This window comes from Gorilla gorilla, chromosome 19 (assembly GCF_029281585.2).
Source record: "Gorilla gorilla gorilla isolate KB3781 chromosome 19, NHGRI_mGorGor1-v2.1_pri, whole genome shotgun sequence".
Lineage (NCBI taxonomy): Eukaryota > Metazoa > Chordata > Mammalia > Primates > Hominidae > Gorilla > Gorilla gorilla.
Window position 1 is genome coordinate 4954067 of NC_073243.2, and position 144179 is coordinate 5098245.

Below are 144179 nucleotides of genomic sequence, written 5' to 3' on the forward strand. Positions count from 1 at the left end.
ATTGCTATCTGTATAAACATGGAAATATCAACACCGCCATCTCTATGAACATGGAAATAACTACACCGCCATTTGTATGAACACGGAAATATCTACACCGCCATCTGTATGAACATAGAAATATCTACACCGCCATTTGTATGAACATGGAAATATCTACACCGCCATGTGTATGAACATGGAAATATCTAAACAGCCATCTTTATGAACATGGAAATATCTTCACCGCCATCTGTATGAACACGGATATATCTACACCGTCATCTGGATGAACGTGGAAATATCTACACCGCCATCTGCATGAACAAGGAAATATCTACACAGCTATCTGCATATACATGGAAATATCCACACAGATTTCTCTTTAAATATGGAAATAAGTACAGCGCTATCTCTATAAACTTCGAAATATCTACACCGCCATCTGTATGAACATGGAAATATCTACACCGCCATCTGTACGATCATAGACATATCTACACCGCCATCTGTATTAAGATGGAAATATCTACACCGCTATCGGTATAAACATGGAAATCTCTGCCTAACTATCTGTATAAACATGGAAATATCCGCACCGCTATCTGTATAAACATGGAAATATCTACACCGCTATCTGCATAAACATGGAAATATCCACACCGCTATCTGTGTAAACATGGAAATGTCTACACCGCTATCTGTGTAAACATGGAAATATCTACACCGCCATCTGTGTAAACATGAAAATATCTACACCGCCATCTCTAAAAACATGGAAATATCTACACCGCCATCTGTATGAACATGTAAATATCTACACCGCCATCCCAATGAACATGGAAATATCTACACCGCTATCTGTATGAACATGGAAATATCTACACCGCTATCTGTATGAACATGGAAATATCTACACCGCTATCTGTAAAACATGGAAATATCTACACCGCTATCTGTATGAACATGGAAATATCTATACCGCTATCTCTATGAACATGGAAATATCTACACCGCTATCTGTATGAACATGCAAATATCTACATAGCTATCTGTATATCAATGGAAATATCTACACCGCTATCTCTATAAACATGGAAATATCTACATTGCTATCTGTATAAACATGGAAATATCAACACCGCCATCTCTATGAACATGGAAATATCTACACCACCATTTGTATGAACACGGAAATACCTACACCGCCATCTGTATGAACATAGAAATATCTACACCGCCATTAGTATGAACATGGAAATATCTACACTGCCATCTGTATGAACATGGAAATATCTTCACCGCCATCTGTATGAACATGGATATATCTACACCGGCATCTGGATGAACATGGAAATATCTACACCGCTAACTGTATGAACATGGAAATATCTACACCGCAATCTGTGTGAACATGGAAATATCTACACCGCTATCTGTATGAACCTGGAAATATCTACACCGCTATGTGTATGAACATGCAAATATCTACACAACTATCTGTATATCAATGGAAATATCCCCACTGATATCTCTATCAACATGGAAATAACTACACAGCTATCTGTAAAAACATGGGAATATCTACACCGCCACCTGTATGAACATGGAAATATCTACACTGCCATCTGTACGAACATGGAAATATCTACACCGCCATCTGTATGAACGTGTGAATGTCTACACCGCCATCTCTATGAACATGGAAATATCTACACCGCCATCTGTATGAATATGGAAATATCTTCACCGCCATCTCTATGAACATGGAAATATATACACCGCCATCGGTATGAACATGGAAATATCTAAACCGCCCTCTATATAAACATGGAAATATCTACACCACCATCTCTATAAACATGTAAATATCTACACCAGCATCTGTATGGACATGGAAATATCTACACCGCTAACTGTATGAACATGGAAATATCTACACCACTATCTGTATGAACATGGAAATATCTACACCGTTATCTGTATGAACATGGAAATATCTACACCGCAATCTGTATGAACATGGAAATATCTACACCTCTATCTGTATGAACATGGAAATATCTACACCGCTATCTGTATGAACATGCAAATATCTACACAGCTATATGTATATCAATGAAAATATCTACATTGCTATCTCTATAAACATTGAAATAACTGCACTGCTATCTGTATAAACATGGAAATATCTACACCGCCACCTGTACGAACATGGAAATATCTACACTGCCATCCGTACGAACATGGAAATATCTACACCGCCATCTGAATGAACATATAAATATCTACACAGCTATCTGTATATCAATGGAAATATCTACACTGCCATCTGTATGAACATGGAAATATCTACACCGCTAACTGTATGAACATGGAAATATCTAAACTGCTATCTGTATGAACATGGAAATATCTACACCGCTATCTGTAAAACATGGAAATATCTACACCGCTATCTGTATGAACATGGAAATATCTACACCGCTATCTGTATGAACATGGAAATATCTACACCGCTATCTGTATGAACATGCAAATACCTACACAGCTATCTGTATATCAATGGAAATATCTACAGCGCTATCTCTATAAACATGGAAATATCTACATTGCTATCTGTATAAACATGGAAATATCAACACCGCCATCTCTATGAACATGGAAATAACTACACCGCCATTTGTATGAACACGGAAATATCTACACCGCCATCTGTATGAACATAGAAATATCTACACCGCCATTTGTATGAACATGGAAATATCTACACCGCCATTTGTATGAACATGGAAATATCTTCACCGCCATCTGTATGAACATGGATATATCTACATCGGCATCTGGATGAACATGGAAATATCTACACCGCTATCTACATGAACATGGAAATATCTACACCGCTAACTGTATGAACATGGAAATATCTACACCGCTATCTGTGTGAACATGGAAATATCTACACCGCTATCTGTATGAACATGGAAATATCTACACCGCCATCTGTATGAACATGGAAATATCTACACCGTTATCTGTATGAACATGGAAATATCTACACCGCTATGTGTATGAACATGGAAATATCTACACCGCTATCAGTATTAACATGGAAATATCTACACCGCTATCTGCAGGAACATGCAAATATCTACACAGCTATCTGTATATCAATGGAAATATCTACACTGCTATCTCTATAAACATGGAAATAACTACACTGCTATCTGTATAAACATGGAAATATCTACACCGCCATCTCTATGAACATGGAAATATCTACACCGCCAATTGTATGAACATGAAAATATCTACACCGCCATCTCTATGAACATGGAAATATCTACACCGCCATGTGTATGAACATGGAAATATCTACACAGCCATCTTTATGAACATGGAAATATCTTCACCGCCATCTGTATGAACACGGATATATCTACACCGTCATCTGGATTAACGTGGAAATATTTACACCGCCATCTGCATGAACAAGGAAATATCTACACAGCTATCTGCATATACATGGAAATATCCACACAGATTTCTCTTTAAATATGGAAATAAGTACAGCGCTATCTGTATAAACTTCGAAATATCTACACCGCCATCTGTATGAACATGGAAATATCTACACCGCCATCTGTACGATCATAGACATATCTACACCGCCATCTGTATTAAGATGGAAATATCTACACCGCTATCTGTATAAACATGGAAATCTCTGCCTAACTATCTGTATAAACATGGAAATATCCGCACCGCTATCTGTATAAACATGGAAATATCTACACCGCTATCTGCATAAACATGGAAATATCCACACCGCTATCTGTGTAAACATGGAAATGTCTACACCGCTATCTGTGTAAACATGGAAATATCTACACCGCCATCTGTGTAAACATGAAAATATCTACACCGCCATCTGTGTAAACATGAAAATATCTACACCGCCATCTCTAAAAACATGGAAATATCTACACCGCCATCTGTATGAACATGGAAATATCTACACCACCATCTCTATAAACGTGGAAATATCTACACCGCTATCTGTATGAACTTGGAAATATCTACACTGCTATCAGTATAAAATTGAAATTATCTACACAACTATCTCTATAAACATGGAAATATCTACACTGCTATCTGTATAAACATGGAAATATCTACACCGCTCTCTGTATAAACATGGAAATACCTTCACCGCTATCTGTATAAACATGGAAATATCTACAACGCTGTCTCTATAAACTAGGAAATAACTACACCACTATCTCTATAAACATGGAAATATCTAGACCGCCATCTCTATAAACATGGAAATATCTACACCGCTATCTGTATGAACATGGAAATATCTACACCGCTATCTGTAAAACATAGAAATATCTACACCGCTATCTGTATGAACATGGAAATATCCACACCGCTATCTGTATGAACATGGAAATATCTACACCGTTATCTGTATGAACATGGAAATATCTACACCGCTATCTGTAAAACATAGAAATATCTACACCGCCATTTGTATGAACATGGAAATATCTACACCGCCATCTGTATGAACATGGAAATATCTTCACCACCATCTGTATGAACATGGATATATCTACACCGGCATCTGGATGAACATGGAAATATCTACACCGCTATCTGCATGAACATGGAAATGTCTACACCGCTAACTGTATGAACATGGAAATATCTACATCGCTATCTGTGTGAACATGGAAATATCTACACCGCTATCTGTATGAACATGGAAATATCTACACCGTTATCTGTATGAACATGGAAATATCTACACCGCTAGGTGTATGAACATGGAAATATCTACACCTCTATCTTTATGAACATGGAAATAACTACACCGCTATCTGTATGAACATGCAAATTTCTACACAGCTATCTGTATATCAATGGAAATATCTACACTGCTATCTCTATAAACATGGAAATAACTACACAGCTATCAGTAAAAACATGGGAATATCTACACCGCCACCTGTATGAACTTGGAAATATCTACACTTCCATCCGTACCAACATGGAAATATCTACACCGCGATCTGTATGAACATGTAAATATCTACACCACCATCTGTATGAACATGGAAATATGTACACCGCCATCTGTATGAACATGGAAATATCTACACCGCTAACCGTGTGAACATGGAAATAACTACACCGCTATCAGTATTAACATGGAAATATCTACACCGCTATCTGTATGAACATGCAAATATCTACAGAGCTATCTGTATATCAATGGAAATATCTACACTGCTATCTCTATAAACATGGAAATAACTACACTGCTATCTGTATAAACATGGAAATAACTACACCGCCATCTCTATGAACATGGAAATATCTACACCGCTATTTGTATGAACATGGAAATATCTACATCGCCATCTCTATGAACACGGAAATATCTACACCGCCATGTGTATGAACATGGAAATATCTACACCGCCATCTGTATGAACATGGAAATATCTTCACCGCCATCTGTATGAACACGGATATATCTACACCGGCATCTGGATGAACGTGGAAATATCTACACCGCTATCTGCATGAACATGGAAATATCTACACAGCTATCTGAATATACATGGAAATATCTAAACAGATTTCTCTGTAAATATGGAAATACCTGCAGCGCTATCTGTATAAACTTCGAAATATCTACACCGCCATCTGTATGAACATGGAAATATCTACACCGCCATCTGTACGAACATGGACATATCTACACCGCCATCCGTATTAAGATGGAAATATCTACACCGCTATCTGTATAAACATGGAAATATCTGCCCAACTATCTGTATAAACATGGAAATATCCGCACCGCTATCTGTATAAACATGAAAATATCTACACCGCTATCTGCATAAACATGGAAATATCCACACCGCTATCTGTGTAAACATGGAAATGTCTGCACCGCTATCTGTGTAAACATGGAAATATCTCCACCGCCATCTGTGTAAACGTGAAAATGTCTACACCGCCGTCACTAAAAACATGGAAATATCTACACCGAAATCTGTATGAACATGGAAATACCTAAACCGCTGTCTGCATAAACATGGAAATATCTACACAGCTGTCTCTATAAACTTGGAAATAACTACACCACTATCTCTATAAACATGGAAATATCTATACCGCCATCTCTATAAACATGTAAATATCTACACCGCTATCTGTATGAACATGGAAATATCTACACCGCTATCTGTAAAACATGGAAATATCTACACCGCTATCTGTATGAACATGGAAATATCTACACCGCTATCTGTATGAACATGGAAATATCTACACCGCTATCGGTATGAACATGCAAATATCTACTCAGCTATCTGCATATCAATGGAAATATTTACACCGCTATCTCTATAAACATGGAAATATCTGCATTGCTGTCTGTATAAACATGGAAATATCTACACTGCCACCTGTATGAACTTGGAAATATCTACTCTGCCATCCGTACAAACATGTAAATATCTACACCGCCATCTGTATGAACATGTAAATATCTACACCGCCATTTGTATGAACACGGAAATATCTACACCGCCATCTGTATGAACATAGAAATATCTACACCGCCATTTGTATGAACATGGAAATATCTACACCGCCATCTGTATGAACATGGAAATATCTTCAACGCCATCTGTATGAACATGGATATATCTACACCGGCATCTGGATGAACATGGAAATATCTACACCGCTATCTGCATGAACATGGAAATGTCTACACCGCTAACTGAACATGGAAATATCTACATCGCTATCTGTGTGAACATGGAAATATCTACACCGCTATCTGTATGAACATGGAAATATCTACACCGTTATCTGTATGAACATGGAAATATCTACACCGCTAGGTGTATGAACATGGAAATATCTACACCGCTATCTTTATGAACATGGAAATAACTACACCGCTATCTGTATGAACATGCAAATTTCTACACAGCTATCTGTATATCAATGGAAATATCTACAATGCTATCTCTATAAACATGGAAATAACTACACAGCTATCTGTAAAATCATGGGAATATCTTCACCGCCACCTGTATGAACATGGAAATATCTACACTTCCATCTGTACCAACATGGAAATATCTACAACGCTATCTGTATGAACATGGAAATATCTACACCACCATCTGTATGAACATGGAAATATCTACACCGCCATCTGTATGAACATGGAAATATCTACACCGCTAACCGTGTGAACATGGAAATATCTACACCGCTATCAGTATTAACATGGAAATATCTACACCGCTATCTGTATGAACATGCAAATATCTACAGAGCTATCTGTATATCAATGGAAATATCTACACTGCTATCTCTATAAACATGGAAATAACTACACTGCTATCTGTATAAACATGGAAATACCTACACCGCCATCTCTATGAACATGGAAATATCTACACCGCCATTTGTATGAACATGGAAATATCTACATCGCCATCTCTATGAACATGGAAATATCTACACCGCCATGTGTATGAACATGGAAATATCTACACCGCCATCTGTATGAACATGGAAATATCTTCACCGCCATCTGTATGAACACAGATATATCTACACCGGCATCTGGATGAACGTGGAAATATCTACACCGCTATCTGCATGAACATGGAAATATCTACACAGCTATCAGAATATACATGGAAATATCTACACAGATTACTCTGTAAATATGGAAATAACTGCAGCGCTATCTGTATAAACTTCGAAATATCTACACCGCCATCTGTATGAACATGGAAATATCTACACCGCCATCTGTACGAACATGGACATATCTACACCGCCATCCGTATTAAGATGGAAATATCTACACCGCTATCTGTATAAACATGGAAATATCTGCCCAACTATCTGTATAAACATGGAAATATCCGCACCGCTATCTGTATAAACATGGAAATATCTACACCGCTATCTGCATAAACATGGAAATATCCACACCGCTATCTGTGTAAACATGGAAATGTCTGCACCGCTATCTGAGTAGACATGGAAATATCTCCACCGCCATCTGTGTAAACGTGAAAATATCTACACCGCCATCACTAAAAACATGGAAATATCTACACCGAAATCTGTATGAACATGGAAATACCTAAACCGCTCTCTTCATAAACATGGAAATATCTACACCGCCGTCTCTATAAACTTGGAAATAACTACACCACTAGCTCTATAAACATGGAAATATCTAGACCGCCATCACTATAAACATGTAAATATCTACACCGCTATCTGTATGAACATGGAAATATCTACACCGCTATCGGTAAAACATGGAAATATCTACACCGCTATCTGTATGAACATGGAAATATCTACACCGCTATCTGTATGAACATGGAAATATCTACACCGCTATCTGTATGAACATGCAAATATCTACTCAGCTATCTGCATATCAATGGAAATATTTACACCGCTATCTCTATGAACATGGAACTATCTACATTGCTATCTGTATAAACATGGAAATATCTACACCGCCATCTGTATGAACATAGAAATATCTACACCGCCATTTGTATGAACATGGAAATATCTACACTGCCATCTGTATGAACATGGAAATATCTTCACCGCCATCTGTATGAACATGGATATATCTACACCGGCATCTGGATGAACATGGAAATATCTACACCGCTAACTGTATGAACATGGAAATATCTACACCGCAATCTGTGTGAACATGGAAATATCTACAACGCTATCTGTATGAACATGGAAATATCTACAACGTTATCTGTATGAACATGGAAATATCTACACCGCTATGTGTATGAACATGGAAATATCTACACCGCTATCTGTATGAACCTGGAAATATCTACACCGCTATGTGTATGAACATGCAAATATCTACACAACTATCTGTATATCAATGGAAATATCCCCACTGATATCTCTATCAACATGGAAATAACTACACAGCTATCTGTAAAAACATGGGAATATCTACACCGCCACCTGTATGAACATGGAAATATCTACACTGCCATCTGTACGAACATGGAAATATCTACACCGCCATCTGTATGAACGTGTGAATGTCTACACCGCCATCTCTATGAACATGGAAATATCTACACCGCCATCTGTATGAACATGGAAATATCTTCACCGCCATTTCTATGAACATGGAAATATATACACCGCCATCGGTATGAACATGGAAATATCTAAACCGCCCTCTATATAAACATGGAAATATCTACACCACCATCTCTATAAACATGTAAATATCTACACCAGCATCTGTATGGACATGGAAATATCTACACCGCTAACTGTATGAACATGGAAATATCTACACCGCTATCTGTATGAACATGGAAATATCTACACCGTTATCTGTATGAACATGGAAATATCTACACCGCAATCTGTATGAACATGGAAATATCTACACCTCTATCTGTATGAACATGGAAATATCTACACCGCTATCTGTATGAACATGCAAATATCTACACAGCTATATGTATATCAATGGAAATATCTACATTGCTATCTCTATAAACATTGAAATAACTGCACTGCTATCTGTATAAACATGGAAATATCTACACCGCCACCTGTACGAACATGGAAATATCCACACTGCCATCCGTACGAACATGGAAATATCTACACCGCCATCTGTATGAACATGTAAATATCTACACAGCTATCTGTATATCAATGGAAATATCTACACTGCTATCTCTATAAACATGGAAATAACTACACTGCTATCTGTATGAACATGGAAATATCTACAACGCCACCTGTATGAACATGGAAATATCTACACTGCCATCCGTACGAACATGGAAATATCTACACCGCCATCTGTATGAACATGGAAATATCTACACCGCCATCTGTATGAACATGGAAATATCTACACCGCCATCTGTATGAACATGGAAATATCTACACCATTAACAGTATGAACATGGAAATATCTACACCGCTATCTGTATGAACATGCAAATATCTACACAGCTATCTGTATATCAATGTAAATATCTACACTGCTATCTCTATTAACATGGAAATAACTACACTGCTATCTGTATAAACATGGAAATATCTACATGGCCATCTCTATGAACATGGAAATATCTACACCGCAATTTGTATGAACATGGAAATATCTACATCGCCATCTCTATGAACATGGAATTATCTACACCGCCATCTGTACGAACATGGAAATATCTACACCGCCATCTGTATTAAGATGGAAATATCTACACCGCTATCTGTATAAACATGGAAATATCTGCCCAACTATCTGTATAAACATGGAAATATCCTCACTGCTATCTGTATAAACATGGAAATATCTCCACCGCCATGTGGGTAAACATGAAAATATCTACACCGCCATCTCTAAAAACATGGAAATATCTACACCGCCATCTGTATGAACATGGAAATATCTACACCGCCATCTCTATAAACGTGGAAATATCTACAACGCTATCTGTATGAACTTGGAATTATCTACACTGCTATCTGTATAAAATTGAAATTATCTACACCACTATCTCTATAAACATGGAAATATCTTCACCGCTATCTGTATAAACATGGAAATATCTACAACGCCGTCTCTATAAACTTGGAAATAACTACACCACTATCTCTATAAACATGGAAATTTCTAGACCACCATCTCTATAAACATGGAAATATCTACACCACCATCTGTATAAACATGGAAATATCTATACCGCTATCTGCATAAACATGGAAATATCTACACCGTCATCTCTTTGAACATGGAAATATCTACACCGCCATCTGTACGAACATGGAAATATCTACAATGTCATCTGTATGACCACGTAAATATCTACACCGCCATCTGTATGAACATGGAAATATCGTCACCGCTAACTGTATGAACATGGAAATATCTACACCGCTATCTGTATGAACATGGAAAAATCTACACCGTTATCTGTATGAACATGGAAATATCTACACCGCAATCTGTATGAACATGGAAATATCTACACCTCTATCTGTATGAACATGGAAATATCTACACCGCTATCTGTATGAACATGCTAATATCTACACAGCTATATGTATATCAATGGAAATATCTACACTGCTATCTCTATAAACATGGAAATAACTACACCGCCACCTGTATGAACATGGAAATATCTACACTGTCATCCGTACGAACATGGAAATATCTACACCGCCATCTGTATGAACATGTAAATATCTACACTGCCATCTGTATGAACATGGAAATATCTACACCGCTAACTGTATGAACATGGAAATATCTACACCGCTATCTGTATGAACATGGAAATATCTACACCGCTATCTGTAAAACATGGAAATATCTACACCGCTATCTGTATGAACATGGAAATATCTACACCGCTATCTGTATGAACATGGAAATATCTACACCGCTATCTGTATGAACATGCAAATACCTACACAGCTATCTGTATATCAATGGAAATATCTACAGCGCTATCTCTATAAACATGGAAATATCTACATTGCTATCTGTATAAACATGGAAATATCAACACCGCCATCTCTATGAACATGGAAATAACTACACCGCCATTTGTATGAACACGGAAATATCTACACCGCCATCTGTATGAACATAGAAATATCTACACCGCCATTTGTATGAACATGGAAATATCTACACCGCCATCAGTATGAACATGGAAGTATCTTCACCGCCATCTGTATGAACATGGATATATCTACACCGGCATCTGGATGAACATGGAAATATCTACACCGCTATCTACATGAACATGGAAATATCTACACCGCTAACTGTATGAACATGGAAATATCTACACCGCTATCTGTGTGAACATGGAAATATCTACACCGCTATCTGTATGAACATGGAAATATCTACACCGTTATCTGTATGAACATGGAAATATCTACACCGCTATGTGTATGAACATGGAAATATCTACACCGCTATCAGTATTAACATGGAAATATCTACACCGCTATCTGCAGGAACATGCAAATATCTACACAGCTATCTGTATATCAATGGAAATATCTACACTGCTATCTCTATAAACATGGAAATAACTACACTGCTATCTGTATAAACATGGAAATATCTACACCGCAATCTCTATGAACATGGAAATATCTACACCGCCAATTGTATGAACATGGAAATATCTACACCGCCATCTCTATGAACATGGAAATATCTACGCCGCCATGTGTATGAACATGGAAATATCTACACAGCCATCTTTATGAACATGGAAATATCTTCACCGCCATCTGTATGAACACGGATATATCTACACCGTCATCTGGATGAACGTGGAAATATCTACACCGCCATCTTCATGAACAAGGAAATATCTGCACAGCTATCTGCATATACATGGAAATATCCAAACAGATTTCTCTTTAAATATGGAAATAAGTACAGCGCTATCTGTATAAACTTCGAAATATCTACACCGCCATCTGTATGAACATGGAAATATCTACACCGCCATCTGTACGATCATAGACATATCTACACTGCCATCTGTATTAAGATGGAAATATCTACACCGCTATCTGTATAAACATGGAAATCTCTGCCTAACTATCTGTATAAACATGGAAATATCCGCTCCGCTATCTGTATGAACTTGGAAATATCTACACTGCTATCAGTATAAAATTGAAATTATCTACACAACTATCTCTATAAACATGGAAATATCTACACTGCTATCTGTATAAACATGGAAATATCTACACCGCTATCTGTATAAACATGGAAATACCTTCACCGCTATCTGTATAAACATGGAAATATCTACAACGCTGTCTCTATAAACTAGGAAATAACTACACCACTATCTCTATAAACATGGAAATATCTAGACCGCCATCTCTATAAACATGGAAATATCTACACCGCTATCTGTATGAACATGGAAATATCTACACCGCTATCTGTAAAACATGGAAATATCTACACCGCTATCTGTATGAACATGGAAATATCTACACCGCAATCTGTATGAACATGGAAATATCTACACCTCTATCTGTATGAACATGGAAATATCTACACCGCTATCTGTATGAACATGCAAATATCTACACAGCTATATGTATATCAATGGAAATATCTACATTGCTATCTCTATAAACATTGAAATAACTGCACTGCTATCTGTATAAACATGGAAATATCTACACCGCCACCTGTACGAACATGGAAATATCTACACTGCCATCCGTACGAACATGGAAATATCTACACCGCCATCTGTATGAACATGTAAATATCTACACAGCTATCTGTATATCAATGGAAATACCTACACTGCTATCTCTATAAACATGGAAATAACTACACTGCTATCTGTATGAACATGGAAATATCTACACCGCCACCTGTATGAACATGGAAATATCTACACTGCCATCCGTACGAACATGGAAATATCTACACCGCCATCTGTATGAACATGTAAATATCTACACCGCCATCTGTATGAACATGGAAATATCTACACCGCTAACTGTATGAACATGGAAATATCTACACCGCTATCTGTATGAACATGGAAATATCTACACCGCTATCTGTAAAACATGGAAATATCTACACCGCTATCTGTATGAACATGGAAATATCTACACCGCTATCTGTATGAACATGGAAATATCTACACCGTTATCTGTATGAACATGCAAATATCTACACAGCTATCTGCATATCAATGGAAATATCTGCACCGCTATCTCTATAAACATGGAAATATCTACATTGCTATCTGTATAAACATGGAAATAGCTACACCGCCATCTCTATGAACATGGAAATATCTACACCGCCATCTGTATGAACATAGAAATATCCACACTGCCATTTGTATGAACATGGAAATATCTACACCGCCATCTGTATGAACATGGAAATATCTACACCATTAACAGTATGAACATGGAAATATCTACACCGCTATCTGTATGAACATGCAAATATCTACACAGCTATCTGTATATCAATGTAAATATCTACACTGTTATCTCTATTAACATGGAAATAACTACACTGCTATCTGTATAAACATGGAAATATCTACATCGCCATCTCTATGAACATGGAAATATCTACACCGCCATTTGTATGAACATGGAAATATCTACATCGCCATCTCTATGAACATGGAAATATCTACACCGCCATCTGTACGAACATGGACATATCTACACCGCCATCTGTATTAAGATGGAAATATCTACACCGCTATCTGTATAAACATGGAAATATCTGCCCAACTATCTGTATAAACATGGAAATATCCTCACTGCTGTCTGTATAAACATGGAAATATCTCCACCGCCATCTGGGTAAACATGAAAATATCTACACCGCCATCTCTAAAAACATGGAAATATCTACACCGCCATCTGTATGAACATGGAAATATCTACACCGCCATCTCTATAAACGTGGAAATATCTACAACGCTATCTGTATGAACTTGGAATTATCTACACTGCTATCTGTATAAAATTGAAATTATCTACACCACTATCTCTATAAACATGGAAATATCTTCACCGCTATCTGTATAAACATGGAAATATCTACAACGCCGTCTCTATAAACTTGGAAATAACTACACCACTATCTCTATAAACATGGAAATTTCTAGACCACCATCTCTATAAACATGGAAATATCTACACCACCATCTGTATAAACATGGAAATATCTATACCGCTATCTGCATAAACATGGAAATATCTACACCGTCATCTCTTTGAACATGGAAATATCTACACCGCCATCTGTACGAACATGGAAATATCTACAATGCCATCTGTATGAACACGTAAATATCTACACCGCCATCTGTATGAACATGGAAATATCGTCACCGCTAACTGTATGAACATGGAAATATCTACACCGCTATCTGTATGAACATGGAAAAATCTACACCGTTATCTGTATGAACATGGAAATATCTACACCGCAATCTGTATGAACATGGAAATATCTACACCTCTATCTGTATGAACATGGAAATATCTACACCGCTATCTGTATGAACATGCTAATATCTACACAGCTATATGTATATCAATGGAAATATCTACACTGCTATCTCTATAAACATGGAAATAACTACACCGCCACCTGTATGAACATGGAAATATCTACACTGTCATCCGTACGAACATGGAAATATCTACACCGCCATCTGTATGAACATGTAAATATCTACACTGCCATCTGTATGAACATGGAAATATCTACACCGCTAACTGTATGAACATGGAAATATCTAAACTGCTATCTGTATGAACATGGAAATATCTACACTGCTATCTGTAAAACATGGAAATATCTACACCGCTATCTGTATGAACATTGAAATATCTACACCGCTATCTGTATGAACATGGAAATATCTACACCGCTATCTGTATGAACATGCAAATACCTACACAGCTATCTGTATATCAATGGAAATATCTACAGCGCTATCTCTATAAACATGGAAATATCTACATTGCTATCTGTATAAACATGGAAATATCAACACCGCCATCTCTATGAACATGGAAATAACTACACCGCCATTTGTATGAACACGGAAATATCTACACCGCCATCTGTATGAACATAGAAATATCTACACCGCCATTTGTATGAACATGGAAATATCTACACCGCCATCTGTATGAACATGGAAATGTCTTCACCGCCATCTGTATGAACATGGATATATCTACACCGGCATCTGGATGAACATGGAAATATCTACACCGCTATCTACATGAACATGGAAATATCTACACCGCTAACTATATGAACATGGAAATATCTACACCGCTATCTGTGTGAACATGGAAATATCTACACCGCTATCTGTATGAACATGGAAATATCTACACCGTTATCTGTATGAACATGGAAATATCTACACCGCTATGTGTATGAACATGGAAATATCTACACCGCTATCGGTATTAACATGGAAATATATACACCGCTATCTGCAGGAACATGCAAATATCTACACAGCTATCTGTATATCAATGGAAATATCTACACTGCTATCTCTATAAACATGGAAATAACTACACTGCTATCTGTATAAACATGGAAATATCTACACCGCCATCTCTATGAACATGGAAATATCTACACCGCCAATTGTATGAACATGGAAATATCTACACCGCCATCTCTATGAACATGGAAATATCTACACCGCCATGTGTATGAACATGGAAATATCTACACAGCCATCTTTATGAACATGGAAATATCTTCACCGCCATCTGTATGAACACGGATATATCTACTCCGTCATCTGGATGAACGTGGAAATATCTACACCGCCATCTGCATGAACAAGGAAATATCTACACAGCTATCTGCATATACATGGAAATATCCACACAGATTTCTCTTTAAATATGGAAATAAGTACAGCGCTATCTGTATAAACTTCGAAATATCTACACCGCCATCTGTATGAACATGGAAATATCTACACCGCCATCTGTACGATCATAGACATATCTACACCGCCATCTGTATTAAGATGGAAATATCTACACCGCTATCTGTATAAACATGGAAATCTCTGCCTAACTATCTGTATAAACATGGAAATATCCGCACCGCTATCTGTATAAACATGGAAATATCTACACCGCTATCTGCATAAACATGGAAATATCCACACCGCTATCTGTGTAAACATGGAAATGTCTACACCGCCATCTGTGTAAACATGGAAATATCTACACCGCCATCTGTGTAAACATGAAAATATCTACACCGCCATCTCTAAAAACATGGAAATATCTACACCGCCATCTGTATGAACATGTAAATATCTACACCGCCATCCCTATGAACATGGAAATATCTACACCGCTATCTGTATGAACATGGAAATATCTACACCGCTATCTGTATGAACATGGAAATATCTACACCGCTATCTGTAAAACATGGAAATATCTACACCGCTATCTGTATGAACATGGAAATATCTATACCGCTATCTGTATGAACATGGAAATATCTACACCGCTATCTGTATGAACATGCAAATATCTACACAGCTATCTGTATATCAATGGAAATATCTACACCGCTATCTCTATAAACATGGAAATATCTACATTGCTATCTGTATAAACATGGAAATATCTACACCGCCATCTCTATGAACATGGAAATATCTACACCGCCATTTGTATGAACACGGAAATACCTACACCGCCATCTGTATGAACATAGAAATATCTACACCGCCATTTGTATGAACATGGAAATATCTACACTGCCATCTGTATGAACATGGAAATATCTTCACCGCCATCTGTATGAACATGGATATATCTACACCGGCATCTGGATGAACATGGAAATATCTACACCGCTAACTGTATGAACATGGAAATATCTACACCGTAATCTGTGTGAACATGGAAATATCTACAACGATATCTGTATGAACATGGAAATATCTACAACGTTATCTGTATTAACATGGAAATATCTACACCGCTATGTGTATGAACATGGAAATATCTACACCGCTATCTGTATGAACCTGGAAATATCTACACCGCTATGTGTATGAACATGCAAATATCTACACAACTATCTGTATATCAATGGAAATATCCCCACTGATATCTCTATCAACATGGAAATAACTACACAGCTATCTGTAAAAACATGGGAATATCTACACCGCCACCTGTATGAACATGGAAATATCTACACTGCCATCTGTACGAACATGGAAATATCTACACCGCCATCTGTATGAACGTGTGAATGTCTACACCGCCATTTCTATGAACATGGAAATATCTACACCGCCATCTGTATGAACATGGAAATATCTTCACCGCCATCTCTATGAACATGGAAATATATACACCGCCATCGGTATGAACATGGAAATATCTAAACCGCCCTCTATATAAACATGGAAATATCTACACCACCATCTCTATAAACATGTAAATATCTACACCAGCATCTGTATGGACATGGAAATATCTACACCGCTAACTGTATGAACATGGAAATATCTAAACTGCTATCTGTATGAACATGGAAATATCTACACCGCTATCTGTAAAACATGGAAATATCTACACCGCTATCTGTATGAACATGGAAATATCTACACCGCCTTCTGTGTAAACATGAAAATATCTACACCGCCATCTCTATAAACATGGAAATATCTACACCGCCGTCTGTATGAACATGGAAATATCTACACCGCCATCTCTATAAAGGTGGAAATATCTACACCTCTATCTGTATGAACTTGGAAATATCTACACAGCTATCTGTATAAAATTGAAATTATCTACACCACTATCTCTATAAACATGGAAATATCTACACTGCTGTCTGTATATACATGGAAATATCTACACCGCTATCTGTATGAACATGGAAATATCTACACCGCTATCTGTAAAACATGGAAATATCTACACCGCCATCTGTATGAACATGGAAATATCTACACCGCCATCTCTATAAACGTGGTAATATCTACACCGCTATCTGTATGAACTTGGAAATATCTACACTGCTATCTGTATAAAATTGAAATTATCTACACCACTATCTCTATAAACATGGAAATATCTACACCGCTATCTGTATAAACATGGAAATATCTACACCGCTATCTGTATAAACATGGAAATATCTTCACCGCTATCTGTATAAACATGGAAATATCTACTATGCTGTGTCTATAAACTTGGAATTAACTACAACAGTATCTCTATAAACATGGAAATATCTAGAGCGCCATCTCTATAAAGATGGAAATATCTACACCACCATCTGTATAAACATGGAAATATCTATACCGCTGTCTGCATAAACATGAAAATATCTACACCGCCATCTCTATGAACATGGAAATATCTACACCGCCATCTCTACGAACATGGAAATATCTACACCGCTATCTGTATGAACATGTAAATATCTACACCGCCATCTGTATGAACATGGAAATATCTACACCGCTAACTGTATGAACATGGAAATATCTACACCGCTATCTGTATGAACATGGAAATATCTAAACCGTTATCTGTTTGAACATGGAAATATCTACACCGCTATCTGTATGAACATGGAAATATCTACACCGTTATCTGTACGAACATGGAAATATCTACACCGCTATCAGTATGAACATGCAAATATCTACACAGCTATATGTATATCAATGGAAATATCTACATTGCTATCTCTATAAACATGGAAATAACTACACTGCTATCTGTATAAACATGGAAATATCTACACCGCCACCTGTACGAACATGGAAATATCTACACTGCCATCCGTATGAACATGGAAATATCTACACTGCCATCTGTATGAACATGTAAATATCTACACAGCTATCTGTACATCAATGGAAATATCTACACTGCTATCTCCATAAACATGGAAATAACTACACTGCTATCTGTACAAACATGGAAATATCTACATTGCCATCTGTATGAACATGGAAATATCTACACCGCCATCTCTATAAACGTGGAAATATCTACACCGCTATCTGTATGAACTTGGAAATATCTACACTGCTATCTGTATGAAATTGAAATTATCTACACCACTATCTCAATAAACATGGAAATATTTACACCGCTATCTGTATAAACATGGGAATATCTACACCGCTATCTGTATAAACATGGAAATATACTCACCGCTATCTGTATAAACATGGAAATATCTACACCGCTATCTGTATGAACATGCAAATATCTACACAGCTATCTGCATATCAATCGAAATTTCTACACTGCTATCTCTATAAACATGGAAATAACTACACTGCTATGGGTATAAACATGGAAATATCCACACCGCCATCTCTATGAACATGGAAATATCTACACCGCCATTTGTATGAACATGGAAATATCTACACCGCCATCTCTATGAACATGGAAATATCTACACCGCCATGTGTATGAAAATGGAAATATCTACACCGCCATCTGTATGAACATGGAAATATCTTCACCACCTTCTGTATGAACATGGATATATCTACACCGGCATCTGGATGAACATGGAAATATCTACACCGCTATCTGCATGAACATGGAAATATCTATACCTCTATCTGCATATACATGGAAATATCCACACCGCTATCTGTGTAAACATGGAAATGTCTACACCGCTGACAGTATGAACATGGAAATATCTACAGCGCTATCTGTATGAACATGCAAATATCTACACAGCTATCTGCATATCAATCGAAATATCTACACTGCTATCTCTATAAACGTGGAAATAACTACACTGCTATGTGTATAAACATGGAAATATCCACACCGCCATCTCTATGAACATGGAAATATCTACACCGCCATTTGTATGAACATGGAAATATCTACACCGCCGTCTCTATGAACATGGAAATATCTACACCGCCATGTTTATGAAAATGGAAATATCTACACCGCCATCTGTATGAACATGGAAATGTCTTCACCACCTTCTGTATGAACATGGATATATCTACACCGGCATCTGGATGAACATGGAAATATCTACACCTCTATCTGCATGAACATGGAAATATCTACACCTCTATCTGCATATACATGGAAATATGCACACCGCTATCTGTGTAAACATGGAAATGTCTACACCGCTATCTGTGTAAACATGGAAATATCTAAACCGCCTTCTGTGTAAACATGAAAATATCTACACCGCCATCTCTATAAACATGGAAATATCTACACAGCCGTCTGTATGAACATGGAAATATGTACACCGCCATCTGTATAAACGTGGAAATATCTACACCGCTATCTGTATGAACTTGGAAATATCTACACAGCTATCTGTATAAAATTGAAATTATCTACACCACTATCTCTATAAACATGGAAATATCTACACTGCTGTCTGTATAAACATGGAAATATCTACACCGCTATCTATATTAACATGCAAATATCTACACAGCTATATGTATATCAATGGAAATATCTACATTGCTATCTCTATAAACATGGAAATAACTACACTGCTATCTGTATAAACATGGAAATATCTACACCGCCACCTGTACGAACATGGAAATATCTACACTGCCATCCGTATGAACATGGAAATATCTACACTGCCATCTGTATGAACATGTAAATATCTACACAGCTATCTGTATATCAATGGAAATATCTACACTGCTATCTCCATAAACATGGAAATAACTACACTGCTATCTGTACAAACATGGAAATATCTACACCGCCATCTGTATGAACATGGAAATATCTACACCGCCATCTCTATAAACGTGGAAATATCTACACCGCTATCTGTATGAACTTGGAAATATCTACACTGCTATCTGTATAAAATTGAAATTATCTACACCACTATCTCAATAAACATGGAATTATCTACACCGCTATCTGTATCAACATGGAAATATACTCCCTGCTATCTGTATAAACATGGAAATATCTACAACGCTGTCTCTATAAACTTGGAAATAACTACACCAGTATCTCTATAAACATGGAAATATCTAGACCGCCATCTCTATAAACATGGAAATATCTACACCACCATCTGTATACACATGGAAATATCTATACCGCTATCTGCATAAACATGAAAATATCTACACCGGCATCTCTATGAACATGGAAATATCTACACCTCCATCTCTACGAACATGGAAATATCTACACCGCCATCTGTATGAACATGTAAATATCTACACCGCCATCTGCATGAACATGGAAATATCTACACCGCTAACTGTATGAACATGGAAATATCTACACCGCTATCTGTATGAACATGGAAATATTTACACCGTTATCTGTATGAACATGGAAATATCTACACCGCTATCTGTATGATCATGGAAATATCTACACCGGTATCTGTACGAACATGGAAATATCTACACCGCTATCTGTATGAACATGCAAATATCTACACAGCTATCTGCATATCAATCGAAATATCTACACTGCTATCTCTATAAACATGGAAATAACGACACTGCTATGTGTATAAACATGGAAATATCCACACCGCCATCTCTATGAACATGGAAATATCTACACCGACATTTGTATGAACATGGAAATATCTACACCGCCGTCTCTATGAACATGGAAATATCTACACCGCCATGTGTATGAAAATGGAAATATCTACCCCGCCATCTGTATGAACATGGAAATATCTTCACCACTTTCTGTTTGAACATGGATATATCTACACCGGCATCTGGATGAACATGGAAATATCTACACCGCTATCTGCATGAACATGGAAATATCTACACCTCTATCTGCATATACATGGAAATATCCACACCGCTATCTGTGTAAACATGGAAATGTCTACACCGCTATCTGTGTAAACATGGAAATATCTACACCGCCTTCTGTGTAAACATGAAAATATCTACACCGCCATCTCTATAAACATGGAAATATCTACACTGCTGTCTGTATAAACATGGAAATACCTTCACCGCTATCTGTATGAACATGGAAATATCTACACCGCTATCTGTAAAACATGGAAATATCTACACCGCCATCTGTATGAACATGGAAATATCTACACCGCCATCTCTATAAACGTGGAAATATTTACACCGCTATCTGTATGAACTTGGAAATATCTACACTGTTGTCTGTATAAAATTGAAATTATATACACCACTATCTCTATAAACATGGAAATATCTTCACCGCTATCTGTATAAACATGGAAATATCTACACCGCTATATGTATAAACATGGAAATACCTTGAACGCTATCTGTATAATCATGGAAATACCTACAATGCTGTCTCTATAAACTTGGAATTAACTACACCAGTATCTCTATAAACATGGGAATATCTAGAGCGCCATCTCTATAAAGATGGAAATATCTACACCACCATCTGTATAAACATGGAAATATCTATACCGCTATCTGCATAAACATGAAAATATCTACACCGCCATCTCTATGAACATGGAAATATCTACACCGCCATCTCTACGAACATGGAAATATCTACACCGCTATCTGTATGAACATGTAAATAACTACACCGCCATCTGTATGAACATGGAAATATCTACACCGCTAACTGTATGAACATGGAAATATCTAAACCGTTATCTGTTTGAACATGGAAATATCTACACCGCTATCTGTATGAACATGGAAATATCTACACCGGTATCTGTACGAACATGGAAATATCTACACCGCTAACAGTATGAACATGCAAATATCTACACAGCTATATGTATATCAATGGAAATATCTACATTGCTATCTCTATAAACATGGAAATAACTACACTGCTATCTGTATAAACATGGAAATATCTACACCGCCACCTGTAGGAACATGGAAATATCTACACCGCTATCTGTATGAACATGCAAATATCTACACAGCTATCTGCATATCAATCGAAATATCTACACTGCTCTCTCTATAAACATGGAAATAACTACAATGCTATGTGTATAAACATGGAAATATCCACACCGCCATCTCTATGAACATGGAAATATCTACACCGCCATTTGTATGAACATGGAAATATCTACACCGCCATCTCTATGAACATGGAAATATCTACACCGCCATGTGTATGAAAATGGAAATATCTACACCGCCATCTGTATGAACATGGAAATATCTTCACCACCTTCTGTATGAACATGGATATATCTACACCGGCATCTGGATGAACATGGGAATATCTACACCGCTATCTGCATGAACATGGAAATATCTACACCTCTATCTGCATATACATGGAAATATCCACACCGCTATCTGTGTAAACATGGAAATGTGTACACCGCTACCTGTGTAAACATGGAAATACCTACACCGCCATCTGTGTAAACATGAAAATATCTACACCGCCATCTCTATAAACATGGAAATATCTACACCGCCATCTGTATGAACATGGAAATATCTACACCGCCATCTCTATAAAGGTGGAAATATCTACACCGCTATCTGTATGAACTTGGAAATATCTACACCGCTATCTGTATGAACATGCTAATATCTACACAGCTATATGTATATCAATGGAAATATCTACACTGCTATCTCTATAAACATGGAAATAACTACACCGCCACCTGTATGAACATGGAAATATCTACACTGTCATCCGTACGAACATGGAAATATCTACACCGCCATCTGTAAGAACATGTAAATATCTACACTGCCATCTGTATGAACATGGAAATATCTACACCGCTAACTGTATGAACATGGAAATATCTACACCGCTATCTGTATGAACATGGAAATATCTACACCGCTATCTGTAAAACATGGAAATATCTACACCGCTATCTGTATGAACATGGAAATATCTACACCGCTATCTGTATGAACATGGAAATATCTACACCGCTATCTGTATGAACATGCAAATACCTACACAGCTATCTGTATATCAATGGAAATATCTACAGCGCTATCTCTATAAACATGGAAATATCTACATTGCTATCTGTATAAACATGGAAATATCAACACCGCCATCTCTATGAACATGGAAATAACTACACCGCCATTTGTATGAACACGGAAATATCTACACCGCCATCTGTATGAACATAGAAATATCTACACCGCCATTTGTATGAACATGGAAATATCTACACCGCCATCAGTATGAACATGGAAGTATCTTCACCGCCATCTGTATGAACATGGATATATCTACACCGGCATCTGGATGAACATGGAAATATCTACACCGCTATCTACATGAACATGGAAATATCTACACCGCTAACTGTATGAACATGGAAATATCTACACCGCTATCTGTGTGAACATGGAAATATCTACACCGCTATCTGTATGAACATGGAAATATCTACACCGTTATCTGTATGAACATGGAAATATCTACACCGCTATGTGTATGAACATGGAAATATCTACACCGCTATCAGTATTAACATGGAAATATCTACACCGCTATCTGCAGGAACATGCAAATATCTACACAGCTATCTGTATATCAATGGAAATATCTACACTGCTATCTCTATAAACATGGAAATAACTACACTGCTATCTGTATAAACATGGAAATATCTACACCGCAATCTCTATGAACATGGAAATATCTACACCGCCAATTGTATGAACATGGAAATATCTACACCGCCATCTCTATGAACATGGAAATATCTACGCCGCCATGTGTATGAACATGGAAATATCTACACAGCCATCTTTATGAACATGGAAATATCTTCACCGCCATCTGTATGAACACGGATATATCTACACCGTCATCTGGATGAACGTGGAAATATCTACACCGCCATCTTCATGAACAAGGAAATATCTGCACAGCTATCTGCATATACATGGAAATATCCAAACAGATTTCTCTTTAAATATGGAAATAAGTACAGCGCTATCTGTATAAACTTCGAAATATCTACACCGCCATCTGTATGAACATGGAAATATCTACACCGCCATCTGTACGATCATAGACATATCTACACTGCCATCTGTATTAAGATGGAAATATCTACACCGCTATCTGTATAAACATGGAAATCTCTGCCTAACTATCTGTATAAACATGGAAATATCCGCTCCGCTATCTGTATGAACTTGGAAATATCTACACTGCTATCAGTATAAAATTGAAATTATCTACACAACTATCTCTATAAACATGGAAATATCTACACTGCTATCTGTATAAACATGGAAATATCTACACCGCTATCTGTATAAACATGGAAATACCTTCACCGCTATCTGTATAAACATGGAAATATCTACAACGCTGTCTCTATAAACTAGGAAATAACTACACCACTATCTCTATAAACATGGAAATATCTAGACCGCCATCTCTATAAACATGGAAATATCTACACCGCTATCTGTATGAACATGGAAATATCTACACCGCTATCTGTAAAACATGGAAATATCTACACCGCTATCTGTATGAACATGGAAATATCTACACCGCAATCTGTATGAACATGGAAATATCTACACCTCTATCTGTATGAACATGGAAATATCTACACCGCTATCTGTATGAACATGCAAATATCTACACAGCTATATGTATATCAATGGAAATATCTACATTGCTATCTCTATAAACATTGAAATAACTGCACTGCTATCTGTATAAACATGGAAATATCTACACCGCCACCTGTACGAACATGGAAATATCTACACTGCCATCCGTACGAACATGGAAATATCTACACCGCCATCTGTATGAACATGTAAATATCTACACAGCTATCTGTATATCAATGGAAATACCTACACTGCTATCTCTATAAACATGGAAATAACTACACTGCTATCTGTATGAACATGGAAATATCTACACCGCCACCTGTATGAACATGGAAATATCTACACTGCCATCCGTACGAACATGGAAATATCTACACCGCCATCTGTATGAACATGTAAATATCTACACCGCCATCTGTATGAACATGGAAATATCTACACCGCTAACTGTATGAACATGGAAATATCTACACCGCTATCTGTATGAACATGGAAATATCTACACCGCTATCTGTAAAACATGGAAATATCTACACCGCTATCTGTATGAACATGGAAATATCTACACCGCTATCTGTATGAACATGGAAATATCTACACCGTTATCTGTATGAACATGCAAATATCTACACAGCTATCTGCATATCAATGGAAATATCTGCACCGCTATCTCTATAAACATGGAAATATCTACATTGCTATCTGTATAAACATGGAAATAGCTACACCGCCATCTCTATGAACATGGAAATATCTACACCGCCATCTGTATGAACATAGAAATATCCACACTGCCATTTGTATGAACATGGAAATATCTACACCGCCATCTGTATGAACATGGAAATATCTACACCATTAACAGTATGAACATGGAAATATCTACACCGCTATCTGTATGAACATGCAAATATCTACACAGCTATCTGTATATCAATGTAAATATCTACACTGTTATCTCTATTAACATGGAAATAACTACACTGCTATCTGTATAAACATGGAAATATCTACATCGCCATCTCTATGAACATGGAAATATCTACACCGCCATTTGTATGAACATGGAAATATCTACATCGCCATCTCTATGAACATGGAAATATCTACACCGCCATCTGTACGAACATGGACATATCTACACCGCCATCTGTATTAAGATGGAAATATCTACACCGCTATCTGTATAAACATGGAAATATCTGCCCAACTATCTGTATAAACATGGAAATATCCTCACTGCTGTCTGTATAAACATGGAAATATCTCCACCGCCATCTGGGTAAACATGAAAATATCTACACCGCCATCTCTAAAAACATGGAAATATCTACACCGCCATCTGTATGAACATGGAAATATCTACACCGCCATCTCTATAAACGTGGAAATATCTACAACGCTATCTGTATGAACTTGGAATTATCTACACTGCTATCTGTATAAAATTGAAATTATCTACACCACTATCTCTATAAACATGGAAATATCTTCACCGCTATCTGTATAAACATGGAAATATCTACAACGCCGTCTCTATAAACTTGGAAATAACTACACCACTATCTCTATAAACATGGAAATTTCTAGACCACCATCTCTATAAACATGGAAATATCTACACCACCATCTGTATAAACATGGAAATATCTATACCGCTATCTGCATAAACATGGAAATATCTACACCGTCATCTCTTTGAACATGGAAATATCTACACCGCCATCTGTACGAACATGGAAATATCTACAATGCCATCTGTATGAACACGTAAATATCTACACCGCCATCTGTATGAACATGGAAATATCGTCACCGCTAACTGTATGAACATGGAAATATCTACACCGCTATCTGTATGAACATGGAAAAATCTACACCGTTATCTGTATGAACATGGAAATATCTACACCGCAATCTGTATGAACATGCTAATATCTACACAGCTATAGGTATATCAATGGAAATATCTACACTGCTATCTCTATAAACATGGAAATAACTACACCGCCACCTGTATGAACATGGAAATATCTACACTGTCATCCGTACGAACATGGAAATATCTACACCGCCATCTGTATGAACATGTAAATATCTACACTGCCATCTGTATGAACATGGAAATATCTACACCGCTAACTGTATGAACATGGAAATATCTAAACTGCTATCTGTATGAACATGGAAATATCTACACTGCTATCTGTAAAACATGGAAATATCTACACCGCTATCTGTATGAACATTGAAATATCTACACCGCTATCTGTATGAACATGGAAATATCTACACCGCTATCTGTATGAACATGCAAATACCTACACAGCTATCTGTATATCAATGGAAATATCTACAGCGCTATCTCTATAAACATGGAAATATCTACATTGCTATCTGTATAAACATGGAAATATCAACACCGCCATCTCTATGAACATGGAAATAACTACACCGCCATTTGTATGAACACGGAAATATCTACACCGCCATCTGTATGAACATAGAAATATCTACACCGCCATTTGTATGAACATGGAAATATCTACACCGCCATCTGTATGAACATGGAAATATCTTCACCGCCATCTGTATGAACATGGATATATCTACACCGGCATCTGGATGAACATGGAAATATCTACACCGCTATCTACATGAACATGGAAATATCTACACCGCTAACTATATGAACATGGAAATATCTACACCGCTATCTGTGTGAACATGGAAATATCTACACCGCTATCTGTATGAACATGGAAATATCTACACCGTTATCTGTATGAACATGGAAATATCTACACCGCTATGTGTATGAACATGGAAATATCTACACCGCTATCGGTATTAACATGGAAATATATACACCGCTATCTGCAGGAACATGCAAATATCTACACAGCTATCTGTATATCAATGGAAATATCTACACTGCTATCTCTATAAACATGGAAATAACTACACTGCTATCTGTATAAACATGGAAATATCTACACCGCCATCTCTATGAACATGGAAATATCTACACCGCCAATTGTATGAACATGGAAATATCTACACCGCCATCTCTATGAACATGGAAATATCTACACCGCCATGTGTATGAACATGGAAATATCTACACAGCCATCTTTATGAACATGGAAATATCTTCACCGCCATCTGTATGAACACGGATATATCTACTCCGTCATCTGGATGAACGTGGAAATATCTACACCGCCATCTGCATGAACAAGGAAATATCTACACAGCTATCTGCATATACATGGAAATATCCACACAGATTTCTCTTTAAATATGGAAATAAGTACAGCGCTATCTGTATAAACTTCGAAATATCTACACCGCCATCTGTATGAACATGGAAATATCTACACCGCCATCTGTACGATCATAGACATATCTACACCGCCATCTGTATTAAGATGGAAATATCTACACCGCTATCTGTATAAACATGGAAATCTCTGCCTAACTATCTGTATAAACATGGAAATATCCGCACCGCTATCTGTATAAACATGGAAATATCTACACCGCTATCTGCATAAACATGGAAATATCCACACCGCTATCTGTGTAAACATGGAAATGTCTACACCGCCATCTGTGTAAACATGGAAATATCTACACCGCCATCTGTGTAAACATGAAAATATCTACACCGCCATCTCTAAAAACATGGAAATATCTACACCGCCATCTGTATGAACATGTAAATATCTACACCGCCATCCCTATGAACATGGAAATATCTACACCGCTATCTGTATGAACATGGAAATATCTACACCGCTATCTGTATGAACATGGAAATATCTACACCGCTATCTGTAAAACATGGAAATATCTACACCGCTATCTGTATGAACATGGAAATATCTATACCGCTATCTGTATGAACATGGAAATATCTACACCGCTATCTGTATGAACATGCAAATATCTACACAGCTATCTGTATATCAATGGAAATATCTACACCGCTATCTCTATAAACATGGAAATATCTACATTGCTATCTGTATAAACATGGAAATATCTACACCGCCATCTCTATGAACATGGAAATATCTACACCGCCATTTGTATGAACACGGAAATACCTACACCGCCATCTGTATGAACATAGAAATATCTACACCGCCATTTGTATGAACATGGAAATATCTACACTGCCATCTGTATGAACATGGAAATATCTTCACCGCCATCTGTATGAACATGGATATATCTACACCGGCATCTGGATGAACATGGAAATATCTACACCGCTAACTGTATGAACATGGAAATATCTACACCGTAATCTGTGTGAACATGGAAATATCTACAACGATATCTGTATGAACATGGAAATATCTACAACGTTATCTGTATTAACATGGAAATATCTACACCGCTATGTGTATGAACATGGAAATATCTACACCGCTATCTGTATGAACCTGGAAATATCTACACCGCTATGTGTATGAACATGCAAATATCTACACAACTATCTGTATATCAATGGAAATATCCCCACTGATATCTCTATCAACATGGAAATAACTACACAGCTATCTGTAAAAACATGGGAATATCTACACCGCCACCTGTATGAACATGGAAATATCTACACTGCCATCTGTACGAACATGGAAATATCTACACCGCCATCTGTATGAACGTGTGAATGTCTACACCGCCATTTCTATGAACATGGAAATATCTACACCGCCATCTGTATGAACATGGAAATATCTTCACCGCCATCTCTATGAACATGGAAATATATACACCGCCATCGGTATGAACATGGAAATATCTAAACCGCCCTCTATATAAACATGGAAATATCTACACCACCATCTCTATAAACATGTAAATATCTACACCAGCATCTGTATGGACATGGAAATATCTACACCGCTAACTGTATGAACATGGAAATATCTAAACTGCTATCTGTATGAACATGGAAATATCTACACCGCTATCTGTAAAACATGGAAATATCTACACCGCTATCTGTATGAACATGGAAATATCTACACCGCCTTCTGTGTAAACATGAAAATATCTACACCGCCATCTCTATAAACATGGAAATATCTACACCGCCGTCTGTATGAACATGGAAATATCTACACCGCCATCTCTATAAAGGTGGAAATATCTACACCTCTATCTGTATGAACTTGGAAATATCTACACAGCTATCTGTATAAAATTGAAATTATCTACACCACTATCTCTATAAACATGGAAATATCTACACTGCTGTCTGTATATACATGGAAATATCTACACCGCTATCTGTATGAACATGGAAATATCTACACCGCTATCTGTAAAACATGGAAATATCTACACCGCCATCTGTATGAACATGGAAATATCTACACCGCCATCTCTATAAACGTGGTAATATCTACACCGCTATCTGTATGAACTTGGAAATATCTACACTGCTATCTGTATAAAATTGAAATTATCTACACCACTATCTCTATAAACATGGAAATATCTACACCGCTATCTGTATAAACATGGAAATATCTACACCGCTATCTGTATAAACATGGAAATATCTTCACCGCTATCTGTATAAACATGGAAATATCTACTATGCTGTGTCTATAAACTTGGAATTAACTACAACAGTATCTCTATAAACATGGAAATATCTAGAGCGCCATCTCTATAAAGATGGAAATATCTACACCACCATCTGTATAAACATGGAAATATCTATACCGCTGTCTGCATAAACATGAAAATATCTACACCGCCATCTCTATGAACATGGAAATATCTACACCGCCATCTCTACGAACATGGAAATATCTACACCGCTATCTGTATGAACATGTAAATATCTACACCGCCATCTGTATGAACATGGAAATATCTACACCGCTAACTGTATGAACATGGAAATATCTACACCGCTATCTGTATGAACATGGAAATATCTAAACCGTTATCTGTTTGAACATGGAAATATCTACACCGCTATCTGTATGAACATGGAAATATCTACACCGTTATCTGTACGAACATGGAAATATCTACACCGCTATCAGTATGAACATGCAAATATCTACACAGCTATATGTATATCAATGGAAATATCTACATTGCTATCTCTATAAACATGGAAATAACTACACTGCTATCTGTATAAACATGGAAATATCTACACCGCCACCTGTACGAACATGGAAATATCTACACTGCCATCCGTATGAACATGGAAATATCTACACTGCCATCTGTATGAACATGTAAATATCTACACAGCTATCTGTACATCAATGGAAATATCTACACTGCTATCTCCATAAACATGGAAATAACTACACTGCTATCTGTACAAACATGGAAATATCTACATTGCCATCTGTATGAACATGGAAATATCTACACCGCCATCTCTATAAACGTGGAAATATCTACACCGCTATCTGTATGAACTTGGAAATATCTACACTGCTATCTGTATGAAATTGAAATTATCTACACCACTATCTCAATAAACATGGAAATATCTACACCGCTATCTGTATAAACATGGGAATATCTACACCGATATCTGTATAAACATGGAAATATACTCACCGCTATCTGTATAAACATGGAAATATCTACACCGCTATCTGTATGAACATGCAAATATCTACACAGCTATCTGCATATCAATCGAAATTTCTACACTGCTATCTCTATAAACATGGAAATAACTACACTGCTATGGGTATAAACATGGAAATATCCACACCGCCATCTCTATGAACATGGAAATATCTACACCGCCATTTGTATGAACATGGAAATATCTACACCGCCATCTCTATGAACTTGGAAATATCTACACCGCCATGTGTATGAAAATGGAAATATCTACACCGCCATCTGTATGAACATGGAAATATCTTCACCACCTTCTGTATGAACATGGATATATCTACACCGGCATCTGGATGAACATGGAAATATCTACACCGCTATCTGCATGAACATGGAAATATCTATACCTCTATCTGCATATACATGGAAATATCCACACCGCTATCTGTGTAAACATGGAAATGTCTACACCGCTGACAGTATGAACATGGAAATATCTACAGCGCTATCTGTATGAACATGCAAATATCTACACAGCTATCTGCATATCAATCGAAATATCTACACTGCTATCTCTATAAACGTGGAAATAACTACACTGCTATGTGTATAAACATGGAAATATCCACACCGCCATCTCTATGAACATGGAAATATCTACACCGCCATTTGTATGAACATGGAAATATCTACACCGCCGTCTCTATGAACATGGAAATATCTACACCGCCATGTTTATGAAAATGGAAATATCTACACCGCCATCTGTATGAACATGGAAATGTCTTCACCACCTTCTGTATGAACATGGATATATCTACACCGGCATCTGGATGAACATGGAAATATCTACACCTCTATCTGCATGAACATGGAAATATCTACACCTCTATCTGCATATACATGGAAATATGCACACCGCTATCTGTGTAAACATGGAAATGTCTACACCGCTATCTGTGTAAACATGGAAATATCTAAACCGCCTTCTGTGTAAACATGAAAATATCTACACCGCCATCTCTATAAACATGGAAATATCTACACAGCCGTCTGTATGAACATGGAAATATGTACACCGCCATCTGTATAAACGTGGAAATATCTACACCGCTATCTGTATGAACTTGGAAATATCTACACAGCTATCTGTATAAAATTGAAATTATCTACACCACTATCTCTATAAACATGGAAATATCTACACTGCTGTCTGTATAAACATGGAAATATCTACACCGCTATCTATATTAACATGCAAATATCTACACAGCTATATGTATATCAATGGAAATATCTACATTGCTATCTCTATAAACATGGAAATAACTACACTGCTATCTGTATAAACATGGAAATATCTACACCGCCACCTGTACGAACATGGAAATATCTACACTGCCATCCGTATGAACATGGAAATATCTACACTGCCATCTGTATGAACATGTAAATATCTACACAGCTATCTGTATATCAATGGAAATATCTACACTGCTATCTCCATAAACATGGAAATAACTACACTGCTATCTGTACAAACATGGAAATATCTACACCGCCATCTGTATGAACATGGAAATATCTACACCGCCATCTCTATAAACGTGGAAATATCTACACCGCTATCTGTATGAACTTGGAAATATCTACACTGCTATCTGTATAAAATTGAAATTATCTACACCACTATCTCAATAAACATGGAATTATCTACACCGCTATCTGTATAAACATGGAAATATACTCCCTGCTATCTGTATAAACATGGAAATATCTACAACGCTGTCTCTATAAACTTGGAAATAACTACACCAGTATCTCTATAAACATGGAAATATCTAGACCGCCATCTCTATAAACATGGAAATATCTACACCACCATCTGTATACACATGGAAATATCTATACCGCTATCTGCATAAACATGAAAATATCTACACCGGCATCTCTATGAACATGGAAATATCTACACCTCCATCTCTACGAACATGGAAATATCTACACCGCCATCTGTATGAACATGTAAATATCTACACCGCCATCTGCATGAACATGGAAATATCTACACCGCTAACTGTATGAACATGGAAATATCTACACCGCTATCTGTATGAACATGGAAATATTTACACCGTTATCTGTATGAACATGGAAATATCTACACCGCTATCTGTATGATCATGGAAATATCTACACCGGTATCTGTACGAACATGGAAATATCTACACCGCTATCTGTATGAACATGCAAATATCTACACAGCTATCTGCATATCAATCGAAATATCTACACTGCTATCTCTATAAACATGGAAATAACGACACTGCTATGTGTATAAACATGGAAATATCCACACCGCCATCTCTATGAACATGGAAATATCTACACCGACATTTGTATGAACATGGAAATATCTACACCGCCGTCTCTATGAACATGGAAATATCTACACCGCCATGTGTATGAAAATGGAAATATCTACCCCGCCATCTGTATGAACATGGAAATATCTTCACCACTTTCTGTTTGAACATGGATATATCTACACCGGCATCTGGATGAACATGGAAATATCTACACCGCTATCTGCATGAACATGGAAATATCTACACCTCTATCTGCATATACATGGAAATATCCACACCGCTATCTGTGTAAACATGGAAATGTCTACACCGCTATCTGTGTAAACATGGAAATATCTACACCGCCTTCTGTGTAAACATGAAAATATCTACACCGCCATCTCTATAAACATGGAAATATCTACACTGCTGTCTGTATAAACATGGAAATACCTTCACCGCTATCTGTATGAACATGGAAATATCTACACCGCTATCTGTAAAACATGGAAATATCTACACCGCCATCTGTATGAACATGGAAATATCTACACCGCCATCTCTATAAACGTGGAAATATTTACACCGCTATCTGTATGAACTTGGAAATATCTACACTGTTGTCTGTATAAAATTGAAATTATATACACCACTATCTCTATAAACATGGAAATATCTTCACCGCTATCTGTATAAACATGGAAATATCTACACCGCTATATGTATAAACATGGAAATACCTTGAACGCTATCTGTATAATCATGGAAATACCTACAATGCTGTCTCTATAAACTTGGAATTAACTACACCAGTATCTCTATAAACATGGGAATATCTAGAGCGCCATCTCTATAAAGATGGAAATATCTACACCACCATCTGTATAAACATGGAAATATCTATACCGCTATCTGCATAAACATGAAAATATCTACACCGCCATCTCTATGAACATGGAAATATCTACACCGCCATCTCTACGAACATGGAAATATCTACACCGCTATCTGTATGAACATGTAAATAACTACACCGCCATCTGTATGAACATGGAAATATCTACACCGCTAACTGTATGAACATGGAAATATCTAAACCGTTATCTGTTTGAACATGGAAATATCTACACCGCTATCTGTATGAACATGGAAATATCTACACCGGTATCTGTACGAACATGGAAATATCTACACCGCTAACAGTATGAACATGCAAATATCTACACAGCTATATGTATATCAATGGAAATATCTACATTGCTATCTCTATAAACATGGAAATAACTACACTGCTATCTGTATAAACATGGAAATATCTACACCGCCACCTGTAGGAACATGGAAATATCTACACCGCTATCTGTATGAACATGCAAATATCTACACAGCTATCTGCATATCAATCGAAATATCTACACTGCTCTCTCTATAAACATGGAAATAACTACAATGCTATGTGTATAAACATGGAAATATCCACACCGCCATCTCTATGAACATGGAAATATCTACACCGCCATTTGTATGAACATGGAAATATCTACACCGCCATCTCTATGAACATGGAAATATCTACACCGCCATGTGTATGAAAATGGAAATATCTACACCGCCATCTGTATGAACATGGAAATATCTTCACCACCTTCTGTATGAACATGGATATATCTACACCGGCATCTGGATGAACATGGGAATATCTACACCGCTATCTGCATGAACATGGAAATATCTACACCTCTATCTGCATATACATGGAAATATCCACACCGCTATCTGTGTAAACATGGAAATGTGTACACCGCTACCTGTGTAAACATGGAAATACCTACACCGCCATCTGTGTAAACATGAAAATATCTACACCGCCATCTCTATAAACATGGAAATATCTACACCGCCATCTGTATGAACATGGAAATATCTACACCGCCATCTCTATAAAGGTGGAAATATCTACACCGCTATCTGTATGAACTTGGAAATATCTACACCGCTATCTGTATAAAATTGAAATTATCTACACCACTATCTCTATAAACATGGAAATATCTACACTGCTGTCTGTATAAACATGGAAATGTCTACACCACTATCTGTATAAACATGGAAATATCTTCACCGCTATCTTTATAAACATGGAAATATCTACAACGCTGTCTCTATAAACTTGGAAATAACTACACCAATATCTCTATAAACATGGAAATATCTAGACCGCCATCTCTATAAACATGGAAATATCTAAACCACCATCTGTATAAACATGGAAATACCTATACCGCTATCTGCATAAACATGGAAATATCTACACCGCCATCTCTATGAACATGGAAATATCTACACCGCCTTCTGTACGAACATGGAAATATCTACACCGCCATCTGTATGAACATGTAAATATCTACACCGCCATCTGCATGAACATGGAAATATCTACACCGCTAACTGTATGAACATGGAAATATCTACAAGGCTATCTGTATGAACATGGAAATATCTGCACCGTTATCTGTATGAACATGGAAATATCTACACCGCTATCTGTAGGAACATGGAAATATCTACACCACTATCTGTAAGAACATGGAAATATCTACACCGCTATCTGTATGAACATGCAAATAACTACACAGCTATCTGTATATCAATGGAAATATCTACACTGCTATCTCTATAAACATGGAAATAACTACACTGCTATCTGTATAAACATGGAAATATCTACACCACCACCTGTATGAACATGGAATTATCTACACTGCCATCCGTGCGAACATGGAAATATCTACACCGCCATCTGTATGAACATGGAAATATCTACACCGCTAACTGTGTGAACATGGAAATATCTACACCGCTATCTGTATGAACATGGAAATATTTACCCCGTTATCTGTATGAACATGGAAATATCTACACCGCTATCTGTATGAACATGGAAATACCTACACCGCTATCTGTACGAACAGGGAAATATCTACACCGTTATCTGTATGAACATGGAAATATCTACACAGCTATGTGTATGAACATGGAAATATCTACACCGCTATCTGTATGAACATGGAAATATCTACACTGCTATCTCTATAAACATGGAAATAACTACACAGCTATCTGTAAAAAGATGGGATTATCTACACCGGCACCTGTATGAACATGGAAATATCTACACTGCCATCCGTACGAACATGGAAATATCTACACCGCCATCTGTATGAACATGGAAATATCTTCACCGCCATCTGTATGAACATGGATATATCTACACCGGCATCTGGATGAACATGGAAATATCTACAACGCTATCTGCATGAACATGGAAATATCTACACAGCTATCTACATATACATGGAAATATCTACAGAGATTTCTCTATAAATATGGAAATAACTACAGCGCTATCTCTATAAACTTCAAAATATCTACACCGCCATCTGTATGAACATGGAAATATCTACACCGCCATCTGTACGAACATGGACATATCAACACCGCCATCTGTATTAAGATGGAAATATCTACACCGCTATCTGTATAAACATGGAAATATCTGCCCAACTATCTGTATAAACCTGGAAATATCCGCACCGCTATCTGTATAAACATGGAAATATCTACACCGCTATCTGCATAAACTTGGAAATATCCACACCGCTATCTGAGTAATCATGGAAATGTCTGCACCGCTATCTGTGTAAACATGGAAATATCTCCACCGCCATCTGGGTAAACATGAAAATATCTACACCGCCATCTCTAAAAACATGGAAATATCTACACCGCCATCTGTATGAACATGGAAATATCTACACCGCCATCTCTATAAACGTGGAAATATCTACAACGCTATCTGTATGAACTTGGAATTATCTACACTGCTATCTGTATAAAATTGAAATTATCTACACCACTATCTCTATAAACATGGAAATATCTTCACCGCTATCTGTATAAACATGGAAATATCTACAACGCCGTCTCTATAAACTTGGAAATAACTACACCACTATCTCTATAAACATGGAAATTTCTAGACCACCATCTCTATAAACATGGAAATATCTACACCACCATCTGTATAAACATGGAAATATCTATACCGCTATCTGCATAAACATGGAAATATCTACACCGTCATCTCTTTGAACATGGAAATATCTACACCGCCATCTGTACGAACATGGAAATATCTACAATGCCATCTGTATGAACACGTAAATATCTACACCGCCATCTGTATGAACATGGAAATATCGTCACCGCTAACTGTATGAACATGGAAATATCTACACCGCTATCTGTATGAACATGGAAAAATCTACACCGTTATCTGTATGAACATGGAAATATCTACACCGCAATCTGTATGAACATGGAAATATCTACACCTCTATCTGTATGAACATGGAAATATCTACACCGCTATCTGTATGAACATGCTAATATCTACACAGCTATATGTATATCAATGGAAATATCTACACTGCTATCTCTATAAACATGGAAATAACTACACCGCCACCTGTATGAACATGGAAATATCTACACTGTCATCCGTACGAACATGGAAATATCTACACCGCCATCTGTATGAACATGTAAATATCTACACTGCCATCTGTATGAACATGGAAATATCTACACCGCTAACTGTATGAACATGGAAATATCTAAACTGCTATCTGTATGAACATGGAAATATCTACACTGCTATCTGTAAAACATGGAAATATCTACACCGCTATCTGTATGAACATTGAAATATCTACACCGCTATCTGTATGAACATGGAAATATCTACACCGCTATCTGTATGAACATGCAAATACCTACACAGCTATCTGTATATCAATGGAAATATCTACAGCGCTATCTCTATAAACATGGAAATATCTACATTGCTATCTGTATAAACATGGAAATATCAACACCGCCATCTCTATGAACATGGAAATAACTACACCGCCATTTGTATGAACACGGAAATATCTACACCGCCATCTGTATGAACATAGAAATATCTACACCGCCATTTGTATGAACATGGAAATATCTACACCGCCATCTGTATGAACATGGAAATATCTTCACCGCCATCTGTATGAACATGGATATATCTACACCGGCATCTGGATGAACATGGAAATATCTACACCGCTATCTACATGAACATGGAAATATCTACACCGCTAACTATATGAACATGGAAATATCTACACCGCTATCTGTGTGAACATGGAAATATCTACACCGCTATCTGTATGAACATGGAAATATCTACACCGTTATCTGTATGAACATGGAAATATCTACACCGCTATGTGTATGAACATGGAAATATCTACACCGCTATCGGTATTAACATGGAAATATATACACCGCTATCTGCAGGAACATGCAAATATCTACACAGCTATCTGTATATCAATGGAAATATCTACACTGCTATCTCTATAAACATGGAAATAACTACACTGCTATCTGTATAAACATGGAAATATCTACACCGCCATCTCTATGAACATGGAAATATCTACACCGCCAATTGTATGAACATGGAAATATCTACACCGCCATCTCTATGAACATGGAAATATCTACACCGCCATGTGTATGAACATGGAAATATCTACACAGCCATCTTTATGAACATGGAAATATCTTCACCGCCATCTGTATGAACACGGATATATCTACTCCGTCATCTGGATGAACGTGGAAATATCTACACCGCCATCTGCATGAACAAGGAAATATCTACACAGCTATCTGCATATACATGGAAATATCCACACAGATTTCTCTTTAAATATGGAAATAAGTACAGCGCTATCTGTATAAACTTCGAAATATCTACACCGCCATCTGTATGAACATGGAAATATCTACACCGCCATCTGTACGATCATAGACATATCTACACCGCCATCTGTATTAAGATGGAAATATCTACACCGCTATCTGTATAAACATGGAAATCTCTGCCTAACTATCTGTATAAACATGGAAATATCCGCACCGCTATCTGTATAAACATGGAAATATCTACACCGCTATCTGCATAAACATGGAAATATCCACACCGCTATCTGTGTAAACATGGAAATGTCTACACCGCCATCTGTGTAAACATGGAAATATCTACACCGCCATCTGTGTAAACATGAAAATATCTACACCGCCATCTCTAAAAACATGGAAATATCTACACCGCCATCTGTATGAACATGTAAATATCTACACCGCCATCCCTATGAACATGGAAATATCTACACCGCTATCTGTATGAACATGGAAATATCTACACCGCTATCTGTATGAACATGGAAATATCTACACCGCTATCTGTAAAACATGGAAATATCTACACCGCTATCTGTATGAACATGGAAATATCTATACCGCTATCTGTATGAACATGGAAATATCTACACCGCTATCTGTATGAACATGCAAATATCTACACAGCTATCTGTATATCAATGGAAATATCTACACCGCTATCTCTATAAACATGGAAATATCTACATTGCTATCTGTATAAACATGGAAATATCTACACCGCCATCTCTATGAACATGGAAATATCTACACCGCCATTTGTATGAACACGGAAATACCTACACCGCCATCTGTATGAACATAGAAATATCTACACCGCCATTTGTATGAACATGGAAATATCTACACTGCCATCTGTATGAACATGGAAATATCTTCACCGCCATCTGTATGAACATGGATATATCTACACCGGCATCTGGATGAACATGGAAATATCTACACCGCTAACTGTATGAACATGGAAATATCTACACCGTAATCTGTGTGAACATGGAAATATCTACAACGATATCTGTATGAACATGGAAATATCTACAACGTTATCTGTATTAACATGGAAATATCTACACCGCTATGTGTATGAACATGGAAATATCTACACCGCTATCTGTATGAACCTGGAAATATCTACACCGCTATGTGTATGAACATGCAAATATCTACACAACTATCTGTATATCAATGGAAATATCCCCACTGATATCTCTATCAACATGGAAATAACTACACAGCTATCTGTAAAAACATGGGAATATCTACACCGCCACCTGTATGAACATGGAAATATCTACACTGCCATCTGTACGAACATGGAAATATCTACACCGCCATCTGTATGAACGTGTGAATGTCTACACCGCCATTTCTATGAACATGGAAATATCTACACCGCCATCTGTATGAACATGGAAATATCTTCACCGCCATCTCTATGAACATGGAAATATATACACCGCCATCGGTATGAACATGGAAATATCTAAACCGCCCTCTATATAAACATGGAAATATCTACACCACCATCTCTATAAACATGTAAATATCTACACCAGCATCTGTATGGACATGGAAATATCTACACCGCTAACTGTATGAACATGGAAATATCTAAACTGCTATCTGTATGAACATGGAAATATCTACACCGCTATCTGTAAAACATGGAAATATCTACACCGCTATCTGTATGAACATGGAAATATCTACACCGCCTTCTGTGTAAACATGAAAATATCTACACCGCCATCTCTATAAACATGGAAATATCTACACCGCCGTCTGTATGAACATGGAAATATCTACACCGCCATCTCTATAAAGGTGGAAATATCTACACCTCTATCTGTATGAACTTGGAAATATCTACACAGCTATCTGTATAAAATTGAAATTATCTACACCACTATCTCTATAAACATGGAAATATCTACACTGCTGTCTGTATATACATGGAAATATCTACACCGCTATCTGTATGAACATGGAAATATCTACACCGCTATCTGTAAAACATGGAAATATCTACACCGCCATCTGTATGAACATGGAAATATCTACACCGCCATCTCTATAAACGTGGTAATATCTACACCGCTATCTGTATGAACTTGGAAATATCTACACTGCTATCTGTATAAAATTGAAATTATCTACACCACTATCTCTATAAACATGGAAATATCTACACCGCTATCTGTATAAACATGGAAATATCTACACCGCTATCTGTATAAACATGGAAATATCTTCACCGCTATCTGTATAAACATGGAAATATCTACTATGCTGTGTCTATAAACTTGGAATTAACTACAACAGTATCTCTATAAACATGGAAATATCTAGAGCGCCATCTCTATAAAGATGGAAATATCTACACCACCATCTGTATAAACATGGAAATATCTATACCGCTGTCTGCATAAACATGAAAATATCTACACCGCCATCTCTATGAACATGGAAATATCTACACCGCCATCTCTACGAACATGGAAATATCTACACCGCTATCTGTATGAACATGTAAATATCTACACCGCCATCTGTATGAACATGGAAATATCTACACCGCTAACTGTATGAACATGGAAATATCTACACCGCTATCTGTATGAACATGGAAATATCTAAACCGTTATCTGTTTGAACATGGAAATATCTACACCGCTATCTGTATGAACATGGAAATATCTACACCGTTATCTGTACGAACATGGAAATATCTACACCGCTATCAGTATGAACATGCAAATATCTACACAGCTATATGTATATCAATGGAAATATCTACATTGCTATCTCTATAAACATGGAAATAACTACACTGCTATCTGTATAAACATGGAAATATCTACACCGCCACCTGTACGAACATGGAAATATCTACACTGCCATCCGTATGAACATGGAAATATCTACACTGCCATCTGTATGAACATGTAAATATCTACACAGCTATCTGTACATCAATGGAAATATCTACACTGCTATCTCCATAAACATGGAAATAACTACACTGCTATCTGTACAAACATGGAAATATCTACATTGCCATCTGTATGAACATGGAAATATCTACACCGCCATCTCTATAAACGTGGAAATATCTACACCGCTATCTGTATGAACTTGGAAATATCTACACTGCTATCTGTATGAAATTGAAATTATCTACACCACTATCTCAATAAACATGGAAATATTTACACCGCTATCTGTATAAACATGGGAATATCTACACCGCTATCTGTATAAACATGGAAATATACTCACCGCTATCTGTATAAACATGGAAATATCTACACCGCTATCTGTATGAACATGCAAATATCTACACAGCTATCTGCATATCAATCGAAATTTCTACACTGCTATCTCTATAAACATGGAAATAACTACACTGCTATGGGTATAAACATGGAAATATCCACACCGCCATCTCTATGAACATGGAAATATCTACACCGCCATTTGTATGAACATGGAAATATCTACACCGCCATCTCTATGAACATGGAAATATCTACACCGCCATGTGTATGAAAATGGAAATATCTACACCGCCATCTGTATGAACATGGAAATATCTTCACCACCTTCTGTATGAACATGGATATATCTACACCGGCATCTGGATGAACATGGAAATATCTACACCGCTATCTGCATGAACATGGAAATATCTATACCTCTATCTGCATATACATGGAAATATCCACACCGCTATCTGTGTAAACATGGAAATGTCTACACCGCTGACAGTATGAACATGGAAATATCTACAGCGCTATCTGTATGAACATGCAAATATCTACACAGCTATCTGCATATCAATCGAAATATCTACACTGCTATCTCTATAAACGTGGAAATAACTACACTGCTATGTGTATAAACATGGAAATATCCACACCGCCATCTCTATGAACATGGAAATATCTACACCGCCATTTGTATGAACATGGAAATATCTACACCGCCGTCTCTATGAACATGGAAATATCTACACCGCCATGTTTATGAAAATGGAAATATCTACACCGCCATCTGTATGAACATGGAAATGTCTTCACCACCTTCTGTATGAACATGGATATATCTACACCGGCATCTGGATGAACATGGAAATATCTACACCTCTATCTGCATGAACATGGAAATATCTACACCTCTATCTGCATATACATGGAAATATGCACACCGCTATCTGTGTAAACATGGAAATGTCTACACCGCTATCTGTGTAAACATGGAAATATCTAAACCGCCTTCTGTGTAAACATGAAAATATCTACACCGCCATCTCTATAAACATGGAAATATCTACACAGCCGTCTGTATGAACATGGAAATATGTACACCGCCATCTGTATAAACGTGGAAATATCTACACCGCTATCTGTATGAACTTGGAAATATCTACACAGCTATCTGTATAAAATTGAAATTATCTACACCACTATCTCTATAAACATGGAAATATCTACACTGCTGTCTGTATAAACATGGAAATATCTACACCGCTATCTATATTAACATGCAAATATCTACACAGCTATATGTATATCAATGGAAATATCTACATTGCTATCTCTATAAACATGGAAATAACTACACTGCTATCTGTATAAACATGGAAATATCTACACCGCCACCTGTACGAACATGGAAATATCTACACTGCCATCCGTATGAACATGGAAATATCTACACTGCCATCTGTATGAACATGTAAATATCTACACAGCTATCTGTATATCAATGGAAATATCTACACTGCTATCTCCATAAACATGGAAATAACTACACTGCTATCTGTACAAACATGGAAATATCTACACCGCCATCTGTATGAACATGGAAATATCTACACCGCCATCTCTATAAACGTGGAAATATCTACACCGCTATCTGTATGAACTTGGAAATATCTACACTGCTATCTGTATAAAATTGAAATTATCTACACCACTATCTCAATAAACATGGAATTATCTACACCGCTATCTGTATCAACATGGAAATATACTCCCTGCTATCTGTATAAACATGGAAATATCTACAACGCTGTCTCTATAAACTTGGAAATAACTACACCAGTATCTCTATAAACATGGAAATATCTAGACCGCCATCTCTATAAACATGGAAATATCTACACCACCATCTGTATACACATGGAAATATCTATACCGCTATCTGCATAAACATGAAAATATCTACACCGGCATCTCTATGAACATGGAAATATCTACACCTCCATCTCTACGAACATGGAAATATCTACACCGCCATCTGTATGAACATGTAAATATCTACACCGCCATCTGCATGAACATGGAAATATCTACACCGCTAACTGTATGAACATGGAAATATCTACACCGCTATCTGTATGAACATGGAAATATTTACACCGTTATCTGTATGAACATGGAAATATCTACACCGCTATCTGTATGATCATGGAAATATCTACACCGGTATCTGTACGAACATGGAAATATCTACACCGCTATCTGTATGAACATGCAAATATCTACACAGCTATCTGCATATCAATCGAAATATCTACACTGCTATCTCTATAAACATGGAAATAACGACACTGCTATGTGTATAAACATGGAAATATCCACACCGCCATCTCTATGAACATGGAAATATCTACACCGACATTTGTATGAACATGGAAATATCTACACCGCCGTCTCTATGAACATGGAAATATCTACACCGCCATGTGTATGAAAATGGAAATATCTACCCCGCCATCTGTATGAACATGGAAATATCTTCACCACTTTCTGTTTGAACATGGATATATCTACACCGGCATCTGGATGAACATGGAAATATCTACACCGCTATCTGCATGAACATGGAAATATCTACACCTCTATCTGCATATACATGGAAATATCCACACCGCTATCTGTGTAAACATGGAAATGTCTACACCGCTATCTGTGTAAACATGGAAATATCTACACCGCCTTCTGTGTAAACATGAAAATATCTACACCGCCATCTCTATAAACATGGAAATATCTACACTGCTGTCTGTATAAACATGGAAATACCTTCACCGCTATCTGTATGAACATGGAAATATCTACACCGCTATCTGTAAAACATGGAAATATCTACACCGCCATCTGTATGAACATGGAAATATCTACACCGCCATCTCTATAAACGTGGAAATATTTACACCGCTATCTGTATGAACTTGGAAATATCTACACTGTTGTCTGTATAAAATTGAAATTATATACACCACTATCTCTATAAACATGGAAATATCTTCACCGCTATCTGTATAAACATGGAAATATCTACACCGCTATATGTATAAACATGGAAATACCTTGAACGCTATCTGTATAATCATGGAAATACCTACAATGCTGTCTCTATAAACTTGGAATTAACTACACCAGTATCTCTATAAACATGGGAATATCTAGAGCGCCATCTCTATAAAGATGGAAATATCTACACCACCATCTGTATAAACATGGAAATATCTATACCGCTATCTGCATAAACATGAAAATATCTACACCGCCATCTCTATGAACATGGAAATATCTACACCGCCATCTCTACGAACATGGAAATATCTACACCGCTATCTGTATGAACATGTAAATAACTACACCGCCATCTGTATGAACATGGAAATATCTACACCGCTAACTGTATGAACATGGAAATATCTAAACCGTTATCTGTTTGAACATGGAAATATCTACACCGCTATCTGTATGAACATGGAAATATCTACACCGGTATCTGTACGAACATGGAAATATCTACACCGCTAACAGTATGAACATGCAAATATCTACACAGCTATATGTATATCAATGGAAATATCTACATTGCTATCTCTATAAACATGGAAATAACTACACTGCTATCTGTATAAACATGGAAATATCTACACCGCCACCTGTAGGAACATGGAAATATCTACACCGCTATCTGTATGAACATGCAAATATCTACACAGCTATCTGCATATCAATCGAAATATCTACACTGCTCTCTCTATAAACATGGAAATAACTACAATGCTATGTGTATAAACATGGAAATATCCACACCGCCATCTCTATGAACATGGAAATATCTACACCGCCATTTGTATGAACATGGAAATATCTACACCGCCATCTCTATGAACATGGAAATATCTACACCGCCATGTGTATGAAAATGGAAATATCTACACCGCCATCTGTATGAACATGGAAATATCTTCACCACCTTCTGTATGAACATGGATATATCTACACCGGCATCTGGATGAACATGGGAATATCTACACCGCTATCTGCATGAACATGGAAATATCTACACCTCTATCTGCATATACATGGAAATATCCACACCGCTATCTGTGTAAACATGGAAATGTGTACACCGCTACCTGTGTAAACATGGAAATACCTACACCGCCATCTGTGTAAACATGAAAATATCTACACCGCCATCTCTATAAACATGGAAATATCTACACCGCCATCTGTATGAACATGGAAATATCTACACCGCCATCTCTATAAAGGTGGAAATATCTACACCGCTATCTGTATGAACTTGGAAATATCTACACCGCTATCTGTATGAACATGCTAATATCTACACAGCTATATGTATATCAATGGAAATATCTACACTGCTATCTCTATAAACATGGAAATAACTACACCGCCACCTGTATGAACATGGAAATATCTACACTGTCATCCGTACGAACATGGAAATATCTACACCGCCATCTGTAAGAACATGTAAATATCTACACTGCCATCTGTATGAACATGGAAATATCTACACCGCTAACTGTATGAACATGGAAATATCTACACCGCTATCTGTATGAACATGGAAATATCTACACCGCTATCTGTAAAACATGGAAATATCTACACCGCTATCTGTATGAACATGGAAATATCTACACCGCTATCTGTATGAACATGGAAATATCTACACCGCTATCTGTATGAACATGCAAATACCTACACAGCTATCTGTATATCAATGGAAATATCTACAGCGCTATCTCTATAAACATGGAAATATCTACATTGCTATCTGTATAAACATGGAAATATCAACACCGCCATCTCTATGAACATGGAAATAACTACACCGCCATTTGTATGAACACGGAAATATCTACACCGCCATCTGTATGAACATAGAAATATCTACACCGCCATTTGTATGAACATGGAAATATCTACACCGCCATCAGTATGAACATGGAAGTATCTTCACCGCCATCTGTATGAACATGGATATATCTACACCGGCATCTGGATGAACATGGAAATATCTACACCGCTATCTACATGAACATGGAAATATCTACACCGCTAACTGTATGAACATGGAAATATCTACACCGCTATCTGTGTGAACATGGAAATATCTACACCGCTATCTGTATGAACATGGAAATATCTACACCGTTATCTGTATGAACATGGAAATATCTACACCGCTATGTGTATGAACATGGAAATATCTACACCGCTATCAGTATTAACATGGAAATATCTACACCGCTATCTGCAGGAACATGCAAATATCTACACAGCTATCTGTATATCAATGGAAATATCTACACTGCTATCTCTATAAACATGGAAATAACTACACTGCTATCTGTATAAACATGGAAATATCTACACCGCAATCTCTATGAACATGGAAATATCTACACCGCCAATTGTATGAACATGGAAATATCTACACCGCCATCTCTATGAACATGGAAATATCTACGCCGCCATGTGTATGAACATGGAAATATCTACACAGCCATCTTTATGAACATGGAAATATCTTCACCGCCATCTGTATGAACACGGATATATCTACACCGTCATCTGGATGAACGTGGAAATATCTACACCGCCATCTTCATGAACAAGGAAATATCTGCACAGCTATCTGCATATACATGGAAATATCCAAACAGATTTCTCTTTAAATATGGAAATAAGTACAGCGCTATCTGTATAAACTTCGAAATATCTACACCGCCATCTGTATGAACATGGAAATATCTACACCGCCATCTGTACGATCATAGACATATCTACACTGCCATCTGTATTAAGATGGAAATATCTACACCGCTATCTGTATAAACATGGAAATCTCTGCCTAACTATCTGTATAAACATGGAAATATCCGCTCCGCTATCTGTATGAACTTGGAAATATCTACACTGCTATCAGTATAAAATTGAAATTATCTACACAACTATCTCTATAAACATGGAAATATCTACACTGCTATCTGTATAAACATGGAAATATCTACACCGCTATCTGTATAAACATGGAAATACCTTCACCGCTATCTGTATAAACATGGAAATATCTACAACGCTGTCTCTATAAACTAGGAAATAACTACACCACTATCTCTATAAACATGGAAATATCTAGACCGCCATCTCTATAAACATGGAAATATCTACACCGCTATCTGTATGAACATGGAAATATCTACACCGCTATCTGTAAAACATGGAAATATCTACACCGCTATCTGTATGAACATGGAAATATCTACACCGCAATCTGTATGAACATGGAAATATCTACACCTCTATCTGTATGAACATGGAAATATCTACACCGCTATCTGTATGAACATGCAAATATCTACACAGCTATATGTATATCAATGGAAATATCTACATTGCTATCTCTATAAACATTGAAATAACTGCACTGCTATCTGTATAAACATGGAAATATCTACACCGCCACCTGTACGAACATGGAAATATCTACACTGCCATCCGTACGAACATGGAAATATCTACACCGCCATCTGTATGAACATGTAAATATCTACACAGCTATCTGTATATCAATGGAAATACCTACACTGCTATCTCTATAAACATGGAAATAACTACACTGCTATCTGTATGAACATGGAAATATCTACACCGCCACCTGTATGAACATGGAAATATCTACACTGCCATCCGTACGAACATGGAAATATCTACACCGCCATCTGTATGAACATGTAAATATCTACACCGCCATCTGTATGAACATGGAAATATCTACACCGCTAACTGTATGAACATGGAAATATCTACACCGCTATCTGTATGAACATGGAAATATCTACACCGCTATCTGTAAAACATGGAAATATCTACACCGCTATCTGTATGAACATGGAAATATCTACACCGCTATCTGTATGAACATGGAAATATCTACACCGTTATCTGTATGAACATGCAAATATCTACACAGCTATCTGCATATCAATGGAAATATCTGCACCGCTATCTCTATAAACATGGAAATATCTACATTGCTATCTGTATAAACATGGAAATAGCTACACCGCCATCTCTATGAACATGGAAATATCTACACCGCCATCTGTATGAACATAGAAATATCCACACTGCCATTTGTATGAACATGGAAATATCTACACCGCCATCTGTATGAACATGGAAATATCTACACCATTAACAGTATGAACATGGAAATATCTACACCGCTATCTGTATGAACATGCAAATATCTACACAGCTATCTGTATATCAATGTAAATATCTACACTGTTATCTCTATTAACATGGAAATAACTACACTGCTATCTGTATAAACATGGAAATATCTACATCGCCATCTCTATGAACATGGAAATATCTACACCGCCATTTGTATGAACATGGAAATATCTACATCGCCATCTCTATGAACATGGAAATATCTACACCGCCATCTGTACGAACATGGACATATCTACACCGCCATCTGTATTAAGATGGAAATATCTACACCGCTATCTGTATAAACATGGAAATATCTGCCCAACTATCTGTATAAACATGGAAATATCCTCACTGCTGTCTGTATAAACATGGAAATATCTCCACCGCCATCTGGGTAAACATGAAAATATCTACACCGCCATCTCTAAAAACATGGAAATATCTACACCGCCATCTGTATGAACATGGAAATATCTACACCGCCATCTCTATAAACGTGGAAATATCTACAACGCTATCTGTATGAACTTGGAATTATCTACACTGCTATCTGTATAAAATTGAAATTATCTACACCACTATCTCTATAAACATGGAAATATATTCACCGCTATCTGTATAAACATGGAAATATCTACAACGCCGTCTCTATAAACTTGGAAATAACTACACCACTATCTCTATAAACATGGAAATTTCTAGACCACCATCTCTATAAACATGGAAATATCTACACCACCATCTGTATAAACATGGAAATATCTATACCGCTATCTGCATAAACATGGAAATATCTACACCGTCATCTCTTTGAACATGGAAATATCTACACCGCCATCTGTACGAACATGGAAATATCTACAATGCCATCTGTATGAACACGTAAATATCTACACCGCCATCTGTATGAACATGGAAATATCGTCACCGCTAACTGTATGAACATGGAAATATCTACACCGCTATCTGTATGAACATGGAAAAATCTACACCGTTATCTGTATGAACATGGAAATATCTACACCGCAATCTGTATGAACATGCTAATATCTACACAGCTATATGTATATCAATGGAAATATCTACACTGCTATCTCTATAAACATGGAAATAACTACACCGCCACCTGTATGAACATGGAAATATCTACACTGTCATCCGTACGAACATGGAAATATCTACACCGCCATCTGTATGAACATGTAAATATCTACACTGCCATCTGTATGAACATGGAAATATCTACACCGCTAACTGTATGAACATGGAAATATCTAAACTGCTATCTGTATGAACATGGAAATATCTACACTGCTATCTGTAAAACATGGAAATATCTACACCGCTATCTGTATGAACATTGAAATATCTACACCGCTATCTGTATGAACATGGAAATATCTACACCGCTATCTGTATGAACATGCAAATACCTACACAGCTATCTGTATATCAATGGAAATATCTACAGCGCTATCTCTATAAACATGGAAATATCTACATTGCTATCTGTATAAACATGGAAATATCAACACCGCCATCTCTATGAACATGGAAATAACTACACCGCCATTTGTATGAACACGGAAATATCTACACCGCCATCTGTATGAACATAGAAATATCTACACCGCCATTTGTATGAACATGGAAATATCTACACCGCCATCTGTATGAACATGGAAATATCTTCACCGCCATCTGTATGAACATGGATATATCTACACCGGCATCTGGATGAACATGGAAATATCTACACTGCTATCTACATGAACATGGAAATATCTACACCGCTAACTATATGAACATGGAAATATCTACACCGCTATCTGTGTGAACATGGAAATATCTACACCGCTATCTGTATGAACATGGAAATATCTACACCGTTATCTGTATGAACATGGAAATATCTACACCGCTATGTGTATGAACATGGAAATATCTACACCGCTATCGGTATTAACATGGAAATATATACACCGCTATCTGCAGGAACATGCAAATATCTACACAGCTATCTGTATATCAATGGAAATATCTACACTGCTATCTCTATAAACATGGAAATAACTACACTGCTATCTGTATAAACATGGAAATATCTACACCGCCATCTCTATGAACATGGAAATATCTACACCGCCAATTGTATGAACATGGAAATATCTACACCGCCATCTCTATGAACATGGAAATATCTACACCGCCATGTGTATGAACATGGAAATATCTACACAGCCATCTTTATGAACATGGAAATATCTTCACCGCCATCTGTATGAACACGGATATATCTACTCCGTCATCTGGATGAACGTGGAAATATCTACACCGCCATCTGCATGAACAAGGAAATATCTACACAGCTATCTGCATATACATGGAAATATCCACACAGATTTCTCTTTAAATATGGAAATAAGTACAGCGCTATCTGTATAAACTTCGAAATATCTACACCGCCATCTGTATGAACATGGAAATATCTACACCGCCATCTGTACGATCATAGACATATCTACACCGCCATCTGTATTAAGATGGAAATATCTACACCGCTATCTGTATAAACATGGAAATCTCTGCCTAACTATCTGTATAAACATGGAAATATCCGCACCGCTATCTGTATAAACATGGAAATATCTACACCGCTATCTGCATAAACATGGAAATATCCACACCGCTATCTGTGTAAACATGGAAATGTCTACACCGCCATCTGTGTAAACATGGAAATATCTACACCGCCATCTGTGTAAACATGAAAATATCTACACCGCCATCTCTAAAAACATGGAAATATCTACACCGCCATCTGTATGAACATGTAAATATCTACACCGCCATCCCTATGAACATGGAAATATCTACACCGCTATCTGTATGAACATGGAAATATCTACACCGCTATCTGTATGAACATGGAAATATCTACACCGCTATCTGTAAAACATGGAAATATCTACACCGCTATCTGTATGAACATGGAAATATCTATACCGCTATCTGTATGAACATGGAAATATCTACACCGCTATCTGTATGAACATGCAAATATCTACACAGCTATCTGTATATCAATGGAAATATCTACACCGCTATCTCTATAAACATGGAAATATCTACATTGCTATCTGTATAAACATGGAAATATCTACACCGCCATCTCTATGAACATGGAAATATCTACACCGCCATTTGTATGAACACGGAAATACCTACACCGCCATCTGTATGAACATAGAAATATCTACACCGCCATTTGTATGAACATGGAAATATCTACACTGCCATCTGTATGAACATGGAAATATCTTCACCGCCATCTGTATGAACATGGATATATCTACACCGGCATCTGGATGAACATGGAAATATCTACACCGCTAACTGTATGAACATGGAAATATCTACACCGTAATCTGTGTGAACATGGAAATATCTACAACGATATCTGTATGAACATGGAAATATCTACAACGTTATCTGTATTAACATGGAAATATCTACACCGCTATGTGTATGAACATGGAAATATCTACACCGCTATCTGTATGAACCTGGAAATATCTACACCGCTATGTGTATGAACATGCAAATATCTACACAACTATCTGTATATCAATGGAAATATCCCCACTGATATCTCTATCAACATGGAAATAACTACACAGCTATCTGTAAAAACATGGGAATATCTACACCGCCACCTGTATGAACATGGAAATATCTACACTGCCATCTGTACGAACATGGAAATATCTACACCGCCATCTGTATGAACGTGTGAATGTCTACACCGCCATTTCTATGAACATGGAAATATCTACACCGCCATCTGTATGAACATGGAAATATCTTCACCGCCATCTCTATGAACATGGAAATATATACACCGCCATCGGTATGAACATGGAAATATCTAAACCGCCCTCTATATAAACATGGAAATATCTACACCACCATCTCTATAAACATGTAAATATCTACACCAGCATCTGTATGGACATGGAAATATCTACACCGCTAACTGTATGAACATGGAAATATCTAAACTGCTATCTGTATGAACATGGAAATATCTACACCGCTATCTGTAAAACATGGAAATATCTACACCGCTATCTGTATGAACATGGAAATATCTACACCGCCTTCTGTGTAAACATGAAAATATCTACACCGCCATCTCTATAAACATGGAAATATCTACACCGCCGTCTGTATGAACATGGAAATATCTACACCGCCATCTCTATAAAGGTGGAAATATCTACACCTCTATCTGTATGAACTTGGAAATATCTACACAGCTATCTGTATAAAATTGAAATTATCTACACCACTATCTCTATAAACATGGAAATATCTACACTGCTGTCTGTATATACATGGAAATATCTACACCGCTATCTGTATGAACATGGAAATATCTACACCGCTATCTGTAAAACATGGAAATATCTACACCGCCATCTGTATGAACATGGAAATATCTACACCGCCATCTCTATAAACGTGGTAATATCTACACCGCTATCTGTATGAACTTGGAAATATCTACACTGCTATCTGTATAAAATTGAAATTATCTACACCACTATCTCTATAAACATGGAAATATCTACACCGCTATCTGTATAAACATGGAAATATCTACACCGCTATCTGTATAAACATGGAAATATCTTCACCGCTATCTGTATAAACATGGAAATATCTACTATGCTGTGTCTATAAACTTGGAATTAACTACAACAGTATCTCTATAAACATGGAAATATCTAGAGCGCCATCTCTATAAAGATGGAAATATCTACACCACCATCTGTATAAACATGGAAATATCTATACCGCTGTCTGCATAAACATGAAAATATCTACACCGCCATCTCTATGAACATGGAAATATCTACACCGCCATCTCTACGAACATGGAAATATCTACACCGCTATCTGTATGAACATGTAAATATCTACACCGCCATCTGTATGAACATGGAAATATCTACACCGCTAACTGTATGAACATGGAAATATCTACACCGCTATCTGTATGAACATGGAAATATCTAAACCGTTATCTGTTTGAACATGGAAATATCTACACCGCTATCTGTATGAACATGGAAATATCTACACCGTTATCTGTACGAACATGGAAATATCTACACCGCTATCAGTATGAACATGCAAATATCTACACAGCTATATGTATATCAATGGAAATATCTACATTGCTATCTCTATAAACATGGAAATAACTACACTGCTATCTGTATAAACATGGAAATATCTACACCGCCACCTGTACGAACATGGAAATATCTACACTGCCATCCGTATGAACATGGAAATATCTACACTGCCATCTGTATGAACATGTAAATATCTACACAGCTATCTGTACATCAATGGAAATATCTACACTGCTATCTCCATAAACATGGAAATAACTACACTGCTATCTGTACAAACATGGAAATATCTACATTGCCATCTGTATGAACATGGAAATATCTACACCGCCATCTCTATAAACGTGGAAATATCTACACCGCTATCTGTATGAACTTGGAAATATCTACACTGCTATCTGTATGAAATTGAAATTATCTACACCACTATCTCAATAAACATGGAAATATCTACACCGCTATCTGTATAAACATGGGAATATCTACACCGATATCTGTATAAACATGGAAATATACTCACCGCTATCTGTATAAACATGGAAATATCTACACCGCTATCTGTATGAACATGCAAATATCTACACAGCTATCTGCATATCAATCGAAATTTCTACACTGCTATCTCTATAAACATGGAAATAACTACACTGCTATGGGTATAAACATGGAAATATCCACACCGCCATCTCTATGAACATGGAAATATCTACACCGCCATTTGTATGAACATGGAAATATCTACACCGCCATCTCTATGAACTTGGAAATATCTACACCGCCATGTGTATGAAAATGGAAATATCTACACCGCCATCTGTATGAACATGGAAATATCTTCACCACCTTCTGTATGAACATGGATATATCTACACCGGCATCTGGATGAACATGGAAATATCTACACCGCTATCTGCATGAACATGGAAATATCTATACCTCTATCTGCATATACATGGAAATATCCACACCGCTATCTGTGTAAACATGGAAATGTCTACACCGCTGACAGTATGAACATGGAAATATCTACAGCGCTATCTGTATGAACATGCAAATATCTACACAGCTATCTGCATATCAATCGAAATATCTACACTGCTATCTCTATAAACGTGGAAATAACTACACTGCTATGTGTATAAACATGGAAATATCCACACCGCCATCTCTATGAACATGGAAATATCTACACCGCCATTTGTATGAACATGGAAATATCTACACCGCCGTCTCTATGAACATGGAAATATCTACACCGCCATGTTTATGAAAATGGAAATATCTACACCGCCATCTGTATGAACATGGAAATGTCTTCACCACCTTCTGTATGAACATGGATATATCTACACCGGCATCTGGATGAACATGGAAATATCTACACCTCTATCTGCATGAACATGGAAATATCTACACCTCTATCTGCATATACATGGAAATATGCACACCGCTATCTGTGTAAACATGGAAATGTCTACACCGCTATCTGTGTAAACATGGAAATATCTAAACCGCCTTCTGTGTAAACATGAAAATATCTACACCGCCATCTCTATAAACATGGAAATATCTACACAGCCGTCTGTATGAACATGGAAATATGTACACCGCCATCTGTATAAACGTGGAAATATCTACACCGCTATCTGTATGAACTTGGAAATATCTACACAGCTATCTGTATAAAATTGAAATTATCTACACCACTATCTCTATAAACATGGAAATATCTACACTGCTGTCTGTATAAACATGGAAATATCTACACCGCTATCTATATTAACATGCAAATATCTACACAGCTATATGTATATCAATGGAAATATCTACATTGCTATCTCTATAAACATGGAAATAACTACACTGCTATCTGTATAAACATGGAAATATCTACACCGCCACCTGTACGAACATGGAAATATCTACACTGCCATCCGTATGAACATGGAAATATCTACACTGCCATCTGTATGAACATGTAAATATCTACACAGCTATCTGTATATCAATGGAAATATCTACACTGCTATCTCCATAAACATGGAAATAACTACACTGCTATCTGTACAAACATGGAAATATCTACACCGCCATCTGTATGAACATGGAAATATCTACACCGCCATCTCTATAAACGTGGAAATATCTACACCGCTATCTGTATGAACTTGGAAATATCTACACTGCTATCTGTATAAAATTGAAATTATCTACACCACTATCTCAATAAACATGGAATTATCTACACCGCTATCTGTATAAACATGGAAATATACTCCCTGCTATCTGTATAAACATGGAAATATCTACAACGCTGTCTCTATAAACTTGGAAATAACTACACCAGTATCTCTATAAACATGGAAATATCTAGACCGCCATCTCTATAAACATGGAAATATCTACACCACCATCTGTATACACATGGAAATATCTATACCGCTATCTGCATAAACATGAAAATATCTACACCGGCATCTCTATGAACATGGAAATATCTACACCTCCATCTCTACGAACATGGAAATATCTACACCGCCATCTGTATGAACATGTAAATATCTACACCGCCATCTGCATGAACATGGAAATATCTACACCGCTAACTGTATGAACATGGAAATATCTACACCGCTATCTGTATGAACATGGAAATATTTACACCGTTATCTGTATGAACATGGAAATATCTACACCGCTATCTGTATGATCATGGAAATATCTACACCGGTATCTGTACGAACATGGAAATATCTACACCGCTATCTGTATGAACATGCAAATATCTACACAGCTATCTGCATATCAATCGAAATATCTACACTGCTATCTCTATAAACATGGAAATAACGACACTGCTATGTGTATAAACATGGAAATATCCACACCGCCATCTCTATGAACATGGAAATATCTACACCGACATTTGTATGAACATGGAAATATCTACACCGCCGTCTCTATGAACATGGAAATATCTACACCGCCATGTGTATGAAAATGGAAATATCTACCCCGCCATCTGTATGAACATGGAAATATCTTCACCACTTTCTGTTTGAACATGGATATATCTACACCGGCATCTGGATGAACATGGAAATATCTACACCGCTATCTGCATGAACATGGAAATATCTACACCTCTATCTGCATATACATGGAAATATCCACACCGCTATCTGTGTAAACATGGAAATGTCTACACCGCTATCTGTGTAAACATGGAAATATCTACACCGCCTTCTGTGTAAACATGAAAATATCTACACCGCCATCTCTATAAACATGGAAATATCTACACTGCTGTCTGTATAAACATGGAAATACCTTCACCGCTATCTGTATGAACATGGAAATATCTACACCGCTATCTGTAAAACATGGAAATATCTACACCGCCATCTGTATGAACATGGAAATATCTACACCGCCATCTCTATAAACGTGGAAATATTTACACCGCTATCTGTATGAACTTGGAAATATCTACACTGTTGTCTGTATAAAATTGAAATTATATACACCACTATCTCTATAAACATGGAAATATCTTCACCGCTATCTGTATAAACATGGAAATATCTACACCGCTATATGTATAAACATGGAAATACCTTGAACGTTATCTGTATAATCATGGAAATACCTACAATGCTGTCTCTATAAACTTGGAATTAACTACACCAGTATCTCTATAAACATGGGAATATCTAGAGCGCCATCTCTATAAAGATGGAAATATCTACACCACCATCTGTATAAACATGGAAATATCTATACCGCTATCTGCATAAACATGAAAATATCTACACCGCCATCTCTATGAACATGGAAATATCTACACCGCCATCTCTACGAACATGGAAATATCTACACCGCTATCTGTATGAACATGTAAATAACTACACCGCCATCTGTATGAACATGGAAATATCTACACCGCTAACTGTATGAACATGGAAATATCTAAACCGTTATCTGTTTGAACATGGAAATATCTACACCGCTATCTGTATGAACATGGAAATATCTACACCGGTATCTGTACGAACATGGAAATATCTACACCGCTAACAGTATGAACATGCAAATATCTACACAGCTATATGTATATCAATGGAAATATCTACATTGCTATCTCTATAAACATGGAAATAACTACACTGCTATCTGTATAAACATGGAAATATCTACACCGCCACCTGTAGGAACATGGAAATATCTACACCGCTATCTGTATGAACATGCAAATATCTACACAGCTATCTGCATATCAATCGAAATATCTACACTGCTCTCTCTATAAACATGGAAATAACTACAATGCTATGTGTATAAACATGGAAATATCCACACCGCCATCTCTATGAACATGGAAATATCTACACCGCCATTTGTATGAACATGGAAATATCTACACCGCCATCTCTATGAACATGGAAATATCTACACCGCCATGTGTATGAAAATGGAAATATCTACACCGCCATCTGTATGAACATGGAAATATCTTCACCACCTTCTGTATGAACATGGATATATCTACACCGGCATCTGGATGAACATGGGAATATCTACACCGCTATCTGCATGAACATGGAAATATCTACACCTCTATCTGCATATACATGGAAATATCCACACCGCTATCTGTGTAAACATGGAAATGTGTACACCGCTACCTGTGTAAACATGGAAATACCTACACCGCCATCTGTGTAAACATGAAAATATCTACACCGCCATCTCTATAAACATGGAAATATCTACACCGCCATCTGTATGAACATGGAAATATCTACACCGCCATCTCTATAAAGGTGGAAATATCTACACCGCTATCTGTATGAACTTGGAAATATCTACACCGCTATCTGTATAAAATTGAAATTATCTACACCACTATCTCTATAAACATGGAAATATCTACACTGCTGTCTGTATAAACATGGAAATGTCTACACCACTATCTGTATAAACATGGAAATATCTTCACCGCTATCTTTATAAACATGGAAATATCTACAACGCTGTCTCTATAAACTTGGAAATAACTACACCAATATCTCTATAAACATGGAAATATCTAGACCGCCATCTCTATAAACATGGAAATATCTAAACCACCATCTGTATAAACATGGAAATACCTATACCGCTATCTGCATAAACATGGAAATATCTACACCGCCATCTCTATGAACATGGAAATATCTACACCGCCTTCTGTACGAACATGGAAATATCTACACCGCCATCTGTATGAACATGTAAATATCTACACCGCCATCTGCATGAACATGGAAATATCTACACCGCTAACTGTATGAACATGGAAATATCTACAAGGCTATCTGTATGAACATGGAAATATCTGCACCGTTATCTGTATGAACATGGAAATATCTACACCGCTATCTGTAGGAACATGGAAATATCTACACCACTATCTGTAAGAACATGGAAATATCTACACCGCTATCTGTATGAACATGCAAATAACTACACAGCTATCTGTATATCAATGGAAATATCTACACTGCTATCTCTATAAACATGGAAATAACTACACTGCTATCTGTATAAACATGGAAATATCTACACCACCACCTGTATGAACATGGAATTATCTACACTGCCATCCGTGCGAACATGGAAATATCTACACCGCCATCTGTATGAACATGGAAATATCTACACCGCTAACTGTGTGAACATGGAAATATCTACACCGCTATCTGTATGAACATGGAAATATTTACCCCGTTATCTGTATGAACATGGAAATATCTACACCGCTATCTGTATGAACATGGAAATACCTACACCGCTATCTGTACGAACAGGGAAATATCTACACCGTTATCTGTATGAACATGGAAATATCTACACAGCTATGTGTATGAACATGGAAATATCTACACCGCTATCTGTATGAACATGGAAATATCTACACTGCTATCTCTATAAACATGGAAATAACTACACAGCTATCTGTAAAAAGATGGGATTATCTACACCGGCACCTGTATGAACATGGAAATATCTACACTGCCATCCGTACGAACATGGAAATATCTACACCGCCATCTGTATGAACATGGAAATATCTTCACCGCCATCTGTATGAACATGGATATATCTACACCGGCATCTGGATGAACATGGAAATATCTACAACGCTATCTGCATGAACATGGAAATATCTACACAGCTATCTACATATACATGGAAATATCTACAGAGATTTCTCTATAAATATGGAAATAACTACAGCGCTATCTCTATAAACTTCAAAATATCTACACCGCCATCTGTATGAACATGGAAATATCTACACCGCCATCTGTACGAACATGGACATATCAACACCGCCATCTGTATTAAGATGGAAATATCTACACCGCTATCTGTATAAACATGGAAATATCTGCCCAACTATCTGTATAAACCTGGAAATATCCGCACCGCTATCTGTATAAACATGGAAATATCTACACCGCTATCTGCATAAACTTGGAAATATCCACACCGCTATCTGAGTAATCATGGAAATGTCTGCACCGCTATCTGTGTAAACATGGAAATATCTCCACTGCCATCTGTGTAAACGTGAAAATATCTACACCGCCATCTCTAAAAACATGGAAATATCTACACCGCCATCTGTATGAACATGGAAATACGTATACCGCAATCTGCGTAAACATTGGAAGATCTACACCTCCATCTCTATGGACATGGAAATATCTACACCGCCATCTGTATGAACATGGAAACATCTACACCGCCATCTGTATGAACATGTAAATATCTACACCGCCATGTGTATGAACATGGAAATATCTTCACCGCTAACTGTATGAACATGGAAATATCTACAAGGCTATCTGTATGAACATGGAACTATCTACACCATTATCTGTATGAACATGGAAATATCTACACCGCTATCTGAATGAGCATGAAAATATCTACACCGCTATCTGTATGAACATGCAAATATCTACACAGCTATCTGTATATCAATGGAAATATCTACACTGCTATCTCTATAAACATGGAAATAACTACACTGCTATCTGTACAAACATGGAAATATCTACACCGCCATCTCTATGAACATGGAAATATCTACACCGCCATTTGAATGAACATGGAAATATCTACACCGCCATCTCTACGAACATGGAAATATCTACACTGCCATGTTTATGAACATGGAAATATCTACACCGCCATCTGTATGAACATGGAAATATCTTCACCGCCATCTGTATGAACATGGATATATCTACACTGGCATCTGGATGAACATGGAAATATCTACACCGCTATCTGCATGAACATGGAAATATCTACACAGCTATCTGCATATACATGGAAATATCTACAGAGATTTCTCTATAAATATGGAAATCACTACAGCGCTATCTCTATAAACTTCGAAATATCTACACCGCCATCTGTATGAACATGGAAATATCTACACCGCCATCTGTACGAACATGGACACATCTACACCGCCATCTGTATTAAGATGGAAATATCTGCACCGCTATCTGTATAAATATGGAAATATCTGCCCAACTATCTGTATAAACATGGAAATATCCACACCGCTATCTGTATAAACATGGAAATATCTACACCGATATCTGCATAAACATGGAAATATCCATACCGCTATCTGTGTAAAGATGGAAATGTCTACACTGCTATCTGTGTAAACATGGAAATATTTACTCCGCCATCTGTGTAAACCTGAAAATATCTACACCGCCATCTCTAAAAACATGGAAATATCTACACCGCCATCTGTATGAACATGGAAATATCTACACCGCCATCTCTATAAACGTGGAAATATCTACACCGCTATCTGTATGAACTTGGAAATATCTACACTGCTATCTGTATAAAATTGAAATTATCTACACCACTATCTCTATAAACATGGAAATATCTACACCGCTATCTGTATAAAGATGGAAATATCTCCACCGCTATCTGTATAAACATGGAAATATCTACAATGCTGTCTCTATAAACTTGGAAATAACTACACCAGTATCTCTATAAACATGGAAATATCTAGACCGCCATCTCTATAAACATGGAAATATCTACACCACCATCTATATAAACATGGAAATATCTATACCGCTATCTGCATAAACATGAAAATATCAACACCACCATCTCTATGAACATGGAAATATCTAGACCGCCATATCTATGAACATAGAAATATCTACACCGCCATCTGTATGAACATGTAAATATCTGCACCGCCATCTGTATGAACATGGAAATATCTACACCGTTATCTGTAGGAACATGGAAATTTCTACACCGCTATCTGTATGAACATGGAAATATCTACACCGCTATCTGTACGAACATGGAAATATCTACACCGCTATCAGTATGAACATGCAAATATCTACACAGATATATGTATATCAATGGAAATATCTACATTGCTATCTTTTTAAACATGGAAATAACTACACTGCTATCTGTATAAACATGGAAATATCTACACCGCCACCTGTACTAACATGGAAATATCTACACTGCCATCCGTATGAACATGGAAATATCTACACCGCCATCTGTATGAACATGTAAATATCAACACAGCTATCTGTATATCAATGGAAATATCTACACTGCTATCTCTATAAACATGGAAATAACTACACTGCTATCTGTACAAACATGGAAATGTCTACACCGCCATCTCTATGAACATGGAAATATCTACACCGCCATTTGTATGAACATGGAAATATCTACTCCGCCATCTCTGCGAACATGGAAATATCTACACCGCCATGTGTATGAACATGGAAATATCTACACCGCCATCTGTATGAACATGGAAATATCTTCACCGCCATCTGTATGAACATGGATATAACTACACCGGCATCTGGATGAACATGGAAATATCTACACCGCTATCTATATAAACATGGAAATATCTTCACCGCTATCTGTAAAAACATGGAAATATCTACAATGCTGTCTCTATAAACTTGGAAATAACTACACCAGTATCTCTATAAACATGGAAATATCTAGACCGCCATCTCTATAAACATGGAAATATCTACACCACCATCTGTATAAACATTTAAATATCTATACCGCTATCTGCATAAACATGAAAATATCTACACCGCCATCTCAATGATCATGGAAATATCTACACCGCCATCTCTACGAACATGGAAATATCTACACCGCCATCTGTATGAACATGTAAATATCTACACCGCCATCTGTATGAACATGGAAATATCTACACCGCCATCTGTATGAACATGGAAATATCTACACCGCTAACTGTATGAACATGGAAATATCTACACCGTTATCTGTATGAACATGGAAATATCTACACCGATATCTGTACGAACATGGAAATATCTACACCGCTATCAGTATGAACATGCAAACATCAACAGAGCTATATGTATATCAATGGAAATATCTACATTGCTATCTCTATAAACATGGAAATAACTACACTGCTATCTGTATAAACATGGAAATATCTACACCGCCACCTGTACGAACATGGAAATATCTACACTGCCATCCATACGAACATGGAAATATCTACACCGCCATCTGTATGAACCTGTAAGAATGTACACAGCTATCTGTATATCAATGGAAATATCTACACTGCTCTCTCTATGAAAATGGAAATAACTACACTGCTATCTGTATGAACATGGAAATATCTACACCGCGACTTGTATGAACACGGAAATAACTACACTGCCATCCGTACAAACATGGAAATATCTACAACGCCATCTGTATGAACATGGAAATATTTACACCGCTTACTGTATGAACATGGAAATATCTACACCGCTCTCTGTATGAACATGGAAATATCTACACCGCTATCTGTAAAACATGGAAATATCTACACCGCCATCTGTATGAACATGGAAATATCTAAAACGCCATCTCTATAAACGTGGAAATATCTACACCGCTATCTGTATGAACTTGGAAATATCTACACTGCTATCTGTATAAAATTGAAATTATCTACACATCTATCTCTATTAACATGGAAATATCTACACCGCTATCTGTATGGACATGGAAATATCTACACCGCCATCTGTACGAACATGGAAATATCTACACCACCATCTGTATGAACATGGAAATATCTGCACCGCCATCTGCATGAACATGGAAATATCTACACCGCTAACTGTATGAACATGGAAATATCTACAAGGCTATGTATATGAACATGGAACTATCTACACAGTTATCTGTATGAACATGAAAATATCTACACCGCTATCTGTATGAACATGGAAATATCTACACCACTATCTGTACGAACATGGAAAAATCTACACCGCTATCTGTATGAACATGCAAATATCTACACAGCTATCTGTATATCAATGGAAATATCTACATTGCTATCTCTATAAACATGGAAATAACTACACTGCTATCTGTATAAACATGGAAATAACTACACCGCCACCTGTATGAACATGGAAATATCTACACTGCCATCCGTGCGAACATGGAAATATCTACACCGCCATCTGTATGAACATGTAAATATCTACACCGCCATCTGTATGAACATGGAAATATCTACACCGCTAACTGTATGAACATGGGAATATCTACACCGCTATCTGCATGAACATGGAAATATCTACACCGCTATCTGTATGAACATGGAAATATCTGCACCGCTATCTGTATGAACATGGAAATATCTACACCGCTATCTGTATGAACATGCAAAAATCTACACAGCTATCTGTATATCAATGGAAATATCTACACTGCTATCTCTATAAACATGGAAATAACTACACTGCTATCTGTACAAACATGGAAATATCTACACCGCCATCTCTATGAACATGGAAATATCTACATCGCCATTTGTATGAACATGGAAATATCTACACCGCCATTTGTATGAACATGGAAATATCTACACCGCCATCTGTATGAACATGGAAATATCTTCAACGCCATCTGTATGAACATGGAAGTATGTACACCGGCATCTGGATGAACATGGAAATATCTACACCGCTATCTGCATGAACATGTAAATATCTACAGCGCTAACTGTATGAACATGGAAATACCTACACCGCTATCTGTGTGAACATGGAAATATCTACACCGCTATCTGTATGAACATGGAAATATCTACACCGTTAACTGTATGAACATGGAAATATCTACACCGCTATATGTATGAACATGGAAATATCTACACCGCTATCTGTATGAACATGGAAACATCTACACCGCTATCTGTATGAACATGCAAATATCTATACCGCTATCTGTATGAACATGCAAATATCTACACTGCTATCTCTATAAACATGGAAATAACTACACAGCTATCTTTAAAAACATGGGAATATCTACACCGCCATCTGTTTGAACATGTAAATATCTACACCGCCATCGGTATGAACATGGAAATATCTACACCGCCATCTGTATGAACATGGAAATATCTACACCGTTAACTGTATGAACATGGAAGTATCTACACCGCTATCAGTATGAACATGGAAATATCTACACCGCTATCTGTAAGAACATGCAAATATCTACACTGCTATCTGTCTATCAATGGAAATATCTACACCGCTATCAGTATGAACATGCAAATATCTACACAGCTATCTGTATATCATTGGAAATATCTACACTGCTATCTCTATAAACATGGAAATAACTACACAGCTATCTGTAAAAACATGGGAATATCTACACCGCCACCTGTATGAACATGGAAATATCTACACTGCCATCCGAACGAACATTGAAATATCTACACCGCCATCTGTTTGAACATGTAAATATCTACACCGCCATCTGTATGAACATGGAAATATCTACACCGCCATCTGTATGAACATGGAAATATCTACACCGTTAACTGTATGAACATGGAAATATCTACACCGCTACCAGTATGAACATGGAAGTATCTACACCGCCATCTGTATGAACATGGAAATATCTACACCGCCATTTGTATGAACTTGGAAATATCTACACCGCCATCTCTATGAACATGGAAATATCTACACCACCATTTGTATGAACATGGAAATATCTACACCGCCATCTCTATGAACATGGAAATATCTACACCGCCATGTGTATGAACATGGAAATATCTACACCGCTATCTGTGTAAACATGGAAATATCTACACCGCCATCTGTGTAAACATGAAAATATCTACACTGCAGTCTGTATAAACATGGAATTATCTACACAGCTATCAGTATAAACATGGAAATATCATCACCGCTATCTTTATAAACATGGAAATATCTCCAATGCTGTCTCTATAAACTTGGAAATAACTACACCACTATCTCTATAAACATGGAAATATCTAGACCGCCATTTCTATAAACATTTAAATATCTACACCACCATCTGTAGAAACATGGAAATACCTATACCGCTATCTGCATAAACATGGAAATATCTACACCGCCATCTCTATGAACATGGAAATATCTACACCGCCATCTGTACGAACATGGAAATATCTACAACGCCATCTGTATAAACATGTAAATATCTTCACCGCCATCTGTATGAACATGGAAATATCTACACTGCTAACTGTATGAACATGGAAATACCTACACCGCCATCTGTATGAACATGGAAATATCTACACAGTTATCTGTATGAACATGGAAATATCTACACCGCTATCTGTATGAACATGGAAATATCTACACCTCTATCTGTATGAACATGGAAATATCTACAGCGCTATCTCTATGAACTTGCAAATATCTGCACAGCTATATGTATATCAATGGAAAATCTACATTGCTATGTCTATAAACATGGAAATAACTACACTGCTATCTGTATAAACGTGGAAATATGTACACCGCCACCTGTACGAACACGGAAATATCTACACTGCCATCCGTATGAACATGGAAATATCTACACCGCCATCTGTATGAACATGTAAACATCTACACAGCTATCTGTATATCAATGGAAATATCTACACTGCTATCTCAATAAACATGGAAATAACTACACTGCTATCTGTATGAACATGGAAATATCTACACCGCCATCCGTACGAACATGGAAATATCTTCACCGCCATCTGTATGAACATGTAAATATCTACACCGCCATCTGTATGAACATGGAAATATCTACACCGCCAACTGTATGAACATGGAAATATCTACACCGCTCTCTGTATGAACATGGAAATATCTACACCGCTATGTGTAAAACATGGAAATAACTACACCGCTATCTGTATGAACATGGAAATATCTACACCGCTATCTGTATGAACATGGAAATATCTACACCGCTATCTGTATGAACCTGCAAATATCTACACAGCTATCTGAATATCAATGGAAATATCTACACTGCTATCTCTATAAACATGGAAATATCTACATTGCTATCTGTATATACATGGAAATATCTACACCGCAGTCTCTATGAACATGGAAATATCTACACCGCCATTTGTATGAACACGGAAATATCTTCACCGCCATCTGTATGAACATAGAAATATCTACACCGCCATTTGTATGAACATGGAAATATCCACACCGCCATCTGTATGAACATGGAAATATCTTCACCTCCATCTGTATGAACATGGATATATCCACATCGGCATCTGGATGAACACGGAAATATCTTCACCGCCATCTGTATGAACATAGAAATATCTACACCGCTATCTGTGTGAACATGGAAATATCTACACCGCTATCTGTATGAACATGGAAATATCTACACAGTTATCTGTATGAACCTGGAAATATCTACACAACTATCTGTATATCAATGGAAATATCCACACTGCTATCTCTAAAAACATGGAAATAACCACACAGCTATCTGTAAAAACATGGGAATATCTACACCGCCACCTGTATGAACATGGAAATATCTACACTGCCATCCGTACGAACATGGAAATATCTACACCGCCATCTGTATGAACATGTAAATATCTACACCGCCATCTGTATGAACATGGAAATATCTACACCGCCATCTGTATGAACATGGAAATATCTTCACCGCTAACTGTATGAACATGGAAATATCTACACCGCTATCAGTATTAACATGCAAATATCTACACCGCTATCTGTATGAACATGCAAATATCTACACAGCTATCTGTATATCAATGGAAATATCTACACTGCTATCTCTATAAACATGGAAATAACTAAACTGATATCTGTATAAACATGGAAATATCTACACCGCCATCTGTATGAACATGTAAATATCTACACAGCTATCTGTATATCAATGGAAATATCTACACTGCTATCTCTATAAACATGGAAATAACTACACTGCTATCTGTATGAACATGGAAATATCTACACCGCTATCTGTATGAACATGGAAATATCTACACTGCTATCTGAAAAACATGGAAATATCCACACCGCTATCTGTATGAACATGGAAATATCTACACTGCTATCTGTATGAACATGGAAATATCTACACCGTTATCTGTATGAACATGCAAATATCTACGCAACTATCTGCATATCAATGGAAATATCTGCACCGCTATCTCTATAAACATGGAAATATCTACATTGCTATCTGTATAAACATGGAAATATCTACACCGCCATCTCTATCAACATGGAAATATCTACACCGCCATTTGTATGAACACGGAAATATCTACACCGCCATCTGTATGAACATAGAAATATCCACACCGCCATTTGTATGAACATGGAAATATGTACGCCGACATCTGTATGAACATGGAAATATCTACACCATTAACAGTATGAACATGGAAATATCTACACCGCTATCTGTATGAACATGCAAATATCTACACAGCTATCTGTATATCAATGTAAATATCTACACTGCTATCTCTATAAACATGGAAATAACTACACTGCTATCTGTATAAACATGGAAATATCTACATCGTCATCTCTATGAACATGGAAATATCAACACCGCCATTTGTATGAACATGGAAATATCTACATCGCCATCTCTATGAACATGGAAATATCTACACCGCCATCTGTACGAACATGGACATATCTACACCGCCATCTGTATTAAGATGGAAATATCTACACCGCTATCTGTATAAACATGGAAATATCTGCCCAACTATCTGTATAAACATGGAAATATCCGCATTGCTATCTGTATAAACATGGAAAATCTCCACCGCCATCTGGGTAAACATGAAAATATCTACACCGCCATCTCTAAAAACATGGAAATATCTACACCGCCATCTGTATGAACATGGAAATATCTACACCGCCATCTCTATAAACGTGGAAATATCTACAACGCTATCTGTATGAACTTGGAATTATCTACACTGCTATCTGTATAAAATTGAAATTATCTACACCACTATCTCTATAAACATGGAAATATCTTCACCGCTATCTGTATAAACATGGAAATATCTACAACGCCGTCTCTATAAACTTGGAAATAACTACACCACTATCTCTATAAACATGGAAATATCTAGACCGCCATCTCTATAAACATGGAAATATCTACACCACCATCTGTATAAACATGGAAATATCTATACCGCTATCTGCATAAACATGGAAATATCTACACCGTCATCTCTTTGAACATGGAAATATCTACACCGCCATCTGTACGAACATGGAAATATCTACAACGCCATCTGTATGAACACGTAAATATCTACACTGCCATCTGTATGAACATGGAAATATCTTCACCGCTAACTGTATGAACATGGAAATATCTACACCGCTATCTGTATGAACATGGAAAAATCTACACCGTTATCTGTATGAACATGGAAATATCTACACCGCAATCTGTATGAACATGGAAATATCTACACCTCTATCTGTATGAACATGGAAATATCTACACCGCTATCTGTATGAACTTGCTAATATCTACACAGCTATATGTATATCAATGGAAATATCTACACTGCTATCTCTATAAACATGGAAATAACTACACTGCTATCTGTATAAACATGGAAATATATACACCGCCACCTGTATAAACATGGAAATATCTACACTGCCATCCGTACGAACATGGAAATATCTACACCGCCATCTGTATGAACATGTAAATATCTACACTGCCATCTGTAAGAACATGGAAATATCTACACCGCTAACTGTATGAACATGGAAATATCTACACTGCTATCTGTATGAACATGGAAATATCTACACCGCTATCTGTAAAACATGGAAATATCTACACCGCTATCTGTATGAACATGGAAATATCTACACCGCTATCTGTATGAACATGGAAATATCTACACCGCTATCTGTATGAACATGCAAATATCTACACAGCTATCTGTATATCAGTGGAAATATCTACAGCGCTATCTCTATAAACATGGAAATATCTACATTGCTATCTTTATAAACATGGAAATATCAACACCGCCATCTCTATGAACATGGAAATATCTACACCGCCATTTGTATGAACACGGAAATATCTACACCGCCATCTGTATGAACATGGAAATACCTTCACCGCCATCTGTATGAACATGGATATATCTACACCGGCATCTGGATGAACATGGAAATATCTACACCGCTATCTACATGAACATGGAAATATCTACACCGCTAACTGTATGAACATGGAAATATCTACACCGCTATCTGTTTGAACATGGAAATATCTACACCGCTATCTGTATGAACATGGAAATATCTACACCGTTATCTGTATGAACATGGAAATATCTACACCGCTATGTGTATGAACATGGAAATATCTACACCGCTATCAGTATTAACATGGAAATATCTACACCGCTATCTGCAGGAACATGCAAATATCTACACAGCTATCTGTATATCAAAGGAAATATCTACACTGCTATCTCTATAAACAAGGAAATAACTACACTGCTATCTGTATAAACATGGAAATATCTACACCGCCATCTCTATGAACATGGAAATATCTACACCGCCAATTGTATGAACATGGAAATATCTACACCGCCATCTCTATGAACATGGAAATATCTACACCGCCATGTGTATGAACATGGAAATATCTACACCGCCATCTTTATGAACATGGAAATATCTTCACCGCCATCTGTATGAACACGGATATATCTACACCGTCATCTGGATGAACGTGGAAATATCTACACCGCCATCTGTATGAACATGGAAATATCTACACCGCTAACTGTATGAACATGGAAATATCTACACCGCTATCAGTATTAACATGTAAATATCTACACCGCTATCTGTATGAACATGCAAATATCTACACAGCTATCTGTATATCAATGGAAATATCTACACTGCTATCTCTATAAACATGGAAATAACTAAACTGCTATCTGTATAAACATGGAAATATCTACACCGCCATCTGTATGAACATGTAAATATCTACACAGCTATCTGTATATCAATGGAAATATCTACACTGCTATCTCTATAAACATGGAAATAACTACACTGCTATCTGTATGAACATGGAAATATCTACACCGCTATCTGTATGAACATGGAAATATCTACACTGCTATCTGAAAAACATGGAAATATCCACACCGCTATCTGTATGAACATGGAAATATCTACACCGCTATCTGTATGAACATGGAAATATCTACACCGTTATCTGTATGAACATGCAAATATCTACACAGCTATCTGCATATCAATGGAAATATCTGCACTGCTATCTCTATAAACATGGAAATATCTACATTGCTATCTGTATAAACATGGAAATATCTACACCGCCATCTCTATCAACATGGAAATATCTACACCGCCATTTGTATGAACACGGAAATATCTACACCGCCATCTGTATGAACATAGAAATATCCACACCGCCATTTGTATGAACATGGAAATATCTACGCCGACATCTGTATGAACATGGAAATATCTACACCATTAACAGTATGAACATGGAAATATCTACACCGCTATCTGTATGAACATGCAAATATCTACACAGCTATCTGTATATCAATGTAAATATCTACACTGCTATCTCTATAAACATGGAAATAACTACACTGCTATCTGTATAAACATGGAAATATCTACATCGTCATCTCTATGAACATGGAAATATCTACACCGCCATTTGTATGAACATGGAAATATCTACATCGCCATCTCTAGGAACATGGAAATATCTACACCGCCATCTGTACGAACAAGGACATATCTACACCGCCATCTGTATTAAGATGGAAATATCTACACCGCTATCTGTATAAACATGGAAATATCTGCCCAACTATCTGTATAAACATGGAAATATCCGCACTGCTATCTGTATAAACATGGAAAATCTCCACCGCCATCTGGGTAAACATTAAAATATCTACACCGCCATCTCTAAAAACATGGAAATATCTACACCGCCATCTGTATGAACATGGAAATATCTACACGGCCATCTCTATAAACGTGGAAATATCTACAACGCTATCTGTATGAACTTGGAATTATCTACACTGCTATCTGTATAAAATTGAAATTATCTACACCACTATCTCTATAAACATGGAAATATCTTCACCGCTATCTGTATAAACATGGAAATATCTACAACGCCGTCTCTATAAACTTGGAAATAACTACACCACTATCTCTATAAACATGGAAATATCTAGACCGCCATCTCTATAAACATGGAAATATCTACACCACCATCTGAATAAACATGGAAATATCTATACCGCTATCTGCATAAACATGGAAATATCTACACCGTCATCTCTTTGAACATGGAAATATCTACACCGCCATCTGTACGAACATGGAAATATGTACAACGCCATCTGTATGAACACGTAAATATCTACACTGCCATCTGTATAAATATGGAAATATCTTCACCGCTAACTGTATGAACATGGAAATATCTACACCGCTATCTGTATGAACATGGAAAAATCTACACCGTTATCTGTATGAACATGGAAATATCTACACCGCAATCTGTATGAACATGGAAATATCTACACCTCTATCTGTATGAACATGGAAATATCTACACCGCTATCTGTATGAACTTGCTAATATCTACACAGCTATATGTATATCAATGGAAATATCTACACTGCTATCTCTATAAACATGGAAATAACTACACTGCTATCTGTATAAACATGGAAATATCTACACCGCCACCTGTATAAACATGGAAATATCTACATTGCCATCCGTACGAACATGGAAATATCTACACCGCCATCTGTATGAACATGTAAATATCTACACAGCTATCTGTATATCAATGGAAATATCTACAGCGCTATCTCTATAAACATGGAAATATCTACATTGCTATCTTTATAAACATGGAAATATCAAAATCGCCATCTCTATGAACATGGAAATATCTACACCGCCATTTGTATGAACACGGAAATATCTACACCGCCATCTGTATGAACATAGAAATATCTACACCGCCATTTGTATGAACATGGAAATATCTACCCCGCCATCTGTATGAACATGGAAATACCTTCACCGCCATCTGTATGAACATGGATATATCTACACCGGCATCTGGATGAACATGGAAATATCTACACCGCTATCTACATGAACATGGAAATATCTACACCGCTAACTGTATGAACATGGAAATATCTACACCGCTATCTGTGTGAACATGGAAATATCTACACCGCTATCTGTATGAACATGGAAATATCTACACCGTTATCTGTATGAACATGGAAATATCTACACCGCTATGTGTATGAACATGGAAATATCTACACCGCTATCAGTATTAACATGGAAATATCTACACCGCTATCTGCAGGAACATGCAAATATCTACACAGCTATCTGTATATCAAAGGAAATATCTACACTGCTATCTCTATAAACATGGAAATAACTACACTGCTATCTGTATAAACATGGAAATATCTACACCGCCATCTCTATGAACATGGAAATATCTACACCGCCAATTGTATGAACATGGAAATATCTACACCGCCATCTCTATGAACATGGAAATATCTACACCGCCATGTGTATGAACATGGAAATATCTACACCGCCATCTTTATGAACATGGAAATATCTTCACCGCCATCTGTATGAACACGGATATATCTACACTGTCATCTGGATGAACGTGGAAATATCTACACCGCTATCTGCATGAACATGGAAATATCTACACAGATTTCTCTTTAAATATGGAAATAAGTACAGCGCTATATGTATAAACTTCGAAATATCTACACCGCCATCTGTATGAACATGGAAATATCTACATCGCCATCTGTACGAACATAGACATATCTACACCGCCATCTGTATTAAGATGGAAATATCTACACCGCTATCTGTATAAACATGGAAATATCTGCACCGCTATCTGTATAAACATGGAAATATCTACACCGCTATCTGCATAAACATGAAAATATCCACACCGCTATCTGTGTAAACATGGAAATGTCTACACCGCTATCTGTGTAAACATGGAAATATCTACACCGCCATCTGTGTAAACATGAAAATATCTATACCGCCATCTCTAAAAACATGGAAATATCTACACCGCTATCTGTATGAACTTGGAAATATCTACACTGCTATCAGTATAAAATTGAAATTATCTACACAACTATCTCTATAAACATGGAAATATCTACACTGCTATCTGTATAAACATGGAAATATCTACACCGCTATCTGTATAAACATGGAAATACCTTCACCGCTATCTGTATAAACATGGAAATATCTACAACGCTGTCTCTATAAACTAGGAAATAACTACACCACTATCTCTATAAACATGGAAATATCTAGACCGCCATCTCTATAAACATGGAAATATCTACACCGCTATCTGTATGAACATGGAAATATCTACACCGCTATCTGTAAAACATGGAAATATCTACACCGCTATCTGTATGAACATGGAAATATCCACACCGCTATCTGTATGAACATGGAAATATCTACACCGTTATCTGTATGAACATGCAAATATCTACACAGCTATCTGTATATCAATGGAAATATCTAAACCGCTATCTCTATAAACATGGAAATATCTACATTGCTATCTGTATAAACATGGAAATATCTACACCGCCATCTCTATGAACATGGAAATATCTACACCGCCATTTGTATGAACACGGAAATATCTACACCGCCATCTGTATGAACATAGAAATATCTACACCGCCATCTGTATCAACATGGAAATATCTACACCGCCATCTGTATGAACATGGAAATATCTTCACCGCCATCTGTATGAACATGGATATATCTACACCGGCATCTGTATGAACATGGAAATATATACACCGCTATCTGCATGAACATGGAAATGTCTACACCGCTAACTGTATGAACATGGAAATATCTACATCGCTATCTGTGTGAACATGGAAATATCTACACCGCTATCTGTATGAACATGGAAATATCTACACCGTTATCTGTATGAACATGGAAATATCTACACCGCTAGGTGTATGAACATGGAAATAACTACACCGCTATCTTTATGAACATGGAAATAACTACACCGCTATCTGTATGAACATGCAAATTTCTACACAGCTATCTGTATATCAATGGAAATATCTACACTGCTATCACTATAAACATGGAAACAACTACAAAGCTATCTGTAAAAACATGGGAATATCTACACCGCCACCTGTATGAACATGGAAATATCTACACTTCCATCCGTACCAACATGGAAATATCTACAACGCGATCTGTATGAACATGTAAATATCTACACCACCATCTGTATGAACATGGAAATATCTACACCGCCATCTGTATGAACATGCAAATATCTACAGAGCTAACTGTATATCAATGGAAATATCTACATTGCTATCTCAATAAACATGGAAATAACTACACTGCTATCTGTATAAACATGGAAATACCTACACCGCCATCTCTATGAACATGGAAATATCTACACCGCTATTTGTATGAACATGGAAATATCTACATCGCCATCTCTATGAACATGGAAATATCTACGCCGCCATGTGTATGAACATGGAAATATCTACACCGCCATCTATATGAACATGTAAATATCTACACAGCTATCTGTATATCAATGGAAATATCTACACTGCTATCTCTATAAACATGGAAATAACTACACTGCTATCTGTATGAACATGGAAATATCTACACCGCCATCTGTATGAACATGGAAATATCTACACCGCCATCTGTATGAACATGTAAATATCTACACCGCCATCCCTATGAACATGGAAATATCTACACCGCTATCTGTATGAACATGGAAATATCTACACCGCTATCTGTATGAACATGGAAATATCTACACCGCTATCTGTAAAACATGGAAATATCTACACCGCTATCTGTATGAACATGGAAATATCTATACCGCTATATGTATGAACATGGAAATATCTACACCGCTATCTGTATGAACATGCAAATATCTATACAGCTATCTGTATATCAATGGAAATATCTACACCGCTATCTCTATAAACATGGAAATATCTACATTGCTATCTGTATAAACATGGAAATATCTACACCGCCATCTCTATGAACATGGAAATATCTACACCGCCATTTGTATGAACACGGAAATACCTACACCGCCAACTGTATGAACATAGAAATATCTACACCGCCATTTGTATGAACATGGAAATATCTACACTGCCATCTGTATGAACATGGAAATATCTTCACCGCCATCTGTATGAACATGGATATATCTAAACCGGCATCTGGATGAACATGGAAATATCTACACCGCTAACTGTATGAACATGGAAATATCTACACCGCAATCTGTGTGAACATGGAAATATCTACAACGCTATCTGTATGAACATGGAAATATCTACAACGTTATCTGTATGAACTTGGAAATATCTACACCGCTATGTGTATGAACATGGAAATATCTACACCGCTATCTGTATGAACCTGGAAATATCTACACCGCAATGTGTATGAACATGCAAATATCTACACAACTATCTGTATATCAATGGAAATATCCCCACTGATATCTCTATCAACATGGAAATAACTACACAGCTATCTGTAAAAACATGGGAATATCTACACCGCCACCTGTATGAACATGGAAATATCTACACTGCCATCTGTACGAACATGGAAATATCTACACCGCCATCTGTATGAACGTGTGAATGTCTACACCGCCATCTCTATGAACATGGAAATATCTACACCGCCATCTGTATGAACATGGAAATATCTTCACCGCCATCTCTATGAACATGGAAATATATACACCGCCATCGGTATGAACATGGAAATATCTAAACCGCCCTCTATATAAACATGGAAATATCTACACCACCATCTCTATAAACATGTAAATATCTACACCAGCATCTGTATGGACATGGAAATATCTACACAGCTAACTGTATGAACATGGAAATATCTACACCGCTATCTGTATGAACATGGAAATATCTACACCGTTATCTGTATGAACATGGAAATATCAACACCGCAATCTGTATGAACATGGAAATATCTACACCTCTATCTGTATGAACATGGAAATATCTACACCGCTATCTGTATGAACATGCAAATATCTACACAGCTATATGTATATCAATGGAAATTTCTACATTGCTATCTCTATAAACATTGAAATAACTGCACTGCTATCTGTATAAACATGGAAATATCTACACCGCCACCTGTACGAACATGGAAATATCTTCACTGCCATCCGTACGAACATGGAAATATCTACACCGCCACCTGTATGAACATGTAAATATCTACACCGCTATCTGTATATCAATGGAAATATCTACACTGCTATCTCTATAAACATGGAAATAACTACACTGCTATCTGTATGAACATGGAAATATCTACACGGCCACCTGTATGAACATGGAAATATCTACACTGCCATCCGTACGAACATGGAAATATCTACACCGCCATCTGTATGAACATGTAAATATCTACACCGCCATCTGTATGAACATGGAAATATCTACACCGCTAACTGTATGAACATGGAAATATCTACACCGCTATCTGTATGAACATGGAAATATCTACACCGCTATCTGTAAAACATGGAAATATCTACACCGCTATCTGTATGAACATGGAAATATCTACACCGCCATCTGTACGAACATGGACATATCTACACCGCCATCTGTATTAAGATGGAAATATCTACACCGCTATCTGTATAAACATGGAAATATCTGCCCAACTATCTGTATAAACATGGAAATATCCGCACTGCTATCTGTATAAACATGGAAAATCTCCACCGCCATCTGGGTAAACATGAAAATATCTACACCGCCATCTCTAAAAACATGGAAATATCTACACCGCCATCTGTATGAACATGGAAATATCTACACGGCCATCTCTATAAACGTGGAAATATCTACAACGCTATCTGTATGAACTTGGAATTATCTACACTGCTATCTGTATAAAATTGAAATTATCTACACCACTATCTCTATAAACATGGAAATATCTTCACCGCTATCTGTATAAACATGGAAATATCTACAACGCCGTCTCTATAAACTTGGAAATAACTACACCACTATCTCTATAAACATGGAAATATCTAGACCGCCATCTCTATAAACATGGAAATATCTACACCACCATCTGTATAAACATGGAAATATCTATACCGCTATCTGCATAAACATGGAAATATCTACACCGTCATCTCTTTGAACATGGAAATATCTACACCGCCATCTGTACGAACATGGAAATATGTACAACGCCATCTGTATGAACACGTAAATATCTACACTGCCATCTGTATAAATATGGAAATATCTTCACCGCTAACTGTATGAACATGGAAATATCTACACCGCTATCTGTATGAACATGGAAAAATCTACACCGTTATCTGTATGAACATGGAAATATCTACACCGCAATCTGTATGAACATGGAAATATCTACACCTCTATCTGTATGAACATGGAAATATCTACACCGCTATCTGTATGAACTTGCTAATATCTACACAGCTATATGTATATCAATGGAAATATCTACACTGCTATCTCTATAAACATGGAAATAACTACACTGCTATCTGTATAAACATGGAAATATCTACACCGCCACCTGTATAAACATGGAAATATCTACATTGCCATCCGTATGAACATGGAAATATCTACACCGCCATCTGTATGAACATGTAAATATCTACACAGCTATCTGTATATCAATGGAAATATCTACAGCGCTATCTCTATAAACATGGAAATATCTACATTGCTATCTTTATAAACATGGAAATATCAAAATCGCCATCTCTATGAACATGGAAATATCTACACCGCCATTTGTATGAACACGGAAATATCTACACCGCCATCTGTATGAACATAGAAATATCTACACCGCCATTTGTATGAACATGGAAATATCTACCCCGCCATCTGTATGAACATGGAAATACCTTCACCGCCATCTGTATGAACATGGATATATCTACACCGGCATCTGGATGAACATGGAAATATCTACACCGCTATCTACATGAACATGGAAATATCTACACCGCTAACTGTATGAACATGGAAATATCTACACCGCTATCTGTGTGAACATGGAAATATCTACACCGCTATCTGTATGAACATGGAAATATCTACACCGTTATCTGTATGAACATGGAAATATCTACACCGCTATGTGTATGAACATGGAAATATCTACACCGCTATCAGTATTAACATGGAAATATCTACACCGCTATCTGCAGGAACATGCAAATATCTACACAGCTATCTGTATATCAAAGGAAATATCTACACTGCTATCTCTATAAACATGGAAATAACTACACTGCTATCTGTATAAACATGGAAATATCTACACCGCCATCTCTATGAACATGGAAATATCTACACCGCCAATTGTATGAACATGGAAATATCTACACCGCCATCTCTATGAACATGGAAATATCTACACCGCCATGTGTATGAACATGGAAATATCTACACCGCCATCTTTATGAACATGGAAATATCTTCACCGCCATCTGTATGAACACGGATATATCTACACTGTCATCTGGATGAACGTGGAAATATCTACACCGCTATCTGCATGAACATGGAAATATCTACACACCTATCTGCATTTACATGGAAATATCTACACAGATTTCTCTTTAAATATGGAAATAAGTACAGCGCTATATGTATAAACTTCGAAATATCTACACCGCCATCTGTATGAACATGGAAATATCTACATCGCCATCTGTACGAACATAGACATATCTACACCGCCATCTGTATTAAGATGGAAATATCTACACCGCTATCTGTATAAACATGGAAATATCCGCACCGCTATCTGTATAAACATGGAAATATCTACACCGCTATCTGCATAAACATGAAAATATCCACACCGCTATCTGTGTAAACATGGAAATGTCTACACCGCTATCTGTGTAAACATGGAAATATCTACACCGCCATCTGTATGAACTTGGAAATATCTACACTGCTATCAGTATAAAATTGAAATTATCTACACAACTATCTCTATAAACATGGAAATATCTACACTGCTATCTGTATAAACATGGAAATATCTACACCGCTATCTGTATAAACATGGAAATACCTTCACCGCTATCTGTATAAACATGGAAATATCTACAACGCTGTCTCTATAAACTAGGAAATAACTACACCACTATCTCTATAAACATGGAAATATCTAGACTGCCATCTCTATAAACATGGAAATATCTACACCGCTATCTGTATGAACATGGAAATATCTACACCGCTATCTGTAAAACATGGAAATATCTACACCGCTATCTGTATGAACATGGAAATATCCACACCGCTATCTGTATGAACATGGAAATATCTACACCGTTATCTGTATGAACATGCAAATATCTACACAGCTATCTGTATATCAATGGAAATATCTAAACCGCTATCTCTATAAACATGGAAATATCTACATTGCTATCTGTATAAACATGGAAATATCTACACCGCCATCTCTATGAACATGGAAATATCTACACCGCCATTTGTATGAACACGGAAATATCTACACCGCCATCTGTATGAACATAGAAATATCTACACCGCCATCTGTATCAACATGGAAATATCTACACCGCCATCTGTATGAAAATGGAAATATCTTCACCGCCATCTGTATGAACATGGATATATCTACACCGGCATCTGTATGAACATGGAAATATATACACCGCTATCTGCATGAACATGGAAATGTCTACACCGCTAACTGTATGAACATGGAAATATCTACATCGCTATCTGTGTGAACATGGAAATATCTACACCGCTATCTGTATGAACATGGAAATATCTACACCGTTATCTGTATGAACATGGAAATATCTACACCGCTAGGTGTATGAACATGGAAATATCTACACCGCTATCTTTATGAACATGGAAATAACTACACCGCTATCTGTATGAACATGCAAATTTCTACACAGCTATCTGTATATCAATGGAAATATCTACACTGCTATCACTATAAACATGGAAACAACTACACAGCTATCTGTAAAAACATGGGAATATCTACACCGCCACCTGTATGAACATGGAAATATCTACACTTCCATCCGTACCAACATGGAAATATCTACAACGCGATCTGTATGAACATGTAAATATCTACACCACCATCTGTATGAACATGGAAATATCTACACCGCCAGCTGTATGAACATGGAAATATCTACACCGCTAAACGTGTGAACATGGAAATAACTACACCGCTATCAGTATTAACATGGAAATATCTACACCGCTATCTGTATGAACATGCAAATATCTACAGAGCTATCTGTATATCAATGGAAATATCTACATTGCTATCTCAATAAACATGGAAATAACTACACTGCTATCTGTATAAACATGGAAATACCTACACCGCCATCTCTATGAACATGGAAATATCTACACCGCTATTTGTATGATCATGGAAATATCTACATCGCCATCTCTATGAACATGGAAATATCTACGCCGCCATGTGTATGAACATGGAAATATCTACACCGCCATCTGTATGAACATGTAAATATCTACACAGCTATCTGTATATCAATGGAAATATCTACACTGCTATCTCTATAAACATGGAAATAACTACACTGCTATCTGTATGAACATGGAAATATCTACACCGCCATCCGTATGAACATGGAAATATCTACACCGCCATCTGTATGAACATGTAAATATCTACACCGCCATCCCTATGAACATGGAAATATCTACACCGCTATCTGTATGAACATGGAAATATCTACACCGCTATCTGTATGAACATGGAAATATCTACACCGCTATCTGTAAAACATGGAAATATCTACACCGCTATCTGTATGAACATGGAAATATCTATACCGCTATCTGTATGAACATGGAAATATCTACACCGCTATCTGTATGAACATGCAAATATCTACACAGCTATCTGTATATCAATGGAAATATCTACACCGCTATCTTTATAAACATGGAAATATCTACATTGCTATCTGTATAAACATGGAAATATCTACACCGCCATCTCTATGAACATGGAAATATCTACACCGCCATTTGTATGAACACGGAAATACCTACACCGCCAACTGTATGAACATAGAAATATCTACACCGCCATTTGTATGAACATGGAAATATCTACACTGCCATCTGTATGAACATGGAAATATCTTCACCGCCATCTGTATGAACATGGATATATCTAAACCGGCATCTGGATGAACATGGAAATATCTACACCGCTAACTGTATGAACATGGAAATATCTACACCGCAATCTGTGTGAACATGGAAATATCTACAACGCTATCTGTATGAACATGGAAATATCTACAACGTTATCTGTATGAACTTGGAAATATCTACACCGCTATGTGTATGAACATGGAAATATCTACACCGCTATCTGTATGAACCTGGAAATATCTACACCGCAATGTGTATGAACATGCAAATATCTACACAACTATCTGTATATCAATGGAAATATCCCCACTGATATCTCTATCAACATGGAAATAACTACACAGCTATCTGTAAAAACATGGGAATATCTACACCGCCACCTGTATGAACATGGAAATATCTACACTGCCATCTGTACGAACATGGAAATATCTACACCGCCATCTGTATGAACGTGTGAATGTCTACACCGCCATCTCTATGAACATGGAAATATCTACACCGCCATCTGTATGAACATGGAAATATCTTCACCGCCATCTCTATGAACATGGAAATATATACACCGCCATCGGTATGAACATGGAAATATCTAAACCGCCCTCTATATAAACATGGAAATATCTACACCACCATCTCTATAAACGTGGAAATATCTACACCGCTATCTGTATGAACTTGGAAATATCTACACTGCTATCAGTATAAAATTGAAATTATCTACACAACTATCTCTATAAACATGGAAATATCTACACTGCTATCTGTATAAACATGGAAATATCTACACCGCTATCTGTATAAACATGGAAATACCTTCACCGCTATCTGTATAAACATGGAAATATCTACAACGCTGTCTCTATAAACTAGGAAATAACTACACCACTATCTCTATAAACATGGAAATATCTAGACCGCCATCTCTATAAACATGGAAATATCTACACCGCTATCTGTATGAACATGGAAATATCTACACCGCTATCTGTAAAACATGGAAATATCTACACCGCTATCTGTATGAACATGGAAATATCCACACCGCTATCTGTATGAACATGGAAATATCTACACCGTTACCTGTATGAACATGCAAATATCTACACAGCTATCTGTATATCAATGGAAATATCTAAACCGCTATCTCTATAAACATGGAAATATCTACATTGCTATCTGTATAAACATGGAAATATCTACACCGCCATCTCTATGAACATGGAAATATCTACACCGCCATTTGTATGAACACGGAAATACCTACACCGCCATCTGTATGAACATAGAAATATCTACACCGCCATTTGTATGAACATGGAAATATCTACACCGCCATTTGTATGAACATGGAAATATCTACACCGCCATCTGTATGAACGTGGAAATATCTTCACCGCCATCTGTATGAACACGGATATATCTACACCGGCATCTGGATGAACGTGGAAATATCTACACCGCTATCTGCATGAACATGGAAATATCTACACAGCTATCTGAATATACATGGAAATATCTACACAGATTTCTCTGTAAATATGGAAATAACTGCAGCGCTATCTGTATAAACTTCGAAATATCTACACCGCCATCTGTATGAACATGGAAATATCTACACCGCCATCTGTACGAACATGGACATATCTACACCGCCATCCGTATTAAGATGGAAATATCTACACCGCTATCTGTATAAACATGGAAATATCTGCCCAACTATCTGTATAAACATGGAAATATCCGCACCGCTATCTGTATAAACATGAAAATATCTACACCGCTATCTGCATAAACATGGAAATATCCACACCGCTATCTGTGTAAACATGGAAATGTCTGCACCGCTATCTGTGTAAACATGGAAATATCTCCACCTCCATCTGTATAAACGTGAAAATGTCTACACCGCCGTCACTAAAAACATGGAAATATCTACACCGAAATCTGTATGAACATGGAAATACCTAAACCGCTGTCTGCATAAACATGGAAATATCTACACAGCTGTCTCTATAAACTTGGAAATAACTACACCACTATCTCTATAAACATGGAAATATCTAGACCGCCATCTCTATAAACATGTAAATATCTACACCGCTATCTGTATGAACATGGAAATATCTACAACGCTATCTGTATGAACATGGAAATATCTACACCGCTATCGGTATGAACATGCAAATATCTACTCAGCTATCTGCATATCAATGGAAATATTTACACCGCTATCTCTATAAACATGGAAATATCTGCATTGCTGTCTGTATAAACATGGAAATATCTACACCGCCACCTGTATGAACTTGGAAATATCTACTCTGCCATCCGTACAAACATGTAAATATCTACACCGCCATCTGTATGAACATGTAAATATCTACACCGCCATTTGTATGAACACGGAAATATCTACACCGCCATCTGTATGAACATAGAAATATCTACACCGCCATTTGTATGAACATGGAAATATCTACACCGCCATCTGTATGAACATGGAAATATCTTCAACGCCATCTGTATGAACATGGATATATCTACACCGCCATCTCTATAAACGTGGAAATATCTACAACGCTATCTGTATGAACTTGGAATTATCTACACTGCTATCTGTATAAAATTGAAATTATCTACACCACTATCTCTATAAACATGGAAATATCTTCACCGCTATCTGTATAAACATGGAAATATCTACAACGCCGTCTCTATAAACTTGGAAATAACTACACCACTATCTCTATAAACATGGAAATATCTAGACCGCCATCTCTATAAACATGGAAATATCTACACCACCATCTGTATAAACATGGAAATATCTATACCGCTATCTGCATAAACATGGAAATATCTACACCGTCATCTCTTTGAACATGGAAATATCAACACCGCCATCTGTACGAACATTGAAAAATGTACAACGCCATCTGTATGAACACGTAAATATCTACACTGCCATCTGTATAAACTTGGAAATATCTTCACCGCTAACTGTATGAACATGGAAATATCTACACCGCTATCTGTATGAACATGGAAAAATCTACACCGTTATCTGTATGAACATGGAAATATCTACACCGCAATCTGTATGAACATGGAAATATCTACACCTCTATCTGTATGAACATGGAAATATCTACACCGCTATCTGTATAAACATGGAAATACCTTCACCGCTATCTGTATAAACATGGAAATATCTACAACGCTGTCTCTATAAACTAGGAAATAACTACACCACTATCTCTATAAACATGGAAATATCTAGACCGCCATCTCTATAAACATGGAAATATCTACACCGCTATCTGTATGAACATGGAAATATCTACACCGCTATCTGTAAAACATGGAAATATCTACACCGCTATCTGTATGAACATGGAAATATCCACACCGCTATTTGTATGAACATGGAAATATCTACACCGTTACCTGTATGAACATGCAAATATCTACACAGCTATCTGTATATCAATGGAAATATCTAAACCGCTATCTCTATAAACATGGAAATATCTACATTGCTATCTGTATAAACATGGAAATATCTACACCGCCATCTCTATGAACATGGAAATATCTACACCGCCATTTGTATGAACACGGAAATACCTACACCGCCATCTGTATGAACATAGAAATATCTACACCGCCATTTGTATGAACATGGAAATATCTACACCGCCATTTGTATGAACATGGAAATATCTACACCGCCATCTGTATGAACGTGGAAATATCTTCACCGCCATCTGTATGAACACGGATATATCTACACCGGCATCTGGATGAACGTGGAAATATCTACACCGCTATCTGCATGAACATGGAAATATCTACACAGCTATCTGAATATACATGGAAATATCTACACAGATTTCTCTGTAAATATGGAAATAACTGCAGCGCTATCTGTATAAACTTCGAAATATCTACACCGCCATCTGTATGAACATGGAAATATCTACACCGCCATCTGTACGAACATGGACATATCTACACCGCCATCCGTATTAAGATGGAAATATCTACACCGCTATCTGTATAAACATGGAAATATCTGCCCAACTATCTGTATAAACATGGAAATATCCGCACCGCTATCTGTATAAACATGAAAATATCTACACCGCTATCTGCATAAACATGGAAATATCCACACCGCTATCTGTGTAAACATGGAAATGTCTGCACCGCTATCTGTGTAAACATGGAAATATCTCCACCTCCATCTGTATAAACGTGAAAATGTCTACACCGCCGTCACTAAAAACATGGAAATATCTACACCGAAATCTGTATGAACATGGAAATACCTAAACCGCTGTCTGCATAAACATGGAAATATCTACACAGCTGTCTCTATAAACTTGGAAATAACTACACCACTATCTCTATAAACATGGAAATATCTAGACCGCCATCTCTATAAACATGTAAATATCTACACCGCTATCTGTATGAACATGGAAATATCTACAACGCTATCTGTATGAACATGGAAATATCTACACCGCTATCGGTATGAACATGGAAATATCTACTCAGCTATCTGCATATCAATGGAAATATTTACAAAGCTATCTCTATAAACATGGAAATATCTGCATTGCTGTCTGTATAAACATGGAAATATCTACACCGCCACCTGTATGAACTTGGAAATATCTACTCTGCCATCCGTACAAACATGTAAATATCTACACCGCCATCTGTATGAACATGTAAATATCTACACCGCCATTTGTATGAACACGGAAATATCTACACCGCCATCTGTATGAACATAGAAATATCTACACCGCCATTTGTATGAACATGGAAATATCTACACCGCCATCTGTATGAACATGGAAATATCTTCAACGCCATCTGTATGAACATGGATATATCTACACCGCCATCTCTATAAACGTGGAAATATCTACAACGCTATCTGTATGAACTTGGAATTATCTACACTGCTATCTGTATAAAATTGAAATTATCTACACCACTATCTCTATAAACATGGAAATATCTTCACCGCTATCTGTATAAACATGGAAATATCTACAACGCCGTCTCTATAAACTTGGAAATAACTACACCACTATCTCTATAAACATGGAAATATCTAGACCGCCATCTCTATAAACATGGAAATATCTACACCACCATCTGTATAAACATGGAAATATCTATACCGCTATCTGCATAAACATGGAAATATCTACACCGTCATCTCTTTGAACATGGAAATATCAACACCGCCATCTGTACGAACATTGAAAAATGTACAACGCCATCTGTATGAACACGTAAATATCTACACTGCCATCTGTATAAACTTGGAAATATCTTCACCGCTAACTGTATGAACATGGAAATATCTACACCGCTATCTGTATGAACATGGAAAAATCTACACCGTTATCTGTATGAACATGGAAATATCTACACCGCAATCTGTATGAACATGGAAATATCTACACCTCTATCTGTATGAACATGGAAATATCTACACCGCTATCTGTATAAACATGGAAATACCTTCACCGCTATCTGTATAAACATGGAAATATCTACAACGCTGTCTCTATAAACTAGGAAATAACTACACCACTATCTCTATAAACATGGAAATATCTAGACCGCCATCTCTATAAACATGGAAATATCTACACCGCTATCTGTATGAACATGGAAATATCTACACCGCTATCTGTAAAACATGGAAATATCTACACCGCTATCTGTATGAACATGGAAATATCTACACCGCAATCTGTATGAACATGGAAATATCTACACCTCTATCTGTATGAACATGGAAATATCTACACCGCTATCTGTATGAACATGCAAATATCTACACAGCTATATGTATATCAATGGAAATATCTACATTGCTATCTCTATAAACATTGAAATAACTGCAATGCTATCTGTATAAACATGGAAATATCTACACCGCCACCTGTACGAACATGGAAATATCTACACTGCCATCCGTACGAACATGGAAATATCTACACCGCCATCTGTATGAACATGTAAATATCTACACAGCTATCTGTATATCAATGGAAATATCTACACTGCTATCTCTATAAACATGGAAATAACTACACTGCTATCTGTATGAACATGGAAATATCTACACCGCCACCTGTATGAACATGGAAATATCTACACAGCCATCCGTACGAACATGGAAATATCTACACCGCCATCTGTATGAACATGTAAATATCTACACCGCCATCTGTATGAACATGGAAATATCTACACCGCTAACTGTATGAACATGGAAATATCTACACCGCTATCTGTATGAACATGGAAATATCTACACCGCTATCTGTAAAACATGGAAATATCTACACCGCTATCTGTATGAACATGGAAATATCTACACCGCTATCTGTATGAACATGGAAATATCTACACCGTTATCTGTATGAACATGCAAATATCTACACAGCTATCTGCATATCAATGGAAATATCTGCACCGCTATCTCTATAAACATGGAAATATCTACATTGCTATCTGTATAAACATGGAAATAGCTACACCGCCATCTCTATGAACATGGAAATATCTACACCGCCATCTGTATGAACATAGAAATATCCACACCGCCATTTGTATGAACATGGAAATATCTACACCGCCATCTGTATGAACATGGAAATATCTACACCATTAACAGTATGAACATGGAAATATCTACACCGCTATCTGTATGAACATGCAAATATCTACACAGCTATCTGTATATCAATGTAAATATCTACACTGCTATCTCTATTAACATGGAAATAACTACACTGCTATCTGTATAAACATGGAAATATCTACATCGCCATCTCTATGAACATGGAAATATCTACACCGCCATTTGTATGAACATGGAAATATCTACATCGCCATCTCTATGAACATGGAAATATCTACACCGCCATCTGTACGAACATGGACATATCTACACCGCCATCTGTATTAAGATGGAAATATCTACACCGCTATCTGTATAAACATGGAAATATCTGCCCAACTATCTGTATAAACATGGAAATATCCTCACTGCTATCTGTATAAACATGGAAATATCTCCACCGCCATCTGGGTAAACATGAAAATATCTACACCGCCATCTCTAAAAACATGGAAATATCTACACCGCCATCTGTATGAACATAGAAATATCTACACCGCCATCTCTATAAACGTGGAAATATCTACAACGCTATCTGTATGAACTTGGAATTATCTACACTGCTATCTGTATAAAATTGAAATTATCTACACCACTATCTCTATAAACATGGAAATATCTTCACCGCTATCTGTATAAACATGGAAATATCTACAACGCCGTCTCTATAAACTTGGAAATAACTACACCACTATCTCTATAAACATGGAAATATCTAGACCGCCATCTCTATAAACATGGAAATATCTACACCACCATCTGTATAAACATGGAAATATCTATACCGCTATCTGCATAAACATGGAAATATCTACACCGTCATCTCTTTGAACATGGAAATATCAACACCGCCATCTGTACGAACATTGAAAAATGTACAACGCCATCTGTATGAACACGTAAATATCTACACTGCCATCTGTATAAACTTGGAAATATCTTCACCGCTAACTGTATGAACATGGAAATATCTACACCGCTATCTGTATGAACATGGAAAAATCTACACCGTTATCTGTATGAACATGGAAATATCTACACCGCAATCTGTATGAACATGGAAATATCTACACCTCTATCTGTATGAACATGGAAATATCTACACCGCTATCTGTATAAACATGGAAATACCTTCACCGCTATCTGTATAAACATGGAAATATCTACAACGCTGTCTCTATAAACTAGGAAATAACTACACCACTATCTCTATAAACATGGAAATATCTAGACCGCCATCTCTATAAACATGGAAATATCTACACCGCTATCTGTATGAACATGGAAATATCTACACCGCTATCTGTAAAACATGGAAATATCTACACCGCTATCTGTATGAACATGGAAATATCTACACCGCAATCTGTATGAACATGGAAATATCTACACCTCTATCTGTATGAACATGGAAATATCTACACCGCTATCTGTATGAACATGCAAATATCTACACAGCTATATGTATATCAATGGAAATATCTACATTGCTATCTCTATAAACATTGAAATAACTGCAATGCTATCTGTATAAACATGGAAATATCTACACCGCCACCTGTACGAACATGGAAATATCTACACTGCCATCCGTACGAACATGGAAATATCTACACCGCCATCTGTATGAACATGTAAATATCTACACAGCTATCTGTATATCAATGGAAATATCTACACTGCTATCTCTATAAACATGGAAATAACTACACTGCTATCTGTATGAACATGGAAATATCTACACCGCCACCTGTATGAACATGGAAATATCTACACAGCCATCCGTACGAACATGGAAATATCTACACCGCCATCTGTATGAACATGTAAATATCTACACCGCCATCTGTATGAACATGGAAATATCTACACCGCTAACTGTATGAACATGGAAATATCTACACCGCTATCTGTATGAACATGGAAATATCTACACCGCTATCTGTAAAACATGGAAATATCTACACCGCTATCTGTATGAACATGGAAATATCTACACCGCTATCTGTATGAACATGGAAATATCTACACCGTTATCTGTATGAACATGCAAATATCTACACAGCTATCTGCATATCAATGGAAATATCTGCACCGCTATCTCTATAAACATGGAAATATCTACATTGCTATCTGTATAAACATGGAAATAGCTACACCGCCATCTCTATGAACATGGAAATATCTACACCGCCATCTGTATGAACATAGAAATATCCACACCGCCATTTGTATGAACATGGAAATATCTACACCGCCATCTGTATGAACATGGAAATATCTACACCATTAACAGTATGAACATGGAAATATCTACACCGCTATCTGTATGAACATGCAAATATCTACACAGCTATCTGTATATCAATGTAAATATCTACACTGCTATCTCTATTAACATGGAAATAACTACACTGCTATCTGTATAAACATGGAAATATCTACATCGCCATCTCTATGAACATGGAAATATCTACACCGCCATTTGTATGAACATGGAAATATCTACATCGCCATCTCTATGAACATGGAAATATCTACACCGCCATCTGTACGAACATGGACATATCTACACCGCCATCTGTATTAAGATGGAAATATCTACACCGCTATCTGTATAAACATGGAAATATCTGCCCAACTATCTGTATAAACATGGAAATATCCTCACTGCTATCTGTATAAACATGGAAATATCTCCACCGCCATCTGGGTAAACATGAAAATATCTACACCGCCATCTCAAAAAACATGGAAATATCTACACCGCCATCTGTATGAACATGGAAATATCTACACCGCCATCTCTATAAACGTGGAAATATCTACAACGCTATCTGTATGAACTTGGAATTATCTACACTGCTATCTGTAGAAAATTGAAATTATCTACACCACTATCTCTATAAACATGGAAATATCTTCACCGCTATCTGTATAAACATGGAAATATCTACAACGCCGTCTCTATAAACTTGGAAATAACTACACCACTATCTCTATAAACATGGAAATTTCTAGACCACCATCTCTATAAACATGGAAATATCTACACCACCATCTGTATAAACATGGAAATATCTATACCGCTATCTGCATAAACATGGAAATATCTACACCGTCATCTCTTTGAACATGGAAATATCTACACCGCCATCTGTACGAACATGGAAATATCTACAATGCCATCTGTATGAACACGTAAATATCTACACCGCCATCTGTATGAACATGGAAATATCGTCACCGCTAACTGTATGAACATGGAAATATCTACACCGCTATCTGTATGAACATGGAAAAATCTACACCGTTATCTGTATGAACATGGAAATATCTACACCGCAATCTGTATGAACATGGAAATATCTACACCTCTATCTGTATGAACATGGAAATATCTACACCGCTATCTGTATGAACATGCTAATATCTACACAGCTATATGTATATCAATGGAAATATCTACACTGCTATCTCTATAAACATGGAAATAACTACACCGCCACCTGTATGAACATGGAAATATCTACACTGTCATCCATACGAACATGGAAATATCTACACCGCCATCTGTATGAACATGTAAATATCTACACTGCCATCTGTATGAACATGGAAATATCTACACCCCTAACTGTATGAACATGGAAATATCTAAACTGCTATCTGTATGAACATGGAAATATCTACACGGCTATCTGTAAAACATGGAAATATCTACACCGCTATCTGTATGAACATTGAAATATCTACACCGCTATCTGTATGAACATGGAAATATCTACACCGCTATCTGTATGAACATGCAAATACCTGCACAGCTATCTGTATATCAATGGAAATATCTACAGCGCTATCTCTATAAACATGGAAATAACTACACTGCTATCTGTATAAACATGGAAATATCTACACCGCCATCTCTATGAACATGGAAATATCTACACCGCCAATTGTATGAACATGGAAATATCTACACCGCCATCTCTATGAACATGGAAATATCTACACCGCCATGTGTATGAACATGGAAATATCTACACAGCCATCTTTATGAACATGGAAATATCTTCACCGCCATCTGTATGAACACGGATATATCTACACCGTCATCTGGATGAACGTGGAAATATCTACACCGCCATCTGCATGAACAAGGAAATATCTACACAGCTATCTGCATATACATGGAAATATCCACACAGATTTCTCTTTAAATATGGAAATAAGTACAGCGCGATCTGTATAAACTTCGAAATATCTACACCGCCATCTGTATGAACATGGAAATATCTACACCGCCATCTGTACGATCATAGACATATCTACACCGCCATCTGTATTAAGATGGAAATATCTACACCGCTATCTGTATAAACATGGAAATCTCTGCCTAACTATCTGTATAAACATGGAAATATCCGCACCGCTATCTGTATAAACATGGAAATATCTACACCGCTATCTGCATAAACATGGAAATATCCACACCGCTATCTGTGTAAACATGGAAATGTCTACACCGCTATCTGTGTAAACATGGAAATATCTACACCGCCATCTGTGTAAACATGAAAATATCTACACCGCCATCTCTAAAAACATGGAAATATCTACACCGCCATCTGTATGAACATGTAAATATCTACACCGCCATCCCTATGAACATGGAAATATCTACACCGCTATCTGTATGAACATGGAAATATCTACACCGCTATCTGTATGAACATGGAAATATCTACACCGCTATCTGTAAAACATGGAAATATCTACACCGCTATCTGTATGAACATGGAAATATCTACACCGCTATCTGTATGAACATGGAAATATCTACACCGCTATCTGTATGAACATGGAAATATCTACACCGCTATCTGTATGAACATGGAAATATCTACACCGCTATCTGTATGAACGTGCAAATACCTACACAGCTATCTGTATATCAATGGAAATATCTACAGCGCTATCTCTATAAACATGGAAATATCTACATTGCTATCTGTATAAACATGGAAATATCAACACCGCCATCTCTATGAACATGGAAATAACTACACCGCCATTTGTATGAAGACGGAAATATCTACACCGCCATCCGTATGAACATAGAAATATCTACACCGCCATTTGTATGAACATGGAAATATCTACACCGCCATCTGTATGAACATGGAAATATCTTCACCGCCATCTGTATGAACATGGATATATCTACACCGGCATCTGGATGAACATGGAAATATCTACACCGCTATCTACATGAACATGGAAATATCTACACCGCTAACTGTATGAACATGGAAATATCTACACCGCTATCTGTGTGAACATGGAAATATCTACACCGCTATCTGTATGAACATGGAAATATCTACACCGTTATCTGTATGAACATGGAAATATCTACACCGCTATGTGTATGAACATGGAAATATCTACACCGCTATCAGTATTAACATGGAAATATCTACACCGCTATCTGCAGGAACATGCAAATATCTACACAGCTATCTGTATATCAATGGAAATATCTACACTGCTATCTCTATAAACATGGAAATAACTACACTGCTATCTGTATAAACATGGAAATATCTACACCGCCATCTCTATGAACAGGGAAATATCTACACCGCCAATTGTATGAACATGGAAATATCTACACCGCCATCTCTATGAACATGGAAATATCTACACCGCCATGTGTATGAACATGGAAATATCTACACAGCCATCTTTATGAACATGGAAATATCTTCACCGCCATCTGTATGAACACGGATATATCTACACCGTCATCTGGATGAACGTGGAAATATCTACACCGCCATCTGCATGAACAAGGAAATATCTACACAGCTATCTGCATATACATGGAAATATCCACACAGATTTCTCTTTAAATATGGAAATAAGTACAGCGCTATCTGTATAAACTTCGAAATATCTACACCGCCATCTGTATGAACATGGAAATATCTACACCGCCATCTGTACGATCATAGACATATCTACACCGCCATCTGTATTAAGATGGAAATATCTACACCGCTATCTGTATAAACATGGAAATCTCTGCCTAACTATCTGTATAAACATGGAAATATCCGCACCGCTATCTGTATAAACATGGAAATATCTACACCGCTATCTGCATAAACATGGAAATATCCACACCGCTATCTGTGTAAACATGGAAATGTCTACACCGCTATCTGTGTAAACATGGAAATATCTACACCGCCATCTGTGTAAACATGAAAATATCTACACCGCCATCTCTAAAAACATGGAAATATCTACACCGCCATCTGTATGAACATGTAAATATCTACACCGCCATCCCTATGAACATGGAAATATCTACACCGCTATCTGTATGAACATGGAAATATCTACACCGCTATCTGTATGAACATGGAAATATCTACACCGCTATCTGTAAAACATGGAAATATCTACACCGCTATCTGTATGAACATGGAAATATCTATACCGCTATCTGTATGAACATGGAAATATCTACACCGCTATCTGTATGAACATGCAAATATCTACACAGCTATCTGTATATCAATGGAAATATCTACACCGCTATCTCTATAAACATGGAAATATCTACATTGCTATCTGTATAAACATGGAAATATCTACACCGCCATCTCTATGAACATGGAAATATCTACACCGCCATTTGTATGAACACGGAAATACCTACACCGCCATCTGTATGAACATAGAAATATCTACACCGCCATTTGTATGAACATGGAAATATCTACACTGCCATCTGTATGAACATGGAAATATCTTCACCGCCATCTGTATGAACATGGATATATCTACACCGGCATCTGGATGAACATGGAAATATCTACACCGCTAACTGTATGAACATGGAAATATCTACACCGCAATCTGTGTGAACATGGAAATAACTACAACACTATCTGTATGAACATGGAAATATCTACAACGTTATCTGTATGAACATGGAAATATCTACACCGCTATGTGTATGAACATGGAAATATCTACACCGCTATCTGTATGAACCTGGAAATATCTACACCGCTATGTGTATGAACATGCAAATATCTACACAACTATCTGTATATCAATGGAAATATCCACACTGATATCTCTATCAACATGGAAATAACTACACAGCTATCTGTAAAAACATGGGAATATCTACACCGCCACCTGTATGAACATGGAAATATCTACACTGCCATCTGTACGAACATGGAAATATCTACACCGCCATCTGTATGAACGTGTGAATGTCTACACCGCCATCTCTATGAACATGGAAATATCTACACCACCATCTGTATGAACATGGAAATATCTTCACCGCCATCTCTATGAACATGGAAATATATACACCGCCATCGGTATGAACATGGAAATATCTAAACCGCCCTCTATATAAACATGGAAATATCTACACCACCATCTCTATAAACATGTAAATATCTACACCAGCATCTGTATGGACATGGAAATATCTACACCGCTAACTGTATGAACATGGAAATATCTACACCGCTATCTGTATGAACATGGAAATATCTACACCGTTATCTGTATGAACATGGAAATATCTACACCGCAATCTGTATGAACATGGAAATATCTACACCTCTATCTGTATGAACATGGAAATATCTACACCGCTATCTGTATGAACATGCAAATATCTACACAGCTATATGTATATCAATGGAAATATCTACATTGCTATCTCTATAAACATTGAAATAACTGCACTGCTATCTGTATAAACATGGAAATATCTACACCGCCACCTGTACGAACATGGAAATATCTACACTGCCATCCGTACGAACATGGAAATATCTACACCGCCATCTGTATGAACATGTAAATATCTACACAGCTATCTGTATATCAATGGAAATATCTACACTGCTATCTCTATAAACATGGAAATAACTACACTGCTATCTGTATGAACATGGAAATGTCTACACCGCCACCTGTATGAACATGGAAATATCTACACTGCCATCCGTACGAACATGGAAATATCTACACCGCCATCTGTATGAACATGTAAATATCTACACCGCCATCTGTATGAACATGGAAATATCTACACCGCTAACTGTATGAACATGGAAATATCTACACCGCTATCTGTATGAACATGGAAATATCTACACCGCTATCTGTAAAACATGGAAATATCTACACCGCTATCTGTATGAACTTGGAAATATCTACACCGCTATCTGTATGAACATGGAAATATCTACACCGTTATCTGTATGAACATGCAAATATCTACACAGCTATCTGCATATCAATGGAAATATCTGCACCGCTATCTCTATAAACATGGAAATATCTACATTGCTATCTGTATAAACATGGAAATAGCTACACCGCCATCTCTATGAACATGGAAATATCTACACCGCCATCTGTATGAACATAGAAATATCCACACCGCCATTTGTATGAACATGGAAATATCTACACCGCCATCTGTATGAACATGGAAATATCTACACCATTAACAGTATGAACATGGAAATATCTACACCGCTATCTGTATGAACATGCAAATATCTACACAGCTATCTGTATATCAATGTAAATATCTACACTGCTATCTCTATTAACATGGAAATAACTACACTGCTATCTGTATAAACATGGAAATATCTACATCGCCATCTCTATGAACATGGAAATATCTACACCGCCATTTGTATGAACATGGAAATATCTACATCGCCATCTCTATGAACATGGAAATATCTACACCGCCATCTGTACGAACATGGACATATCTACACCGCCATCTGTATTAAGATGGAAATATCTACACCGCTATCTGTATAAACATGGAAATATCTGCCCAACTATCTGTATAAACATGGAAATATCCTCACTGCTATCTGTATAAACATGGAAATATCTCCACCGCCATCTGGGTAAACATGAAAATATCTACACCGCCATCTCTAAAAACATGGAAATATCTACACCGCCATCTGTATGAACATGGAAATATCTACACCGCCATCTCTATAAACGTGGAAATATCTACAACGCTATCTGTATGAACTTGGAATTATCTACACAGCTATCTGTATAAAATTGAAATTATATACACCACTATCTCTATAAACATGGAAATATCTTCACCGCTATCTGTATAAACATGGAAATATCTACAACGCCGTCTCTATAAACTTGGAAATAACTACACCACTATCTCTATAAACATGGAAATTTCTAGACCACCATCTCTATAAACATGGAAATATCTACACCACCATCTGTATAAACATGGAAATATCTATACCGCTATCTGCATAAACATGGAAATATCTACACCGTCATCTCTTTGAACATGGAAATATTTACACCGCCATCTGTACGAACATGGAAATATCTACAATGCCATCTGTATGAACACGTAAATATCTACACCGCCATCTGTATGAACATGGAAATATCGTCACCGCTAACTGTATGAACATGGAAATATCTACACCGCTATCTGTATGAACATGGAAAAATCTACACCGTTATCTGTATGAACATGGAAATATCTACACCGCAATCTGTATGAACATGGAAATATCTACACCTCTATCTGTATGAACATGGAAATATCTACACCGCTATCTGTATGAACATGCTAATATCTACACAGCTATATGTATATCAATGGAAATATCTACACTGCTATCTCTATAAACATGGAAATAACTACACCGCCACCTGTATGAACATGGAAATATCTACACTGTCATCCGTACGAACATGGAAATATCTACACCGCCATCTGTATGAACATGTAAATATCTACACTGCCATCTGTATGAACATGGAAATATCTACACCGCTGACTGTATGAACATGGAAATATCTAAACTGCTATCTGTATGAACATGGAAATATCTACACCGCTATCTGTAAAACATGGAAATATCTACACCGCTATCTGTATGAACATGGAAATATCTACACCGCTATCTGTATGAACATGGAAATATCTACACCGCTATCTGTATGAACATGCAAATACCTACACAGCTATCTGTATATCAATGGAAATATCTACAGCGCTATCTCTATAAACATGGAAATATCTACATTGCTATCTGTATAAACATGGAAATATCAACACCGCCATCTCTATGAACATGGAAATAACTACACCGCCATTTGTATGAACACGGAAATATCTACCCCGCCATCTGTATGAACATAGAAATATCTACACTGACATTTGTATGAACATGGAAATATCTACACCGCCATCTGTATGAACATGGAAATATCTTCACCGCCATCTGTATGAACATGGATATATCTACACCGGCATCTGGATGAACATGGAAATATCTACACCGCTATCTACATGAACATGGAAATATCTACACCGCTAACTATATGAACATGGAAATATCTACACCGCTATCTGTGTGAACATGGAAATATCTACACCGCTATCTGTATGAACATGGAAATATCTACACCGTTATCTGTATGAACATGGAAATATCTACACCGCTATGTGTATGAACATGGAAATATCTACACCGCTATCGGTATTAACATGGAAATATATACACCGCTATCTGCAGGAACATGCAAATATCTACACAGCTATCTGTATATCAATAGAAATATCTACACTGCTATCTCTATAAACATGGAAATAACTACACTGCTATCTGTATAAACATGGAAATATCTACACCGCCATCTCTATGAACATGGAAATATCTACACCGCCAATTGTATGAACATGGAAATATCTACACCGCCATCTCTATGAACATGGAAATATCTACACCGCCATGTGTATGAACATGGAAATATCTACACAGCCATCTTTATGAACATGGAAATATCTTCACCGCCATCTGTATGAACACGGATATATCTACACCGTCATCTGGATGAACGTGGAAATATCTACACCGCCATCTGCATGAACAAGGAAATATCTACACAGCTATCTGCATATACATGGAAATATCCACACAGATTTCTCTTTAAATATGGAAATAAGTACAGCGCTATCTGTATAAACTTCGAAATATCTACACCGCCATCTGTATGAACATGGAAATATCTACACCGCCATCTGTACGATCATAGACATATCTACACCGCCATCTGTATTAAGATGGAAATATCTACACCGCTATCTGTATAAACATGGAAATCTCTGCCTAACTATCTGTATAAACATGGAAATATCCGCACCGCTATCTGTATGAACTTGGAAATATCTACACTGCTATCAGTATAAAATTGAAATTATCTACACAACTATCTCTATAAACATGGAAATATTTACACTGCTATCTGTATAAACATGGAAATATCTACACCGCTATCTGTATAAACATGGAAATACCTTCACCGCTATCTGTATAAACATGGAAATATCTACAACGCTGTCTCTATAAACTAGGAAATAACTACACCACTATCTCTATAAACATGGAAATATCTAGACCGCCATCTCTATAAACATGGAAATATCTACAGCGCTATCTGTATGAACATGGAAATATCTACACCGCTATCTGTAAAACATGGAAATATCTACACCGCTATCTGTATGAACATGGAAATATCTACACCGCAATCTGTATGAACATGGAAATATCTACACCGCTATCTGTATGAACATGGAAATATCTACATCGCTATCTGTATGAACATGCAAATATCTACACAGCTATATGTATATCAATGGAAATATCTACATTGCTATCTCTATAAACATTGAAATAACTGCAATGCTATCTGTATAAACATGGAAATATCTACACCGCCACCTGTACGAACATGGAAATATCTACACTGCCATCCGTACGAACATGGAAATATCTACACCGCCATCTGTATGAACATGTAAATATCTACACAGCTATCTGTATATCAATGGAAATATCTACACTGCTATCTCTATAAACAAGGAAATAACTACACTGCTATCTGTATGAACATGGAAATATCTACACCGCCACCTGTATGAACATGGAAATATCTACACAGCCATCCGTACGAACATGGAAATATCTACACCGCCATCTGTATGAACATGTAAATATCTACACCGCCATCTGTATGAACATGGAAATATCTACACCGCTAACTGTATGAACATGGAAATATCTACACCGCTATCTGTATGAACATGGAAATATCTACACCGCTATCTGTAAAACATGGAAATATCTACACCGCTATCTGTATGAACATGGAAATATCTACACCGCTATCTGTATGAACATGGAAATATCTACACCGTTATCTGTATGAACATGCAAATATCTACACAGCTATCTGCATATCAATGGAAATATCTGCACCGCTATCTCTATAAACATGGAAATATCTACATTGCTATCTGTATAAACATGGAAATAGCTACACCGCCATCTCTATGAACATGGAAATATCTACACCGCCATCTGTATGAACATAGAAATATCCACACCGCCATTTGTATGAACATGGAAATATCTACACCGCCATCTGTATGAACATGGAAATATCTACACCATTAACAGTATGAACATGGAAATATCTACACCGCTATCTGTATGAACATGCAAATATCTACACAGCTATCTGTATATCAATGTAAATATCTACACTGCTATCTCTATTAACATGGAAATAACTACACTGCTATCTGTATAAACATGGAAATATCTACATCGCCATCTCTATGAACATGGAAATATCTACACCGCCATTTGTATGAACATGGAAATATCTACATCGCCATCTCTATGAACATGGAAATATCTACACCGCCATCTGTACGAACATGGACATATCTACACCGCCATCTGTATTAAGATGGAAATATCTACACCGCTATCTGTATAAACATGGAAATATCTGCCCAACTATCTGTATAAACATGGAAATATCCTCACTGCTATCTGTATAAACATGGAAATATCTCCACCGCCATCTGGGTAAACATGAAAATATCTACACCGCCATCTCTAAAAACATGGAAATATCTACACCGCCATCTGTATGAACATGGAAATATCTACACCGCCATCTCTATAAACGTGGAAATATCTACAACGCTATCTGTATGAACTTGGAATTATCTACACTGCTATCTGTATAAAATTGAAATTATCTACACCACTATCTCTATAAACATGGAAATATCTTCACCGCTATCTGTATAAACATGGAAATATCTACAACTCCGTCTCTATAAACTTGGAAATAACTACACCACTATCTCTATAAACATGGAAATTTCTAGACCACCATCTCTATAAACATGGAAATATCTACACCACCATCTGTATAAACATGGAAATATCTATACCGCTATCTGCATAAACATGGAAATATCTACACCGTCATCTCTTTGAACATGGAAATATCTACACCGCCATCTGTACGAACATGGAAATATCTACAATGCCATCTGTATGAACACGTAAATATCTACACCGCCATCTGTATGAACATGGAAATATCGTCACCGCTAACTGTATGAACATGGAAATATCTACACCGCTATCTGTATGAACATGGAAAAATCTACACCGTTATCTGTATGAACATGGAAATATCTACACCGCAATCTGTATGAACATGGAAATATCTACACCTCTATCTGTATGAACATGGAAATATCTACACCGCTATCTGTATGAACATGCTAATATCTACACAGCTATATGTATATCAATGGAAATATCTACACTGCTATCTCTATAAACATGGAAATAACTACACCGCCACCTGTATGAACATGGAAATATCTACACTGTCATCCGTACGAACATGGAAATATCTACACCGCCATCTGTATGAACATGTAAATATCTACACTGCCATCTGTATGAACATGGAAATATCTACACCGCTAACTGTATGAACATGGAAATATCTAAACTGCTATCTGTATGAACATGGAAATATCTACACCGCTATCTGTAAAACATGGAAATATCTACACCGCTATCTGTATGAACATGGAAATATCTACACCGCTATCTGTATGAACATGGAAATATCTACACCGCTATCTGTATGAACATGCAAATACCTGCACAGCTATCTGTATATCAATGGAAATATCTACAGCGCTATCTCTATAAACATGGAAATATCTACATTGCTATCTGTATAAACATGGAAATATCAACACCGCCATCTCTATGAACATGGAAATAACTACACCGCCATTTGTATGAACACGGAAATATCTACACCGCCATCTGTATGAACATAGAAATATCTACACCGCCATCTGTATGAACATGGAAATATCTACACCTCTATCTGTATGAACATGGAAATATCTACACCGCTCTCTGTATGAACATGCTAATATCTACACAGCTATATGTATATCAATGGAAATATCTACACTGCTATCTCTATAAACATGGAAATAACTACACCGCCACCTGTATGAACATGGAAATATCTACACTGTCATCCGTACGAACATGGAAATATCTACACCGCCATCTGTATGAACATGTAAATATCTACACTGCCATCTGTATGAACATGGAAATATCTACACCGCTAACTGTATGAACATGGAAATATCTAAACTGCTATCTGTATGAACATGGAAATATCTACACCGCTATCTGTAAAACATGGAAATATCTACACCGCTATCTGTATGAACATGGAAATATCTACACCGCTATCTGTATGAACATGGAAATATCTACACCGCTATCTGTATGAACATGCAAATACCTGCACAGCTATCTGTATATCAATGGAAATATCTACAGCGCTATCTCTATAAACATGGAAATATCTACATTGCTATCTGTATAAACATGGAAATATCAACACCGCCATCTCTATGAACATGGAAATAACTACACCGCCATTTGTATGAACACGGAAATATCTACACCGCCATCTGTATGAACATAGAAATATCTACACCGCCATTTGTATGAACATGGAAATATCTACACCGCCATCTGTATGAACATGGAAATATCTTCACCGCCATCTGTATGAACATGGATATATCTACACTGGCATCTGGATGAACATGGAAATATCTACACCACTATCTACATGAACATGGAAATATCTACACCGCTAACTGTATGAACATGGAAATATCTACACCGCTATCTGTGTGAACATGGAAATATCTACACCGCTATCTGTATGAACATGGAAATATCTACACCGTTATCTGTATGAACATGGAAATATCTACACCGCTATGTGTATGAACATGGAAATATCTACACCGCTATCAGTATTAACATGGAAATATCTACACCGCTATCTGCAGGAACATGCAAATATCTACACAGCTATCTGTATATCAATGGAAATATCTTCACTGCTATCTCTATAAACATGGAAATAACTACACTGCTATCTGTATAAACATGGAAATATCTACACCGCCATCTCTATGAACATGGAAATATCTACACCGCCAATTGTATGAACATGGAAATATCTACACCGCCATCTCTATGAACATGGAAATATCTACACCGCCATGTGTATGAACATGGAAATATCTACACAGCCATCTTTATGAACATGGAAATATCTTCACCGCCATCTGTATGAACACGGATATATCTACACCGTCATCTGGATGAACGTGGAAATATCTACACCGCCATCTGCATGAACAAGGAAATATCTACACAGCTATCTGCATATACATGGAAATATCCACACAGATTTCTCTTTAAATATGGAAATAAGTACAGCGCTATCTGTATAAACTTCGAAATATCTACACCGCCATCTGTATGAACATGGAAATATCTACACCGCCATCTGTACGATCATAGACATATCTACACCGCCATCTGTATTAAGATGGAAATATCTACACCGCTATCTGTATAAACATGGAAATCTCTGCCTAACTATCTGTATAAACATGGAAATATCCGCACCGCTATCTGTATAAACATGGAAACATCTACACCGCTATCTGCATAAACATGGAAATATCCACACCGCTATCTGTGTAAACATGGAAATGTCTACACCGCTATCTGTGTAAACATGGAAATATCTACACCGCCATCTGTGTAAACATGAAAATATCTACACCGCCATCTCTAAAAACATGGAAATATCTACACCGCCATCTGTATGAACATGTAAATATCTACACCGCCATCCCTATGAACATGGAAATATCTACACCGCTATCTGTATGAACATGGAAATATCTACACTGCTATCTGTATGAACATGGAAATATCTACACCGCTATCTGTAAAACATGGAAATATCTACACCGCTATCTGTATGAACATGGAAATATCTATACCGCTATCTGTATGAACATGGAAATATCTACACCGCTATCTGTATGAACATGCAAATATCTACACAGCTATCTGTATATCAATGGAAATATCTACACCGCTATCTCTATAAACATGGAAATATCTACATTGCTATCTGTATAAACATGGAAATATCTACACCGCCATCTCAATGAACATGGAAATATCTACACCGCCATTTGTATGAACACGGAAATACCTACACCGCCATCTGTATGAACATAGAAATATCTACACCGCCATTTGTATGAACATGGAAATATCTACACTGCCATCTGTATGAACATGGAAATATCTTCACTGCCATCTGTATGAACATGGATATATCTACACCGGCATCTGGATGAACATGGAAATATCTACACCGCTAACTGTATGAACATGGAAATATCTACACCGCAATCTGTGTGAACATGGAAATATCTACAACGCTATCTGTATGAACATGGAAATATCTACAACGTTATCTGTATGAACATGGAAATATCTTCACCGCCATCTGTATGAACACGGATATATCTACACCGTCATCTGGATGAACGTGGAAATATCTACACCGCCATCTGCATGAACAAGGAAATATCTACACAGCTATCTGCATATACATGGAAATATCCACACAGATTTCTCTTTAAATATGGAAATAAGTACAGCGCTATCTGTATAAACTTCGAAATATCTACACCGCCATCTGTATGAACATGGAAATATCTACACCGCCATCTGTACGATCATAGACATATCTACAACGCCATCTGTATTAAGATGGAAATATCTACACCGCTATCTGTATAAACATGGAAATCTCTGCCTAACTATCTGTATAAACATGGAAATATCCGCACCGCTATCTGTATAAACATGGAAATATCTACACCGCTATCTGCATAAACATGGAAATATCCACACCGCTATCTGTGTAAACATGGAAATGTCTACACCGCTATCTGTGTAAACATGGAAATATCTACACCGCCATCTGTGTAAACATGAATATATCTACACCGCCATCTCTAAAAACATGGAAATATCTACACCGCCATCTGTATGAACATGTAAATATCTACACCGCCATCCCTATGAACATGGAAATATCTACACCGCTATCTGTATGAACATGGAAATATCTACACCGCTATCTGTATGAACATGGAAATATCTACACCGCTATCTGTAAAACATGGAAATATCTACACCGCTATCTGTATGAACATGGAAATATCTATACCGCTATCTGTATGAACATGGAAATATCTACACCGCTATCTGTATGAACATGCAAATATCTACACAGCTATCTGTATATCAATGGAAATATCTACACCGCTATCTCTATAAACATGGAAATATCTACATTGCTATCTGTATAAACATGGAAATGTCTACACCGCCATCTCAATGAACATGGAAATATCTACACCGCCATTTGTATGAACACGGAAATACCTACACCGCCATCTGTATGAACATAGAAATATCTGCACCGCCATTTGTATGAACATGGAAATATCTACACTGCCATCTGTATGAACATGGAAATATCTTCACTGCCATCTGTATGAACATGGATATATCTACACCGGCATCTGGATGAACATGGAAATATCTACACCGCTAACTGTATGAACATGGAAATATCTACACCGCAATCTGTGTGAACATGGAAATATCTACAACGCTATCTGTATGAACATGGAAATATCTACAACGTTATCTGTATGAACATGGAAATATCTACACCGCTATGTGTATGAACATGGAAATATCTACACCGCTATCTGTATGAACCTGGAAATATCTACACCGCTATGTGTATGAACATGCAAATATCTACACAACTATCTGTATATCAATGGAAATATCCCCACTGATATCTCTATCAACATGGAAATAACTACACAGCTATCTGTAAAAACATGGGAATATCTACACCGCCACCTGTATGAACATGGAAATATCTACACTGCCATCTGTACGAACATGGAAATAACTACACCGCCATCTGTATGAACGTGTGAATGTCTACACCGCCATCTCTATGAACATGGAAATATCTACACCGCCATCTGTATGAACATGGAAATATCTTCACCGCCATCTCTATGAACATGGAAATATATACACCGCCATCGGTATGAACATGGAAATATCTAACCCGCCCTCTATATAAACATGGAAATATCTACACCACCATCTCTATAAACATGTAAATATCTACACCAGCATCTGTATGGACATGGAAATATCTACACCGCTAACTGTATGAACATGGAAATATCTAAACTGCTATCTGTATGAACATGGAAATATCTACACCGCTATCTGTAAAACATGGAAATATCTACACCGCTATCTGTATGAACATGGAAATATCTACACCGCTATCTGTATGAACATGGAAATATCTACACCGCTATCTGTATGAACATGCAAATACCTACACAGCTATCTGTATATCAGTGGAAATATCTACAGCGCTATCTCTATAAACATGGAAATATCTACATTGCTATCTGTATAAACATGGAAATATCAACACCGCCATCTCTATGAACATGGAAATAACTACACCGCCATTTGTATGAACACGGAAATATCTACACCGCCATCCGTATGAACATAGAAATATCTACACCGCCATTTGTATGAACATGGAAATATCTACACCGCCATCTGTATGAACATGGAAATATCTTCACCGCCATCTGTATGAACATGGATATATCTACACCGGCATCTGGATGAACATGGAAATATCTACACCGCTATCTACATGAACATGGAAATATCTACACCGCTAAATGTATGAACATGGAAATATCTACACCGCTATCTGTGTGAACATGGAAATATCTACACCGCTATCTGTATGAACATGGAAATATCTACACCGTTATCTGTATGAACATGGAAATATCTACACCGCTATGTGTATGAACATGGAAATATCTACACCGCTATCAGTATTAACATGGAAATATCTACACCGCTATCTGCAGGAACATGCAAATATCTACACAGATATCTGTATATCAATGGAAATATCTACACTGCTATCTCTATAAACATGGAAATAACTACACTGCTATCTGTATAAACATGGAAATATCTACACCGCCATCTCTATGAACATGGAAATATCTACACCGCCAATTGTATGAACATGGAAATATCTACACCGCCATCTCTATGAACATGGAAATATCTACACCGCCATGTGTATGAACATGGAAATATCTACACAGCCATCTTTATGAACATGGAAATATCTTCACCGCCATCTGTATGAACACGGATATATCTACACCGTCATCTGGATGAACGTGGAAATATCTACACCGCCATCTGCATGAACAAGGAAATATCTACACAGCTATCTGCATATACATGGAAATATCCACACAGATTTCTCTTTAAATATGGAAATAAGTACAGCGCTATCTGTATAAACTTCGAAATATCTACACCGCCATCTGTATGAACATGGAAATATCTACACCGCCATCTGTACGATCATAGACATATCTACACCGCCATCTGTATTAAGATGGAAATATCTACACCGCTATCTGTATAAACATGGAAATCTCTGCCTAACTATCTGTATAAACATGGAAATATCCGCACCGCTATCTGTATAAACATGGAAATATCTACACCGCTATCTGCATAAACATGGAAATATCCACACCACTATCTGTGTAAACATGGAAATGTCTACACCGCTATCTGTGTAAACATGGAAATATCTACACCGCCATCTGTGTAAACATGAAAATATCTACACCGCCATCTCTAAAAACATGGAAATATCTACACCGCCATCTGTATGAACATGTAAATATCTACACCGCCATCCCTATGAACATGGAAATATCTACACCGCTATCTGTATGAACATGGAAATATCTACACCGCTATCTGTATGAACATGGAAATATCTACACCGCTATCTGTAAAACATGGAAATATCTACACCGCTATCTGTATGAACATGGAAATATCTATACCGCTATCTGTATGAACATGGAAATATCTACACCGCTATCTGTATGAACATGCAAATATCTACACAGCTATCTGTATATCAATGGAAATATCTACACCGCTATCTCTATAAACATGGAAATATCTACATTGCTATCTGTATAAACATGGAAATATCTACACCGCCATCTCTATGAACATGGAAATATCTACACCGCCATTTGTATGAACACGGAAATACCTACACCGCCATCTGTATGAACATAGAAATATCTACACCGCCATTTGTATGAACATGGAAATATCTACACTGCCATCTGTATGAACATGGAAATATCTTCACCGCCATCTGTAAGAACATGGATATATCTACACCGGCATCTGGATGAACATGGAAATATCTACACCGCTAACTGTATGAACATGGAAATATCTACACCGCAATCTGTGTGAACATGGAAATAACTACAACACTATCTGTATGAACATGGAAATATCTACAACGTTATCTGTATGAACATGGAAATATCTACACCGCTATGTGTATGAACATGGAAATATCTACACCGCTATCTGTATGAACCTGGAAATATCTACACCGCTATGTGTATGAACATGCAAATATCTACACAACTATCTGTATATCAATGGAAATATCCACACTGATATCTCTATCAACATGGAAATAACTACACAGCTATCTGTAAAAACATGGGAATATCTACACCGCCACCTGTATGAACATGGAAATATCTACACTGCCATCTGTACGAACATGGAAATATCTACACCGCCATCTGTATGAACGTGTGAATGTCTACACCGCCATCTCTATGAACATGGAAATATCTACACCGCCATCTGTATGAACATGGAAATATCTTCACTGCCATCTCTATGAACATGGAAATATATACACCGCCATCGGTATGAACATGGAAATATCTAAACCGCCCTCTATATAAACATGGAAATATCTACACCACCATCTCTATAAACATGTAAATATCTACACCAGCATCTGTATGGACATGGAAATATCTACACCGCTAACTGTATGAACATGGAAATATCTACACCGCTATCTGTATGAACATGGAAATATCTACACCGTTATCTGTATGAACATGGAAATATCTACACCGCAATCTGTATGAACATGGAAATATCTACACCTCTATCTGTATGAACATGGAAATATCTACACCGCTATCTGTATGAACATGCAAATATCTACACAGCTATATGTATATCAATGGAAATATCTACATTGCTATCTCTATAAACATTGAAATAACTGCACTTCTATCTGTATAAACATGGAAATATCTACACCGCCACCTGTACGAACATGGAAATATCTACACTGCCATCCGTACGAACATGGAAATATCTACACCGCCATCTGTATGAACATGTAAATATCTACACAGCTATCTGTATATCAATGGAAATATCTACACTGCTATCTCTATAAACATGGAAATAACTACACTGCTATCTGTATGAACATGGAAATGTCTACACCGCCACCTGTATGAACATGGAAATATCTACACTGCCATCCGTACGAACATGGAAATATCTACACCGCCATCTGTATGAACATGTAAATATCTACACAGCCATCTGTATGAACATGGAAATATCTACTCCGCTAACTGTATGAACATGGAAATATCTACACCGCTATCTGTATGAACATGGAAATATCTACACCGCTATCTGTAAAACATGGAAATATCTACACCGCTATCTGTATGAACATGGAAATATCTACACCGCTATCTGTATGAACATGGAAATATCTACACCGTTATCTGTATGAACATGCAAATATCTACACAGCTATCTGCATATCAATGGAAATATCTGCACCGCTATCTCTATAAACATGGAAATATCTACATTGCTATCTGTATAAACATGGAAATAGCTACACCGCCATCTCTATGAACATGGAAATATCTACACCGCCATCTGTATGAACATAGAAATATCCACACCGCCATTTGTATGAACATGGAAATATCTACACCGCCATCTGTATGAACATGGAAATATCTACACCATTAACAGTATGAACATGGAAATATCTACACCGCTATCTGTATGAACATGCAAATATCTACACAGCTATCTGTATATCAATGTAAATATCTACACTGCTATCTCTATTAACATGGAAATAACTACACTGCTATCTGTATAAACATGGAAATATCTACATCGCCATCTCTATGAACATGGAAATATCTACACCGCCATTTGTATGAACATGGAAATATCTACATCGCCATCTCTATGAACATGGAAATATCTACACCGCCATCTGTACGAACATGGACATATCTACACCGCCATCTGTATTAAGATGGAAATATCTACACCGCTATCTGTATAAACATGGAAATATCTGCCCAACTATCTGTATAAACATGGAAATATCCTCACTGCTATCTGTATAAACATGGAAATATCTCCACCGCCATCTGGGTAAACATGAAAATATCTACACCGCCATCTCTAAAAACATGGAAATATCTACACCGCCATCTGTATGAACATGGAAATATCTACACCGCCATCTCTATAAACGTGGAAATATCTACAACGCTATCTGTATGAACTTGGAATTATCTACACTGCTATCTGTATAAAATTGAAATTATCTACACCACTATCTCTATAAACATGGAAATATCTTCACCGCTATCTGTATAAACATGGAAATATCTACAACGCCGTCTCTATAAACTTGGAAATAACTACACCACTATCTCTATAAACATGGAAATTTCTAGACCACCATCTCTATAAACATGGAAATATCTACACCACCATCTGTATAAACATGGAAATATCTATACCGCTATCTGCATAAACATGGAAATATCTACACCGTCATCTCTTTGAACATGGAAATATTTACACCGCCATCTGTACGAACATGGAAATATCTACAATGCCATCTGTATGAACACGTAAATATCTACACCGCCATCTGTATGAACATGGAAATATCGTCACCGCTAACTGTATGAACATGGAAATATCTACACCGCTATCTGTATGAACATGGAAAAATCTACACCGTTATCTGTATGAACATGGAAATATCTACACCGCAATCTGTATGAACATGGAAATATCTACACCTCTATCTGTATGAACATGGAAATATCTACACCGCTATCTGTATGAACATGCTAATATCTACACAGCTATATGTATATCAATGGAAATATCTACACTGCTATCTCTATAAACATGGAAATAACTACACCGCCACCTGTATGAACATGGAAATATCTACACTGTCATCCGTACGAACATGGAAATATCTACACCGCCATCTGTATGAACATGTAAATATCTACACTGCCATCTGTATGAACATGGAAATATCTACACCGCTGACTGTATGAACATGGAAATATCTAAACTGCTATCTGTATGAACATGGAAATATCTACACCGCTATCTGTAAAACATGGAAATATCTACACCGCTATCTGTATGAACATGGAAATATCTACACCGCTATCTGTATGAACATGGAAATATCTACACCGCTATCTGTATGAACATACAAATACCTACACAGCTATCTGTATATCAATGGAAATATCTACAGCGCTATCTCTATAAACATGGAAATATCTACATTGCTATCTGTATAAACATGGAAATATCAACACCGCCATCTCTATGAACATGGAAATAACTACACCGCCATTTGTATGAACACGGAAATATCTACACCGCCATCTGTATGAACATAGAAATATCTACACCTCCATTTGTATGAACATGGAAATATCTACACCGCCATGTGTATGAACATGGAAATATCTACACAGCCATCTTTATGAACATGGAAATATCTTCACCGCCATCTGTATGAACACGGATATATCTACACCGTCATCTGGATGAACGTGGAAATATCTACACCGCCATCTGCATGAACAAGGAAATATCTACACAGCTATCTGCATATACATGGAAATATCCACACAGATTTCTCTTTAAATATGGAAATAAGTACAGCGCTATCTGTATAAACTTCGAAATATCTACACCGCCATCTGTATGAACATGGAAATATCTACACCGCCATCTGTACGATCATAGACATATCTACACCGCCATCTGTATTAAGATGGAAATATCTACACCGCTATCTGTATAAACATGGAAATCTCTGCCTAACTATCTGTATAACCATGGAAATATCCGCACCGCTATCTGTATAAACATGGAAATATCTACACCGCTATCTGCATAAACATGGAAATATCCACACCGCTATCTGTGTAAACATGGAAATGTCTACACCGCTATCTGTGTAAACATGGAAATATCTACACCGCCATCTGTGTAAACATGAAAATATCTACACCGCCATCTCTAAAAACATGGAAATATCTACACCGCCATCTGTATGAACATGGAAATATCTACACCACCATCTCTATAAACGTGGAAATATCTACACCGCTATCTGTATGAACTTGGAAATATCTACAATGCTATCAGTATAAAATTGAAATTATCTACACAACTATCTCTATAAACATGGAAATATCTACACTGCTATCTGTATAAACATGGAAATATCTACACCGCTATCTGTATAAACATGGAAATACCTTCACCGCTATCTGTATAAACATGGAAATATCTACAACGCTGTCTCTATAAACTAGGAAATAACTACACCACTATCTCTATAAACATGGAAATATCTAGACCGCCATCTCTATAAACATGGAAATATCTACACCGCTATCTGTATGAACATGGAAATATCTACACCGCTATCTGTAAAACATGGAAATATCTACACCGCTATCTGTATGAACATGGAAATATCTACACCGCAATCTGTATGAACATGGAAATATCTACACCTCTATCTATATGAACATGGAAATATCTACACCGCTATCTGTATGAACATGCAAATATCTACACAGCTATATGTATATCAATGGAAATATCTACATTGCTATCTCTATAAACATTGAAATAACTGCACTGCTATCTGTATAAACATGGAAATATCTACACCGCCACCTGTACGAACATGGAAATATCTACACTGCCATCCGTACGAACATGGAAATATCTACACAGCTATCTGTATATCAATGGAAATATCTACACTGCTATCTCTATAAACATGGAAATAACTACTCTGCTATCTGTATGAACATGGAAATATCTACACCGCCACCTGTATGAACATGGAAATATCTACACTGCCATCCGTACGAACATGGAAATATCTACACCGCCATCTGTATGAACATGTAAATATCTACACCGCCATCTGTATGAACATGGAAATATCTACACCGCTAACTGTATGAACATGGAAATATCTACACCGCTATCTGTATGAACATGGAAATATCTACACCGCTATCTGTAAAACATGGAAATATCTACACCGCTATCTGTATGAACATGGAAATATCTACACCGCTATCTGTATGAACATGGAAATATGTACACCGTTATCTGTATGAACATGCAAATATCTACACAGCTATCTGCATATCAATGGAAATATCTGCACCGCTATCTCTATAAACATGGAAATATCTACATTGATATCTGTATAAACATGGAAATAGCTACACCGCCATCTCTATGAACATGGAAATATCTACACCGCCATCTGTATGAACATAGAAATATCCACACCGCCATTTGTATGAACATGGAAATATCTACACCGCCATCTGTATGAACATGGAAATATCTACACCATTAACAGTATGAACATGGAAATATCTACACCGCTATCTGTATGAACATGCAAATATCTACACAGCTATCTGTATATCAATGTAAATATCTACACTGCTATCTCTATTAACATGGAAATAACTACACTGCTATCTGTATAAACATGGAAATATCTACATCGCCATCTCTATGAACATGGAAATATCTACACCGCCATTTGTATGAACATGGAAATATCTACATCGCCATCTCTATGAACATGGAAATATCTACACCGCCATCTGTACGAACATGGACATATCTACACCGCCATCTGTATTAAGATGGAAATATCTACACCGCTATCTGTATAAACATGGAAATATCTGCCCAACTATCTGTATAAACATGGAAATATCCTCACTGCTATCTGTATAAACATGGAAATATCTCCACCGCCATCTGGGTAAACATGAAAATATCTACACCGCCATCTCTAAAAACATGGAAATATCTACACCGCCATCTGTATGAACATGGAAATATCTACACCGCCATCTCTATAAACGTGGAAATATCTACAACGCTATCTGTATGAACTTGGAATTATCTACACTGCTATCTGTATAAAATTGAAATTATCTACACCACTATCTCTATAAACATGGAAATATCTTCACCGCTATCTGTATAAACATGGAAATATCTACAACGCCGTCTCTATAAACTTGGAAATAACTACACCACTATCTCTATAAACATGGAAATTTCTAGACCACCATCTCTATAAACATGGAAATATCTACACCACCATCTGTATAAACATGGAAATATCTATACCGCTATCTGCATAAACATGGAAATATCTACACCGTCATCTCTTTGAACATGGAAATATCTACACCGCCATCTGTACGAACATGGAAATATCTACAATGCCATCTGTATGAACACGTAAATATCTACACCGCCATCTGTATGAACATGGAAATATCGTCACCGCTAACTGTATGAACATGGAAATATCTACACCGCTATCTGTATGAACATGGAAAAATCTACACCGTTATCTGTATGAACATGGAAATATCTACACCGCAATCTGTATGAACAAGGAAATATCTACACCTCTATCTGTATGAACATGGAAATATCTACACCGCTATCTGTATGAACATGCTAATATCTACACAGCTATATGTATATCAATGGAAATATCTACACTGCTATCTCTATAAACATGGAAATAACTACACCGCCACCTGTATGAACATGGAAATATCTACACTGTCATCCATACGAACATGGAAATATCTACACAACCATCTGTATGAACATGTAAATATCTACACTGCCATCTGTATGAACATGGAAATATCTACACCGCTAACTGTATGAACATGGAAATATTTAACTGCTATCTGTATGAACATGGAAATATCTACACCGCTATCTGTAAAACATGGAAATATCTACACCGCTATCTGTATGAACATGGAAATATCTACACCGCTATCTGTATGAACATGGAAATATCTACACCGCTATCTGTATGAACATGCAAATACCTACACAGCTATCTGTATATCAATGGAAATATCTACAGCGCTATCTCTATAAACATGGAAATATCTACATTGCTATCTGTATAAACATGGAAATATCAACACCGCCATCTCTATGAACATGGAAATAACTACACCGCCATTTGTATGAACACGGAAATATCTACACCGCCATCTGTATGAACATAGAAATATCTACACCGCGATTTGTATGAACATGGAAATATCTACACCGCCATCTGTATGAACATGGAAATATCTTCACCGCCATCTGTATGAACATGGATATATCTACACCGGCATCTGGATGAACATGGAAATATCTACACCGCTATCTACATGAACATGGAAATATCTACACCGCTAACTGTATGAACATGGAAATATCTACACCGCTATCTGTTTGAACATGGAAATATCTACACCGCTATCTGTATGAACATGGAAATATCTACACCGCTATCTGTATGAACATGGAAATATCTACACCGCTATGTGTATGAACATGGAAATATCTACACCGCTATCAGTATTAACATGGAAATATCTACACCGCTATCTGCAGGAACATGCAAATATCTACACAGCTATCTGTATATCAATGGAAATATCTACACTGCTATCTCTATAAACATGGAAATAACTACACTGCTATCTGTATAAACATGGAAATATCTACACCGCCATCTCTATGAACATGGAAATATCTACACCGCCAATTGTATGAACATGGAAATATCTACACCGCCATCTCTATGAACATGGAAATATCTTCACCGCCATCTGTATGAACACGGATATATCTACACCGTCATCTGGATGAACGTGGAAATATCTACACCGCCATCTGCATGAACAAGGAAATATCTACACAGCTATCTGCATATACATGGAAATATCCACACAGATTTCTCTTTAAATATGGAAATAAGTACAGCGCTATCTGTATAAACTTCGAAATATCTACACCGCCATCTGTATGAACATGGAAATATCTACACCGCCATCTGTACGATCATAGACATATCTACACCGCCATCTGTATTAAGATGGAAATATCTACACCGCTATCTGTATAAACATGGAAATCTCTGCCTAACTATCTGTATAAACATGGAAATATCCGCACCGCTATCTGTATAAACATGGAAATATCTACACCGCTATCTGCATAAACATGGAAATATCCACACCGCTATCTGTGTAAACATGGAAATGTCTACACCGCCATCTGTGTAAACATGGAAATATCTACACCGCCATCTGTGTAAACATGAAAATATCTACACCGCCATCTCTAAAAACATGGAAATATCTACACCGCCATCTGTATGAACATGTAAATATCTACACCGCCATCCCTATGAACATGGAAATATCTACACCGCTATCTGTATGAACATGGAAATATCTACACCGCTATCTGTATGAACATGGAAATATCTACACCGCTATCTGTAAAACATGGAAATATCTACACCGCTATCTGTATGAACATGGAAATATCTATACCGCTATCTGTATGAACATGGAAATATCTACACCGCTATCTGTATGAACATGCAAATATCTACACAGCTATCTGTATATCAATGGAAATATCTACACCGCTATCTCTATAAACATGGAAATATCTACATTGCTATCTGTATAAACATGGAAATATCTACACCGCCATCTCTATGAACATGGAAATATCTACACCGCCATTTGTATGAACACGGAAATACCTACACCGCCATCTGTATGAACATAGAAATATCTACACCGCCATTTGTATGAACATGGAAATATCTACACTGCCATCTGTATGAACATGGAAATAACTTCACCGCCATCTGTATGAACATGGATATATCTACACCGGCATCTGGATGAACATGGAAATATCTACACCGCTAACTGTATGAACATGGAATTATCTACACCGTAATCTGTGTGAACATGGAAATATCTACAACGCTATCTGTATGAACATGGAAATATCTACACCGCTATGTGTATGAACATGGAAATATCTACACCGCTATCTGTATGAACCTGGAAATATCTACACCGCTATGTGTATGAACATGCAAATATCTACACAACTATCTGTATATCAATGGAAATATCCCCACTGATATCTCTATCAACATGGAAATAACTACACAGCTATCTGTAAAAACATGGGAATATCTACACCGCCACCTGTATGAACATGGAAATATCTACACTGCCATCTGTACGAACATGGAAATATCTACACCGCCATCTGTATGAACGTGTGAATGTCTACACCGCCATTTCTATGAACATGGAAATATCTACACCGCCATCTGTATGAACATGGAAATATCTTCACCGCCATCTCTATGAACATGGAAATATATACACCGCCATCGGTATGAACATGGAAATATCTAAACCGCCCTCTATATAAACATGGAAATATCTACACCACCATCTCTATAAACATGTAAATATCTACACCAGCATCTGTATGGACATGGAAATATCTACACCGCTAACTGTATGAACATGGAAATATCTAAACTGCTATCTGTATGAACATGGAAATATCTACACCGCTATCTGTAAAACATGGAAATATCTACACCGCTATCTGTATGAACATGGAAATATCTACACCGCTATCTGTATGAACATGGAAATATCTACACCGCTATCTGTATGACCATGCAAATACCTACACAGCTATCTGTATATCAATGGAAATATCTACAGCGCTATCTCTATAAACATGGAAATATCTACATTGCTATCTGTATAAACATGGAAATATCAACACCGCCATCTCTATGAACATGGAAATAACTACACCTCCATTTGTATGAACACGGAAATATCTACACCGCCATCTGTATGAACATAGAAATATCTACACCGCCATTTGTATGAACATGGAAATATCTACACCGCCATCTGTATGAACATGGAAATATCTTCACCGCCATCTGTATGAACATGGATATATCTACACCGGCATCTGGATGAGCATGGAAATATCTACACCGCTATCTACATGAACATGGAAATATCTACACCGCTAACTGTATGAACATGGAAATATCTACACCGCTATCTGTGTGAACATGGAAATATCTACACCGCTATCTGTATGAACATGGAAATATCTACACCGTTATCTGTATGAACATGGAAATATCTACACCGCTATGTGTATGAACATGGAAATATCTACACCGCTATCAGTATTAACATGGAAATATCTACACCGCTATCTGCAGGAACATGCAAATATCTACACAGCTATCTGTATATCAATGGAAATATCTACACTGCTATCTCTATAAACATGGAAATAACTACACTGCTATCTGTATAAACATGGAAATATCTACACCGCCATCTCTATGAACATGGAAATATCTACACCGCCAATTGTATGAACATGGAAATATCTACACCGCCATCTCTATGAACATGGAAATATCTACACCGCCATGTGTATGAACATGGAAATATCTACACAGCCATCTTTATGAACATGGAAATATCTTCACCGCCATCTGTATGAACACGGATATATCTACACCGTCATCTGGATGAACGTGGAAATATCTACACCGCCATCTGCATGAACAAGAAAATATCTACACAGCTATCTGCATATACATGGAAATATCCACACAGATTTCTCTTTAAATATGGAAATAAGTACAGCGCTATCTGTATAAACTTCGAAATATCTACACCGCCATCTGTATGAACATGGAAATATCTACACCGCCATCTGTACGATCATAGACATATCTACACCGCCATCTGTATTAAGATGGAAATATCTACACCGCTATCTGTATAAACATGGAAATCTCTGCCTAACTATCTGTATAAACATGGAAATATCCGCACCGCTATCTGTATAAACATGGAAATATCTACACTGCTATCTGCATAAACATGGAAATATCCACACTGCTATCTGTGTAAACATGGAAATGTCTACACCGCTATCTGTGTAAACATGGAAATATCTACACAGCCATCTGTGTAAACATGAAAATATCTACACCGCCATCTCTAAAAACATGGAAATATCTACACCGCCATCTGTATGAACATGTAAATATCTACACCGCCATCCCTATGAACATGGAAATATCTACACCGCTATCTGTATGAACATGGAAATATCTACACCGCTATCTGTATGAACATGGAAATATCTACACCGCTATCTGTAAAACATGGAAATATCTACACCACTATCTGTATGAATATGGAAATATCTATACCGATATCTGTATGAACATGAAAATATCTACACCGCTATCTGTATGAACATGCAAATATCTACACAGCTATCTGTATATCAATGGAAATATCTACACCGCCATCTCTATGAACATGGAAATATATACACCGCCATCGGTATGAACATGGAAATATCTAAACCGCCCTCTATATAAACATGGAAATACCTACACCACCATCTCTATAAACATGTAAATATCTACACCAGCATCTGTATGGACATGGAAATATCTACACCGCTAACTGTATGAACATGGAAATATCTAAACTGCTATCTGTATGAACATGGAAATATCTACACCGCTATCTGTAAAACATGGAAATATCTACACCGCTATCTGTATGAACATGGAAATATCTACACCGCTATCTGTATGAACATGGAAATATCTACACCGCTATCTGTATGACCATGCAAATACCTACACAGCTATCTGTATATCAATGGAAATATCTACAGCGCTATCTCTATAAACATGGAAATATCTACATTGCTATCTGTATAAACATGGAAATATCAACACCGCCATCTCTATGAACATGGAAATAACTACACCTCCATTTGTATGAACACGGAAATATCTACACCGCCATCTGTATGAACATAGAAATATCTACACCGCCATTTGTATGAACATGGAAATATCTACACCGCCATCTGTATGAACATGGAAATATCTTCACCGCCATCTGTATGAACATGGATATATCTACACCGGCATCTGGATGAGCATGGAAATATCTACACCGCTATCTACATGAACATGGAAATATCTACACCGCTAACTGTATGAACATGGAAATATCTACACCGCTATCTGTGTGAACATGGAAATATCTACACCGCTATCTGTATGAACATGGAAATATCTACACCGTTATCTGTATGAACATGGAAATATCTACACCGCTATGTGTATGAACATGGAAATATCTACACCGCTATCAGTATTAACATGGAAATATCTACACCGCTATCTGCAGGAACATGCAAATATCTACACAGCTATCTGTATATCAATGGAAATATCTACACTGCTATCTCTATAAACATGGAAATAACTACACTGCTATCTGTATAAACATGGAAATATCTACACCGCCATCTCTATGAACATGGAAATATCTACACCGCCAATTGTATGAACATGGAAATATCTACACCGCCATCTCTATGAACATGGAAATATCTACACCGCCATGTGTATGAACATGGAAATATCTACACAGCCATCTTTATGAACATGGAAATATCTTCACCGCCATCTGTATGAACACGGATATATCTACACCGTCATCTGGATGAACGTGGAAATATCTACACCGCCATCTGCATGAACAAGGAAATATCTACACAGCTATCTGCATATACATGGAAATATCCACACAGATTTCTCTTTAAATATGGAAATAAGTACAGCGCTATCTGTATAAACTTCGAAATATCTACACCGCCATCTGTATGAACATGGAAATATCTACACCGCCATCTGTACGATCATAGACATATCTACACCGCCATCTGTATTAAGATGGAAATATCTACACCGCTATCTGTATAAACATGGAAATCTCTGCCTAACTATCTGTATAAACATGGAAATATCCGCACCGCTATCTGTATAAACATGGAAATATCTACACCGCTATCTGCATAAACATGGAAATATCCACACCGCTATCTGTGTAAACATGGAAATGTCTACAACGCTATCTGTGTAAACATGGAAATATCTACACAGCCATCTGTGTAAACATGAAAATATCTACACCGCCATCTCTAAAAACATGGAAATATCTACACCGCCATCTGTATGAACATGTAAATATCTACACCGCCATCCCTATGAACATGGAAATATCTACACCGCTATCTGTATGAACATGGAAATATCTACACCGCTATCTGTATGAACATGGAAATATCTACACCGCTATCTGTAAAACATGGAAATATCTACACCGCTATCTGTATGAATATGGAAATATCTATACCGATATCTGTATGAACATGAAAATATCTACACCGCTATCTGTATGAACATGCAAATATCTACACAGCTATCTGTATATCAATGGAAATATCTACACCGCTATCTCTATAAACATGGAAATATCTACATTGCTATCTGTATAAACATGGAAATATCTACACCGCCATCTCTATGAACATGGAAATATCTACACCGCCATTTGTATGAACACGGAAATACCTACACCGCCATCTGTATGAACATAGAAATATCTACACCGCCATTTGTATGAACATGGAAATATCTACACTGCCATCTGTATGAACATGGAAATATCTTCACCGCCATCTGTATGAACATGGATATATCTACACCGGCATCTGGATGAACATGGAAATATCTACACCGCTAACTGTATGAACATGGAAATATCAACACCGCAATCTGTGTGAACATGGAAATATCTACAACGCTATCTGTATGAACATGGAAATATCTACAACGTTATCTGTATGAACATGGAAATATCTACACCGCTATGTGTATGAACATGGAAATATCTACACCGCTATCTGTATGAACCTGGAAATATCTACACCGCTATGTGTATGAACATGCAAATATCTACACAACTATCTGTATATCAATGGAAATATCCCCACTGATATCTCTATCAACATGGAAATAACTACACAGCTATCTGTAAAAACATGGGAATATCTACACCGCCACCTGTATGAACATGGAAATATCTACACTGCCATCTGTACGAACATGGAAATATCTACACCGCCATCTGTATGAACGTGTGAATGTCTACACCGCCATCTCTATGAACATGGAAATATCTACACCGCCATCTGTATGAACATGGAAATATCTTCACCGCCATCTCTATGAACATGGAAATATATACACCGCCATCGGTATGAACATGGAAATATCTAAACCGCCCTCTATATAAACATGGAAATATCTACACCACCATCTCTATAAACATGTAAATATCTACACCAGCATCTGTATGGACATGGAAATATCTACACCGCTAACTGTATGAACATGGAAATATCTACACCGCTATCTGTATGAACATCGAAATATCTACACCGTTATCTGTATGAACATGGAAATATCTACACCGCAATCTGTATGAACATGGAAATATCTACACCTCTATCTGTATGAACATGGAAATATCTACACCGCTATCTGTATGAACATGCAAATATCTACACAGCTATATGTATATCAATGGAAATATCTACATTGCTATCTCTATAAACATTGAAATAACTGCACTGCTATCTGTATAAACATGGAAATATCTACACCGCCACCTGTACGAACATGGAAATATCTACACTGCCATCCGTACGAACATGGAAATATCTACACCGCCATCTGTATGAACATGTAAATATCTACACAGCTATCTGTATATCAATGGAAATATCTACACTGCTATCTCTATAAACATGGAAATAACTACACTGCTATCTGTATGAACATGGAAATATCTACACCACCACCTGTATGAACATGGAAATATCTACACTGCCATCCGTACGAACATGGAAATATCTACACCGCCATCTGTATGAACATGTAAATATCTACACCGCCATCTGTATGAACATGGAAATATCTACACCGCTAACTGTATGAACATGGAAATATCTACACCGCTATCTGTATGAACATGGAAATATCTACACCGCTATCTGTAAAACATGGAAATATCTACACCGCTATCTGTATGAACATGGAAATATCTACACCGCTATCTGTATGAACATGGAAATATCTACACCGTTATCTGTATGAACATGCAAATATCTACACAGCTATCTGCATATCAATGGAAATATCTGCACCGCTATCTCTATAAACATGGAAATATCTACATTGCTATCTGTATAAACATGGAAATAGCTACACCGCCATCTCTATGAACATGGAAATATCCACACCGCCATCTGTATGAACATAGAAATATCCACACCGCCATTTGTATGAACATGGAAATATCTACACCGCCATCTGTATGAACATGGAAATATCTACACCATTAACAGTATGAACATGGAAATATCTACACCGCTATCTGTATGAACATGCAAATATCTACACAGCTATCTGTATATCAATGTAAATATCTACACTGTTATCTCTATTAACATGGAAATAACTACACTGCTATCTGTATAAACATGGAAATATCTACATCGCCATCTCTATGAACATGGAAATATCTACACCGCCATTTGTATGAACATGGAAATATCTACATCGCCATCTCTATGAACATGGAAATATCTACACCGCCATCTGTACGAACATGGACATATCTACACCGCCATCTGTATTAAGATGGAAATATCTACACCGCTATCTGTATAAACATGGAAATATCTGCCCAACTATCTGTATAAACATGGAAATATCCTCACTGCTATCTGTATAAACATGGAAATATCTCCACCGCCATCTGGGTAAACATGAAAATATCTACACCGCCATCTCTAAAAACATGGAAATATCTACACCGCCATCTGTATGAACATGGAAATATCTACACCGCCATCTCTATAAACGTGGAAATATCTACAACGCTATCTGTATGAACTTGGAATTATCTACACTGCTATCTGTATAAAATTGAAATTATCTACACCACTATCTCTATAAACATGGAAATATCTTCACCGCTATCTGTATAAACATGGAAATATCTACAACGCCGTCTCTATAAACTTGGAAATAACTACACCACTATCTCTATAAACATGGAAATTTCTAGACCACCATCTCTATAAACATGGAAATATCTACACCACCATCTGTATAAACATGGAAATATCTATACCGCTATCTGCATAAACATGGAAATATCTACACCGTCATCTCTTTGAACATGGAAATATCTACACCGCCATCTGTACGAACATGGAAATATCTACAATGCCATCTGTATGAACACGTAAATATCTACACCGCCATCTGTATGAACATGGAAATATCGTCACCGCTAACTGTATGAACATGGAAATATCTACACCGCTATCTGTATGAACATGGAAAAATCTACACCGTTATCTGTATGAACATGGAAATATCTACACCGCAATCTGTATGAACATGGAAATATCTACACCTCTATCTGTATGAACATGGAAATATCTACACCGCTATCTGTATGAACATGCTAATATCTACACAGCTATATGTATATCAATGGAAATATCTACACTGCTATCTCTATAAACATGGAAATAACTACACCGCCACCTGTATGAACATGGAAATATCTACACTGTCATCCGTACGAACATGGAAATATCTACACCGCCATCTGTATGAACATGTAAATATCTACACTGCCATCTGTATGAACATGGAAATATCTACACCGCTAACTGTATGAACATGGAAATATCTAAACTGCTATCTGTATGAACATGGAAATATCTACACCGCTATCTGTAAAACATGGAAATATCTACACCGCTATCTGTATGAACATGGAAATATCTACACCGCTATCTGTATGAACATGGAAATATCTACACCGCTATCTGTATGAACATGCAAATACCTACACAGCTATCTGTATATCAATGGAAATATCTACAGCGCTATCTCTATAAACATGGAAATATCTACATTGCTATCTGTATAAACATGGAAATATCAACACCGCCATCTCTATGAACATGGAAATAACTACACCGCCATTTGTATGAACACGGAAATATCTACACCGCCATCTGTATGAACATAGAAATATCTACACCGCCATTTGTATGAACATGGAAATATCTACACCGCCATGTGTATGAACATGGAAATATCTACACAGCCATCTTTATGAACATGGAAATATCTTCACCGCCATCTGTATGAACACGGATATATCTACACCGTCATCTGGATGAACGTGGAAATATCTACACCGCCATCTGCATGAACAAGGAAATATCTACACATCTATCTGCATATACATGGAAATATCCACACAGATTTCTCTTTAAATATGGAAATAAGTACAGCGCTATCTGTATAAACTTCGAAATATCTACACCGCCATCTGTATGAACATGGAAATATCTACACCGCCATCTGTACGATCATAGACATATCTACACCGCCATCTGTATTAAGATGGAAATATCTACACCGCTATCTGTATAAACATGGAAATCTCTGCCTAACTATCTGTATAAACATGGAAATATCCGCACCGTTATCTGTATAAACATGGAAATATCTACACCGCTATCTGCATAAACATGGAAATATCCACACCGCTATCTGTGTAAACATGGAAATGTCTACACCGCTATCTGTGTAAACATGGAAATATCTACACCGCCATCTGAGTAAACATGAAAATATCTACACCGCCATCTCTAAAAACATGGAAATATCTACACCGCCATCTGTATGAACATGGAAATATCTACACCACCATCTCTATAAACGTGGAAATATCTACACCGCTATCTGTATGAACTTGGAAATATCTACACTGCTATCAGTATAAAATTGAAATTATCTACACAACTATCTCTATAAACATGGAAATATCTACACTGCTATCTGTATAAACATGGAAATATCTACACCGCTATCTGTATAAACATGGAAATACCTTCACCGCTATCTGTATAAACATGGAAATATCTACAACGCTGTCTCTATAAACTAGGAAATAACTACACCACTATCTCTATAAACATGGAAATATCTAGACCGCCATCTCTATAAACATGGAAATATCTACACCGCTATCTGTATGAACATGGAAATATCTACACCGCTATCTGTAAAACATGGAAATATCTACACCGCTATCTGTATGAACATGGAAATATCTACACCGCAATCTGTATGAACATGGAAATATCTACACCTCTATCTGTATGAACATGGAAATATCTACACCGCTATCTGTATGAACATGCATATATCTACACAGCTATATGTATATCAATGGAAATATCTACATTGCTATCTCTATAAACATTGAAATAACTGCACTGCTATCTGTATAAACATGGAAATATCTACACCGCCACATGTACGAACATGGAAATATCTACACTGCCATCCGTACGAACATGGAAATATCTACACCGCCATCTGTATGAACATGTAAATATCTACACAGCTATCTGTATATCAATGGAAATATCTACACTGCTATCTCTATAAACATGGAAATAACTACACTGCTATCTGTATGAACATGGAAATATCTACACCGCCACCTGTATGAACATGGAAATATCTACACTGCCATCCGTACGAACATGGAAATATCTACACCGCCATCTGTATGAACTTGTAAATATCTACACCGCCATCTGTATGAACATGGAAATATCTACACCGCTACCTGTATGAACATGGAAATATCTACACCGCTATCTGTATGAACATGGAAATATCTACACCGCTATCTGTAAAACATGGAAATATCTACACCGCTATCTGTATGAACATGGAAATATCTACACCGCTATCTGTATGAACATGGAAAAATCTACACCGTTATCTGTATGAACATGGAAATATCTACACCGCCATCTGTATGAACATGGAAATATCTACACCGCTATCTGTATGAACATGGAAATATCTACACCGCTATCTGTACGAACATGGAAATATCTACACCGCTATCTGTATGAACATGCTAATATCTACACAGCTATATGTATATCAATGGAAATATCTACACTGCTATCTCTATAAACATGGAAATAACTACACCGCCACCTGTATGAACATGGAAATATCTACACTGTCATCCGTACGAACATGGAAATATCTACACCGCCATCTGTATGAACATGTAAATATCTACACTGCCATCTGTATGAACATGGAAATATCTACACCGCTAACTGTATGAACATGGAAATATCTAAACTGCTATCTGTATGAACATGGAAATATCTACACCGCTATCTGTAAAACACGGAAATATCTACACCGCTATCTGTATGAACATGGAAATATCTACACCGCTATCTGTATGACCATGGAAATATCTACACCGCTATCTGTATGAACATGCAAATACCTACACAGCTATCTGTATATCAATGGAAATATCTACAGCGCTATCTCTATAAACATGGAAATATCTACATTGCTATCTGTATAAACATGGAAATATCAACACCGCCATCCCTATGAACATGGAAATAACTACACCGCCATTTGTATGAACACGGAAATATCTACACCGCCATCTGTATGAACATAGAAATATCTACACCGCCATGTGTATGAACATGGAAATATCTACACCGCCATCTGTATGAACATGGAAATATCTTCACCGCCATCTGTATGAACATGGATATATCTACACCGGCATCTGGATGAACATGGAAATATCTACACCGCTATCTACATGAACATGGAAATATCTACACCGCTAACTGTATGAACATGGAAATATCTACACCGCTATCTGTGTGAACATGGAAATATCTACACCGCTATCTGTATGAACATGGAAATATCTACACCGTTATCTGTATGAACATGGAAATATCTACACCGCTATGTGTATGAACATGGAAATATCTACACCGCTATCAGTATTAACATGGAAATATCTACACCGCTATCTGCAGGAACATGCAAATATCTACACAGCTATCTGTATATCAATGGAAATATCTACACTGCTATCTCTATAAACATGGAAATAACTACACTGCTATCTGTATAAACATGGAAATATCTACACCGCCATCTCTATGAACATGGAAATATCTACACCGCCAATTGTATGAACATGGAAATATCTACACCGCCATCTCTATGAACATGGAAATATCTACACCGCCATGTGTATGAACATGGAAATATCTACACAGCCATCTTTATGAACATGGAAATATCTTCACCGCCATCTGTATGAACACGGATATATCTACACCGTCATCTGGATGAACGTGGAAATATCTACACCGCCATCTGCATGAACAAGGAAATATCTACACAGCTATCTGCATATACATGGAAATATCCACACAGATTTCTCTTTAAATATGGAAATAAGTACAGCGCTATCTGTATAAACTTCGAAATATCTACACCGCCATCTGTATGAACATGGAAATATCTACACCGCCATCTGTACGATCATAGACATATCTACACCGCCATCTGTATTAAGATGGAAATATCTACACCGCTATCTGTATAAACATGGAAATCTCTGCCTAACTATCTGTATAAACATGGAAATATCCGCACCGCTATCGGTATAAACATGGAAATATCTACACCGCTATCTGCATAAACATGGAAATATCCACACCGCTATCTGTGTAAACATGGAAATGTCTACACCGCTATCTGTGTAAACAAGGAAATATCTACACCGCCATCTGTGTAAACATGTAAATATCTACACCGCCATCTCTAAAAACATGGAAATATCTACACCGCCATCTGTATGAACATGTAAATATCTACACCGCCATCCCTATGAACATGGAAATATCTACACCGCTATCTGTATGAACATGGAAATATCTACACCGCTATCTGTATGAACATGGAAATATCTACACCGTTATCTGTATGAACATGCAAATATCTACACAGCTATCTGTATATCAAAGGAAATATCTACACCGCTATCTCTATAAACATGGAAATATCTACATTGCTATCTGTATAAACATGGAAATATCTACACCGCCATCTCTATGAACATGGAAATATCTACACCGCCATTTGTATGAACACAGAAATACCTACACCGCCATCTGTATGAACATAGAAATATCTACACCGCCATTTGTATGAACATGGAAATATCTACACTGCCATCTGTATGAACATGGAAATATCTTCACCGCCATCTGTATGAACATGGATATATCTACACCGGCATCTGGATGAACATGGAAATATCTACACTGCTAACTGTATGAACATGGAAATATCTACACCGCAATCTGTGTGAACATGGAAATATCTACAACGCTATCTGTATGAACATGGAAATATCTACAACGTTATCTGTATGAACATGGAAATATCTACACCGCTATGTGTATGAACATGGAAATATCTACACCGCTATCTGTATGAACCTGGAAATATCTACACCGCTATGTGTATGAACATGCAAATATCTACACAACTATCTGTATATCAATGGAAATATCCACACTGATATCTCTATCAACATGGAAATAACTACACAGCTATCTGTAAAAACATGGGAATATCTACACCGCCACCTGTATGAACATGGAAATATCTACACTGCCATCTGTACGAACATGGAAATATCTACACCGCCATCTGTATGAACATGTAAATATCTACACAGCTATCTGTATATCAATGGAAATATCTACACTGCTATCTCTATAAACATGGAAATATCTACACTGCTATCTGTATGAACATGGAAATATCTACACCGCCACCTGTATGAACATGGAAATATCTACACTGCCATCCGTACGAACATGGAAATATCTACACCGCCATATGTATGAACATGTAAATATCTACACCGCCATCTGTATGAACATGGAAATATCTACACCGCTAACTGTATGAACATGGAAATATCTACACCGCTATCTGTATGAACATGGAAATATCTACACCGCTATCTGTAAAACATGGAAATATCTACACCGCTATCTGTATGAACATGGAAATATCTACACCGCTATCTGTATGAACATGGAAATATCTACACCGTTATCTGTATGAACATTCAAATATCTACACAGCTATCTGCATATCAATGGAAATATCTGCACCTCTATCTCTATAAACATGGAAATATCTACATTGCTATCTGTATAAACATGGAAATAGCTACACCGCCATCTCTATGAACATGGAAATATCTACACCGCCATCTGTATGAACATAGAAATATCCACACCGCCATTTGTATGAACATGGAAATATCTACACCGCCATCTGTATGAACATGGAAATATCTACACCATTAACAGTATGAACATGGAAATATCTACACCGCTATCTGTATGAACATGCAAATATCTACACAGCTATCTGTATATCAATGTAAATATCTACACTGCTATCTCTATTAACATGGAAATAACTACACTGCTATCTGTATAAACATGGAAATATCTACATCGCCATCTCTATGAACATGGAAATATCTACACCGCCATTTGTATGAACATGGAAATATCTACATCGCCATCTCTATGAACATGGAAATATCTACACCGCCATCTGTACGAACATGGACATATCTACACCGCCATCTGTATTAAGATGGAAATATCTACACCGCTATCTGTATAAACATGGAAATATCTGCCCAACTATCTGTATAAACATGGAAATATCCTCACTGCTATCTGTATAAACATGGAAATATCTCCACCGCCATCTGGGTAAACATGAAAATATCTACACCGCCATCTCTAAAAACATGGAAATATCTACACCGCCATCTGTATGAACATGGAAATATCTACACCGCCATCTCTATAAACGTGGAAATATCTACAACGCTATCTGTATGAACTTGGAATTATCTACACTGCTATCTGTATAAAATTGAAATTATCTACACCACTATCTCTATAAACATGGAAATATCTTCACCGCTATCTGTATAAACATGGAAATATCTACAACGCCGTCTCTATAAACTTGGAAATAACTACACCACTATCTCTATAAACATGGAAATTTCTAGACCACCATCTCTATAAACATGGAAATATCTACACCACCATCTGTATAAACATGGAAATATCTATACCGCTATCTGCATAAACATGGAAATATCTACACCGTCATCTCTTTGAACATGGAAATATCTACACCGCCATCTGTACGAACATGGAAATATCTACAATGCCATCTGTATGAACACGTAAATATCTACACCGCCATCTGTATGAACATGGAAATATCGTCACCGCTAACTGTATGAACATGGAAATATCTACACCGCTATCTGTATGAACATGGAAAAATCTACACCGTTATCTGTATGAACATGGAAATATCTACACCGCAATCTGTATGAACATGGAAATATCTACACCTCTATCTGTATGAACATGGAAATATCTACACCGCTATCTGTATGAACATGCTAATATCTACACAGCTATATGTATATCAATGGAAATATCTACACTGCTATCTCTATAAACATGGAAATAACTACACCGCCACCTGTATGAACATGGAAATATCTACACTGTCATCCGTACGAACATGGAAATATCTACACCGCCATCTGTATGAACATGTAAATATCTACACTGCCATCTGTATGAACATGGAAATATCTACACCGCTAACTGTATGAACATGGAAATATCTAAACTGCTATCTGTATGAACATGGAAATATCTACACCGCTATCTGTAAAACATGGAAATATCTACACCGCTATCTGTATGAACATGGAAATATCTACACCGCTATCTGTATGAACATGGAAATACCTACACCGCTATCTGTATGAACATGCAAATACCTACACAGCTATCTGTATATCAATGGAAATATCTACAGCGCTATCTCTATAAACATGGAAATATCTACATTGCTATCTGTATAAACATGGAAATATCAACACCGCCATCTCTATGAACATGGAAATAACTACACCGCCATTTGTATGAACACGGAAATATCTACACCGCCATCTGTATGAACATAGAAATATCTACACCGCCATTTGTATGAACATGGAAATATCTACACCGCCATGTGTATGAACATGGAAATATCTACACAGCCATCTTTATGAACATGGAAATATCTTCACCGCCATCTGTATGAACACGGATATATCTACACCGTCATCTGGATGAACGTGGAAATATCTACACCGCCATCTGCATGAACAAGGAAATATCTACACAGCTATCTGCATATACATGGAAATATCCACACAGATTTCTCTTTAAATATGGAAATAAGTACAGCGCTATCTGTATAAACTTCGAAATATCTACACCGCCATCTGTATGAACATGGAAATATCTACACCGCCATCTGTACGATCATAGACATATCTACACCGCCATCTGTATTAAGATGGAAATATCTACACCGCTATCTGTATAAACATGGAAATCTCTGCCTAACTATCTGTATAAACATGGAAATATCCGCACCGCTATCTGTATAAACATGGAAATATCTACACCGCTATCTGCATAAACATGGAAATATCCACACCGCTATCTGTGTAAACATGGAAATGTCTACACCGCTATCTGTGTAAACATGGAAATATCTACACCGCCATCTGTGTAAACATGAAAATATCTACACCACCATCTCTAAAAACATGGAAATATCTACACCGCCATCTGTATGAACATGTAAATATCTACACCGCCATCCCTATGAACATGGAAATATCTACACCGCTATCTGTATGAACATGGAAATATCTACACCGCTATCTGTATGAACATGGAAATATCTACACCGCTATCTGTAAAACATGGAAATATCTACACCGCTATCTGTATGAACATGGAAATATCTATACCGCTATCTGTATGAACATGGAAATATCTACACCGCTATCTGTATGAACATGCAAATATCTACACAGCTATCTGTATATCAATGGAAATATCTACACCGCTATCTCTATAAACATGGAAATATCTACATTGCTATCTGTATAAACATGGAAATATCTACACCGCCATCTCTATGAACATGGAAATATCTACACCGCCATTTGTATGAACACGGAAATACCTACACCGCCATCTGTATGAACATAGAAATATCTACACCGCCATTTGTATGAACATGGAAATATCTACACTGCCATCTGTATGAACATGGAAATATCTTCACCGCCATCTGTATGAACATGGATATATCTACACCGGCATCTGGATGAACATGGAAATATCTACACCGCTAACTGTATGAACATGGAAATATCTACACCGCAATCTGTGTGAACATGGAAATATCTACAACGCTATCTGTATGAACATGGAAATATCTACAACGTTATCTGTATGAACATGGAAATATCTACACCGCTATGTGTATGAACATGGAAATATCTACACCGCTATCTGTATGAACCTGGAAATATCTACACCGCTATGTGTATGAAGATGCAAATATCTACACAACTATCTGTATATCAATGGAAATATCCCCACTGATATCTCTATCAACATGGAAATAACTACACAGCTATCTGTAAAAACATGGGAATATCTACACCGCCACCTGTATGAACATGGAAATATCTACACTGCCATCTGTACGAACATGGAAATATCTACACCGCCATCTGTATGAACGTGTGAATGTCTACACCGCCATCTCTATGAACATGGAAATATCTACACCGCCATCTGTATGATTATGGAAATATCTTCACCGCCATTTCTATGAACATGGAAATATATACACCGCCATCGGTATGAACATGGAAATATCTAAACCGCCCTCTATATAAACATGGAAATATCTACACCACCATCTCTATAAACATGTAAATATCTACACCAGCATCTGTATGGACATGGAAATATCTACACCGCTAACTGTATGAACATGGAAATATCTACACCGCTATCTGTATTAACATGGAAATATCTACACCGTTATCTGTATGAACATGGAAATATCTACACCGCAATCTGTATGAACATGGAAATATCTACACCTCTATCTGTATGAACATGGAAATATCTACACAGATATCTGTATGAACATGCAAATATCTACACAGCTATATGTATATCAATGGAAATATCTACATTGCTATCTCTATAAACATTGAAATAACTGCACTGCTATCTGTATAAACATGGAAATATCTACACCGCCACCTGTACGAACATGGAAATATCTACACTGCCATCCGTACGAACATGGAAATATCTACACCGCCATCTGTATGAACATGTAAATATCTACACAGCTATCTGTATATCAATGGAAATATCTACACTGCTATCTCTATAAACATGGAAATAACTACACTGTTATCTGTATGAACATGGAAATATCTACACCGCCACCTGTATGAACATGGAAATATCTACACTGCCATCCGTACGAACATGGAAATATCTACACCGCCATCTGTATGAACATGTAAATATCTACACCGCCATCTGTATGAACATGGAAATATCTACACCGCTAACTGTATGAACATGGAAATATCTACACCGCTATCTGTATGAACATGGAAATATCTACACCGCTATCTGTAAAACATGGAAATATCTACACCGCTATCTGTATGAACATGGAAATATCTACACCGCTATCTGTATGAACATGGAAATATCTACACCGTTATCTGTATGGACATGCAAATATCTACACAGCTATCTGCATATCAATGGAAATATCTGCACCGCTATCTCTATAAACATGGAAATATCTACATTGCTATCTGTATAAACATGGAAATAGCTACACCGCCATCTCTATGAACATGGAAATATCTACACCGCCATCTGTATGAACATAGAAATATCCACACCGCCATTTGTATGAACATGGAAATATCTACACCGCCATCTGTATGAACATGGAAATATCTACACCATTAACAGTATGAACATGGAAATATCTACACCGCTATCTGTATGAACATGCAAATATCTACACAGCTATCTGTATATCAATGTAAATATCTACACTGCTATCTCTATTAACATGGAAATAACTACACTGCTATCTGTATAAACATGGAAATATCTACATCGCCATCTCTATGAACATGGAAATATCTACACCGCCATTTGTATGAACATGGAAATATCTACATCGCCATCTCTATGAACATGGAAATATCTACACCGCCATCTGTACGAACATGGACATATCTACACCGCCATCTGTATTAAGATGGAAATATCTACACCGCTATCTGTATAAACATGGAAATATCTGCCCAACTATCTGTATAAACATGGAAATATCCTCACTGCTATCTGTATAAACATGGAAATATCTCCACCGCCATCTGGGTAAACATGAAAATATCTACACCGCCATCTCTAAATACATGGAAATATCTACACCGCCATCTGTATGAACATGGAAATATCTACACCGCCATCTCTATAAACGTGGAAATATCTACAATGCTATCTGTATGAACTTGGAATTATCTACACTGCTATCTGTATAAAATTGAAATTATCTACACCACTATCTCTATAAACATGGAAATATCTTCACCGCTATCTGTATAAACATGGAAATATCTACAACGCCGTCTCTATAAACTTGGAAATAACTACACCACTATCTCTATAAACATGGAAATTTCTAGACCACCATCTCTATAAATATGGAAATATCTACACCACCATCTGTATAAACATGGAAATATCTATACCGCTATCTGCATAAACATGGAAATATCTACACCATCATCTCTTTGAATATGGAAATATCTACACCGCCATCTGTACGAACATGGAAATATCTACAATGCCATCTGTATGAACACGTAAATATCTACACCGCCATCTGTATGAACATGGAAATATCGTCACCGCTAACTGTATGAACATGGAAATATCTACACCGCTATCTGTATGAACATGGAAAAATCTACACCGCAATCTGTATGAACATGGAAATATCTACACCTCTATCTGTATGAACATGGAAATATCTACACCGCTATCTGTATGAACATGCTAATATCTACACAGCTATATGTATATCAATGGAAATATCTACATTGCTATCTCTATAAACATTGAAATAACTGCACTGCTATCTGTATAAACATGGAAATATCTACACCGCCACCTGTACGAACATGGAAATATCTACACTGCCATCCGTACGAACATGGAAATATCTACACCGCCATCTGCATGAACATGTAAATATCTACACAGCTATCTGTATATCAATGGAAATACCTACACTGCTATCTCTATAAACATGGAAATAACTACACTGCTATCTGTATGAACATGGAAATATCTACACCGCCACCTGTATGAACATGGAAATATCTACACTGCCATCCGTACGAACATGGAAATATCTACACCGCCATCTGTATGAACATGTAAATATCTACACCGCCATCTGTATGAACATGGAAATATCTACACCGCTAACTGTATGAACATGGAAATATCTACACCGCTATCTGTATGAACATGGAAATATCTACACCGCTATCTGTAAAACATGGAAATATCTACACCGCTATCTGTATGAACATGGAAATATCTACACCGCTATCTGTATGAACATGGAAATATCTACACCGTTATCTGTATGAACATGCAAATATCTACACAGCTATCTGCATATCAATGGAAATATCTGCACCGCTATCTCTATAAACATGGAAATATCTACATTGCTATCTGTATAAACATGGAAATAGCTACACCGCCATCTCTATGAACATGGAAATATCTACACCGCCATCTGTATGAACATAGAAATATCCACACCTCCATTTGTATGAACATGGAAATATCTACACCGCCATCTGTATGAACATGGAAATATCTACACCATTAACAGTATGAACATGGAAATATCTACACCGCTATCTGTATGAACATGCAAATATCTACACAGCTATCTGTATATCAATGTAAATATCTACACTGTTATCTCTATTAACATGGAAATAACTACACTGCTATCTGTATAAACATGGAAATATCTACATCGCCATCTCTATGAACATGGAAATATCTACACCGCCATTTGTATGAACATGGAAATATCTACATCGCCATCTCTATGAACATGGAAATATCTACACCGCCATCTGTACGAACATGGACATATCTACACCGCCATCTGTATTAAGATGGAAATATCTACACCGCTATCTGTATAAACATGGAAATATCTGCCCAACTATCTGTATAAACATGGAAATATCCTCACTGCTATCTGTATAAACATGGAAATATCTCCACCGCCATCTGGGTAAACATGAAAATATCTACACCGCCATCTCTAAAAACATGGAAATATCTACACCGCCATCTGTATGAACATGGAAATATCTACACCGCCATCTCTATAAACGTGGAAATATCTACAACGCTATCTGTATGAACTTGGAATTATCTACACTGCTATCTGTATAAAATTGAAATTATCTACACCACTATCTCTATAAACATGGAAATATCTTCACCGCTATCTGTATAAACATGGAAATATCTACAACGCCGTCTCTATAAACTTGGAAATAACTACACCACCATCTCTATAAACATGGAAATTTCTAGACCACCATCTCTATAAACATGGAAATATCTACACCACCATCTGTATAAACATGGAAATATCTATACCGCTATCTGCATAAACATGGAAATATCTACACCGTCATCTCTTTGAACATGGAAATATCTACACCGCCATCTGTACGAACATGGAAATATCTACAATGCCATCTGTATGAACACGTAAATATCTACACCGCCATCTGTATGAACATGGAAATATCGTCACCGCTAACTGTATGAACATGGAAATATCTACACCGCTATCTGTATGAACATGGAAAAATCTACACCGTTATCTGTATGAACATGGAAATATCTACACCGCAATCTGTATGAACATGGAAATATCTACACCTCTATCTGTATGAACATGGAAATATCTACACCGCTAACTGTATGAACATGCTAATATCTACACAGCTATATGTATATCAATGGAAATATCTACACTGCTATCTCTATAAACATGGAAATAACTACACCGCCACCTGTATGAACATGGAAATATCTACACTGTCATCCGTACGAACATGGAAATATCTACACCGCCATCTGTATGAACATGTAAATATCTACACTGCCATCTGTATGAACATGGAAATATCTACACCGCTAACTGTATGAACATGGAAATATCTAAACTGCTATCTGTATGAACATGGAAATATCTACACTGCTATCTGTAAAACATGGAAATATCTACACCGCTATCTGTATGAACATTGAAATATCTACACCGCTATCTGTATGAACATGGAAATATCTACACCGCTATCTGTATGAACATGCAAATACCTACACAGCTATCTGTATATCAATGGAAATATCTACAGCGCTATCTCTATAAACATGGAAATATCTACATTGCTATCTGTATAAACATGGAAATATCAACACCGCCATCTCTATGAACATGGAAATAACTACACCGCCATTTGTATGAACACGGAAATATCTACACCGCCATCTGTATGAACATAGAAATATCTACACCGACATTTGTATGAACATGGAAATATCTACACCGCCATCTGTATGAACATGGAAATATCTTCACCGCCATCTGTATGAACATGGATATATCTACACCGGCATCTGGATGAACATGGAAATATCTACACCGCTATCTACATGAACATGGAAATATCTACACCGCTAACTATATGAACATGGAAATATCTACACCGCTATCTGTGTGAACATGGAAATATCTACACCGCTATCTGTATGAACATGGAAATATCTACACCGTTATCTGTATGAACATGGAAATATCTACACCGCTATGTGTATGAACATGGAAATATCTACACCGCTATCGGTATTAACATGGAAATATCTACACCGCTATCTGCAGGAACATGCAAATATCTACACAGCTATCTGTATATCAATGGAAATATCTACACTGCTATCTCTATAAA